This window comes from Pholcus phalangioides, unplaced genomic scaffold, assembly GCF_987345545.1.
Source record: "Pholcus phalangioides strain wild (caught in Gottingen) unplaced genomic scaffold, Ppha-v1.0 ptg000005l_1, whole genome shotgun sequence".
Classification (NCBI taxonomy): Eukaryota; Metazoa; Arthropoda; class Arachnida; order Araneae; family Pholcidae; genus Pholcus; species Pholcus phalangioides.
Window position 1 is genome coordinate 778,653 of NW_028301598.1, and position 144,179 is coordinate 922,831.

General features: G+C 37.1%; 2 protein-coding genes and 1 non-coding gene across 4 annotated transcripts in view; all 3 read right to left on the reverse strand.

Annotated features, from left to right (window-relative positions):
- Nucleotides 1-41,771: 41,771 nt before the first annotated feature.
- On the reverse strand, nucleotides 41,772-111,488 carry RapGAP1 (Rap GTPase activating protein 1). 2 transcript variants are annotated; one of them, XM_089232065.1, is made up of 19 exons: nucleotides 111,386-111,488; nucleotides 104,682-104,797; nucleotides 100,889-100,959; nucleotides 95,429-95,518; nucleotides 76,345-76,395; nucleotides 72,593-72,781; nucleotides 71,076-71,176; nucleotides 66,789-66,867; nucleotides 60,616-60,669; nucleotides 58,952-59,035; nucleotides 56,984-57,084; nucleotides 56,743-56,872; nucleotides 53,275-53,423; nucleotides 52,372-52,537; nucleotides 50,784-51,050; nucleotides 49,234-49,292; nucleotides 46,714-46,985; nucleotides 45,144-45,226; nucleotides 41,772-42,470 (listed from the first exon to the last, which is right to left on the reverse strand). In XM_089232065.1, exons 3-19 carry the CDS (start codon nucleotides 100,946-100,948, stop codon nucleotides 42,330-42,332), a joined length of 2,076 nt encoding a protein of 691 aa, XP_089088191.1. In that variant the 5' UTR covers nucleotides 100,949-100,959; nucleotides 104,682-104,797; nucleotides 111,386-111,488; the 3' UTR covers nucleotides 41,772-42,329. The 2 variants fall into 2 exon arrangements, with proteins under 2 accessions (XP_089088191.1, XP_089088192.1); XM_089232066.1 differs by lacking the exons at nucleotides 95,429-95,518; nucleotides 100,889-100,959; nucleotides 104,682-104,797; nucleotides 111,386-111,488 and adding an exon at nucleotides 79,933-80,212.
- On the reverse strand, nucleotides 55,586-55,657 carry TRNAA-GGC (transfer RNA alanine (anticodon GGC)). Its single transcript has one exon. It is a non-coding gene; the product is annotated as a tRNA-Ala (tRNA).
- Nucleotides 111,489-142,865: 31,377 nt separating the features above from the next.
- LOC149085703 (uncharacterized) overlaps nucleotides 142,866-144,179 on the reverse strand; it is a 5,680-nt gene continuing 4,366 nt past the window's right edge. Inside the window, exon 2 of the mRNA XM_089232372.1 lies at nucleotides 142,866-144,179. This exon is cut by the window's right edge and continues 55 nt beyond it. Coding sequence (XP_089088498.1) covers nucleotides 143,012-144,179 — 1,168 coding nt within the window. The 3' untranslated portion in view covers nucleotides 142,866-143,011.

Genomic DNA, 144,179 nt, shown 5'->3' on the forward strand with positions numbered 1-144,179 from the left:
AAAAGTTAGGAACACCAAGCTACTCACCACTAATATCGTTTGAAGTTATTATTAGAAGTGAATAACATTTGAAGTTACCACCAAAAAGATGTGTTGGTAACTTCAAATGTTACTCTTCAGCTTGAAAGCATGGATCGAGTAGAAATCAAAGATTTCTATGGTTTATAAATTCAGATCTAATGAAAAGTTACATAACACTTACCTCCAGGCAATTGTGGTCCTGCAACGATATAACCCCCCCCCCCCCCAAAGTGATTATCAACGTGAAATTGATGCAACGCAAGAAAAATGAAAACTAGGTTTTTGTTGTATATATCCGCAGTCATTTTAAATTACTTTTCGCAATAATATATTTGTATTCCTCTACCAAAAAAGGGACTAAACACTTACACCCAGTGGCCAAGTAATTAGGAACACCCCGCTACTAACCACTAATATCGTTTGGGACTTCCTCAGGCTTTGATAACAGTGCATATTCTTCTAAGCATGGACTCATGCAAGTTACTGAAACCGTTGAGGAGGAATATTAGCATATGCTAACGAAATGACAGCTCTTAATTCCCTCAAATTAGAAGGTGGTGTTTCGAAGCTTTTAACCGACCTTTCAAGAAATACTGAATTGTATTCAGATCTAGTGGCTGAGGAGGCCATTGAAGCAATCGAAACTTTGAGGAACATGATTTGAACTAATCTGAGATAATTCTAGCCCCGTGGGACGGTGAATTGTCCTGCTGAAAATAGCCATCATAATCAGGAAACATTATGGCAATAAACGGGTGCACGTGGTCAGCAACGATGTGGATAAGAGGCTAAGAGTATACCAGAAGAAAGCTTCCCCCAGACCGTGGTTCCGCCGAAATCCGCTTGAACCGTTGTCATGCCTGATCCGTGGCTTCGCACTGCTTGCACCTCAGCAGATCCTGCCAATCCCAACGTCATAGACAAGATATCTTGATTGGTCAGACTAAACAACCGTCTTCCATTCATCAAGTGTCCAATATCGACGTTCTCTAGCCCACAAAAGCCGTTTTCTTCGGTTTCGCATAGAAATCAAACGGACTCTTGTTGATCGCTGGCTATCAAAACCAATTCGTTTTAACACCCGTCTTGTAAAACGCATGGATATGCCTTGAGTTACATTACGCTGCAGCTCTTATGTTGCTGCACACAATGCGTGTCAGTCGCCGGGTACTTATTTTGTTCGCAAAGTGATTTACACCCACTATTCCGCTTTCGCTCGAATTTTTTTTTGACTTAGTTGATAGTTCTTAGATAGAACACAACAAAATCACTGTTGAGCAGTGTTATCGTCAATATTTTCTTCATAATACAACGATTCATTTTCAAAATCTCTGAATTTTGAAAACAAAACCAACCAATAATGCGCTTTCAGATAACATAATTGGAAATTCCGAGAAATCGATTTTGGATGGAAAAACAATGTAGATTCCTAAAACCGTATTAATGGATACTTCACGCAAAAAAAAATCTTCTCATTAATATCCATTTAAAGAAAAATTGAAGCAGTGAAAAAAATTACTCGTAATTCAGTATATTAATCTTCGGATTGAGCATACATTGCGTAGGTTCATAAAATCTAATAAAAAGTGGTAAAATTAACACAACGTACTTCCACCACCTCCAGGCAATTGTCGTTGTCCTGCAAGTAGGTGTTGCGGTCCTACACATAAAGCACACAAAAATAATAATAATAAACACACAAAAACTATAATACGGAAAAATGAAAATTCAATGTGCGGCGGCTCACCAAACACCGTGGCCAACAGTCGCCAAGTGCGGAGACGGTGTGAGTCCATGTTACCGAAAATTCATAAAACGCAGAAAAAAATTAAAATTATGCTATTTGTATTTGCGGTCATTTTAAATTATTTTTCGCAACATCACCCCTTGTATTCTTCTGTCAAAAAACAAAAATCAATCTGTCAAAAAGAGAAAATTCACTTCATTTATTCATGTATTTCACTTCAACGTATTTTCATAATGTATCAATTTTAGTCAAAACTTCTTTTATTAATATTTCCATTATTTTGTTAATGATTAACATTATTTATTATATAACATTCAAAGTTTTTTAATTTCCCCACTGTTGATTTTTATCCCGATTTTGAATGTTTCTTCCGATAGTGATTATTCAGAAGTCACATTTTTATTTATTTTTGAACGTATTCATAATTCACCGTTTTATTGGTTATCCTTGTATTGTTTCCAATCACAGTTAGAAAAACTGTCGGCAGATGGCGCCATCATGCGCAACAAACATTACACAGAAATAAACTTCACGTCAGGTTCATAAAACGTACAAGCACATTCCAGCATATACCAATTCGTTAGTGTTTCCGCAGAGGAACATGGACGAGGTGCATGTGTGGTTCAGTAGTGGTTATCTTTGTATATTGACCCTTTCAGCGGTTTTTAAAATTTTCCATGATTCTCATTATAACCGCCACATTTGAAATTGTGGAACCTTCGCAAATTGTCGCCTATTTTCAAAAAGTATTATTCTTTTTCTCCTAATGATGAGCTGATAACTGCTCCCCCCCCCCCAACAAGAAAATTTACTCCACCAATTGCTTTTATTTCCCTTACTATGATATAAAATCTCCTGACATGACGTGTGTGGCTTTCTATAGGAAGAAAAATACTGTATTTTTTGGTAAAACATTCCTTTGTATTATTATTAATACTGAGTGTATATTTCTTTACTATGGCTGAAAGAAAAGAAAAAACATACACGACCTTTTTCCCCTCAAATTTTTCTCTTATCTAACCTTAAATAAGAGTTGTCTGCGTACGGGCAATTGATTGGCTGGTGGAGGGATTGAAAAATGTGTTTTCCTGATTAAAAAGCATTAAACGCGTTTTTAGAAGATGAAATATTTCGGGGTAACGCAAATGAAGCAGATCTTGTTCGACGAGATATTTCGGGATTGCTGCTGGAAAAGGGTAAGTTAATATATAAGATCATATTCAAAATTTTTTTCAAACAAAATTTCTTTGGTGCGAAAAGGTTAATGGATTTATTGAATGGCGTAGACCTCCGTTGTAAAACAAAGTGATCCTTATTTCATAGACAAAATTCCGGGACTCTTCACTCTGTTTTGTCACCATGAGCGGGGCCTTGGGCACAGTAGAAAATATGAGCTTTACCTATCCACTCTTATTAACATCCGTGAACTACCGATTCTTCTATTATTGCTTATCTTCGTCGATTTGAATTTTTTTCTAATTGTCTTCATAATTACTCTCAACGGAAATCTTTAGGTACAAAAATAACTTATACTGAAACTTACTATAGTTGCATCACAATTTCGAACTATTTTCCTATATACAAATACAAGGCCACAACAAGCAAAATGCCCAACGAGATGGCTGAGAAAAAGATGCCCATAACAAATATGGATTACATATATTTCAAAAATACAGCAACCCAATTAAAAATTCAATAAAAAAAATATACAATATATATGTATATACACATGGCAAAATATTATACAATACCCATAATGTATTTATGGTTGTCTTATTCTAAGTATGGATAGCTTCTCGATTTTCCCAACATGTTTATCGTATTTATTTTTAAACGTGTCATTAAACGTGACACCACTCGTAAGAGAACCGTGGGTTGTTCGAATCAAAATGAGCGACCATGCACTTATCAACGCTAAACTTTATGCTCCATTCATTTTCCCATGTTCCAATACTGTTCAACTGGGTCTGAAGGAACTCCCTATCGCGTTGATTCCAAACCACCCCCGTCATCCTTCACGTCAGCTTCACGTCATCCGTGAATTTTCTAACAATCCCATCGATACCCTGATCGGGTCTATTGATAAAAAGTGAAAAAGTATGGGGACGAGGACAATTCCTTGAGGAACTCCACTTGTGACGCTTGTTCAATCAGAGAATTCTCCGTTCACCATAAACCGTTGTGATCTATCTCTTAACCACTATTCTATCCAATTCAGAAAGTTGCTCTCAATCCCAATCTCGTGTAAACGCTTCAAGGGTTTATCATGTTGGACCCGATCGAATGCCTTCTGGAAATCAAGGTAAACAACATCTACATTCTTGCTCTTACCCAAAGCCTTAGTCACGTGATCATAGAAGGAAAGGAGGTTAGTGACACATGACTTCCCACTCCTGAACCCATGCTGATTATCCGATAATACATTATTCTCGTCTATCCACTTCACAAACTGCCTTTTGATGATAATTTCCAAAATTTTTGAGATGGAAACTCGTCAAACTCACTGGACGATAATTGGACACACAGCTTCTCTATTACCCTTCTTAATTATCGAACAGCATTAGCAAATTTCCAATCCCTTGGGACGATACCCTCAGCAACACCACTCCTGTATATCTGTGCGACTGGCCCCAACAATTCGTTAGCACATCCCTGAGGACCCTGGAATAGATATCATCTGGTCTTGGTGCTTTTTTAGAAATAATTTCAAAAATTTTCGAGAGGGAGCTCGTCAAACTCACTGGACGATAAAATTGGCCACAGCCTCTCCACTACCCTTTTTAAATATCGGAACAACATTTTTTTTTTATCACACAACCCAGTAGGCAGATGCACTTACACTGGCAAGATTCAAACAGAAAACATAAAAAAACATAATTCAAATGGAAAAAAACTTATAAGAAGAGAAGTTAAAATCGCCCAACCATATGGGTTGAAATTGAGAACAAAAGACGTCATAAACTTATTGTTGGGGTTTGTTATAATCCACCGAATAGGGATCAAAACTACATCGCCAAATTGCATGATGAAATTTCCTACATGTGTAAGCGACAGAGGGTTCTCATACTAGGGGATTTCAATTACCCGGGTATTGATTGGGAGAACCTTTCATCTGGAAATCAGTATGAAAGAGACTTTCTTAAGTTGGTGCTCGAAAATTTTTTGTATCAGCATGTATCAGAAGCCACAAGGGGTACTGCTATTTTGGATTTAGTTCTTACTAGTTCTGAGGATCTTGTTGAACATGTTTCGGTGGGGGAAGAGTTTTCTTCCAGTGATCATCGTATCGTCAGATTTCACTGTAACTTTTCCTCGGGTAAGGTTAATAACAAAATACTGGTTCCTTGTTTTCGGAGAACTAACTTTGATGTTTTGAAAAGAAGGTTAGCGGAAGTTTTCAAAGACCGGTTGGAATCAGTAGGGGTGGTAAGTCAATGGGAAGAATTTAGTACGAAGCTGTCCTCTGTCTTGCACGACGTCATACCCTTTATTCGAAAAAATCGTGTTTGTAGATCGCACCCTCTATGGTTCACGGATAGCGTGCGGAACCTTTATCTTGAAAAGAAAAGAGCATTCAGAGAGTATAAAAGTGGACGAGGTGACCTATCATTGTATACTGATAAAAGAATACTGTTGAAGAAAGCGATAAGGGATAGTAAAAAGGAAGTTGAATCTCTAGAGGTTGGCAGATAACATTGGCTCTGACCCAAAATAATTTTTTCGATACGTCAATAATGGATGTAACGGGACGGTTGGCCCCCTCTCGATAGGAGGCTCTAGGTTAGAGAGCAATGTAGGCATATGTGATGCTTTCAATTACTTTTTCGCGTCGGTTTTTAATGGAGATAATGATATTCGATATACGGGTGTTGCATGGGGTAATAAAACCCTCAACGATATTCAAGTAGAAGACGTGGAGGTCCTAAATCTTCTAAAAAATATATGTGCGGGCAAAGCACCAGGACCAGATGATATCTATCCCAGGGTCCTGAGGGAACGTGCTAATGAATTGTTGGGGCCAGTCGCACAGATATACAGGAGTAATGTTGCTGAGGGTATCGTCCGAAGGGATTGGAAACTTGCTAATGTTGTTCCGATATTTAAGAAGGGTAGTAGAGAAGAGGTGTCAAATTATCTTCCAGTGACTTTGACGAGCTCCCTCTCGAAAATTCTGGAAATTATCATCAAGAGGCAGTTTGTGAAGTGGATAGACAAGAATAAGGTATTGTCGGATAATCAGCATGGGTTCAGGAAGGGGAAGTCATGTGTAACTAACCTCCTTTGCTTCTATGATCACGTGACTAAGGCTATGGGTAAGAGCAAGAATGTCTACGTTGTTTACCTTGATTTCCAGAAGGCATTCGATCGGGTCCAACATAGCAAACTCTTGAAGCGTTTACACGAGACTGGAATTGGGGGCAACTTGCTGAATTGGATAGAATCGGGGTTAAGAGATAGGTCGCAACGAGTTATGGTGAACGGGTAATTCTCTGTTTGGACAGACGTCACAAGTGGAGTTCCTCAGGGAAGTGTCCTTGGCCCCATACTTTTTTCACTTTTTATCGATAAACTCGATCAGGGTATCGATGGGATTACTAGCAAATTCGCAGATGATGTGAAGCTAATGGGGGTAATCGGGAATGAAATCGATAGGGAGTTGCTCCAGACCAACTTAAACAGGATTGCAGGATGGGCAAATGAATGGAGCATGACGTTTAGCGTAGATAAGTGCATGGTCACTCATTTTGGTTCGAACAACCCACGGTTCTCTTACGAGTTGAATGGTGTCACTATCCCGGATGCAACTGGAGTCACCGATTTGGGAATTCTCATTGACGAGCGACTTAAGTTTTCTGAACATTGTTCAGCGGTTGTCAAAAAAGCGAATAGAATGCTTGGTCTCATTTTCAAGAAGGTTTTTTCGCGTTCTCCTAAAGTCATTCTTCCGCTTTTTCGAGGCTTACTTCGTCCTGGACTGGAGTATGCTGTAAGGTTTTGGAGACCATACCTACAGAGGGACATAGACTTGATTGAAGGGGTGCAGAGATGAGCTACGCGTGTCCTTATTGGCACACAGGGCTTGAGTTATGAAGAGAGACTTCATTTTTTGAATATGTTTACATTGGATGAAAGCAGGTGTCGAGGAGATATGATCGAAGTGTTCAAAATTTTCAATGGGATAGATAGGATGGACCATGAACTTTTAGTACATCGCCAATCAACTGCTTTTACAAGGGGACACCAGTATCGATTGGTGAGGGACAATGCAAGGTTATGGTGTCGCAGGGAATTTTTCTCTAATAGGGTTGTTAATAAATGGAATAGCTTACCCCCGGAGGTAGTAAATTGTAACACAATTGACACGTTTAAAAAGAAATACGATAAACATGTTGGGGTAAATCGAGAAGCTATCCATTCTTAGAATAAGACAACCATAAGTATTCTTTCGTAAGTAACGAATATTTATATTATTTATATAGCGTTGTATAATATTTTATCATGTGTATATATTGTTTATAATTTGTGTTAATTGCACAAATTGCACAAATTGGGTTGCTGTATTTTTGAAATATATGACATCCATATTTTTATGGGCATCTTTTTATCGTTGGGCATTTTGCCTGTTGTGGCGTTGTATTTGTATTTCTACTTGATGACGCAAATCCAGCATAGGGGGCAGATTGTTCCATAGTCTAGCCGAACGGCATCTGAAGCCATAGAAGTAGCAGTCGCCTCTGGTCACTGGAATTTTCAGTTGAAGACTGTGTCTACGGAGGTTAGGTCATCTGTCCAAGACTTCGAAAAAAGGATTATCGGAAGGTAAATATACCATATTGTGTACCAGTTTATAGCACATAATTAGGTCAGATCGAGCCCTCCTCCACTCCAAGGAATGAAGGTCAAGTATCTCGAGTCTATCTTGGTATGGACTTCCACCAATACCTGGAAGTCGTTCAGTAAAAGCCCTTTGGGGACTCTCGATGAATAATATGTCTTTAATATTGTATGGACACCACACCTGCGATTAGTATTCAAGAATCGGTCGGGCATATGTGCAAAAAGCGACAGTCAGGGTATGCATATCGCACTTGCTGTACGCCGTACGTATCATATATGCGACTCCATTGGTCCTGCATACCATATTACGATAATGATCAGTGAAGTCAAGAGATCCGGATTAATCAAATGCCTAGATCAGAGCATATGGTTCTGATAACAGACGGGGTCGGTGGATCTGCCTAGATGCATAGAGCCACTCTTGACGATAGAAATAGGAAGGTTGTTCTGGCTGCTCCAACGGAAGAGACGAAAGCAGGCAGTTTCGAGGCCCATTGTGTTGTCCGTCGTTGAGAATAGCTTTATATCATCTGCAAATTGTAGAATGGGTACGGGAGAGACGACTTGAGCTATGTCATTAGTGAACAAGGTGAATAGAATAGGACCCAACACAGATCCTGGGATGACGCCGCATGGTACGGGGCGAGTCGCTGACACAGCCCAAGCAACTTGAACACAATGGACTCTGTCTGACAGTAGGACATGGATCGTCCTAACTATTTTGCCAGGAACACCCATATCGGTTAACTTTCTTAAAAGGATTGATATGTCGACTTCATCAAATGCCTTATTAAAATCTAAGGCTTAAGTTTCTCTGGAAAGATTCCTTGATTACTTGGAACTTTACCTTGCCGGTGGCCATTGTGTTTTCTTAATTTTTAGTACACAATATGTACAATATGTATAGTATGGTTACCATAAAATAAGTACATGGAGGCGGCAAAAAAAAACTCCATTTAACGTTTCTTATTTTTTTCACAATTGATACATTCAATGAATATATTATAATTAGAACCACCTTGAATAAACGTATTTCAAAAGAGATTAAATACCTGATCCATTTCCATGCATCGGTTGTCCTGGCTTTCCTCCAGCTTATGGTTGATAAAAGTATGATTATGTATAAGTGTTTATTGAATTTAAAAACACTGTATTTATGATATATTCACACTTTATTCTCTATTTCAAATAGTATGCATACGCAAAACACTAAAACTTCTTCACAAGAGTTTATAATGGTTGGTTGATGTTCGCGTGATTCGATCATCGTAGAAAAGAATTTTTTTCTCTATTACCGATTATTTTCAAATTTTTGTTTTCTAAAATCGATCTTTGCAATCTTTTTGTTTTTTTGTAATTGATCACCTTCATGATTTTAGTTTTTTCTTATGATCGATCATCTTTGCGATTGGGATTTTTTATCATAGATTCTTCGTTATTAGAATTTTTTCGATCATCTATTACCTTCACAATTAGTTTTCCTCCTATAATCGATAATCTTCGTTATAAGAATTTTTACCGATCATCTATTATCTTCGCAATTAGATTTTCTTCTAAATAATCGATAATCTTCGTAATTAGATTTTTTCGATCATCGATTATTTTCCCAACTACATTCTCTTTAATCTTCGTCATTAGAGTTTTTTGGATCATCGATTATCATCGCAATCACAATTTCTTCTATACTCGATAAGCCTCATGATTAGATTTTTTCGATCAATCATTATCTTCGAAATTAGATTTTCTGCAATAATCGATAATCTTCGTAATTTCAGTTTTTTCTATAATTGATCATCTTTGCAATTGCATTTTTTTTTTAAATCATCAACATCGTGATTAGAATTTCTTTTAAATTATCGAAAATCAATGCAATTCGATCTTCTCTATAATTGGTTATCTCCATGATTAAAATTATTTTCGATAATCTTCGTGGTTTTATTTCTGTATTGAAAATTTTTTTCCGCAATTTAATTTCTTCCTATAAGAATTTCTTTCTATCATCGATTATCTTTGCGATTTTATTTTTTCCCTGAAAATTCATACCAATTTCTGTTTATAATAGATCAACTTTGGGATTAGAATTTGTCAATTACAGGTTGTCTTCCCAAGCCGATTTTCTTCTATAATCGAAGGTAATCAATAATTGAAAATAATTTTATTTTGCTTCAATCGAACATCGCTATCATAAATGTTTTAAAACTCTAACGATTATCTTCACAATTTAATTTTTTTTCGAAAATTTATCATCTTTGCAATTAATACGTTTTTCTTTACAAAATCGATCGTCGTGATCAGAAATTTTTTAATAATCACTCAATTTAACCAGAATGTTTTTTCTTCAATAGATGGTGTGATAAGAATAGAATTTTTTTTTTCAATTACTGATCTCATCGTCGCAATTTTCTTTTCTTTTATAATCGATCATCCTCGTTTTTGAATATTTTTAAGTATCATTTATCTCCGTAATTAGGTATTTTTCCTATAATCGATAATCTTTTTAATTATTATTTTTTCTATAATCGATAACTTCAGATCAGAATTATTTTCAGTTAGGGGTCATTCAAGTATTACGTCAGCATCGATGGGGGGGGGGGAAGGAGTTTCCGATTTGCTGACTTTTGATGACAAGGGGGGAGAGGGGTTTGGATGATGCTTACGTCATCAACCACCCTTTATGAAGATATGAAATATTCTTATTGGCATCTTATTCAGAAGCATTTCGGAATGGCATCTTCAAAAACGGAAAAAAACTTTTCGATAGTTACTGGGCACCTGAACTAACATTCTACCTATTGATAAATCCCCTACAGAGTCACTTTAATGGTCTCTAAATGTTTCACGGATCCTTCAAGTGATCTGGAAATGTTTACGGGATGCTTAAGTGCTCTGGAACTGTGCCACGGATCACTTAAGTAATCTGGGAATGTTCCGCGGGTAACTTGAGTGATATAGAAGAGCACTGGGGACCGCTTAAGTGCCCTAAAACTTTGCCACGTGTCACGCAAGGAATCTCTCAATGTGCCACGGATCGTTTAAGTGTTCTGTAACTGTGTCGCGGGTTACTTGGGTGATCTTTGAATATGAAAGTGATCTTTGAGGCCTACTTCAGTGATTTGAAAATGTGCCACGGGTCATTTAAGCGATTTGTAAATGTGCCGCTTAGTTCATTTTTGCAAAATTAGGTTTGAGGGGGGCAAGCCACATCAGATAACCTTCAGGACCAAATTTGATCTGCGGGTCAAAGGTTTACCATATATGGCTTAAAGGGTAGGTCACAATGAATTTTTTAAAGAGAAATTTTAAGTTCTTACCCTTTAAATAGCATTGAAATTAACAGAAATCGTTTATAACAACATATAAAGGTATTCTTCCGAAATTTTAATTTTTTTTAAAATAATTTTTGCATTAAAAAAATATTTTTTTTCTTCGTCTGGGGGGGGAGGCGCACGAGCCCCCTATGCCCCCTTCCGCGTACGTTTCTGATCTCACCATTATGCGTTAGGAGGTAGGGGGCAGTGATGACAAAATTTTGCTGGGGCGGGGGGGTCAGAAATGGCTAAAAATTTGCTTACGTAATACTTGAACGGCCCCTTATCGCAATGGATTTTCGTATATAATCGATTGCCTTCGTGACTAAAAATCTTAATTACATTTTCTAATCGATCATAAATGTTTTTGTATTGACGATTACCCCTTTTATATAATGTTTAAAATGTTTTTCTATGAGCAATAGTTTTTGCAATAGGAAGTGTTTTTTTAAGAATCGATCGATTGCAATTAAAATTCATTGGAATAATCAATCATCTTATATATATTGGATTATCTTAGAGATTAGCCTTATATTCGTAATTCAAGCATAATTAATTACTAGAATTTTCTATATTGACACTACAATGTCAATTGCATGCTCCTTTTTATAAGTGTATGAAAGTTAATCATACCATCTCCAGGTCCCTTGCTTTGGCCTGGCGTTCCTTTACCTAAATTAACAGATCAAGATTGTGTTATCACCAATTCCCATTAACATTGAAATAAATGGTATTTGTGTTATTCAAAAAAAAAACCAAAAATCAATTGATAGAGACGATATTTCGTTCACGGTAATGTGCTTTGATACACAGGGTGCATCAAAAAGATTCGTTAAAACTAAAAATTAATTCAAGAAAACAACACATGATGATAAAATTCGAGTTTGCATGAATTTTTCTGGGCAAAAATAGTTTCGAAGTCAACCATAGATTAATAAAAGTAATAATGGCTGTGACCAGATTAATTTGAAGCAATATATTTAAGCAAATCAGGCTGGCGGCATCCATCCAAGTTATTGACGGCCGAATTTGCATAAATCCACTTTGAATATTGTATGTCAGTGACTTTTAGAGCTAAATTGTTCCTTTAAAAGGAATCAGATCTCTTTCTCTCTGGTCCCATTTATGTAAAAACCGCAAAACGATCTAACTCAAGACATTGTCTTTGGTGCAGCTCGGGAACAAGTTCTGCGGTACGTCAGATCTTCCTACAGTCACCATACATTTCTGAATATTACTGGCAGTAAAGTTTACGAAAAAATAAGGTCAAGGTATAAGAATATATGGGTACCTCCCCTACAATGCCATAAGGCACCCTCTCTCTGTAATTCCACAACTATTTCGTTATTACAGAATCGTGAGAATATCCTCTAAATAGTAATCCTTGCCTCTTAATGTGATGAAGTCAAGACGATTTTCTGGTAACAACGGATTGATAACCGTATCCGAAAAAAATCCCAGTAGTAGCTGCAAAGGCCAGGGTCGTACGCATGATGATCGAACTTTGGAAGGGGCACAAAAGGCTTGAGGAGAAAAGAGCATAAAAATTTTCTTGAGAAATTTTGAGTTACCCCTCCTTCAAAGAGTATTTAAATTAACAGAAATTGGTTAATATAGCATATAAAAGAATATTCTTTCGATGTATTAATTTTTTTCCTACATTTTTGCTGAACCTGAAGCGGGGGGGGGGGGTAACGGCCCTCCCTACGCCCGTACCCCCTTGAGTATGTTTCTGACGATGACTATAGTAGTAGGTAGGGCCTCCAAAAAATGGCTCGGGGATCCATGATGTTCTTAAGTCAGCCACCTCGTTGGGCAATTTGCCTGTTGTGGCGTTGTATTTGTATTTGATCTGTTACATAGTTTTGCAGATTGATAACGATAATTGGTAAGAAAAAAATTAGTCTTGTTCAACCTTAGCATCCAAATATGCAAAAGAAAATTGGTAACTTTCGGCAAATAAAAATTGATAACATAAATCGAAATCCTGACAGCAAAAATCTATTTTTTTTCTTTTGTTATGATATTGGTCCGTTCTGTAATTTGTAAAAGTGACATCAATACCCGAATTCTAACATCATCCGTGTTTAATAAAAGGCGTCGTCTGTATTATGGCCGTATTCATCGACAGAGTTTAAATTACAATCGCAGGTTAAAAGATTAAAGTATTTGTTAAAATGGTGAATCCGTGTCAATCTCCAATCCTTTCACCTGCGATTGTAGTTTAAACTGTCGGTGAAATACGGCCGTTAATAAAAACTTTTGTATCGATCAGAATGTTGGTTGGTGCAGCAGAATGTTCTGAATGGATCAACCAATATATTGCCAAAATTCTCTCTCTCCCCCGTACATCAGACATTAAATTATAAATATCATCACAATAAATGAACGGAACTCACCGCCTCCTCCTGGCTTCATTTGTAGATGTGGATCTAGAGAACAAACAAAAATCCTATAAGTATCAAATTATTAGGACCGCCAAAGATAAAACATCCTTTCCTCACCGTACTTTCACAAAATAAGCGAAACATCTATATTTCTTCTGAAAGTAATACAGATGCAAACACAGAAGCCGCGGCAGACAAATTGTCCAACGAGGCGGCTGAAAAAAGATGCCCGTAAAAAATATGGATGTCAAATATACCTAAAATGCAGCAACCCAATATAAAAGCATATAATACGCTACCCATAAAAAATACTATGCTTGTCTTATCTAAGTATGGATACTTCCTTGATTTATATCCCATTATGTTTATCGTATTTATTTTTGAACGTGTTACAATTCACGACCTCCGGAGGTAAGCTATTTGATTTAATAATTAAGCCTATTAGTGAGAAAAACTCCCTGCGCGATACCGCAACCTCGAATTGTCTCCCTTACTGAATGATACTACTTCACCAAACACCAACTCTGGCTATATTGCAATTTACTGCCATTAATGAGTTCGGTTGGAAACGAAGGCGCCATCTATCGGTGGTTGTTTCAACTGTTTAGGAAAATATCCATATTCTCTCCCGGGTTTGAACCTGGGACGGACCTTGACGGCAATCTTCGCGGTGGCAGACGAACATCTTGCCGCCACCACCACATCACTCGGGCGCTGCTAAATGACACTGGTGTGCCCTTGTCGAAGCAGTTGGTTGACCGATGTATTAATAACTCGTGGTCCATCCTATTCATCCCGTTGAAAATTTGAAACACTTCGATCATATCCTCCTGACACCTGCGCTCTTCCAATGTAAACATTTCCCAAAAAAAAAAAAAAAACAAGCTTCATAGTTTAAGCCCCTTGTGTCATCAAGAGCACGAGTGGCTCTTCTCTGCAACCCTTCGACCAGGTAGGTCTATGTCCCTCTGTAGCTTTGTAACTTGTAACTTATCTCGCAACCACATGATTCTATCCAATTCAACAAGTCCCCCCCCCCCCCACAATCCCAATCTCAACTGAAAATGCTTCAAGAGTTTGCCATGTTGGGCCCGATCGAATACCTTCTGGAAATCCAAGATGAACAACGTCGACGTTTTCGGCTTTTTCCAAAGCCCTAGTCAGGTGATCATAGATGCAAAGGAGATTGCTTACACGTGACTTCACCTTCCTAAACCCATTCTGGTTTTCCAACAATACGTTATTCTCGTCTCGATATAAGCATATAATCAGCAAACAATGTGATGCATTTGTTCAACACAGAGGGAGCCGTATATCCAAGTTAGAGAGGTGTCCAAGATGCAGAGTATTGTGTATATGCTTTGGTATAGGGTTATGGCCGGTTCCATCCAAAACCGTCCAATATAGGGAGATGTCCAAAATGCCTGGTTGTACTGTATAAGCGTTTAAATCTCGAACTTTCTGGAAAGGCAGACAGTTTGGTCAGGTTGCTGATTATAAAGGCATATTCTTATCAATATGTTTAATGTAGTCTTTACTGGAAATATTTATTCGAAATCTTCTGTGATGATTCAACAATGTAATTCGTCGTTCATTGTTTCAATACGTAAGTATCGGAAGAAATATTAAAGTTTGATTACCGCCATTCTCTCTCCTTTGTCTTGACATCATGTTGACATCAACAGCTTTACATCGAATTCCGGATATTTCATCATCGTTCAACACTGACCACACACCGCTTGTGATGTCACATTGGAAGATGACTTTTCTCGGATCTCTCGAGGAGTCATCGCATTGAATCGAACAGACGCTAAAATAAGAATTCAATAATCAATATGTTATGGTTTAATATTACGGTATAGGTTCCAAAAAGAACCGAGTCATTTCTTGAACATAACATCAATAAGAATACATTGTGGGACTTTTCCCGTTTATGCGCGACTCAACTTTGGCACACGTGCACTTGAAAGAACCATATTTACTCTACATCAGTGTTTCCCAAAGTGGGCAATATCTCCCCCTGGTGGGCGATGGAATGATCCAGGGGGGCGATAGATGCTACGGATTTAACATGGGATCCTATGGGTACACTTGAGTTAGGGGGCGATGAAAGGTAAAAAATTCCTTAAGAAGGGGGTGATGGAATGAAAAGTTTGGGAAACCATGCCCTACATGGTATATAAAAAGGTCCAAAAAAAAAATCACTTACACATTAACTCCATCCAGCAACCAACATCTCTTGTCCATTCCAATCAGGTCGGAAACCAAGCACTTCTTGATGAGATCATGTTCGATTTCGTCTGAAACGCACAAAACCAATTCCAAGCATTAAACGAAATTGAGTGAAGTAAGCGTTTCTTTACCATGTCTTTAAGTAGTACAGTTAGAATCTAAAAAAGTAAGTGGAAGAGTAATTCAGTTTGGGACGACATCGACTAAATGTGCCAATGGATTACGAGTGTCAAACGTGATGTTACGAGTGTGAACCATTACGCAATGTGTGTTCCCCTGTCGAAGCTCCGATTTTCTTTTTCCCCTAAAAATAGAGCACTGATTTTCAGTTTGCCCAAAGAGCAAAACTCCGATTTTCTGTTCCTCAAGAAAAACAAAGACCCAATTTTCAGTCTTAGGCCGGTATTACACTATAAAAGTTTTATAAAAGTCCTCTCTCTTTTATAAAACTAGAAAATTTCAACCAATAAGATTATCGGTTGCATTTTCTCGTATGTAATCTATGAGCTTTATTGGTTGGACTTTTCAAGTTTTATAAAAGGGATTTTATCAAACTTTTATAGTGTAATACCGGCCTTACAAAAGGAAAATCTTAGGTTTTTCAGTCACACGGAACGAAAAGTTCCGATTTACAGTCATACAGAAGGAAAAGCCCTGATTATCACTGATAATGCGGAAAAAAGTTGCGATTAAATTTACAGGAAAGGAAGCTCCGCTATTAATCCTACAAAAAAGCTCCATTATTAATCTCACAAAAAAGCGAAGAAGGTCTATCATTAATCCCACAAAAAACTATAAGCTGCGTCAGTAATCCCACAGAAAAAATCCATTAATTCCAAAAAAAGTGCAAGTTCCGTTATTATTCCCACAAAGAAAACAAGCTACGTTAAGACCAACCCAAAAGCAATAACTCCGTTAAAAGCAGTTATACCCGCCCACGGTGTAGAAAAGCTCCGATTTATTACCTCCACTAAACCAAAGGAGGAACCGTTTCCCTTCTTGGTTATAAGAACCGTTTTTGAGCAAGGTTCTCTTCTCTAGTTTTATATACTGAAAGTTCCGAACAACTGATTGAGCTTTTAGTTGATGGAACCATTTTAAAAAATGAATAACCTTAAAATTTAAAAAAAAAACAAAAAAACTGTCATTTGGAGCAGTAAAACTGTCAAGTAAAGTATTCACGACACACGTTCAAAGTGAGTGCCAATCAATCACAGTCTATTCAAAAACAAATACTCACTGTCAGTACCAGGAATTTTGTTCCGACAAAACCTGCCGAAGTACCCAGAAGGGCAACTCGAACAGGACTTCAGTTTGCCATCACATGTCTGGCAGTCTTTGAATAAAGGGCATACTTCTTCAATGGCCGTCGAGCTGTCGCATGGTACGCAGACGGGTGCATCTGGATCAGCACTGACGCACCTGGAAAAATTACAGAAAATGTTAGCATTTTTCATTTTAGATTTGAAAAATCTGATCTAGTTCATATAAACCGGCCAAACAACGACATTCTTCACGTCGCAAAGTATTTCGCGAAGGACCCATTGTAACTAAAATGAATATCAAGTCGTACAACCTCAACAAACAGTGGTTTCTTGATATAACAATGGCTTTCGGGATTTCTGATTTTATAGCCTGGCCAATGCTTTCTAATGATCGATTTATCATGAATACAACCAATTCGCTTTTCATTTCATAACCTGTTAACATTTTTTTAAAAAGTGTTAATGTTTTGATATAAAAAGTGTGGCCATATCCGACCCGTATTTCCCGGAACATTCCCGTATTTTCACGTTATATTTTGGCCATCCCAACTTTTTCATGAAAATGATTCGTTTTTCCCGCATTTTCAAAGAAGCCTTTTAGTTTTTATTCAAATCAGGAGTAGATATTATTTTCTCATTTTATAGATATTTATCATAACACACACACAATGATGATAAATATTAATATTCTATCTCACACGTTTGTCATGTTAAATGTTTTTCCCTATAAAATTCATTTCTAAGGGCCGTATTCACCGACATGGTTTAAACCTGTAGTTACAATTTTTGGATAAGAGATCAACATAGATTGGTTAAAACCCTGAATTTAACCAATCCGTGTCGATCTCTCATCAAAAAATTGTGACTATAGCTTAAACCATGTTGGTGAATACCACCCAAAATCAACTTTCTTTCGTCAAACTCTTGAGTTATTTTTCATCAATTTGTTCTGGAATCATTTCTTTCATTAATTCTAGAATTAATCATTTTTCAATGTTTCAAACCATTTTCTAAAAATGATCCATTATTTCTGAAAACGGCGGGGGCCACGATATAAAGCTTCGAGGGCCTCAGATGTGGCCCGGGGGACATTCGTGAAGACCCCTTATGTATATCATATGGTAATATTTATGATGTTTACTAACGATGCAACGCTTGGATATTATGCATAACCACAGATAAAAGCGATAATGCTTTTAATAGTTATTAAATTTAACATCAACGCTTGGGTACTACGCATAATCACCGGTAAAAGTGATAAATTTAGGGAAATTTATCAAACTTACCAAAATGCTCGGCGATTATGAATAATAACCGGATTTATCACATTTACTTCTTAACATAGATATCACTATTCATTGACAAGTATGGGTTGGGTTCGGTTTCACAGTCACTTATTTCCGAGATTTTGAAGCTTTTGTTGTAGCACACAATCCGCATCGATGACACGAATTCTGTTGCAAATTACACATATACGTACGAAAATGTTTATGCAATTTTTAAAAGATTTTCAAATAATCTCTAGTGACTTTTTTGGTTCAGCTCGTACATTTAATACTAAATACATAGGATCAAAGAATCCGAGGGTTACTTACCTGGGTATATTTACGACGAAATTGGTATTGTCCTTTCCGCATTTACAGATTGTTTGGAGATCTGAACATGTTTTTGGTGCGACATCTTCCCGTTTAATTCGGAAACTTTCGGCAATAAGAGGAAGGCATATCGATAATATCACGATCTGTAACCGAAGGTCTAGGGGAAAATAAAATCACATTCGATGCGTATTAAAATCATTTACAAACAAAAATAAATTTCGACAAACTAAACCCGCGTGTTTTTCCCGTACTTTTTACACAAAGTACTGTTTTCCTCTCCCCCGTTTTAAAAAAAAAAGAAGAAAACAAATAGTTTTCATTTTTTGTTTCTGAAAATCAATCAAATAGCCATGGATAAAAGTTATAAATTTTGTTATATCATCAAAATTTTGACTATAAAAATTTATATTCAACTAACATTTGTCGCGTTCAACCTTTTATTCGTGAAAACGTAATATTCTAATACATTTCAATGCGTGTAGTTACCCATAGGATAAGAAATTTCGCAGATATTTTATGCATAATTGGTAACTTTTCTCACCCTTGGCAACATTTTTGTGATATCTCGTATTGTTCTCGATGAAATGTAGTCAGACAACAAAGGTTTCCCGGCTAGGATCTATGGGAGAGGGAGGTGATCAAGGTGATTCCCCCCCCCCTTCCACGTAAAATGCGATAATTGGTGAAATTCTCTTAACTTCTAGACGATAATATTGCAATAACAAATTGAAGAAAACTTGGTTAAAAAACTGATAAAATCTTGACGTTTTTGAAATAGCCGGGATGGAGGAAAAAATCAGAAAAACGGGAATGTCACGAAAAATACGGGACAAAATGAGGGAATTATGGTCACCCAATGTGGAGACCTATTTTTTTATTTTTTTTTAGTAAATGGAAGGATCATTCCTCCCAACAGCGAGCTCTAGTTCCGCCCCTGCTCCCGGCAGTCCACTGCCAAAGTGGTGCTAGTACATCTGTGACTTAAATGTCACTTAATCACTCACATGCTTACACACTGATTTGTTTTGACAACTCACGTGCTTGCACACACACACACTGACATGACTTTTTTCTCTCTAACGGTAGTTAAAATATCTACGACCAAACATGCCCACGACGATTAAAATTTTCCGGTCATCGAAAATTCTAGAAACAATCTTGACCACAACAATATAATTTATCGATCTCCCTTAAATCTAGAATCAAACATGGCCACAACAATGGGAAATTTCGATCACCCGAAGATCTAAAGCCAAAAATGGCAAAAACAATTGAAATTCACGAACTTTAATGTGCACTGCAAGAATCTAAACCAATCAGCTCCCCAACAATTAGAATTCTCGATCATGCACAAATCTGAACACAAACTTGGCGACAACAATGAGAATTCTCAATCAACCAAGATATCTACAACCTATCGCCACAAGAGTTACAATTCTCGATTATTCAAAGATCAGGAATCAAACATGGCAACAACAATTGCAGTAATCAATCATCCAAAAATCTTAACAATAATGGCCACAACAATTGGAATTCTCGATCATCCGAAGATCCAAAATCAAACATGGCCACAATTAGAATTCTCAATTATCAAAATGTTTGGGACCACAAACATGGCCACAACAAATAAAATTCTCGATCATTCACAAATATAGACAAAAACATAGCGATAACTATTCCAATTCTCAATCAACCAAAAATCTTCAACAAAATATGGCCACAACAGTAAGAATTATCCAAAAATTTAGAGCCAAACAACAACCACTGGTGTTCTCGATCCTCCTAACAGAGTCACAACAATTAAAATTCTCAATCATCCGAAAACAAACATGGGCGCAACAATTGGATTTCCCCAACATCCAAAAATCTAGACCAAAACATAACCGGAAGAATAGAATTAAAAAAAATCTAATACCGAATCACCGTGGTTTACTATAAAAATCTGAACTATACATGGCCACAACAATTGAAATGCTCGATATTTCAAAAATCTAGAGACAAATAGCCCCACAACAATGGTAATTTCTCGTTCATCCAAAAATATTGAAACAAGAATTGCCTCAACAATTAAATGTCTCGAACGTCTATGGCTAACTGAAAAAATTAAAACCAAGCATGGCCACAACTATTTGGTTCCAGATTTTTGGATGATCGAGTGCTCCAACATGGCCACAACAAGTGGTGTTTCTCAATCATCCCAAAAATCTAAAATCAAACATGTGTCATCGATAGAAGCCTCCGCAAAATTCTAAGATTGCATCCGGATCGGCTAGGTACCGTTTTGTCCTTTCCCGATTCATCCTTAGGTCAAAAGTCCCGATCTCTTGTTTCCCCTCCCGTCCAACATGTCGATAGGGGTCCCCCCCCCCCCTATCGACCATACTGTCAATCAAGATAAAACACCCCGTGCTTTCACAAGTACTCATAGATAGAGCTCCTGGAAGTACCTCGTTTGTGGAAAAACTCCGTTTCTCAACCTTTTACAGTATATTTAAATTCAGGAGTAAAATACATAGTAAATGTATATTATACAGGAATATCCCGTCTTAGTTTTGATAAAGTCTACGTAATTCATACTTTCGAAATTAAATACCTTATTTCCGAGTTATGCAAGATTCATCTATGTATCTCGCTTATGAAGCCACTGTGTACTGTATGTAATATTGTAATACAATCGTTCTGGTACTATTTTTTTTTACATCGGGTACTCGATAGCCCGTTCACATGTGCGAGATTGGGGGTCGCTTTGGTGATAATTACCGGCATGGCAACTTTTTTTCCCTCGTAGGGTAAAAAAGGTGGGAGAAAAGCTCATCAAAAGAAGCCCATCTTTCTTGGGGTGAAATGGTGGTCGACACCGACCTTCTCTCCCATAATCCTTTGCGCCGCGAGGGAACTTCCCGGGATGTTTTATTGCACATGTGAACGCGGCTGACATGTTATACCACCCCCCCCCCCCCATTGAAGGTGTAATCCTGATAACAAAGAGGGGATATAAGATCGGATAAAATCACGTTACCACCTTGGATGAAACGGCACTATTTTGACCTAAGGATGAAACGAGAAAGGACGAATCGGGACATCACCATCCGGATCGAACTCAACAGTAAACATGGCAGCACCGCACAACAGTTGTTATCGCGTGCAAAATCAATGACAAAAATGCACAGTCGAAAATAGAAATGTGACGTTTTTGTTCGAAAGGCCGCACCACGATGAACATTCAACATGCGAACCTCTTCACAATCAAGGACGCAATGTTGCATCCAAACGCCCATGGAATAAATTCAAAAACAAGCTATCCCTCGTTTTTTGTTTCTTCTCTCTTCAGCATCGCGAGGTTTTGTTGTAACCCTACGAAGTTGTTCTTTTTACCTTCCTCTCATTTCTCTCTCTCTCTCTCTCTCTCTCTAAACAATTATTAGTTGTTTTTTTCACACATATGATGTATCCTTTTACTATATACATGTAAGAGCAAAGGAGAACAGGTAGGGTGAGAGTGAAAAGAGAAAATTCTACCTACTCATCTACATTCTATCTCTTACCTGTACTTATCTATTATGCTATTTTCTGTTTTCATTTGTTTTGTTTTTTTTTCGTCTTTTTTTCCCCTTCACCTTTTCGTACGTGCGGTGAAGTTGGGACAGGGCTGTAACTAAAAGGAGGCAACTGCCCAGCGCGGCAAAGTTTAGGGGCGGCAGTTTTAGGTGGGAACAAAGAACGCCATATTAAAATATTATCGAGCTTTAAAGTTGTGGAGCCGGCAAAAATCCTAGTTACGGTCGTGATTTATTTATCGCCCATTCGTTACAAAGCTCATCCGAGTTTCTTGCCAATATCTTGTAAGCGAAGGGGTTAAAAAACAGAACCAAATGGGAGCGAGTGGATTTTTATTCCGCTCTTTATAACCGGCGAGTGATCGGGAACATTGCACGGATTGTCGCGTCGATTTCTCGTGTCTAGACTATCAGTTAATAAACTTCTAGAATATTCTATCAGTGTCTATTAGTATTCTATCTCTGTCTAGACTGACAGTCTAGACACGAGATAGAATACTGATAGACACTGATAGAATATTCTAGAAGTCGAGCATTCTAATAGTCTAAATGAAATTCATGGCGCTTCTAGTGCCGGTTACTGTAACCCAGACGAAATTCTTGGCGCTTCTCGCCTCGGTTAATCGAATCCAGAGAAATTCTTGGCGCTTCTCACCCCGGTTAGCCGAACCCAGACAAAATTCCTGACGCTTCTCGTCCCAGTTATTCGACCCAAGACATTTCTATTAACCTGGATACTGGAATTCTGCTAGGAGACGGTACCCTGTCTTTACCTACAGACATTTAGGAGGCAACGTATAATGCACGGAGAAAATACTGCCCTCGTAGTATTCACTTATAACCCGCAGGTAGTTGAGAGAATAACCGCTTTATATGAAAATGGGAATTAATTTTAAAAAAACAAAAAAACTTTCGTTAAAGACCGTTCGTCACTTAGCGCTGACTCAAGACTTCAAGTATGAACTAAATTGTTCATGGTTTTGAATACACATTAAACATACAGGTTGTCCCAACGGGTACTCATCGCCAGATTTCTGCAGATTTTGATAGCGTCCATCGAGACGAACATCTTTTAGAGACCTCTTTCCGTGTTACCTATCGAAAACACTGGTTCAAGAAATCTGAAATCTGACGTTAAGTTTCCATTGGGACACCCTGTACGTAGCACATACATATAGCTCAAAGAGGCTCGTAAAAGACATAATAAGACTACACCTCGAAATAAAATGGGCCCTGAAGTTGAAATCGACGTTAAAACCAATCAATATACAAAGAAAATCGTTAAATAATCAATACAAATCAAACCGCTGTCCCATGGTCCGCACAGCAGCAAACAGAAACCTCAATGTTAACAATCAAAAATCAATAATCAGCCTTCACATTTCCAATAAATCAATACAACATAAGATATCCCAAAACCAAAATATTTCAACCCTAAAAAACAGTTTTCTGTGAAGATTATTTAAATCCGTAAGAATCAAAGTTTTCACAATTTCTCAGTTATTACAATTCAACAATTGGAATTCTTAATCATTACATGGCAAACTTGAAACATCCAGAAATTCAGAAATCGCATCCGGATAGAATTCGACAATAACCTCACAACACTGTAACTACCACATACAAATCAATAACAAAAATTAATAGCGCAAAATTAGAATTCGACTTACGTTTGTGTTCCAAAGGCCGCGGCATGATGAGCACTCAACATGCGCTCCGCTTGAAAACCAAACAACCTAATGGAAGCTTGTGGATTTCTTGCCCCCTTTTTATAATCGGCGAGAGTTCGAGAACGTTCTACGGGGTTGGCGCGACGATTTTTCGTGTCTAGACTGATAGAATGTTCTAGAACGGGAACTCTTCTCTCTCGTCTTTTTTCAGCCGCCACCCATCGGTCTATTTTTAATAAAAAAATTATTATAAAGCATTTCTTTGATTGTCAAAATATTCATATTTTGAAATTATTGAAGGCAGTTCATGGCATTTTAACGGGTGGACCAGAGGGGCTGAACCCAAGGACCCGAATAAAACAAGGAGAAACCTAATTATTTAAAGCTTTCACGAATTCTGAAATTATTTCTGTCATAAATTTTCTGGAATTTTTTTTTTCTCTCGCTAATTTTTTATTACTTTTTATTCATTTTAAAATTACCTTTCGTTAGGTTCCGCAATAATTGTTCATTTAATTCTGGAAATTATTCTTCTTCCATTTCCTATTCTTATCAGGTCTGGATTTTCATTCTTCACTCCAAATGTTTGTTTAATGAGTTCACGATTTTACTAAGGTAATTTTCAGCATCCTTGTATATTTTGTAATAATATCGTGCCATGTTGGATACCGAACTCTCCCCAAAAATACGATACATCTGGGGTCTTCTACGCAAGGCCCGAGGACTATATTTGGTCCTCCCGAAGCTTTTTGTTGTGTCCTGGCGAAAATTTTCATTTAAAAAGAAAAATTGGCGAAAACATTTGAAAAAATATTAATTCTAGAATAAATTAAATAATTCTGGAATAAATGGCAAAAATAATGCTAGAGTAAATGAAAGACATATTTTCGAAGTTAATGAAAGAACTAATTCGGAATTAACAAAAAAAAATTCTAGAATAAATGAAAGGAATTATTCCAGAACGAATGAAAGAAATCACCCATAATAAATTAAAGAAATTGTACCAGAATAAATGGAAGAAATTATTCGGGAATAAATGAAAGAAATTATTTCAGAATAAATGAAAGAAATTATTCGAGAATAAATGAAAGGAATTATTCCAGAAGGAATGAAAGAAATCATACCAGAATAAATGAAATTATTCCAGAATAAATTAAAGAAATTATTCCAGAATAAATTAAAGAAATTATTCCAAAATAAATTAAAGAAATTATTCCAGAATAAATTAAAGAAATTATTCCAGAATAAATTAAAGAAATTATTCCAGAATAAATTAAAGAAATTATTCCAGAATGAATGAAAGAAATTATTCCAGAATAAATTAAAGAAATTATTCCAGAATAAATGAAAGAAATTATTCCAGAATAAATGAAATTATTCCAGAACAAATGAAGAAATTATTCCAGAACAAATGAAGAAATTATTCCAGAACAAATGAAGAAATTATTCCAGAACAAATGAAGAAATTATTCCAGAATAAATGAAATTATTCCAGAATAAATTAAAGAAATTGTTCCAGAATAAATGAAATTATTCGAGAATAAATTAAAGAAATTGTTCCAGAATAAATGAACGAAATTATTCGAGAATAAATGAAAGAAATTATTTGACAATAAATGAAAGAAATTATTTGAGAATAAATGAAAGAAATTATTCAAGAATAAGTGAAAAAAATTATTCCAGAATAAATGAAATTATTCCAGAACAAATGAAGAAATTATTCCAGAACAAATGAAAGAAATTATTCCAGAACAAATGAAAGAAATTATTCCAGAACAAATGAAAGAAATTATTCCAGAACAAATGAAAGAAATTATTTCAGAATAAATTAAATTATTTCAGAATAAATGAAAGAACTTATTTCAGAATAAATGAAAGAAATTATTTCAGAATAAATGAAAGAAACTATTTCAGAATAAATGAAAGAAACTATTTCAGAATAAATGAAAGAAACTATTTCAGAATAAATGAAAGAAATTATTCCAGAATAAATGAAAGAAATTATTCCAGAATAAATGAAATTATTCCAGAACAAATGAAGAAATTATTCCAGAACAAATGAAGAAATTATTCCAGAATGAATGGAAGAAATTATTCCAGAATGAATGAAAGAAATTATTCCAGAATGAATGAAAGAAATTATTCCAGAATAAATTAAAGAAATTATTCCAGAATAAATTAAAGAAATTATTCCAGAATAAATTAAAGAAATTGTTCCAGAATAAATGAAATTATTCGAGAATAAATTAAAGAAATTGTTCCAGAATAAATGAACGAAATTATTCGAGAATAAATGAACGAAATTATTTGAGAATAAATGAAAGAAATTATTCAAGAATAAGTGAAAAAAATTATTCCAGAATAAATGAAATTATTCCAGAACAAATGAAGAAATTGTTCCAGAATAAATGAAAGAAATTGTTCCAGAATAAATGAAAGAAGTTGTTCCAGAATAAATGAAATTATTCGAGAATAAATTAAAGAAATTGTTCCAGAATAAATGAACGAAATTATTCGAGAATAAATGAAAGAAATTATTTGAGAATAAATGAAAGAAATTATTCAAGAATAAGTGAAAAAAATTATTCCAGAATAAATGAAATTATTCCAGAACAAATGAAGAAATTATTCCAGAACAAATGAAAGAAATTATTCCTAAACAAATGAAAGAAATTATTTCAGAATAAATTAAATTATTTCAGAATAAATTAAATTATTTCAGAATAAATTAAATTATTTCAGAATAAATTAAATTATTTCAGAATAAATTAAATTATTTCAGAATAAATTAAATTATTTCAGAATAAATTAAATTATTTCAGAATAAATTAAATTATTTCAGAATAAATGAAAGAACTTATTTGAGAATAAATGAAAGAAATTATTTCAGAATAAATGAAAGAAACTATTTCAGAATAAATATAGAACTATTTTATTTGTTCTAAGCTTTTAAGTTTTTATCGATAAGAAGAAATAATTCCAGAATTGGTAAAATTTCAGAAGAATTAAAAGAAATAATTTTTGAATTTTTGAAACAAATAATTTCAGAAGTGGTGAAAAAATATGTTATAAGTAATGAGAGAAATAATTTCGTAATTTTTGATAGAAATTATTTCCTAATTTCTGATAGAAATTATTTCATAACCAATAAAAGAGTAATTGCATAATAATTGAAAAATGATTTCAAGTTCTATTGAGAAGTAAAATAATTTCAAAACTAGCGAAATTAATATTTTCAGAATATTTTAAAGTGATTCCAGATTGAAATTAATCTCAGAATTAATTAATTTAATCAGTAATTAATATAAACCTTTTTCAAAATTGGTGTGAAAAGTATTTTCACAACCAATCAAAATTGATAAATAAAAATAATTTCAGAAGAGGAAGTAATTTGGGAAGTAATTCTTGGAAGTAATTTGAGAAGAAATGAAAGTTTCCAATTAATTTATGCTCTTGTTCAACTCTGGGCCCCATTGAGTCCCTTCTATTAACATGCAACTAAATTACATGAGTAAGGGCATGTAGTTTAAGTTACATGGGGGACCGCTAGCTTTGTGAGAAGTTTCAATTTGGCCAGCCGTGTCTGTGAGGTTGAGAACCCCTTCTCTTCGTGGCGTCCATGGTTTAAGAGGGCCTTAAAATATCTTGGTCTGAGCCTATGCCGCCGAAATCTTTATAACGCCTATGAAACCGGTGGTGCAACAAATGGATTCATAACCGGGTTGTGAGTAGAATCGTTAGACCCATCTCGGAAGCTTTTTCAAATCAAATTTGGGTCGCAACCCATAGGTAAAGAACCCTTGTTCCAGAACAGGAATCTTCAACCCGTTGCTCGCGAGCGCCACTGTGCTTCCCTGAAGCACCCAGAGTGCTCGATGCTTGTGCTAGATTTCGTGCTCCCGAGCACCTGATCAATGTTGCAATTGGACATGTACAAATTGCGTGCGAGGATTGAAATCATCCTGATTTCATGCAGGCGTACGTCGAAATTGCCGAAAATTATGCTTTTCTTTTCATGGTGGATGCAGGCAGTGCTCGCGACTAGAAATAGGTTGAAGACCCTTGTTCTAGAATCTAGTAGCTGAACATTCGAGAAGGTCTAGACCAGAGGTTATCAACCCATTTTTTCTTAACAACCCTCCATCCAAGCCAAGGCTGTTTTTAGAGCATCATGGGCCCCCGAGCCAAATAGTTTTTCTGAGATCCCACCTGGCAAATTCTCGAAAAATTTTAACTGGTTCTCATTTTTGTGAGGCCCGCATTCTCTTGAAGCCACCGGGCCGTCAAGAAGAGACCTTCTTGAAAATGAGACCGAGCATTCTATTCGCTTTTTTGACCACCGCTGAACAATGTTCAGAAAACCTAAGTCGCTCGTCAATGAGAATTCCCAAATCGGTGACTCCAGTTGCATCCGGGATAGTGACACCATTCAACTCGTAAGAGAACCGTGGGTTGTTCGAATCAAAATGAGTGACCATGCACTTATCTACGCTAAACGTCATGCTCCATTCATTTGCCCATCCTGCAATCCTGTTTAAGTTGGTGTGGAGCAACTCCCTATCGCTTTCATTCCCGATTACCCCCATTAGCTTCACATCATCTGCGAATTTGCTAGTAATCCCATCGATACCCTGATCGAGTTTATCGATAAAAAGTGAAAAAAGTATGGGGCCAAGGACATTTCCTTGAGGAACTCCACTTGTGACGTCTGTCCAACCAGAGGATTCCCCGTTCACTGGTTGGACAGACTATATGCTAATGTTTTCCATTAAAAAATGTTCTTTTCTCACAACTAAGTTTTTGTTACAGAAGGAACATTTTTTCGATCGCCAACACCAGTCATTCAAATGTCTTGAAACTTTGTGTGTCTCTCGACACTATAGTGTTACATACTTTAACGCGAGGATTTTTTGTTAAAATTGTTTAATAAATTTTTATGGCACAAAATACGGATAAATTTTTGTGATTTTTTGATAAAGTTGCATGTTGTTGAAGTTGAAATTCGAGAAAAAAAAATAGCCAACAATTAAAATCCAAAATTATCTTGTTAAATTGTATAAACATATCCATAGTATTTGGAAAAAAACAATTGAGTGACTAAAGTGAATAGAAAAATTTTAAATATTCCTTAAATGAAGGGGCCTTTTCCCCATAGGAAAGCAGGGAAGCCAAGATTGTGCATACCAACCCTTCCCCCCCCCCTTCACCAGTAAACTCCTCCTCCAAAACGTGACATGTAGTTCTCATTTTTCCAAAAATGGAACTCCTATTCACGTGGAGGAAGCCTAAAAGACCATCAAAACTTGATCTTGTCAGTAATTGTCGTTATAGGCTACTAAACCTGTACTCGGTATAGTTGGCCTTAATGATAATAATTATTAGTACGGCTTGGGATTTTTATGGCATGTCATATTTGTTTATGACAAGTCATATTTTTGGCATTTTCGAGCTATTGCTCATATTTTAAGCATTTTCAAGCTATTGCTCATATTTTAAGCATTTTCGAGCTATTGCTCATATTTTAAGCATTTTCGAGCAATCAACTCCAAAGAATTGATCCAGAAACTCCAAAGAATTGATCCAGAAACTCCAAAGAATTGATCCAGAAACTCCAAAGAATTGATCCAGAAACTCCAAAGAATTGATCCAGAAACTCCAAAGAATTGATCCAGAAACTCCAAAGAATTGATCCAGAAACTCCAAAGAATTGATCCAGAAACTCCAAAGAATTGATCCAGAAACTCCAAAGAATTGATCCAGAAACTCCAAAGAATTGATCCAGAAACTCCAAAGAATTGATCCAAAATTTCCTACCCGATGCTCAAAAATACTGTGCCCACAGATCTTAAACGCTCTCGACCATTTTGAATCTGCCCCCCCCCCCCAAGGCTAAGAGCTCTTCAAGGACTTAGAGACCTTCAAGTAAAATATGTATTTAGATCAGAAGGTCACCGACAGGACCCACCCTTGGTGGAGACACTCTGAAGGACCCGGGGGCACGGTATTAACTTCGGAATGAATTTCTTCAAGAGAAATTTAGGCTTCTTTATCTTCAAAACGTATCATTTGAAATTGGAGGAAATCGATTGGATCGATTTTTGCATTTTATTTTTTTATGTTTTTTTAGACACTTTCGGGGGCACGTGCCCTTTTAGGCTCCTCTCGTAAACACCACTGAATTAGATGTAAAAGTATATATCCGGGTTACGAAGAGGTATTAATCTTTACCAAGGCCCCCAAGCTCAGTGGGACAGTCTTACCTATCACGTAAGGTAATTGGATGCAAAGATATGCACAACTAGGCCCCGGGGTCCGTGCCTCCAAATTCAATGATTTTGAAAATATTAATTTTCTCTTAACTGTTTAATAATAGAGTTCATATTCTTGTATATTAGTGTTTTTTTTTCGGGAATTGATCCAAGGATCCCGGATTTTCAGAGAGTCTCGCCTCCAACCTTTAATGCTTCGTGTAGCCCCCCTCCCACTTCCAGTATGGCCCCCAGGCCTGGATCTTATGCGGGGGCCCCCGATCAGACTTTCACGGGCCCCCTTTATGATGAATTTACAGCGTGAAAAACAAAAAATGGTCAAAATCGTCCCGGGCCCCAAGACTGGAGCCTTGTCGGCTTTCCCCCCCCCCCCCCGGCTCGTTTTTCTGCTATATTGTAATAAAATTACGGGTTTTCCATCTTTTTATTACATTTACTCGTTTTTCCGCCATTGCTGATTATTTTTCATGATCCTCTTTTTTGGCAAGTCAGGGTGACAATGTGGCATTGCCCTAATGAATCACAGATGGTTCTAACGGGCTCCCTATGATATTCATAGTCCCTCACGATGGAGCTGTATTGATACGTTGATACATATATGGATTTTCTACAACGTACTTCAAATTCCTCTTTTGTTCTGAAACATATCCGACAGATCCCCCAAAAACGTTTTTGCGGCACCCCGGGGGGGGGGGGAATGAGCCAAATTCTGGAGAAACCCCTTGTATGTTCTACAGCTATTTCAATATAGGCTACATAAATTACCGAAGAATATCGAAATATGTAGTTTTTATTGTCTGTGGAGGTGAAACTTGACCCATCACATTCATGGTCTTCAATTGCTATTTGAGTGGTACCAATGAATGTCCCTGCAGTATACCATAATCTTACCCCCCCCCCTACATCCTGCAGCAGGACCCCTATGCTGGATTTTTGGCAAGCCCCAGGCCAGATTATTCACGGGCCCCCCGAATAGTGAATTCTTAGTGGGAAAAACAAAAACACAAAAAAGTTGAGAATTATCCCTGCCCCCCCCCCGTGCTGGGGTTCTTCCAGCCCCATCCTCGGAGGGGCACGGCCATAGTCCGTGGCATAAGCGTACACAGTCCCTTGTCCCGAACGGAGGCGAATCACCGAAAGTATGCATAGTGAAGGGGTAGGGGGATCAAATGTTCACCTCCACTCTTCCACTTATGCATTAATGCAATATTTTCAACTGAACGGGGGAAGGAAGATCGCCCCCGTATCCATCCACGGTTCAGGGAATATATGCTCAACCCATAGCCCGTGGGCCAAATGTGGCCATTGGAGGTATCTCATATGGCCCACGACAAATAACCAAATAACTCAAATTTCCAACGAAAACAGATTATCATATCATTTAAGTGGCTCGAGGCACATTTCCAGATAACTCAAGTGGCCCACGACACATTTTTAAACCGATTAAGGGGCCAGCATAATCCAAAAAGTTGAGCAATGATAACCCTTGGTCTAGAGTGTTCCGAACTTATTGGGTCCGCCGCCCCTTTGCACAGAGAAAATTTTCAATCGGCCCATCTTTCTAAGCAAATACCATGGGATTCCATATTGTATCTGTAGCGATTACGGGCTTTCCCCCCCCCCCCTTCCCTCTGGTTCACTCTTTCGCCCACTTTGGGAAGCACTGCAGTAGTCATCAAACCATATATTCGTAGAAACCTCTCTGGGAAGAGGAGGATGCTGACCTTGTGAATACATGCAGCCAGGTTCAAATTTCTGGCGGTGCTCCCATGCTAAGATTTTCAACAGCACCCCCCTCCCATATTAATATTTCTAGTAAATTTATTGCGAAAAAAAATAATTAAAGCGCTCAAAGGGGTGTCATGACAGTTCAGCGAGACCATAGGCGGGAATAGCCTTGGAAGTCTGGAGGGGCGCAGTCATTATTGCTGGGGGGGGGGGCACGATGATGATGATGATGTCAATTCATATATACATATATGCATTAGATCAGTTGACTCCACCTTTGAAAGCTGAGGTTAGGGGGGCAATGCCCCCACGTCCCTTCCCCCGTATCTTTTATCCCCGACAATTTATCGCAGTGGCAATTCAACGCAAGATGATTGCTGAGATAACGGTCACATTCACACTCACAGGACACTCTGTAAATTACACTAGTACATGTTACTTTGAATTTCGTATTTAAATGCATATTGTCTAAGGGTCCTATAGGTACCCTAAAATAGGATCCTCCCCCCACAACGAACTCATTTTATAATTTAATTCTCTTCGTTATGTCTGACCTCGCACATGTTTTTTTGCAATTAAATATCAATACACATACATGACTACAGGTTATTTAGATCCTATGATAGGGACCCCAATTAATTTGTTTTTCTTCTTGTCACGCAGAATTTTTTCCGGGACGACCACGCAATGAGCTTACATCGCGCTAGTGACAGAGCCTGATCGTAGTCGGTCCGTTCAGTTCTGTCTTTACGGATGATGATTTTTGTGTGTGCGCGAGCATGCGTGCGTGTATGTCTTCCAAAAAGTTGATCCTGCGTACGACAAGCGCCTGGAGAGGGTCCCAAATTAATTTTAATCAAGAATTCCATTTAAATGTATATTGTAACTGGCTGGTTAGGCCTATAGACCTGGGATTCTCATGAGTTAGTTTGTTCATGGGGGGGGGGGGGGAGAAAGGGCTCCCCGATGATGCTATTTCGATAGCCCTGATTCGGCAACCGTTGGGAATGTAGGGGTTCCCCGATATCTTTTCAAAGACCACAAAGGGTTCGTGGATCTCTTAACTTAATGAATTGAGAGAAAGGGAGTATACAGGGTGGGCAGTAATGTCCGTATAAACTTTAAAAATGAATAAAAACAGGGAAAATAACCGAAATAACATACGGTTTGCAGGGTTAGCGTCGCTAGGTAATGGGAACGTTTTTGACAGGAAAAAAATGACTCAAAAAACAGCCAATAGGTGGCGCTGGTACGAGCGACTTCGGTGGAAATATGCAAATGAGACGGTTATAAGAACTTGCGCTCCTAATCCGCAACGAGTCCACCGTTATAAACCGTGTATGCGGACCTACTGCACTTTGCCGTTGCTGGATTTGTCACTCGCGTGCAATGTGTTACACCCTGGGCCCCCCCCCCCCCCATGATGCTATTTCAATAGCTCTGGTTCGACAACCGTTTCTAACAAATCCAAAAATAGATATTCATGGTGACTTGATCAGTCAGTGTCTATATATAAGGGGTTCTTTACCCAGTGCCATCTTAACGCATGGGCCTACCCGGTTAAGGCCCGGGGGCCTCACAAGAATGAGATCTGGTTGAAATTTTCTATAATTTACCTGGTAGGGCCTCAGAAAAACCACTTGGCCCAGGGGGACTATGGTGCTCTTAAGACGGCCCTGTCTTTACCCTGTGTTCCACGGACGCTTTGTGTCCCTTTATAACATACAAGACCACGGGCGCTTTTACTGGGTTTTCTTTTAAATCGAAGCTCACGGAACCTATGAAATCTCTCGAAGAGTACCAAAGGGTCCTTGAACCCCTGGGTCCAGAACTCTTAGTCTATACCATAGTCTCCCAAACTTTTTTTTCCATATCGCCCCCTTCATCAGAAATTTTTTCCTGTTATCGCCCCCCAACTGAAGTAAACCCATAGGATCCTATGTTAAATCAGTAGGTTCTATTGCCCCCTTGAACTATTCCATCACCCACCAGGGGGCGATATTGCCCACTTTGGGAAACACTGTTCTATGCTGATACCGATTTGTTGAACAAAGTCACGGGCTTCAATGTTCGGTAAAACCTCTCTTTTGCGGACATTGGCGAGACAAAAAAAAATGTACCGTAAATCGCAATTCATATTTTATGAACAGAACCGTGAAATTATTATTTGACCATAAAAGAGGAGTTTTAGTGTATTTTAATATCCATTAATGGACAATCTCCGTTAGCAGACAGGATTTTCGGTGCCAAAACTGTCCGTTATCGAGAGGTTCCACTGTTTACCGAATATTATTATTTTTTAAAGGAGGTCTGTGCGTGGTCTTTTTATTGCACAGATGGCCATGGACCTATCTTGTTGACACAAATGGGCCGTGGAACCAGAGGCGACAGGAAAAGAAAATATTGGGGGCGGGGTGAAAGAGTTGCCTGTTGTCCTGTACATACGGGACGCAAGTCCTTATGCAGGAGTGGGGTGGGGGGGAAGTGATGCATTGCATTGCATATTTATTAATAGTTAGGCTGGAGGCTCAGACCCCTCGTAAACTTTTTATTTGGAGGCTTAAACTTTCTCAGTCCCCCCCCCCCGTTCCGGCGCCTATGCGTGGGACAGCAAACTCCTGCTTTAAAGAAAATCTTGAATATCATCACACCATTATTGTATTTCAATTAGCACCTACCTATCCGAGGACACCACTATACTGCAAAAAAATTGCTGTAAAAAGAATCTTTTTCGATTAAACGCGTCCTTGTTGGCAAATGGGGCTTGAGATATGAAGAGTGACTTCATTTTTTGAAGATATTTACATTGGAAGAACGCAGGTGTCGTGGGGGAATATGATTTCGAAGTGTTCAAAATTTTCAAGAATGGACCACGAGTTATTTATACACCGCCAATCGACTGGTTTTACAAGGGGACAATAGTATCGATTGGTAAGGGACAATATTCCAGGTTATGGTGTTGCAGGGAATTATTCTCTAATAGGGTTGTCAATAAATGGAATAGCTTACCCCCGGAAGTAGTAAATTCTAACACAATTGGCACGTTTAAAAAGAAATACGATAAACATGTTTGGGGATAAATCGAGAAGCTTTCCATACTTAGAATAAGACAACCATAAGTATTCTTTATGGGCAGCGTATCATGTTTTATCATGTATATATAGTTTTTAGTTTTTGTAATTGCACTTTTAATTGGGGGTCACTATATTTTACAAGTATCTGACATCTCTCCATATTTGTTATGGGCATCTTTTTCTCAACCAGCTTGTTGAGCATTTTGCCTGTTGTGGCCTTGTACTTGTATTTGAAATGAATGTAATAAATGCGAAAACGGAATGCATGAAACATCAATCTTTATTGCTTGTACCAAAGGGAAGTACAAATGCAAAACAACCACGTGTACAAAATACAACCTTCTCCGCCTTTTAGTCTCTCAATTAAAGCATAGTCGGCTCGCACACAAACACTAATAAAATACTGTACATTTCGATAAGCTCTACAATAACAATATTTACAATCCAATTTTTTGAATTTGGCGTGGACTCACTGGAAGACAGAATACGTCTGTGTAACTCAATCTTTGCTACTGTGTGTATTTCAGTGAAGGATGGAGAGGAAATAACACTAACCAGCGATAACAATATTGTTCTGTGACATCAAAGAAGCGAGAAAATAATGTCCAGTGTTAAAATCTTCAGAAAAGCACTGACACGGAAACAGGGAGAATGCGATAAAATACAATTTTAAACATGTGGGGGAAGGGGCGTTGATGCTAGATATATTCAAAGTAAAGAACTTTTGGCAATTTGTTTTCAAAATGAACATGTCCATGATTTTATGCATTTGCGGGGCCACCTTCAGAGCATCAATGGGCCCCTACTGAGTTGAAAAAGAATGTCTATCAATTCACATGCTCTCAGAAATCATGGCAAGACCGAATTTCCTTATCTGGGGTCCCTAGATCAGACCAATACGTAAAGACGACCACGCACATGCGCAGGGCCACCTTTATCAGAGGCAAGGTCTGGTGCGAAAATAATTTGAGCCCTGATTTTAATGTATTTTGTAAGGGAGGGAAATCTGGCATCTCCAAAGATTCATGTATTATCACAGAATATACAGGAATGCTGAAAAATATCTACTCCCCAGTAAAAAATCACAAAATTAAAGAAAAATCTCGGAATTAGTAAGAGGGAAAATCCCAGAAATGATGAAAATTAATAAGGGAAATAATTCCAAAATTGATGAAAACTCCAGAATCAAATCAGTTGAAGCTCAGACACCTTGTTTACTAGGAAAATAATGTATTTGATAACATATATGTATATTTTTTCCCTTCTATTAACACAAGTGCGGGGTCTGGTGTGACGCACCTGTCGCACACCTTTAAGGGCAGCTCTATGCACGTGTAGTGGTTTCTGACAAACTTTGCAAATAAACATACAGCATTCAAAATCATGATGATAATTCAAGTCGTGTGATGGAAATGCTAAAAAAGTTTGAGCTGCGCACCACCTATGTGATATGTCCCGTTATTGTAAAATATAGCAGTTAAAAGCAGACTTAATGATACCTCTTCCCCCCCCCCCCCAAATATTTTGTACACTATTTCAATTTTTTTTATTAGTTGACTCGTCCATGCCAGATTTCACAAGTCCTTCTGTAGTGAATTCATACTGTGGAAAAAAAGAAAAATGATAACAATTATCCAGAGTCCCAGATCTGGAGCTTCGACAGCCCTCACTCATAGTACGTCATAGCAGGTACTATAAATTTTACAGAGATTTGACTAACAATCTATCTCTCGTCGAATTTCTTGAAGTGAGGAAGAAAAATAACAAACATTATTTCCCATGAAGGAAGTAAACCAATAACCTAGAAAACTGAGAAATTTTCTGGATATTATGCCGAAACTAGTATTTGGAAAGATAAATGATTTTTGTCCCCTTGCATATCGGGCAAGTGCGCTAACAATACACCAGAGACACTCACTTTTATTTTCAAATATTGGTTTTGGCATAACATCCAGAAAATTCAATTTCTCAGTATATTTCTGGCCGAAAAAATTTCATCTGTTAATACAAAAACGCCAACTGGGGCGAAAATTGCTGTAGTTAAGGGGGGCTGCTATGTCTCTACTCATCGCTTCACGTTACTAATGCGTGTTTTAAGGAATTGAAATGTGTGTCTCTGGTGTATTGGTTAGCACACTTGCCCAGTATGCAAGAGGACAAATCACTTTTCTTTTCAAATATTAGTTTCAGCATAACATCCAAAACATTCAATTTCTCACTATATTTCGGGCCGAAAAAATACCATCTCTTAATACAGCCTAGAAAACCTTTAGCCTATGCACTGCCTACATCCAGGGGTCTTGGCCTGGAGGTCACATTTGGCCCTCTGAGCTTTGTCATTTTTCATTTTCAGAAAATGGAGCATTTCAGACCAATCAAAAACCGACCATTTTCAGAAAATGGTTGAAAACATTGAAAAATAATTTACTATAGAAAAAAATAATTTTGGAATTGATGAAAGAAACAATTCCAGAACAAATTGATGAAAGAAACAATTCCGGAACAAATTGATGAAAGAAACAATTCCGGAACAAATTGATGAAAATTCACGAAATATGGAAAGGAAAAAAAATAGAATTTTTGAAGCAAATAATTTCACAAACAACAAAAAAAATAATTAAAAAATCAATCAGAGATACAATTTCGTAATTTCTCATAGAAATCATTCCACAGTCAATAAAAGAGCAGCAACAAAATTATTGAAAGAAATGATTTCAAGATATATTGAGAAAGAAAATAATTTCAGAACTACTGAAATAAATAATTAAGGAATCATTTATAGTGATTTTAGATTAAAATGTATCTATTACATTATTAATCAGTAATTGGTCAAAAACTTTTTAAGAATTAGCGAAAAAAATTATTTCAGAACTAATTGAAATTGATAATTTGATGTAGGAAATGATTTCAGAATAAATAAAAGTCTTCAATTATTTTTGTCCTTGTTTAAGTCAAAGTCCCATTGACCCCTTCTATTAGGAAGTCACTAAATTACATGAGTTGGTGGTCTGGCCGCAGGCTTCATGGGAAGTTTCAATTTGGCCTGCCGTGTCTGAAAGATTGAAGACCCTGGCCTATATGATTCAAAATGGCACGTGTTTATTTGAAAAATTACAAAGCTCGATTTTTTTTTTCTCAAAAATTTATAGCCAAAAAGGTCATACTTTAAAAATATCCCTTGCTGCAGCAATATTTCAAGGAGATACCAAGAATGTGTCATCATATTTCACAAAGAAACCTATTCAGATTACTCGAAATATACAGAACATTTTTCAACACCAAAGAAGCAAATTTCAAAATAGAAAATATACAACGTAAATTAACCTTCAATATACAGTTCAAAAAAGTTCAAATTTCAATGCAAACGTGGCCTTCCAATACTCTACATAACATAAAAAATGCAACAGAAACAGTGTGAAGTTAATGTTTATGACAATTTTTTTTATTACATAAAACTATCACATTTCAATAGGAACACCCTTTTCAGCTCAGGCTACATCTAAATAGGTGAAAAAGTGATTGTATTGAAATGTGGTAGTTTTATGTTTCGCAAATTGTCATAAATATTGATTATGCACTGTTTGTATTGCATTTTATGCATTATGTTTTTTGTTTTACAGTGCTACCAGAGAGTGAAATTTGAATTTTTTTTTAAATTCATTGTGATAAGTATCTAACTGCAAACAACACCTTTTTATGTCAATTATTTGATTCATTATTAATTTTAAAAATGCATCCAGAACTTTACATCCACCCTGTATAACTCAATAAACTTTCCAAATGTTTTTGAGTTTTGGTTTTTCTCTTCACAGAATTATTTGATGACTAATATTAAAAATTTTTTAATTTCTCTGACTTCAAACAAATATTTTATCCTTTCTTTAACTATTCAGGTTGCTGAGAACTGCTGAACCAGAAGAATGAAAAAACATGGCATTACATTGTTTGGAAATTATGCCAAATTAAACAAATAGCATTTTTTTAATGACCCATAGTATATTTTTCTTAATTAACAAGGTTCAGAAATGCTCTCATGCACGATATTTCTAAAACTATTTAACATCAACGCTGGTGCAGCATAATGCAAATAATAGAATGTTTGAGGATGTTCTCCCGTATTTAAATCTTCAAGTCAGTGATTTGTATATGTAGGGAAGATGATGAGGAAAAAATAACAATTATATGAAAATGGCTTAGATGACCATAATTTGGGTGCAACTAGAAGGCGGGGACGGGTTCTGGTGCCCCACGTACTATATGAAGTGCGACGAATTTACTCTCTTTCCATTCAAAAGTAGGGGGTGGCAAAAATGGATGCTGGTCCCAAATGAGAGTAAATTTTCATTTCTAGTTGCGGCCTTGGCCATCATCAAATCTAATAACTTGATTATTTCCTCCAATCGAAAGCTAAGATTTCTCATTTGAGAAAGAATGAGAACAGTGAAATGAGAAATTTATGAATTGTGCATATTTTCAGCAAAATCTGCTTAATAATTTCCCCTAATCTTTTTCCTGACCAAAACTCCTGAAGAAAGAAATATAATTCAGAATCTTAACCTTCCAAATGTTTCCCAGTTTGTTTTTTTTCCCCCTTTACAGAATTTTTACATATTATATATAATTCAACTTTCTGATACAACAGACATAAAATCGAAAACAAAACTAACCATCAGATCGCAAACTTCATTTAGTCACAATAAACTGTGCATCTCTGTGACTTCACATGAATTTTTCTTCAAAAAAAAAAATCAATATTTTTATCGCATCACTCAACACAGACACATAAGAAATATGAGTACTCGACACAACAACTTTGGTATACTATATCTATGTACAAAAAGCAAGAAAAAGCATAAAATACATAAAAAATAAAACATAGAAAATGAATCAAACCTTTGTTGAACATTTCCTCATTATGTCCCTTAAAAGTTCCAATTATGATAGAGATATCACCGATTTTTGTGGAGAAATACAATAGATCAAATTAATATTGATTTTCATGACTAAGAATTTCTGCATTATGTATTACATTTTGTAACAATATGCATCGGGGGGTGGGGGGGGGGGGGAAGGAAATTTGAAAACTAAATGTACTTCAAAAAATACTACAGTAAAACCTCACTTTTGCAGACACCAGCGGGTGAAAAAAAATTGATCGTAAAAGAGGGGTGGCATAAATCAGGGGTTTGAAATGTATACTTATATTATACAAGGAAAAATTATTATTTGGTAAAGGAGGGGTGTCCATTAAGAGGGGTCTTACTGTATCTGTAAAACCAAACATTGATACCTTGACATTGAGTTGTTAAATGAGAGAAAGAAACTATTATATAGTCCCCTTCTTGTATGTAGAATATGTGTTAGTGCAAATCACAATAAATCAAGAAAGTGTTTTAATAAGTTCCAAATTTTGCTTGATTTCAATGAAGTTTTTTTCATAAGATCCGTACTTGAAAGTACGGAAAATTTAGGACTTGACAATAAATAGTCTCATGAGCACTGTATATATCCTTTTACAAATGTTTTAAATGAAAAAAAAAATGTATTTGCTGACACATGATGCATGCACTCCCTTATTGCAAGGTTTGACAAATCACACAACTAAATAATGGGAATTTGATGACTAAAAATTTTCTATGTGTGATTACTGATATGAAACCTGAGAGCTAAGGCTGAACAAAGGATCGATCTTTGGAGGAAGCAGAGCCGTCACTGGGATGTTACCGTCTAGGGCAAATATGATTTTGCCACCTCAACACATTAAAATTTCGTAATTTTATAACGGTTTTTTTGGTTCCCCACCTAAAATTTTTCACCTCCTAAATTTTGCTGCCCGGTGCCTTCCTTGCCTCCCCCCCCCCTCCCCCCAACTTCTAGATATGGTCCTGATATAAGCATCACAAAGTAAATATACCTGCTCTCTGCTGGGAGAACTTTTCAAATGGGGACCAGCCAGCATTTGCACCTCGAAGTTGGAAAACTGCAGGAAACCTACATTGGCTGACCACCACTGCAGGGCTGGAACTAGGGTTTTTGTTATTCCTCGGGGGGGGGGGGGGTTGCCGCCCCCCAACTTTAAAATGAAACAGTTTTGCAACAAAGTGGTTTTTTTTCATATTATTTTTTGGAGTAAAAGTCATCTTTGAATTTTGAAACCATGAAATTTGAGTAACATAAACACTTTATTTAATTTTTGAATTGTATTAGTTTTTACTGCTCATGTTACACTTATAAAATATTATATTGTATATCAAGTGAAGTTGAATTGAAACAAATAATTTAAGAACACTTTTTATCCCTTCAAAAAATTTCCACTCACCTCCCTAAAATGTTCCGCACGGGGCAGGTGCTCCCTCTCCCCCCAGTTAAGGCCCTGGGAGTGAGCACACTTGGGGAGGGGGGGGGGGGAGAAGAGCCACAACAAATTTCTTTCAGAGAATTTTCAGTAACTTTCAAAAAGCTTTTTAACAGAAATTGATTAAGATCGATCTTTCAATATTTTAATTATTTTTCAAAGATATTTAAAAATATTTTTAATTTTAGATCATCTTGAATCCTTTGGCCCTCCCTATGTAGGTGTCTGCCTGAAGGAAACACAAAATTTTTGGAATTTATGTCAGCATGTCTGCTAACATGGAAAGGGTTCACCAAGTGGCATAAAAATCAAAAATAAAACTATTTTGGAGCATATATTTCAATGGCAGGGTTCCCAGTAAAAATTACTTGATCATTTCCCTGACAAAAACTCAAAAATTTCTTTTGACTTTCTCTGATCAGAGCTCTTGTATGAAGAAAGAAATAAAGGCTAACTCAAAATCTTAACCTTCCAGATGCCTTTCGAGTTTTTTTTCCCCCCTTTCAAATAATTGCTTTCGACATATTTCCCTGGCTTTTGTCAAATATTTCACATTTTCTCCTTATTTCCTTACTTTCTAGGTTGCTGGGCACCCTACTTGATCAGTGCCTAAATTCTCTATTTGTCAAATCTTGCTTTATAGTAATAATTTTCCACACTCAATCAAACATTTAATCAAAGATTGCACGACTCAACCATTTTTCAGACTCATTTTAGGGGTGAATACAGTTTTTTTTTGTTTTTTTTTTTTTGTTTCATTGCACTAAAATCAATAACATGTTATATAATTCTATAATGTATACATATTACATTTAGTTTTATGTCCTAAAGTGAATTTTGAAACAATGATATATTTTTTAAAATTGCTTTGTGGGCTTGATAAAAATCCTAAATTGGCTAGACTGGTCAGTGGGTCAGAGTTTCTGCATCCGTAATCTAAATCATTAAATAATTTATGTATATCAAAATTACCCTTACAATTCCGGTCAAATGAATTCCCATTGCTTCATTGCACATTATTCAAAAATCTACGTTTTTGCAATTGGGGGGGGGACATAAGAAGAATGGAAATGGACTTCAGTAACACATAACAACATTGCAATCGATCAATTTACATAGATTCTTTTGATGGAGAGAAAATTTGAGCAACAAGCAACACATATACAACAGGGATGGGGGGGGGGGGGGAAGGAAATAATAGCATCATTAATTGACACAAAATTAATATACAGCAATGCAACTTTTTCACAAATGTATAATATTTTATCATGTAGTCCATTTTATATAGTTGTGTATCTATCAGTGGCACTCAATTCGGCGAGCTGTACATGCAGGTAGGTCATTTCACGTTTGGCCAATGACAGTTCAGTGGTTAGTTTCATCTCTTTCTCCTTCAGTTTCTTGATTTCTCGTTGGAAGGCCTAAATTCAAGATGGTAAAATATACATAAATTTGTGATAATTTTTTTTAAACTAAAACTTGCGCAATGCCAATAATTTCTGCAATACCATGCTCAAAAAGTATTTTATCAAGGCACTAACTGATGCATCAAACTTTAAAATTTTAATACTGTGATGTGAGGTTACTTTGCACCACTGCTGAAAAAAGGATGTAAGGTTACCCAGCTGAGTATTTCTGTATATTCTGAGTATTTCCAAGCAATTTTGATTCTGCCTAACAGGTATGTTATCAGTCAACTCATATATTTGAGCTACTGATACATCCGCAATTTTGTTGGATATTGTTTGCTAAACATATTCATGCTTCTCTGTTTCAGCTGGAACTTTTGTCAAGAAAAAGTGATATTTAAAGTTACAAAATGACGAATGCAACAGTAACTCAAATATATGAGTTGACTGATAACGTCTCCTGTCGAGGAGAATTGAAACTTTTTGGAAATATTCATAACAACAGCTGCACTAGGTAACATTTAATCCTTTTTTCAGCATTGATGCAAAATAGCCTCAAATTAATATACTTTAAATTTAATTGAGAATACAAACATAACAAGGGTACAGTCAAACATTGATTACCTTAGTCATCACCGATTATACCCATAACAGAATAGCAATGTGAAAACAGTGACAATGTGTGAAAAATTTCTATGTTAAATTAATATGCACTGATGCTTATGCAGACGTGCCAACTTTTGAAATCCAGAAATCCGGAGATTCTCCCGAGGAGGGTACCCTCCCCGGTACTCATAGACTTGATGAAAAAAATAAAAATTCAAAATAAATATATTTTTTTGAAAAAAAAATTTAATCATTCAAGAAAAAGTTCAGTGCCCCCCCCCCCTCCCAAGGCAGCTTGTGCTTTGTCCCTGAGCAGAATATAATTGCATATCAGTTGTTCCATGCAGAATAGAGAAATCACATCTACATACTGTTCATAAAACATAAGTGTTTCTTTTCGTGGATGCTATCAGTGTGATTGATAAATCTTGGATATATGAACTCTTAAAAGCTTTACATAGCTTAAATTTTATATTTTCTTTCTGAAGACATATTTAATCAAAGGAAACAATTTAAAAAACTTCAAAATACAAAGCTGCTGTCGAAAAAACTTGTTTACCGCATGGCTGTTAATAGAATACAATAACGATTATACAGGAATTTCGGCAACCAAGGGCTTCCCCCTGATAAATGATTGCCGATAAAAGATACGTAAACAAAGTCACGTCTTTGCCAGTTGCTTAAATGCGGTCACCAAGACTTTTTTTTACAGCTGTTCGATGGAAATTACCACGGCTGTCCTCTGACTGTTTTCCCTAACGACCATGGCAGTCATTGACGCCACGACAACCTGAAAGCTCGCGTAATTTTCTGCCAAAATCCGGAGAGCAGGAGGAAGAATGAAAAATTCTGAATCTCACACCTAAATCCGGAGAGTTGGCAGGTCTGCTTATGTTTCTTGCTGTTACAGAATTTGAAAAACCCTCTGCATAGAAGTCCAAGGAACAACTTTTGGAAGTCACTAATAAAGTTTAGGCCTACACTATATTTTCAATGTAGGAACTTCATTTTACAATTATAATTTGTCCCATAAATGTGCTCGTAATCCAACACACTCATTTATATCAGAGCAAAATTTCCCACAAGAAATAATTGAAACTCAAATATTACAAAGATGAAATTCAGATTCATTCATCTTATGTTATTGTATTTGACTTTATATTTTGCATTCAAAGTTCATGAATTTTTTGGAATTATACTGGGGATTCAATTCTAAATCTCCTCTTGCATTAGAACACAAGAGCGCAAGAAAATTTTTCAATGGGCTTGTACTAAGAATGCCAGTTCTGTAGTCAGTGACGTCTGAACAAATGTACCCTTAAGTCAAAGCGGATATACTCAAATTTGATCTTTTATCAGAATGATGAAAGCAGTCCTGAAGAATGCTTGGGCCTAGCCACTGAATTCATTAAGACAGTTGTGGTCATGTGATGCTCGACAGACAAAACTAATATGTGTGCACAAAGCCCCTTATAGGTTAATTTTCATCTAGTAGTCTGACGCACCTACTACACCTATTGAATATGAATACATAAATACTAGTATTGCGAGAAATCTCTATCTAATCAACCTTTATCTTGTGCTTATAGCTGTTTATAGCCTGAGTGGTTAAATATATAAAGGAAGGCATATCAAATTTGTCTCCATATCAAATAAGTAAAATAGATTTATTATCTTTTGAACAACTATTTTTTTTATATTACTAATTAATCCATTTCACCTTTTATATACGTACAACATCGTGAAAAGTAGAATAAGAAGAAAATTATAATAAATTAAAATAAAAGTATAAATGTAACGATAATAAGAAATAGTTATCATGTAAATTATTTGGTAGGTTATTTTAGTTCTAATTCAAGACAAAAAAAACAATGTTTTTGAAAAAATTAGTTCAAAACAAATTAACTGTCCCGGTACTTTAAAGTACCATCAGGATATAAAGGGTTAAAATAATAAATTGATTAAAAAAAATTTGATGAATTTATATTTGCCATGATATATTAAAACATCTAGGATACTTTGATACTTGGAATGATTTTTGCAAAATTATATCTTTGCTTAACATGATTCAATGCTTACGAAATTTTGCTTCAATAAATCCCGCTTTTCATCCTTGAGCTTACAAAGATCTTGCTTGAATGCTTCGAGCTGCCTCAGCAAGGCTAAGGAAACAAAGAATAAAATTCTTACTGAATAAACTTAGAAGTCACCCAGATGCATGTTTCTCAGGCTGAAGAAGCTCGCAACATGAGCAAAAGAAATACTGAGTAGTTCAAATAGCATTATCTTCAATAATTTTTCAGTAAACTCCAATATAATAATACTCAAGCGACTGGACAGATATACACTTATAAAAGATTTATCATTATAGATGAAATATATTAACACTATGAACAGTGCATCACAGGAGCAGAGAATCCTCATATTGTTATACAGGATTTTCATTGTATATTAATAAAAAAAATCTGTAATGTTGTGAAGATGCAAAAAAAAAAAACACACACTGAAACAATTACCAATAAAACAATGAAATAAATTATCGAGTATGACGTATCCATAGCTGCCAACTTTTGAAAATGAAAATTAGGGAGATTTTCACGTGGACTCATATTTTACACTAAAACCACTCCCTAATAAATACAAAAGGGATTTTTCCAAATAAAATAGGCATTTTCTACACATAAAGTAGGGAATAATATCCCTACTCAAAAATTGAAGTCAAATAAAATAGGGATTTTACTCACATGGAAGTTAAACCCTTGGGAATAAAATCCCTACACAAAAAACAAGTGAAATTGGAAGCCAAAGCTTTAATGGTGATCTAAAAAAAATATTGTGTTCAATCAGAAACGATGTGAACAAACATTCTGTGCGAATGACCCCAAAATGATCGGAAGATGAAGGGGAAAAAGCATCAATTTTTGAAGAACACTGACTTTTTGTGAAACCTGCTTGATGTTTTTTGATTTCACATGGGTGATGATGTCATTCTTTCCACCATGACCGATGTTTATGTTCGTAACACAACTTGTACAAAAAGAAAAAGTCTGCCCTTTTCTGGAATGTTTGATGAAAGGAAATTTATCGGGGAATAAGTATCTTTAAGATTGATTAAATATTTTTTTTGCTTATCAGTATGCTGTTTTGTTATCGCACATACATAACTTCAACAAAAGAGAAAGTTTTTACCACATGCGCGTCACTATAATCTTCAATTATTATCCAAGACTATGAAGACTATGAACTATATATCGGCTGCTAAGCTATTTCCCTGCACGATAAGACAAACAATTTTTCTTGTTACTATCAGAGGGTTTGTAAAACTTCCTTAAAAATGAATTTTCCTCTATTCCCTCATTTACGATGTGTGACGTCATTTCAAAAGTGGAAAAAAAACAGAGGCAAAAGACTTTCTGCCCCACAAGAAATTCCTTAGGGATTGTTTTCAGAAGTGGGGATTCTTTTTAAATGAAGTAGAGAATTTTTAGGGACAGTTATGGATTTTTTGTGATTTTTGTAAAAATTCAGTTTGTTATTGCATGTGACTGCACGTGACTTCATGACACATGATTTAAGAACTTTTCGGGAGGTTGAGAGATGAAGCTAAAATTCGAAAGACTTGGCAGCTATGCATATCTGAAGAACCTACCATCATAGTCCAAGCATCGTGAGCAATTACAAGAATTTTCTCCTGGAGAGGACATGGTATCCAACCCAGAATCTGTAGGATGGCATTGAGCATGGTCCATCTCAAAACTGTTAACACTGGATGAGTCTGATTCTGATGGATGAATCTTCATAAGCGGTAGTGGTGGTGTATCTGGGCTAGACACTGGGGTGCTCTGGTTACTGTTGGCTCGGTTCCACAGAGTAGGAACACCGCTTGTGCTGATAGAGTCGAAACTCCTGTTACGGCAATCCCTAAAAACATAGCAATATATTCTTAAATCAGCACCTCTCTATCAGGATATATTCATGCAATGAACAATCAGTACTGCATACTTCCGAGGGATGAAAAATCTTCCCTGACCAAAACTCTGGAAGAATGAAATATAATTCAAAAATCTCAATCTGTCAAATATTTTTCGAGTTTGTTTTTTCTCTTCAAAGAATTTTTTCAGACTTTTATCAAATGTTTACATATTACCCCGACTTTTTACAAATATTTTAAATTTTTCCAGATCATTTTCCATCCTACTGACTTTCTAGGCTGCTGGGAACCCTATATAATCTGCACCAAGAAATTTGAATGCCTTTTTAGCGTATAATCTGTGGATTATATATAATGAAGTATAGTAAATAAAGGGTGTGCATAATTAAAAGACCCTATTTTAAAGTAGCCTACAGGCAAAACCAGTCATCAGAAAAGTGTACAATTTTGTGGGACTTCATGAAGTGATGGGAATTTGTTTCAACGGGAAAAAACTTAGTTGCACATGTCGCCACCAGAGGGCATTTCACTTTGAATACCTGTAGTAAACATGTAAATTTATGTGATGTCATGCAGAAGCTGTTATAAAACCTAGAAACATTCCTAGAGATCTTGTTTCCTCAATGTGTTTGCTGCTCATAATAACGATAAGTTTACGAGATCCCGCTTTCTTGGTTAAATTGGTTTACCAAAACAGCAATTCCGCAGTAACTGCTCAACGGAAATATCGAACTTTGATGAGGATTTGAATGTATGATTGAATGAATGTTAAAAACTTTCAGAGTATGATAACAAAATTTAAAACGATAGGATCATTGGCTGTTCGTCCTGGAAGAGGAAGAAAGCCTGTTTCTATAGACACAGTACAGTAGGTTTCGCTTCAGGTGTAAGAGGACAGAGCTTCAAATTCTCATGACAGCGCTAGTGTCAGGTGTGTAGTACAGATGATGGGTAAGCACGTTCAACTGTCCATAAGATCATGTGGAATATCCTCTGATATTATCTGTACAAACTTTCACTTGTGCAGCTGTTACTTCCACATGATTATGATGTTTGATTCCGGTTCTCACTGCAGTTTCAAGCTCGCATTGAGGTCGATTTGGAATGGCCTAGGAATATCCTCTGGACAGACGAAGCGCATTTTCACTTGGATAGTGCAGTCAATACTCAGAACTGCCGAATTTGGAAACCAAAAAATCTGCACGCTATCTTAGAGGTTCTGTTGCATTAACCAAAAGTGATGGTATGGTGTGGATTTACTGCATCATTTACTCTCGGCCCCTACTTCTATGAGGAGTTACGTTCTATAGGTCCAGTGACATGTTTTATCACCAGGAAGCAATATGCATTGCTGTCACAAAACGAAATTGTTCCAGTTCTCTAAGCATGTCATCTTCATGTAAGACGGAGCTCCTCCACACATTGCAGTGTGTGTTAAAAATGTATGCAGTGTGTGTTAAAAATGTATGCAGTGTGTATGTTCTTAAAACACATTTTACAGAAGAACGTGTCATCAGCCAGCATTTTTCTGATCTATGGCCTCCCCGATCCATGGACCTGAATTCATGTGATTTTTGGCTTTGGGGGCATTTAAAACGTCTAGTATGTTGTGACAATCCAAGAACTTTACTTGACCTTAAAGGCAGCATTTCACGCCAAGTGATAAACATTTCCCCCCCACACACACTTCGGTTCACACTTGTGGAACATGTATTCTTGATATTTCACATGGTGTCTAAAAGTGATGGCCATCATGTGCAACATGTTTTGTTGCAGTAACACTTGTAAAAGTGTTTAACAATATTTAAAATTGTAACAATATAAAAAATAAACATTTGCCTAAATGTGTCATTTCCCGATAAAATGTCTTCTGGTGGTGACATGTGCAACTAATAATCCCCCCCCCCCCCAGAAATAAATTCCCATCACTTCATGAAGTCCTCCACAAGATTTAATAATGTTCTGATGACTGGTTTCATCTGTAGGCTACTTTAAAATAGGGTCTTTTAATTATGGACGCACTGTATAATGAAATGGGAGCTTTTTAGGAATTCTATTTACCCCCCCCCCCCCCCAACAGAGTCTAACTGCATTATTAAATTGGAAGAAAACCAATAAACTGCTCCAAACTGTATTTTCTTCTTTACATTCCTATTTATAATAATATATAAATGGTATGTATATGTGCATCAATAATTGTGTATTGACTGATTTGAAAATTGCAGGCATGTATATTACCTTCGCATTGAATTTGGAGAGGAAATATGCATCAGCCTTTCTCTCTGAGCTCTAGATGACTAGAATCCAAAAACATAAAGCAATTAATAAAATTCAAGATTCCAATGATAGTTAAAAAACATGAAAGATTTATTCAGACTGCACAAAAAAAATAAAAATGATGCACAAATTGTCAGATGGATTTTACAACTCATTTTTAGATATTTTAAGGAATAAAGTGTCTGTACTTTAAGCAAAGTGCATATTTTGCCTAATCAACAACTACTACTATATACTGCCTAAAAAGCTATTGAAATTCACAAAAATAACTCTTTTTGGTGAGTTCAAGTTGTCTACCAGCAGCATATTGAAGTGTTTCTTTTTTTTTCCTTTTACTTATTTCAAAATCACCAATTTATTCACATTAACAAGTTGTAGTAATCACACTATGAAATTATTTCAAACATCCACCTAATGATATAGAACTCTGGTTAGTATAACTACTGCTGTCAGAGGGTGAAATAGATAAGAGGCATCATATGATTTAAATTTCTATAAACCAAATTTTCTACATTATAGAAATTTCAGCAAAGCCTACATTCACTTGAAATGACATTTACATATGCAAACAAGCCTCTATGTTATAATCAATCATTTCTATTCTAATTGAACATTTTGGGCGCTCTCAATATTTTTTCCTGTAAGGAAATAACTTTTATGAGATCAGTTAATGTCCTCTGACATTTAAGATATGGCCAAATGAGATGAGAACTGTGAACAGTAATCATTATCTATTTCTTTCCTGATGGCAAGATCACTTTTGCAAGAACTGATAAAAAATGCATTCCCATATAAAGCAATAGCAATTAAAACTATGATATATTTCAGATTGCATTTTGCTGTGGTTGAAAAAAATTCGTTTCTGCAGGCAAAATGAAAGCAGTAGAACTTCCACAACTCAAAGTGTTTCAGACAATAATATTGATATTGCTTTGAGTTATTGTAACTTCAACTGTATTCTGTAATTACTTATTTTAATTGTGAAACATAATTCTGAACTTAAATCAAAATTCAAAGCTTTAAGATTTTTTGGCGGATGTGATGTAAAGTTTTTGTCTTTTGAGGTCTTGTTCGACGGGTGGCAAAAATTTTCAAGAACTAAAATTATGTAATGGTAGGCAAAAGGCTACTACTTACGCCTTCTTCCTGCATGAGTCACACTGCTTCATCGTGATTGGTCCATTGAGTGAGATTTTCCTCATTGGCCAAAGTTGTTCCTAAGGGCTCTTGGGTTTCAATCTCATCATTTTTAGGATGGAAAACCAAGCACTGTTGATTTTCATTCTCTCCTCCTTTCAGGTAGAAAGCGTAAGGAGTAGCCTTTCGCTTACCATTACGTAATTCTAATTTTTGAAAATGTTCTCCACCCTTGTGAACCAAATGTCAAACAAAAAAACTTTACATTGCATTGGACAATAAACCCGAAAACTTTGAATTTTAATTTACATGATGGCCACATACACCTTGTTGGTTTCATAATTCTGAACTTTTATCTATTTGAGATTACTTACATTTGGTGTTGTTTCCCCAGTCATGGTGACACTGCTGTTGCTCATACTGGATGAGGAACGTTTGGTTGATGTTGATATTGCCAAGTTGGATTCCATAGATTGACTACGTGCTTTACTCGATAGAGCCTTTCGAACAGAATCTAAGAAACGACTACTGTTACCGTTGACTTCAGTTTTATTGCAATCAAAACTAATACCTGCAAACTCTTGAGTTTTGATTCTGAGCTCATCAAACAAGGACTGAAGAAGAGACATCCTGGTTCGTTTCTAAAAAAAAATGAACCATAAAATAAAAGTATTTGAATCAATGCAGCAAATGAATGAGACGTATAAAAAATTTATATAAAAACATTGTGGAGAATTATACTGGGCAGTACTTTTAATCTTATTTATATTTAATCCACTGAAAGATTTTTCAATGGATCTACAGCAGGTACACACATTAGAAAAGCATCATAATCTACATGAAACAGTTAACTATTGTAGATTCTCACAATGGCTGAGTTAAAAAAAGAAGACGCAATCTTAGCGTAAAAGGAGAATATTCATGTTTCATAATGTATGATGTTACCAAAAATGAACTAGCTAAATGTAGTGGTAGGACGTAATACCCAGCAACCAGTTTTGTGTGAAAAAAAATAGAACTGTCCAATTTTTTTAAATGCAAAACGAGACACAAGGTCATCTTATATACATTTGGATTATTTTGCAATATAGTTATTAATCAAGAGTTATTATTATCACAAAAGCTAAGGGTCCCAATGTGATCGCATTCAGTAGTATGCACTGTAATAATAATGAGATGCACGCACATAAGAACTTTTGAAGAACATGGTGAAACTCTGTGCATTAATATCTGCGACAATACTAAAATTATAACCGTTTTCAGACCTTCGGATTGAAATTTAAGTCCAAGACTCTTAGTTGCTCCAAAACTAAATATCGTGCAATGACTTTTTTTTTTTTTATGATCAGAATCATTAATGTAACTACATTAACATATTAAATGAAAAATACTTTCCACATAACAATTTTTATATCATCACAAAAAAAAAAAAAATGAGTAACTTTGCCTGGTTTTAATTTACACAAAAATTACCACGTTTTTAAGACAAATAAATCACACTGGTCGAATGGTCGACGCGTTTCGGCTCTTCAATGGAGAGCCGTCATCAGGACCTCGTGGTCAGAACTCACACGAATGAAGAGTGATGTTTACGTCTGGTCGTCCGAAGAGTTCGCCTTTGTATTTGCTGCGTCCGAGTGGTCTTTGGATGCGAATTGGGGAGCCATCTGTTGTAAAGTACTTTACTTTACATCATGGATTACAGATGGCTCCCCAATTCGCATCCAAAGACCACTCGGACGCAGCAAATACAAAGGCGAACTCTTCGGACGACCAGACGTAAACATCACTCTTCATTCGTGTGAGTTCTGACCACGAGGTCCTGATGACGGCTCTCCATTGAAGAGCCGAAACGCGTCGACCATTCGACCAGTGTGATTTATTTGTCTTAAAAACGTGGTAATTTTTGTGTAAATTTTTATATCATTTCATTGTTTCTAAAAATAGGTAAAAAAACCTTACTTCTAATTTTGAAAACTTTTCTGCTTTGTAACAAGCAATTTCTGCATTTATCAGCTTCGTTATCAAAAACTCTCTGAATTCCGAACCTCGAGAGAACACTGCTGGGTTGGGGAGATTCGGTCCAAAAGATGGAACACCTTCCCTTGCTGTGACTGAAACTTTATACCTACAACAAACAGAACAAAAAATTCAATGTAATCAATAACTATTAAATATTGATTCAAAAATTAAGAAATGTTTTGCATTAAACAAAAATGTGACAAAGCAAGCATATTTACAAAGGAAAGAGGACTATCAAATCATTATTTTTTAATAGGGAGGAGAATGATTGCGTCCTGTAAAAATGTGATGTATGTTCTATGAATTGAAATTCAAAGAGTGGCACACATGCAACAAAATTGTCTTAATTGATGTGCGAAGCAGAAATGGGTTAGCCACCCCTGGTCTGGGTAGTGTGATACCGCAAGAACATTTTCCAGGCAATTAATGTTTGAATATTGGGGATGGGGGAGAGCTGCTTTCTTAAGAAAAGAAACTGCATGCACTCAATATTTCATTTTTTTATAGTTTCCCTCTCCCCCTCTCCTTTTTCGTGCTGACAACCATAATCATAAAACAAACAATATTAATTTATAATGTGGAAGTCCTGTAAATGTAGTAAGTTAGCAGCTCTATTCATTTATGTATGTGACCTAACCACACTTTAACCACCTCCTCATAAAATGATTTGTAGATGAGTAAATGAGAGATGTAGATGAGTTCCCCCCCCCCCTCTCCCTGCTGAGCCAAAATACAGGACTTTCAATATAAATTAATAATTATTAAAAAGAATAATTTCATACACTTATAAATCATTCAATTACTAATTTCACAACTGATAATGAATCAACCCAATGTTTTTACCTGGTATTTGATGACAAAGGATCAATGACCTGAACAACTATATAAGAATGAAGAAAATGTGATGCTATCATGGAGGGTAGAAAAGGTGTGTTGGTATCCTGGAATATTATGGCTACAATGTCATTCCCAATGTGCCTCTTCCTCTGAAGCTGGTTATACAAAAAAAAATGTGTTGGTTATTAGAATATAATGTGGTTGCTGGCAAACAAAAAAGTTATAACAATTACATGAACACTAATTTCATTATTTTTGGTCTATTACATATCTTCCATACATCACTAAAACTCCAACAGTTTATGCTAAAAATAGACAGTGTGATTCCCTAACTCTCTTTGCCGCATTTTACTCGAAAATCGTTGATTCTAAAAGCCTATCTTCAATTAGGAAAAGTATCCAACTAACGTGTGGAACTCAGATACCTCATTCATGTTATAAGGTGTTGTATAGTTATTAATATGAAGAAATTAACTTTTTATACAGACACCCTGTCCTTAAAACTCAATTAAGGCTGTTGCCCTATTTGTCCTGAGGCTAACAAAAGCATTATTCCATGGCGCTAATTCACTGAGATATTTGAATTCGTAAATTTGAGAAAAGTTTGGGGAAGAGCAGAATAAACAGGGGAAAGAAGGGTTGTCTGTTATTTTATTCTGTTCTTTCCCTACTTTTGCTCCAATTTCTGAATTCAAATGTCTCAGTGAATATTGTACTTAGAACCATGGAATTTTTTGTTGGATTCAGGACAAATAACGTAACAACTTTCTAATTGGGTTGTTAAGGACAGGGTGTCCAAATAAAAAGTTAATTTCTTCATTTAATAACTATACAACCCCTTGCAACATGAATGAGATATCTGAGTTCCAACGTTATTTGGGTACTTTTTCCTAATTGGAAGTATGCTTCTAGGATCATGATTCACAAGTAAAATGTGATGAAAAGAATTATGAAATCGTTCCGTATATGCATATCATACACAGCTGAAGTCTATCTAACAAACTGCCATCAAAAGAACTTCCTTTTATACACTAAAAGTAACCTATGTCACCAAAACTGGATTTGGGTAATTGAAAAGTGCAATATTTGTGATTAGGCTTTTTTTTCTTTGTGATAAGAAAAGTTTGTGTTTTTCTTTTTTACTTGGAAGGCCAAATTGAGTTTTTTTTTTTTTTTTTTTTTTTTATTGATATAATGCACAAAATTGAACAGAGAAAAAAAAATGTTCAGTTTGATGCACTTTTTCAAAACATATTCCACTGTTATACAAATACAAAAAAACAACGCCGCAACAGGTGAAATGCCCAACACGGTGGCTTAAGGGCTTAAAGTTTAGGATGCAAGTAGGACAAGGGTTTCTATGATTTTTTTTTTTTTCAATGCAAACTTGGTGTGACATGTTATTCAAAAACCAATGTAATCAATGTGTTTTTCAACAAGTGGAATGGAGAGAATTATTAAAATGCTCTGATGCAAAATTGTTTGATCCTTGGTGAACAATCAATGAATTGGAAACATGGATCAGAGTTTCATTGAGCTCATATCAACAAAACTCGACACTTTTCAACAAGTGCTTTCTTGTTCACCCCGCAGTGTGTGAAATAAGGAAAGCAAAGTCATGTCTCCTATAGTGGCATATAACAGATAAATAACTTGCCGAGATTGCAAAAGGACCATAGTTCAATTCCCGGTGAAGACCAATAGACTTTCTCTTCTGAGTTCACCTCAGAGCATTATTCAGAGAAAAAGTCTCTCCATAAGTTTTTCTACTCCTTCCTCTAAAAAAAAATGGAGCTTGATGCAAACACATTTTTCAAGACTGTAATAATAATAATAAAAACTGATGAAGTTCAATTACAGAGGCTTTCCTCTCCTTCAAACCAAGTGCAATTCTGGTTTAATGCCATGGGCAATTTTCTACCAAATGAGTTGTTACAAGATATACAGAAGACTGGATGTTGTGAAGATATTTATTATTTTAGATGTTAATTTTTTAAGGAAGGAAAAAACTCATCTCTGCCTCTACCGGGAGTCGAACCCGGGTCCCTTGATTGCCGGACGAGTGCTCTGACCACTAAGCTACAGAGGAGATAGAGATTTTCCTTCGCTAGAGCGTATATATGCCGAACGGAACCGTGCAATGGACGGTGAAACCGATCAGCTAATAGCTCATGGACGACGAGCCACCAGATGGCTATATATATGACATGAATGTCGCTCTCCACTTGTTAATACAAGATATACAGAAGACTGGATGTTGTGAAGATATTTATTATTTTAGATGTTAATTTTTTAAGGAAGGAAAAAAACTCATCTCTGCCTCTACCGGGAGTCGAACCCGGGTCCCTCGATTGCCAGACGAGTGCTCTGACCACTAAGCTACAGAGGAGATAGAGATTTTCCTTCGCTAGAGCGTATATATGCCGAACGGAACCGTGCAATGGACGGTGAAACCGATCAGCTAATAGCTCATGGACGACGAGGGACCCGGGTTCGACTCCCGGTAGAGGCAGAGATGAGTTTTTTCCTTCCTTAAAAAATTAACATCTAAAATAATAAATATCTTCAAAACATCCAGTCTTCTGTATATCTTGTATTAACAAGTGGAGAGCGACATTCATGTCACAAATGAGTTGTGCCAGAAGTGTGTGCTTGTGCACTTCACTGTTTGAGCGTGTACCCAGTGTTGTGCCTAAATTTTTAGTGCTGTCAACTATTTTTGAACTGTGAGTTGAGAGTGATAACAGAGGCTCACAAAAAGAAAAAAATCCCACTGACTTTATAGACATTTCTGAAAAGGTTCTGCTTGGCCAACGGATGTAAACTACAGTCAAGTACACACCAAGTGACAGCAGATAAAAGTAACAAACCCTCTGCCCTCCAGACAAAATTTTTTGTAACATTTGGATCTCCTTCCACCCTTGTATCTTTTTTAAAACGTTTATATTTAAAAGCAGTGTCAAAAAAAACTTATGTAAGACATAAAATACTGTTTGACCTTGGTATAATGATCACTTTCAACATCATTCAGCTTATAATGTTAGTTTTTAAAGGTCTCTGCAAGCATAGCTAGCAAAGTGAACCTACCCACCTCACTTATAAAGTAATTTTTATTCTGTCCCCAGGTGTCCCATTATACTGAGGTGTGACTAATAGTAATAAAATCACTGGGTGTGATTAAGTATTTAACATTACATATTAAGCATTTTCCTGTACCAAAAGTATTTTGGTGTAGGGAAATGCTACCCTTTTCGTGCATAGTAATACAAAAGAACCAATTCACAATCATGTAAAACAAATATGACTAGAATCAACAGAAGGGTGAGAAAAATTTAGAACCATCATTGAGTTGAAGGGCTTGATATTTTTGATGCAAATTCATTGGACCAAACAGAATATTGCTCTGTACAAACTGAAGCAATTAACATCAAACTGAAAAAAATCAATGTCTTCTATATGGCGACAGCATCATACCTGTTGGGGGTCATTCTCTGTGAATGGCAACAAGGTTGAAACGTGAAACATGATTTCACAGTCTTTGAATTTCGTATGGACAGACTCCTCTCCTGTTTGGCCATAATGAGCATCTAATCCACCACGAAAACTAAAACAGAATTTTTTAAAAATTATAACTATCATTCCAAGGAACATATTTAAGTACAACATTTTTCAAAGTTCAAGGAAATTTAAACCCAAAAATGAAATTTTTGTTTACCCCTTGAAATCCTTTAATTTTATTTTGTCGCCCAACATATCTAAAAACTCATCCATGGCAGGACTATGTTCTTCATTGCCAAACAGCTCTTCTTCAGTTGTCTGCAGATGAGAAATCTCAAATTGTTATTTTAAATAATCAAGTAAATAAAAGATCATAAACATATTCAATTTGGAACCAAAATTAAGAACTAAGTAAATTTAAAAGGAAAATATGCTTATCATCCCACAGCTGCCAACCCTGGAGAATAAAAATAAGATAGATTTTCATATGAATTCCATAGAAAAACATTATAAAGACAAATAAAAAGAAGGTAGAGATTTTTTCATAAGAAATAAAAAGTAATCATAAGTGTACGCAGAATTTTCTCGAGGGGGGATTTCAGATTTTTTTCCCCTTCTGGGGGGTTTATGTTTTTTTCTGCAAAATAACACTATAATCTTGGCTCAAGAGGGGGGGTTAGAGCCCCAAACCCACCCCCCGCCTTTGCATACATCAATGAAAGTAATATTGTAGGAATGTTTTTTCTTACTATCTCAAGTAGAATAAAAATCCAAAATTCGGATGGTTATCAAAAATATTGAAAAATCAGATGCAAAAAATTAGTGCCAACTGGAGAAGTAAAACTAAACCAACCAAAACCACTAGTTAATTGGCAAAAAAAAAAATTCAGCATAGCCATAGGTTCCGAAAATAGAACATGCCTATTCAAAACAGGGCATATAATCAATCACCAGTCACACAAATCATCCTGCTGATTCCATTGTTGAGAGGCCAAATTGCCGCTGGCTCTTTTTGACTAATATCATCTTTTTCTTCCCAAAAGTAAAAAAAATTGTGGATTGGCACAATGCAAAATTAATGTAGCACAATGGTGAAAATTAATGTAACACCATGTGACATTGGGAATTTCTTAAGGCGTGAAGACCATTTGTGAGATTCTTCAAATTTTAATTAGTTTTGGGAAAAAAAACAGTTGAAGGACTTTCAGTGGGTAAAATCTTTGGAAAAAAATTTCCCCCCTAAGAAGTAGAGATATTTTGCAAATTCCAAAAAATTTGGTAGTAATAAGAAAGTTAAAATGATATAGTAGAAATTCGCGAGGCTCCCAGAAAATTTGAGAGACTGGCAGCTATGCTCTCCTACTCAAAGACATATGATAAAGTAATATATTTTTGAACTTATGGAGTAAGGCCATAAGCATTTTTAAATTTCTAAAATAGACTTCAATAAATTTTATGCCAAAAACTTAATAACAGTTGAATCCCTATTTAATGAATCGAAAGAGAAACCAACAATTATATTTGTTAAATCAGGGTCAAATTGATGAGGAGTACAAACCACACTCGAAACTCCAAATTTTTAAAGCTACTTTAAGGATGCTGTTACAACTCATTTCTGACAAAAGTTTAAAAGAATATATAAACTTAAGAATAAAGCCAGGATACATGAAAAAATTTCTTGATAAAAACTGCTCTATAAAAGATTGTTTGGTGCATCCAACATGTTTGTAAAATTGTGATTTTTCCTGTTAACCGAAAAACACTTTCTCTTCAACCACTAGTCATTCTTCGCTTGTCAAGACAGAGCACAAACTCTTAACTAACTTTATTTTTTTAATGAAATCCAATCATGTATGCGGACAGCATAATGTTTTTATGGTATTGGTATACACCAATTGGTCATTGAAACCTTTCCACACGCTATCTAAATGGCTTTACTGCCTGTTTTACTCAAAAAGGAACAGATTCCTACTTTCCCTTTTTTTTCCTCAGATAATTCTTGGAAGTCAAATCTTTAGATTGTGGTTTTAGGTGATGAGAAATATGAAGAAAAATATTAAGAATAGTTCCAAAAAACATTATAGCAAGAGTTTTTATTTGTTAAATATAAATTTGACGTTTATTTTTGCCACAATTTCTAATACAATACAAAAACACAATGAAAATTAGAGAAACAATGTCTTACCTGACCAAACTTCTGATAAATAATACCAAATTTAAAAGTGTTGACTAGAACATGTTCATCATATGCAAGTAGCATTTCTGAAGCCTACACATCAGAATGAGAAAGAAAACAAATAACAAAAATCTTATTCGAACTGAGTGCACAAATACAATATAGCTAATTCAAGAAAAAATTTAACCTTGAAATCAAGTACACCTCACTAACGGTAGAAAATTGGCCAATGGCAATGGATTAGAGTTCAGCTCTGTACAGAAGAAGATACCTAACCAATGTATATAAAATTGACAGCGCTTCCTAAAATCATGGATCCCGTTATAAACTGAGGAACACGTTGCCTGGTCTGACGAGTCTCGGTTCCAATTGCTTCGAGCTGATGGACGTGTATGGGTATGGAGACAACCTCATGAATCCATGGACCCTACATGTCAACAGGGGACTGTTCAAGCTGGTGGAGGCTCTGTGATGGTATGGGGCGTGTGCAGTTGACGTGATATGGGACCCCTGATACATCTAGATACGACTCTGACAGGTGACAGGTACATAAGCATCCTGTCTGATCACCTGCACCCATTCATGTCCATCGTGCATTCCGACGGACTTGGACAATTTCAGCAGGACAATGCGACACCCCATACGTCCAGAATTGCTACAAAGTGGCTCCAGGAACACTCTTCTGACTTTAGACACTTCCGCTGGCCACCTAAACCCCCAAACATGAACATCATTGAACATATCTGGGATGACTTGCAACATGCTGTTCAGAAGAGATCTCCACCCCCTCTTACTCCTATGGATTTATAGACAGCCCTGCAGGATTCATGGTGTCAATTACCTCCAGCACTACTTCAGACATTAGTCGAGTCCATGCCACGTCGTGTTGCGGCACTTCTGCACGCTTGCGGGGGGCCCTACACGATATTAGGCAGGTGTACCAGTTTTTTTGGCTCTTCAGTGTAATTCAGGTATTGTTATCACTTTGGCTAAGTATGGAATAGACCAATATCATAGCAAGGGAAAAATTTTGTTAATAATTATCAGGATTTTGGTGTATGTTGTCAATTTTTTTTTTTTCGTCAAAAGTTTTCATTTTTTTGCATGTTTTGAAACAAAACCAGAAAAATCAGACTCATTTTTTTCTGTATAAGTTATAGTTATCAATCTACAAGATCATGCAGGAGGTCAGAGGTCTCCCTTATTGACAGAAATTTTGGTATTCAGTTCACAATGCCCTATCAGCTAACAATTTTTTAATTACAAAGGGCATTTTAGCTTAAATGGGAAATAAATTATATTCATTGAAAAAAAAAAAGCACAATTCAACACATTTTGAAACCAGTTATATGGGGAAAGAAAAACATAGTTGTCCCATTTCCATACATCCTGTCTGACCAAACAGGACATGTGGTCATAGTACCTTATACAACCAGTATTTTTTTTTTTTTTTTCAGATATATTCATCAATTAGATATTGTTGTTTTTTTCCAAAAACCCTGAAGATAGAGCATGCATAATCACTGGATTTATCACTATTACTTTAACATATACCTTGAAAACAATTTTTGTCACACGTTCAAATATATTTCCCCAATGTCATGAATATGATACTGATACTATGATATGATTTCACTTTGTAAAATAACAAAAGAATAATTAGAAAGAATAACCTTTGGGCATATGACTGGACTAAATTTCTCTGTTGTTACATCTTCAACCATAATCTGTCAAGGCAAAATGGCATAGCTTTAACAACAAATATTCCACCAATATAAATAGTTTATAACATTATATAAAATAATCTCTGATGAAAATCACAAAGATCATTATTCAAAGCATTGTAAAATCAGTTTTCTTTACAACTGAACTTTCTTACAATTGAAGTTTTCCTATCTTTTTAAACCACTCTGTTTTCATAGACCAGGAATTTCCAACATAGTTTCTCCTGGAACCCTTAATAGAGTTATAAGACTGTTCCACGGAACCCTTAATATTAATAAGATTGTTCTAGGGAACTCAAATTTTTCAATATTTATCCAAAAAAGTGTGTTCCCATGATTACTGCCATCTCAACAGCATCATAGGCCCAGGGCAAAATAAAAAAGGACTTAGGTGTACCATCTGTTAATATACCGTATTTTCCTCTGTGTAATTCACGGATTATGTGTTAAAAAAGTGGTTAAATATTGAAAAATGTGGATTAGCTACCACTGCGGACAATATGCAGAAAATGATCTTATCAGCATGATGAGTCTGCATGTGAAGATTTTTGATTGAACTGTAAATATAATGCTATTGTTTCGTAAACAAATTTCATTTATTAGCATACCAATGACATAGCTGCCAACTTTTGAAAATGAAAATTAGGGAGATTTTAGCACGCACCTGTATTTTATACTAAAACCATTCCCTAATAAATACAAAAGGGATTTTTCCAAATAAGGATTTTCCACACATGGAAGTTAAACCCTAGGGAATAAAATCCCTCTGAAAAAAACAAGTGAAATTGGAGGCTAAAACTTAATGGTGATGTAAAAAAAAATATTGTGTTCAATCAGAAACGATGTGAACAAACATTCTGTGCGAATGACCCCAAAATAATCGGAAGATGAAGGGAAAAAGTGTCAATTTTTAAAGAACACTGACTTTTTGTGACACTTGCTTGATGTTTTTTTGATTTCACATGGGTGATGATGTCAGTCTTTCCAAAATGACACATGTTTATGTCTGTAACTCAATGTGTACAAAAAGAAAAAGTTGGCCCTTTTCTGGAAAGTTTGATGAAAGGAAATTCATCGGGGAATAAGCACCTTTAAAATTGATTAAATATTTTTTTGCTTATCAGAGTATTCATGTTTTGTTATTGCACGTACATAACTTCAACAAAAGAGGAAGTTTTCACCACATGCACGTCACTATAATCTTCAATTATTATCCAGGACTATTGGCTTCTAAGCTATTTCCCTGCACGATAAGAAAAACAACTTTTCTTGTTACCATCAGAAGGTTTTTAAAACTTCCTTAAAAAAAGGAACTTCCCACTATTTCCCCATTTGCGACATATGACGTCATTTTGAAAAGGAAAAAACAGAGGCAAAAGACTTTTTGCCCCACAAGAACTTCTTTAGGGATTGTTTTCAGAAGCAGGGATTCTTTATAAATGAAGTAGGGAATTTTCAGGGACAATTTGGGAATTTTTGTGATTTTGTAAAAATTTGAGAGATTTAAGAACTTTTCGGGAGGTCAAGAGATGAAGCTAGAATTCGGGAGACTCTGCAGCTACGCAATGAACTACTATTGAAACACAAGGTAAGTTCTTATTATTATTTTTTTAATTTTGCAGATAATACGCCACCACGGATTATACATTGCTTTCTTTTCTTTCTAAAAATTTTGCATGTGGATTATGCATCACCATGGATGGAAAACACGCAGGAAAATACGGTACATATCCATTGTCATAAATCATTGCGCCAGATCTTATCAAGGAAGCCCATATTTCACTAAGATACCTGCATGACCTCAACAACCCCCAGACCCACCCCCTGAATAAAAAATTATGATTCTCATTATTGCCCCCCCCCCCCCATACTATAAATTCATAACAGATTTGGCCCGTGAAGAGTCTGACCTGGGGGACCATGAAAGATCTCAGGCTAGAGACCCTACAGCGGGAAATGGGGCCATGGGTCTCTCTGTCATGCCCAGTTGAACTCATGGTTGATACTCATGAGGTTGGAGCCCTGTCAGGCTATTAGGAAGCATAGGGCTGGCAGAGCTCTATCATGAGAGTTCAGGGCAACTTGCATTACTTTTTTTTACACTACAAATTTACTATAGAGGATTCACCAAGGATTTCAGTCTAGGGAAGGGGCTGGCTCCAGAATGGGGGAGGGTCATGATGAGCACCTTGATGCTTAAGGGGAGAGCAAAAAATTTATTCCTACATGAAATGTGCCCTCTAATTTTTTTCTCCCTGGTTGGAGGCACACTGTCTTTTATTTCACAAGCACAGACCCATATTTCCCTGTATGCAGAATTTCTATATCTGAGTGGAATGACAAAATAAAATGCTACCTAACTGTACAATATGCGGAATTCCTTCTATGCAGCAAGAAACTCTCTGTATACAGAAGCACATTCTCAGACTCTAAACGTTTATATTTTGTAAATTTATTGACCATGAAAAATTTTGCTTTTCTTTATTACTTTAAAAAACTGATGAATGGATAAAAATGAAATTTTCTCAGCAAAAATATGCCTTCAGCAGGATATATTGAAACCTATATCAGCAGGAAAATATTGAAAATAACTATATGGTACAGTATTATACTAAATAAGCAAAAATACCAGGGTTTTCTCCTTATACTGGCGAAATTAAGAAGTTAAAAAACCATTGTAAAGGCATAAATAAGTCAGGAATGCATTGTTTGGGAACCATGGTAACGAAAGTAAACATTCCAAAAGAGATTGTTAAAGCCTAATAAACCATTGTTCTCTTACAGTTTATTGCTGATTTCAGGCACTTTCCCAGCTCTGACAAACTATTAAAGTAGCCTATTGTTCAAGTCTGGCCCTGTTTGGTATATATGCCAAATTTGGCAACAATCTGTCAAAAATTGTAGATTTTTATAGACAATATATATAAAATGAACTTTCTGTATGTAGATGTAAGAAACATCATTCAACTGAAATCTCTGCTGCCACCAATCAAATAAAAATACAACTGTTTCTAACAACGGTCAATTTTTTTCATTGATATGCCACATAAAAAAATTCATTATGATATGGCAGAACAAAAAGGTTTCTTTGGCAAAAATATTTATTGAATTATTACATTGGCTTCAAAATTTTAACAGTTGCTGTTTGCGTGTTGTGAAATAAGCATTAATAAAAATTGGTTCTTTGTAATATGTTCCTTACATATGTTTGCAACAGATGGTACCATCACACCAACAATCAACGACAATGTTTTCCAACCACAACAGAACCGTTTTCAATATGTATACATTTTTATAATGGACCTCTTCAACAGGGGGTATTTATTGATTTTCTGGCATTGAGTGTTGTTTCACAAATTTTGTTTCTGAATTGAAGAAGAAAGATAATGCCTGATTCTTTAACAAACTACCCCAGGGCCATCTTAACGCATAGGCCGGCCAAGCATCGTGCAGAGGGCTTTCTCGGCTGCAAAGGAGGGTACTTCACGATAATGGAATTTGGTGCTAGGAAAAATAGTAGGTGCCACTTGGACAAATGCCTTGTTTTTCCACGTGGAAATTCGAGCAATTGACAAGAGACACATAATTTTTGGGCCCTTCCGATGAGGGCTTTGTCATGGACCACTTTAACAGGGAGGTGGATTTATAGTTTTGTCGCCTGGGGGCTATACAAATTTTGCTACCTTTTTAGTTTAGTTTTCTTGTGGACTCATTCCTCCAAACTAGCCGCCCTGGACTATTTTTTTTGTTTTTCGTTCGTTTTTTTTTTTTTTTTTTGGTGACTCACATGCTTGCACACTCACTAGGTTTGTCATCCAAGTGGTCTGGATATTATTTAAATGACACTATCTCATTAAAATTCAAAACAAAGAACAGCTTAGTGAGGATCACTCACACACACACACAGTAACAAGAAAATCTTCTTCTTTGAAAGCTCTCCGGGATTTTTAAATGTTCCACGGCGTTTGATCATGTGAAACTCCAAAAAAGCTGTCATGGGACCTCAGTTGGAAACCATTGCCATACACAATTAAAAAGTGTAGCAATTACATTTTTCATGAAAATGGTGGAATGAAATTTCACCTTTCGTCAAATTTCTTTAAAAATTATCATTTAACATAGGTCTCACAAAACAGAGATTACTGCATGGACTTATGAATCAACCTAACATTGTGACACTAATTTGTTAGCCACATATTCTTTGGGCTTACTTTCGATTACTTAGTTTTCCTAGTCCCCCAAAACAGAATAGGCTGAAAACCATATGAAGTACTTCTCCAGCAGAACAATCTGGAGAAGAATTTTAAGAAAAGATGTCTTATGCATAGAAAACACAATAAACAAATTTTTACTGCAAACATTTTCAGTCAGTTGAGGACTTGTTACAGAACAATGTGAAGTGTTCTAATTTGGGGGCAGGGGGACTCTCACACAAAAATGAACTGTTCTATGTTCATCTAGACTTTCTGATTCGACAATTTTCCCAACTATAATGAAGAATAAATAATCAACTTTTTATCGCTAGACAATGACTTGCATGAACATATTGGAACAATACATATCAAGATTCAATTTTTATGTTATTTAAATCATTCAGGTTACCTAAGGGGGAGAGGTTCTCATAAGGACATATTTTGAGACAGATCCACAGAATTAATCAGATTTGAGTTATGTGTAAGCAAAATTTATCATATCTGCTACGCTGATGATATGGTGGTTATGTATGCAAGAATTATGTGGTTATGTATGCAGTGTGTGTGTACTGTACTTTATATAATGAATAAAATAGGCACTGAATCGAAATTTTCTTTTCTTCTCAAGGGGGGGGGGGGTTGCGTTTCTGCCGGCAAAATAACACTATAATCTCGGCTTGGGGGGGGGGGGGGGCTCTAACCAATGTATGCAAATGCAAGTAATGATCCACTAGAGGTATTGAACTAAAAATAAATGATGATCTAAAAATTTGGAATTGGTTTGCGATAAACAATCTGGAAATTAGTATTGAAAGGAACGAATATATGAAATTTTCCCTATGAGATGTGACCCTATTAATTGAATCGATATACCATACTAACCAATGTAATCTCACCTCGCATTCATGTAGCTGTCTCAAAAATGTCAAAAGTATTAAATATCATGGTGTTTAGATCGATAATAATTTTAAATGGAAATCATACGTAAACTTTCTGCATAATAAACTGTGGTACATGATTTTCAAGTTTTTTCATCTCAAAGATTATGTTAACAAAGTATTCATCAGACATTTGTATTTTTCATGGTTTCAATCACATATATATTATGATCTTTGTATATATGGTGGAGATTACAATAGTAATATTTGTCCTATAATTAACCTACAAAAAAAAGTAATTCGACTAATATGTAATGGCTATAACCCGTCTAAAATTCTTTTTTGTAATGCTGGTGTTTTAACAGTTCACCAGCTATACTTAAAGTAGCAATTACTCTGTACAAAAAACAATACCATTTGCCCATGCGCACTACAGTAAATCTACATAGACCAAATTGTATTTATTCTGTACCACATGCACACAAAGGTATTTTGCAAAAACACTTTATTTTCACAGCGCCAAGGTTTTTCAATTCAATACCATATGATATGAGAATATTTACTAAACTACCAAAAGAAAGCTTAAAGAATATCTTCACACAATAAATGATATTGAAATTTATTTTCACATAGTTCTGTAACTGCAAAACGTATTAATCTACCTTTTAATGTCTAATTGAAGTAGCACTCCAAAAGCTAGCCACAATATGTACATGTATATAAATTTCCCCCCACCTTTTTTTTACTTTAACATAATAGACATATTGTGCATATATTTTACTATTTTATTTCATGATACTTTGTACTACTAATTAAGGCAATTTTGTATTATGATTATTTATGTCATTTGAATTCATATTTTTTTCCCATAAAAAGTTTGTATCAGTTGTATTGGCAGTATTGGCAACCATTTGCCTCTTGGGTAATGTTATTTTTAGTATGCAATTGTTATGTAATGAAATGAACTGAAGTTGAAAAAATTTAAAATAGATATAGAAAATAAACACCAAATAATGAGCATTTGTACAATTAAAAATTAGATTTGCCTCACCTTTGCTATCTGTACAGGATTAAGTGGGTTTCTGATATGACAAACATAGAACACGTCATTTAATAATCCTTCTTTGGTCCTGAAAAAAAATTGAAATAGATCAGTGTAAGGTTCAGGAGAAAAGAGGTTGGAAAAAGGCTGAGGAGAAACAGGAGTCGCAAGAGAGAGTAATAAGAACGATTTGAGACATTCGAAAAAGAGGGGGAGTGTGAAAGTTTGTACCGAAGAGACAGGACAGTTCCGTTGGAGGTGTTGGATAATAAATTAAATAAAGTGTTGTTTTCTTCTTTTGGGAGTCTAGAATCCAGTTATTTTGTCCTGGAATCGTAGTGGAGGTACAGCCGAGGACCTACGACCGATAAGAAGTCAGGGGAAAGCTTACTACCGCACCAAACACCAACTCTGGCCATATCGCTATGTTGCAATTTACTGCCATTAGTGAGATGGGTTGGAAGTGAAGTCGCTGTCTATCTGTGGTCACCTCGAGTTCATTAGGGAAAATATCTTATCTATATCCTCCCTTGGGTTCGAACCCGGGATCCTGACAACAACCTTCACAATGGTAGACGAGCATCTTACCACCATGCCACTCGGGCACGGGGGAAAGCTTACTGGTGCAGTCGACAGGATAGGGTCGTGGCTTCAACGACTCAAGATTGTGAGCTGAATTCGAAGAAGTGTATCCTAGCGACGGTGGAACCACCCCGGTTCGTATAGAAGAATAGCAGCAGCGTCGAGCTCCCACGCTGTTTTTTTTTTCATGAAGTCAACCCGACAACCGGTGCTGAGAGGGGCAATCCTGCCTAGAGAAGAGAAGCAAGTGTTGTGCGGCAGTATTGAGACGATAAATAAAGATGGCGTATTTGGCAAAAGGGAACAAGGAGGATCTGGAGACCATGGCTGCCAACTTGGGGGTAGAAGTTCGACCGGAGTTCAACTTAATGTAACTAGTCAGTACCATACAGGAAAGTGAACTGTACAACAAAGCGACATGTAGAGAGATGCTGAAAACGATCATAGGCAATAGGAAAGAAAGAGAAGAGATGGAGGAGAAGCACAGAGATAGAGAGAAAGAGATGGAGGAGCAGCGTATAGATAGAGAGAAAGAGATGGAGGAGCGGCGTAGAGATAGAGAGAAAGAGATGGAAGAGCAGCGTAGAGATAGAGAGATGGAGATGGAGGGGCGGCGTAGAGAGAAGGAGATGGAACATGAACTCGAAAGACTGAGGATCAAGACAGGAGACAGAAGAGAGGAGAATAATCAAGCTGGGTGTGGCAGAACCCCCAGTCGGGATTTCCAGAATATGATGCAAAAGTTCAGGATGAAAGAAGACATAAGTCTGTACCTGGTGCTGTTCGAGCGGCAAGCTCGTTGCGTGGCCCTGGCACGGGAAGATTGGTTAGCTGAGCTCTTGGGACTTCTTCCCTACGAGATGAACCAGTTAATTGCCCACGAACCGGAAGAGCAAGTACAGGACTATAATCAAGTTAAAGAATTATTATTGCGGAGATTGAAACTCACCCAGAGACTCTGTGTAATTCACGGGGGACTCTGGGGGCACCCTTCCCTAGTGACAGAACGAGAACCCCAAGACCTGTTCATCAAAATCCGAGATCGAAAGCCAGCGGAAACGAGAGGCTTCAGGGTGAGTCCTTCCCACCTAAAGCGACGATGGGTTCGAATACCAGAGACAGAGCCGCAGTCACTTGTTATGCATGTGGAGCAGAAGGCCATATAGCAAGGTTTTGTCCTGCAAGAGTCCATTGAGTTGGAATTGAGTCCTGGAATCGTAGTGGAGGTACAGCCGAGGACCTACGACCGATAAGAAGTCCGGGGAAAGCTTACTATCAGTGATAACTGATTTATGACATAAATACAGTATAATTGAAAATAAAAAATAAAACATGAAAAACTTTTTGACATCCTTATTTGTTTAACATCTGGCCTATGTATGTATAAAAACGATCATATTTGTCATATGGAAGCTTATTTTCAAAAAGTAACACCTCCAAAATTACTAAATTTACAGAAGTAAAAACCTTTTTTCTCAGGAAAGGCATAAGAATATTTAAATAAAAATATCTCTATTCTACTTAATGATCAACGTTCAAGGGAGTTATCTACATTTAAATTTTGGAAATGTTCTGTTTCAAAAGAAAATTAATTGAAATGTTATATTTTGATTGGTTAAGTCTGAAAAATTGGAAATTTCTACATCACCTGTTGATGCTAGAAGGTTTTAACTAGCTCAGGAAGGTACCCTTACTGCCTTCTCATCATTAACATAAGAAACATGATGATTCTACAGTGGAACCTGACAGACACTCTCATTAGCAGACGCTTCTACTGATGGACACAATTTCAAATTACATCAACGGACTCAATGTATATTACTATCCATTGACAAACACTCCCCATTAGAGTACAAAATTTTCTGTCCTGCAGATGTCCATTGTCAAGAGATGAAAAATACTGAAGCGTATGAAAAAAGTGGATATGTTCCTTTTTGGTAAAAACAACTAACTTTACATTGTAATTTCTACCAAAAATATTCATGTTTAAATAAATGCTGTTGCATAATCCGTCAGAGCTCACATCCCAAAGATTCAGAAGCTGTTAAAAAGTGTATTTCGAAAAAAGAGGAATTGTTCCCTTTTGAAAATAAGCTCCTCATATATACAGCATTTAGATCAGATACTTCAATCAAAAACTTTGAATTAAAAGTAGGCAAAAATCAGACATCACTTCATAAGGAAAGCCGCCATCCCAGAATAGCTATACAGCAGTGGTTGATACAAAAGTTTTGGTAAGATAGAAAGGGAGTGATCACCATTCTGCAATCAAAAAAATCTAGAGTAGGCTCTTGCTAATCCAGCACATGTCGGACCAGAGTGTGCCGGATTATTGAAATCGCCAGGCAGGATTGAAAAAGTCCATTTAAGTAATACAGACAGACATACAGTGACATGTTTTCCTCTCCTATGCTTGAGGAATACATGCCTAAAAAATACCAGATAACTGGATGGGTCGGATTAATGGCCAGATTATCAAGAGTCTATGGCAGTGTTTCCCAAAGGGGACAATATTGCCTCTGGTGGGCATGAATGAATGAACGCCAGAACTTTGCCACTGGACTTATCCTGTTGCCGAGATCTCTTCCAGCCCAGCTTCGTGGCAGAGTCTGGTGGGCAATGGAATGGTCGAGGGGAACCTACAGATTTAACACAGGATCCTATGGATTCACTTGAGTTGGACAGCAATGAGATAAAAAAAACTTCAAAGAAGGGAGAGATGGAACAAAAAGGTTCAGGAAACTATGGTCTACTGTATTTGGAGGAATAGTTCAACAAAGCATATGAGTGAGCTAATTTCTCTGATCTACCGACACTTAATGGATCTTATTAGTTTTATTGTGATAAATTCAGAGAAATTCACTGTATTATGTCTGTCTTTAAACCTGTTTTTGTCTGATTCAGGACAGCACCATGCAGTTACCATAAACCTGACCCATCAGAGGTAAAAGACGACTTCCAATGGCTTGTAGCTTGATATGCAGTCACTACATAATGATTTAAAACTACAAAAATCCCGGCAGTGTGAACAAAGGACACTCTCGAGGTCAGGTTCTCCACTGGCTCTCTATTTTTTAGATATGCAGTGTGATTATCGAATTGAAGTTACTGCTACTGTCACAACTAACAAGCATATCACTGCAATAGTCTCATGCAAAAACGATTTCTATGTAGTCAGGAGAGGGAGGAAATATGAAAGGCTCATTTTCAGTCTTGAATGGTTGTAAAATATAGTCTTTGGGAAATTTTGGGAAGCATCCGTTTTTGAGATCAGGTATTTTGTGAAAGATTTGAAAAACTGATCCAAATTTCGACTGGGCAGACCCCTGGCAGCATATAATAATTCAGCTGCGAACCACAACAAATCAAGTCAAAAACATTATTCGTGATGGTGAACACACAAATAGGCATAAATAAGCAGGTAACAATGTAAACCATAATGTACAATATTTATTGAAACCATTCCTACTTAATGTCTTGACCCAAAAAAAAACCATCAGTAACCACAATTTTACTCATTATTTGAGGAAGAATATTGGGAAAACTTGTAGTTCACAACAAAATTGTGATACACTTGAAAAAGAATTTTTTTTTTTAATTTGCAGTTTACGAAAAAATGCAATAAGCAAAAAAACATGAAATTCAGAGAATTTGATTCAGAACTAGAATTTCCACACAGAAAAGAAAAATCCAAAAAGTATGAATATTAATTACCTTATCAGTACTTTAATTTGTTCTTGACTAGAAACATCAGTTCTCAGGGACATCACCAATGGCCCCCAGGCATCATCAACGGCTAAAAAATTGAAGTGTTCCTAAAAAAAAACCATGCATGTTTAAAGAAAATAAAATTCCTATTTATTGAAATAATTAGTTTTCAATTAATTAAAAAATAATAACAATTATAAACTTGGCAATCAGATACTGTCTGTTCTGGCAATGAACTTCTAGAACAAATAAAACTGATTGACACATACTTATGTCATTATGAAGTATTAGAAAATATGTCACATAATAAAATACAATGAAAATTCTAAAATATTTAAATCCTTCTTCCCATATCTCTAGCAACTAAAATATTTTCGTACTTGAAATCTCTGTTCAAAGATACATAGCTTATATATGATCTGAGCTAAGAGCCAAGATCATATATGCAATTAGAAATGGGCAAATAGTTTGTGAGCTATGCTCTGATTTTGTTAGATTTATGTAAAATTTTATAAAGTCAAAAAAATACTTTAATAGTTTCTGTAGAAAAATTACATGAAAATGTTTTGCTGCTTTCCTGGTTCTTTGTTGTTTTCTTATTTCCCTGGACAGATTATATGCAGTGTTATCTCAAATAATAATTTTGAAGAGCGATTTCACTCCATTTCAAAATTTTAAGAAGTAGTTTTGTAAAAAAGAGGGGATTTTTTAAAAAATAAAAAACAGTAATAACTCTATTTAAAAAATATTAGTATTTTCATTCTTCAAAAAAATTTGGAGGAATAAATTTAAATTTTGGTGTAGGAATCATCCATCTAGATGTGCAATGGCATGCACTGATGGGCATGCACTCTTGGGAAAGCACGAAGATCACATTTTTCATACGAAAAGGGTTGTCAGAGATTGAAAAATGGCAAGGTGACTTCTTCATGGAAAACACACACACTATTTGAGAGATACATGTGGATAAAACTCTGAACTACACCTTTTGTTTGAAAAAAGTTGTGGGGGGGGGGGGCAGGGTTGTGAAATGAATCATTTGAGTTTTTATTACGCCTTATAGCAATGTTTGCTTCAAAATGTGAGTGTTTTGTATTGCGAGCATGTCTATGGATCAAATTATGATCGCAAACAAAAGCCCCACTGTATTAATTTTCTTAATTAAAATTTGTCATTGAATTGATACTTAATTTAATTTCGTGAAAAATCTCTATTTCTTGAATTTGTTTTTCTCTCTCTCTTCTGCCAATTTAAAGATAGAAAAGCTTTACTGTATCTGAATAATGTCGTCATGCATTTAAAAATGCTATTCAGTCTTCAAACAACAATCATAAATTTTGAGTGATGTTTTTTATTCTTCTTCTTCTAGCAGTAATCAGTGCCTCATCTTTTAAAATGTAACTGTTCACACCAAGGTAAAATGTAGAAATGACTTTGATTGCACAGTGAATGTTGTAATCTTCACTTTCAGGGAGAAAAAAAAAAATGTAAAAATTTATATTCCATTTTTAAGATGTGCATACTTTTCCATAGAAGAACTTTCTGTACAGCTGGGCACTTTCATCTCTTTCTATTCTTGATACCCATGCATGATGAGGAATAATGGGATCACCGTTAAGATCAACCGGGCAACTGTGGTGAAGACCATCTAACCAATATCCTCCACTGGGTGGCAAAACAATCAATGGATATGGTCCAGACTTTTGCAAGATCTGCAATAAATAAAAAAGAAAAAAGTTAATCATAACAGAACTTCATAACAAATTAACACAACTTTTTTTTTTCTTATAACAAGCATTAGAAGCATGATGAGCTGAACAAAGACATATTGCAGCTTTCCTTAACTACGGCAGTAACCGCCTCGGGTGGCAACAGATATGGGAGCTTACAATGTCATGAGAGCTTTTCTAGAAATATGTTTGATTTCTCTCAATTAATAGAAACAAGCACTGCGTTTTTTCAACCATATGATCACCTTCAGCTAATGGGCATCTCCAAACATTAAATATCTTTAGGTATGCTAAGACCAATTGGACAGTTGCGCATTAAAGTTCAATCTTTCTTTGCATTAAAATTAATTTTAAAATGAAAATATATAAATGTATCCCATTACAGAAGCTCAATAAACGATGTGGATAAATGGAAAAGGTTTTGAGCAGCAAGTCATTTTTTTAATTAAAATCGTATGTAATTAGTTTATTGATTCTGAGTCTGATTAATTGTTGAAAATATTTAAATAATTAGATAAGAGATCATAAAGTGTGGTTCACAATTTTTAATAGTTTAGAAGTTTTTCAATGTGTGTAAGATTTATTTTAGTTCACTCATAGGTAGAACCACTCCCAACCCCGGACTGATACATTAACAGAAAAATAACTTTATTAAAAAAATAATAGTATTTTCACTCCTCAAAGAAATTGGAGGAATAAATTTGAATTGTGGTGTGTGAATCACACATCTAGATGAGCATTGACAAGTGTACTGATAATATGGATTTCTTGAGAATATACAAAGATTGTGTTATTCATAAAACACACACTATTTGAGAGATACATATGGATAAAACTTAAAACTACATCTTATGTTTGAAAAAATTTCGGCAGGGCATTGTTGTGGAATGAATCATTTAAGTTTTTATTATTTCTTATAGTAATGTTTGCTTCAAAATGTGAGTTTTGTATTGAGAGATACCACAATACAATACTTATACAGCACTTCTATTACATCATGTGAGCCAGAGTTGTCATAAAGGTTATTGTCACTGTATTTCATTTAAATAATGTTTGCATCCCATTGTCATGGCAAACATCTCTCTGAATGCCTGCACTCCTTGTAAATAAATGGCAGAAAGAGTAATGAACAGACAATAGAAAGAAAAATAGAGTAAACACTACATTTTTGAAAAACTGATCAAAATTTCATATTTGGGTTTGGTCTACACATTGAACCCATTCCTGCATAAAGAGCACTCAGGCAGCAAATGACCCTTGGAACTTTTGGAAACATGTTGGTGCACTGAAGATCACAAGTGTTTGTGGCATCAGTGCATCTCCTCTTTTGAGTTGTCCAAGTTATGTGGGAAAAGAAAAACATTTGATAGAAATTAAATCCCAACCATGGACGAAATATTTACTTAATGAATTGTGTGCAATAAAATTTCAGTAAAATCATTTTGACATACAACAACAGCTAGGATGATTTGAACAAGTTGAAGTTCAGTAAAAGCGAGTCTTGCGTCTACTAGAACTGTTTTCTTATAACAGGAACCTAAATCAGGAGTGCACAACCCACAGGGAACAGTCTACATGCCAGACATGCAAAATAGGTACTGCACATGGGTCACAAACTAGCATAGTTATCATGTTGTGGGCATTAATACTTTTTAGTTTTTTTTTAGAGTATTTTTCATGGATGACAGGCAACCCCTTAGTGGCTGCATTTTGCCTTTAGGCCTGAGGTTGTACACCCCTGGCCTTAATATTAACCTCTTAATGGCCAATCTTCCCAATTGGGAACATCGATTTTATTAATTGCAAAATGAGATTCCGAACTTAATTTACAAAACAAAAATTTCATTCATTTCAGCACTTATGCCATAAATTTAATTTTTAAAATCGCCTATTTTTAAGAAAGAATAAAATTTGATTTTTTGTCTTGATTTTTAATGTTGTTTCAATGGACATGGGCAAGTCCGGAAAATATACAAGAAAAAAACATTTTCATGAATTTTGTGACTGATATCTTTAAATTAAATAATCAGGGCAGGAAATAACAGAAAAAAAAAATTAGAAAATCAAATCTTAATTTGTCTAGTAAAAGGTTAAGCATACTATGTATATAATGCATAATTAAACGTACTATTACTTTTATAGTATGAGAAGCTGATCATTTTGTTTATTGGAAAGAGTAAAAATAATAATAATAAGTAATGTAGAAATTTATGTTTTCCATTTCATTTGAACTTTTAATCATTTTCATTCTGCATGCTGCTTGTGTTTGCATTATAAAATACAATGAATAACTAAAAATAAATAAATATAATAATTAGAGCTTGGAAGTTTAGGCACTAAAAATGCCCAAAAGAGGCACTATAGAAAGACATTTATAATTAATGGAAAAAAAGGAATAGTAACTAAAAGCTATGATATTAAGTATCTGAAAAGTGACTAAAATTTCACTGCGCTCACTGAATCTACTGTATCAGTAATAGATTATAAAAACTGCATTATTACCCATATAATATTATAATGGTAAAAATAATATGATTTGTAGTACTTCAAAATTAGATTGGAGTTCAATTTAACGAATACGTAATATGAAATTAGCTGACAAGGGGGGCAAAATAGTACTTTGCTGGCTGAAATTAAAGAATGTATATACAAACTAAAATGAATGAATATGCAAACTAAAACGGTTTCATATGGAATTATTAAAAAAAAAACATTTTCATAATAACGATACAAAATTTTCGCGTATCGAGCTCTGTATTCAATGGGTTTGCATCAATTAGAAAAAAATACCTTTCAAACTCTGGAGATGATTTTGACATATCTGAAATAACTTTGCAGTACAACACTGTAAAATGTAACTTTATAATAAAAAAAAAAAAATTAAAATAGCATAGGCTCCAAGGCTGTCAGCTCCCACCCCGCCCTGTTAGAGACATGACCTCAAGTGATGAACTATTGGGAGTCATCGGTCAGCTATTCATCTACAATGCTATGCAAGACATGTTACAGCATACATCACCAAGACATATTATGTGGAGCATGTGTAGACACAAACTTCTAATTTATTCTCAGCTTTTCTCATACGTGGGTTGCTTTTGTTTACAACTCTTGCAATCTATACTGATTCGACAATCTAAAAATTACACATAGCAGAGATTAAAAATTCTTTGTCCTAACACCTAACACAAATTTTCTTATCTTGCAGGCACTTATGCCTATTTGGGATTGAATGGGGCCAGTAGGGCGAGAACTTTCTGATAAGAATCAATATTAAGGGTTGAAGATTTTTTAAAAAGAGCAATTCTTTTGAAGTTGTACATAAAAATAACATACATAAAATGTTTTAGTTCTTAAAATATCTAATTCACGAATAAACATGAAACAATGTAGAAATAGGCATTAATGGCAGGTAAAATTAAAAAAAAACATTTTTACAAAAATAGTTTGCAAATAGGCAAAAAGGGGCATTTATGGCATTTTGCCTGAACCAGACTCAAATAATAATAAACATATAAAAATCCAATTTGCATGATGCTAACACTCACTTCAGCCAAAAACTCATTCTCCTTTTTCATCTTTGACTGCGTGCCAAGTGTCTGTAAACAAAAAATTAATTGAATTTTTTTTTTTCAAAATGGCATTTAATCTAAACATTAATTCATAATAGATAAATACAGTCAATGTTCATTTTTAACAACAGATGTGAAAAAATATTTGGTAAAATTCAGAAGTTTGTAAATGTAAATCGGGAAAAGACATTTAAAAATAATAGCAGTTGATGCTCCTTATTAGAATCACAGATATTGTTATTATTCTGTTATTGTTATCACTTTTCCTAAGAACAGGACAGACCAACATCATAAAATGGGAAAAATTTGTTTACAGTTATCAGGATTTTGGATAATATCATCATTTTTTTTCTGTCGAAAGGTTTTGCTCATTTTGAAGATAAGGTTTAACCAGACTTAATTTTTTCCTGTAAGTTATCGTTATCACTCTACAAGACAATGTAGCCCCGAAGTAGAATATGCACAAATCTGTAACATATGTTGCAGAACAATTACTACTACTGCAAAACAATCTGGAAGAATTTTAAGAAAATGCGTAGAAAACGCTATTATGATGATTTTTACCACAGAACATTTCCAGTCAACCAATGACTTGTTGCAGAACATTGCAAAACATTTCACTTTGGGGCTATGTAGGTGGCTGGAAGGTGTTTACTCCTTCCCCCCATGTTGACAAACATTTCCGTACATAATGTTGTGATCAGTCCACATTATTTGCTGTGATTCATATGCATGTGGAGCTGCTTTTGCAATGGCCTTTCTTTAGTGAAGCCAATTATGTGATGAAAAAAAGGCACTTTCCTTCAGTTTTTGATCAGTTTTTTTCAGTTAACCAGATTCTAATTTTTTTTTTCCTGAGAGACTCTCAAGGGATCTATGAAACGTATTGTGGAGGTTAAAAAAAATATTGTAATTTGTGATAAACATTACACAGTTCCATTCTACTGCCTCACAATGGCTGATCAACAATAATGCAGAATTTTAGGTTAAGGAAAAAAAAGGTCCTGTTTCAGAATATAATAAAAAAATGAAAATAATTGAACATTTTGCAACAAATTATGTGGGAATGAAAAACCAGAGTTATCCCATTTTACTATACAACCTAATGGGATATATGGTCACCATACTACTACAACTACTAATTCACACATGCACCTTGTCCACATTCCTTTGCATAACTTCTAACGAACTGGTACATGTTGGAAAGTGTGTGTACGTGTTGTGAACCTGATGTGAAGCTTGTTTCTGTGAAATGTTCGTTGTGCGTAGTGTCACCATCTACCATCAGCTTTATAATTAGGAGTGAAGTGTAATGATTGAATAAATCATTGTAGACCTGCTGCTCTCTGTGGCGAGACTTTTCAACTGGGAGATCGGCTCCCATTCGTGCCTTGAAGTTGGGAACTGCCGGATACCAACTTCAGCCGACCACCGTGACGGTGGGGTTCGAACCTGGGTCCTCAAAATGCAAGTCCCTCGCTATGACCAAATATGGTCACCCTACTTGTAAACAGGACTTTTTTGGACATAGTTATCATTTGGTTATTGTAATCAGAAACCTAGAGTCCCAAAGTGATCACATCAAGTGTTGTGAACTGTATATTGTTTGGGAGCAGAAGATTAGTTCATAAAAACATGCGGTTTGTAAATTTGAGATTCGTAAAATCAAGCATCGACTGTATAATGAGAAATTAATGGCATTCATATACAACATCCCCTGTATTTTCACCCATGATTGATTGATATTTTCCAGATAATTATTATTATTATATAATTTTTTTTGTCATCATTATTATGTGCCAGGTGAAATATAATACATTTTAAGCATGATTTATATAAAAATATATGAACTTGGCTGATCTTGAGAAATTTGTTATATTTTGATGTAAACAGTAATTTTGTCGAAATGCACATATATTATGTGTTCCATCAATTGAGATGTTTTGAAATTGTTGCAATATTTCCCTGTTCTGATTTTGTAAATCGACATGATCTTTCAAATGAAAACTAAGTCGCTGAGCATAGAAAGAGGCCATCCAAAAACTTTATAACTTTGTATCTGATTAATCTTTTTTCAAGTTTTTTGATATCCAACACTATCATTGACTAATTTATGCTGGTACTGGACCAGAGATATATTCACAGGAGGTAAAGCAGACTATGGTACAGTGTGGTAGATTAGGATGGGAAGGCTCAGTAAGAAAATATGTGGTTCAGAAAAGTAGAATAGAATGGGAGAAGAGGGCAGCTAAACTATGAATCTCCCGCTGTTGAACAAAATGAATAGAATTATAAATTGATAGTTATTTTCATATACAGTAACCGAATCCTTATAAGTATTATTTCATGACAAATATGCGTATTCAAAACTTCCCCCTTTCTCTTATTATACAGTCAAATCTCATTAATGTGAAACTGTAATAGAAAACATGTGTGATTGGTCTCATCAAATTAAAAGTTTTCAAAATTTTATTGCATAACACGAAATTTGTGAGTTTTTTTTTTTTCACGTTAAAAAAGTCCTGCTGTACTTTTTTTCACCTGAACAAAAAATATTTTGCATTACTCAGTATGCGAGAAGTACAGGGGTGATTCTAAAAGAATCATCCAGTTTTATCAAGAAATATACTTTTTAATTAATGATGCACAGTTATAAGTAATACATGAATAAAAAAAGGTAAATATTCTGATTCTTTTTTACAAAGGTTGAACGTGACTTTCTTTAGTCACACATATAATGTTAAGATACATGTCAAGAAACGTCAAGAAAAATATCACAAAAAACACATTGTAATGGAAGTCAGATGCAAAAATTGTCTGCCTTCATAGCCTCTTGCATGGAAGAGGAAAGTCAGAATTTCAGTTATTTTACAAAATTTCAGTCGTTTGAGATCATCACTAAGTTTTGGAATTTTTGTAAGTTAAGCAATTTTTATAGCTTATAACACATTTTTTTTCTTCTCCACACACTAAATTGTAGGCTCAGCAACACTCTGAATGGTGATTACTGACTGCCATTATGCAAACGAAAAGACATGGAAAGCCTTCTGATAGTAGATGCCATTTCACTCCTTCACCAACTCCGTAAACAACTATTAAAGTCAGTAATTGTTCTTAATCTAAAACTCAGGCATTTCTCCCTTTACATTCATGCATTATTTATAATTCTGTGTTTTTAATTTTAAATAATACTTTATTTTTAAATCCCATGATTCTTACTGAATTTGAATACAGTATTTGATGCAAATAATAAAATTTCCAATGAGACTATATATAACTGCACTTTGAATTAATTTTAAACAGGAAGCAAGTCAAATCAATTATTATTGAATAATATCAATTGAGAATCTCTAATGCAGAATCATCAGGTCATGCAAGGTGCATTACAAATGGAATATTAATACTAAAACAAATTGCAATGCGTATAAATTTATGTAGCATGGCCTGAAGTGTATTGACTTATCATCACCATCATTATTCCCATGCGAAACTGATAGAGAAATTCAATAACCAAAGCATATAATAGCATTACCATACTCTAATTAAGGTTATCAAAACAATTACCATCAGAGTAACAGGAAACAGGAAAAGAATATATATACAAACTATTGTCTTAATCAAATGACAATGGTTCAAGAACAATTTCTCGAAGAAGGCTACCAAACAGAATAATCCATATGAGATAATCCAATAGATAATCACTGATTAATTAACGTTATCTTCTGGATATGTAACAGGATCTATGTATATCAGCCACGACAGCCATAACTGTAGGGCAAGGGAATATAGCAGAGAACCCAAAGAGGAAAAAAATACATTATGCACCAAAAGCAATCACAACACACAAGTGATAAGGAGGGGGGAGGGAGAAATACACACATACACACACAGAAGAAAAAGAAAACTTTTAATGAGGCAACAAGGAAAACCAGTCAAGCAAGTAGTTAAGCTCTCCAAGGCCACATAGGTATAATGGGAAGAGAGGGAGAGACCAGGCCAGATACTTGCTGAGGCAAGTAAAAGCCACATGGCAGTGAATACAGGTAAAAAGGAAGTTGGAAAGAGAGGAGGGAATGTTCAAATCCTATTGACTTATGGTTCACCTGTTTCAGAGTTGGAGAACCATGAAAATAAAGAAAAGAAGTAATGTCCCACTTTTCTTTTCCATTTCTAAAATGATGAAGTGTACTTCTTGACTATGGGGGAGTGGAAAAGGTTTCTGTAATAATGCTTCCCCTCACCTTCTTTTTTTTCCCCTTCTGTCTGACATATTTGAAGGGCTGGGATGCCCTACTTTGAATGTTAGAGAGCCAATTTCGGCATGTCTTGCAGCTGGGAGGCAATCAGGAAGTGATGGATGAAATGACTAAGATGTTATAAACAAATACAGATGTGACATTTATTCAAAGGGACTTGGATTTGAATCTTATTATACTGATTATAATAATCTTCTTTATGGCTCTAATAATACTATTGACATGACTAGTGCTACATGAAAGCACTAAAGAAATTTCAAAAAAAGAAAGTACAGTTATTTATGGAAGAAATGTTGCATTACCATGCGTGCATCATTTATGAAAAATTGTTTGCTAAAATCTGAAACTAGTCAGAGAGACACAATACTTCTGACTTTTTTATTTTAACTTAAATGTACCCACAATGAAATTCGGAATACAAAAAAAAAAATTTTAATTTATTTTATTAATTAAGAAATTATTTTATTGATTATTAATTATGAAATTAAGTTTATCGCTGAAAAGTTCAGTGTATGGACAGTAGAGAGGACATTTACAACCAGCACCAACATAAAAATTTCATTGCAAAAAATTTCAAAAAAAAAAATTAAATTAATTAATCAATTTTAATTAAAAAATTAACTTCAGAAGCACAGTAGGCCCCTGAAGTTAGAAGTTTTAATCACCTAAATGCTGCTGCACATCTTCCAAAAATAAAGTCCCAATGTACAGTGAAACTCGTACAACAATACTTGATATATAATGATAAATCCCTCTACAACAATATTTTTTCAAATCTTGTTTGGAAATACCTATAGTCTAATGTTAAAAAGCAAAGAAAAAAATAAAAGCATACAGAATGCTCAGTTTTATTCTTAACAGGGAGAGAAGGGGTGTCTTCACATTCTCTTAAAGTGATTCTTACACTCCAGGGCTTAGTTCGTCCTGGACTGGAGTATGCCGCAAAGGTTTTGGAGACCATGCCTACAGACAAGGGCAGAGATAAAGGCAATGCCCCCCCCCCCCCCAGCATCCAAGGTGTAGTCATCTAATCTAATGCATACATGTATATATGAATTGACATCATCATCGTGCCCCTCCCAGCAATAATGACTGTGGCTTTCAAGTCTATCTCCACCTATGCCTACAGAAGGACATAGACTTGGTTGAGAGAGTGCAGAGAACAGCTGTGCATGCTTTCATTGGCACAAAAGGCTTGATCTAGGAAGGAAGACTCGATTTCTTGAATATGTTTACATTGAAGAAATGCAGATGTCAGAGGGACATGATCGAAGCATTAAAATTTTTAATGGGATGGATAGGATGGACCATGAATTATTAATATGCCATGAATTGACTGCTTTGACGGGGGGGGGGGGGGGGGGTCATAAGTATTAATTGGTAAGGGACAACAGTATGATTGAAGTATTCAAAATTTCCAACAGGATGTATAGCAAGGGGATCATTAGTTATTAATACAACATCAATCAACTGCCTTGACATGGAGACAACAGTATCGTTTAGTAGGGGACAATTCCAGGTTGTGGTGGAGCAGGAAATTTTGCTCTAATATGGTTGTAAATGAATAGAACAGTTTACCCCAGGAGAGGGTCATGAATTCTAACACAATTGACATGTTTAAAAAGAAATATGATAAACATATTGGGGTAAGTCGAAAAGTTACCCTTCTTAGATAAGACAACCATAAATAAGTTTTATGGGCATTGTATAATATTTTATCAAGTATATATAGTTTTTAGTTTTAATGATTGCATTTGTAATTAAGTTGGTGCATTGTTTAAATATGTGACATCCATATTTGTTATGGGAATCTTTTTTTTCAGACACATCATTGGGCATTTTGCCTGTTGTAGCTTTGTATTTGTTAAATTGATGCCTCTCGACATAACGATAATCCCTTTACAACAATTTTTTTTGTCTTAGTCAACAGAGTATCTTTATAGCGAGGTTTCACTGTTTATATATTTTTTCATTTTAATTGCCTCCAAAACTCAATCTCTATTTTTATTAGGATTTTGAATTTCATCAGCAGATTCTATAACAAATTTGAAAGTCATGTTATTGTTCTTGGGTTATTTTTATGGAGATGAACAAATTATAAAAAACAGAACAAATTTTAATATTATAGGGGGGAGAATTCTATATAACTTACAAATTGTCTGAATGCGTCCTTTTCTCCAATTATGTGTTCTAGTATATTTTACCTCTATTTCTTTCTTCGAGAAATCACATTTCTTGGTGCCAATTTTTCCAACAAAAGGAAAACTTTTTCTACTTTATAAAAGTGTGTTTTGTCAGGGCTGGCAATAAGTATGTCATTGATAATGCAATGAATTTTGTCATCATGTGTAATTCCAATAATAAAGTATCTGCCAATTGTTGAAATGTTGCTGAAGCAGTCTTCAATTCCTATTGGTACTATATTATAAGAAAAACAACCTTTGTAATTAACAAAGTATAATTTAGAGCAGTCCTTTTCTGCCATTGCCAACTGATAATAGGCACTACGCAGATCCAAACTACTAAAATATTTTGACTCATCCAATTGAGCTAGAATATCTTGGATGAAAGGCAGTGCATACAAATTGGATTGAATGGTGTCTTCAGCTCTAGTAAATGAAATTTCTTTCATAATGTATCTTGTGTGCATTAAAACTGGATCAATCGTGCTAATGCAAGCACCTGAGTCTATAACAGCACAAAACTGTAGATTAGCTACCTTAATTTTTACTACAAGTAGGGGAAATTTATTGGCTTCTCTTTGGTGAAAAATATACATACAGTACAACCTCATTAAGTTGGACCAATTGTAATTAGAGCCGATTCAGAATATCGAAAATCCAAGTTAGCTGGAGTGGAAAGTTTAATATGGAAAACCAGAATAAAATACATAAAGCATACTTTAGATGAACCCAATTGGTACCACCTGGGGTGGCAAAGGTTCACAGTGTCTTTGTACAGTTTTATTTGTAGATCAAGATTATACATATGAAGGGTTGGGTAAAAATAGTTTCAGTCCAAAAAATCTAAATTACAGTTTTTGGCGTTTTTTTATAGCTCAGTACCATCTCTTTCAACCACGTAAAACATCTGAGGTAAAAATGTTTTCAGTCCGCTGAAATAAAGGGAGAAAGATATGGCATAAGGGGGAAACATTGATTTAAATCACAGTGCGCAGATGAAAAACGATCAGAGATATGCACAAGCATATGTGCCAAAAGCGACATTTGAGTGTGCGTAGGCCTATTCATTTGGCTTTACAGATGTGTAGTTTGTGCTTTGTGCTTATGAATGAGGTTAGTCCATGTATCAAAGCATCACAGAGTATAGATTTATGCTGTATCTTACACAAACGTCCTATATTGAGATTCCAGAAGAATGGATGGAAGTTATAAGACGCTGAAATGTAAAACCATCTCCTTTTCATAGTGACTGACTGTAGACAAGAAATTTTTTAAAACCTAGGTACCAGAAAAAATTCTCACTGCCCACAAGGCCAATCAGATGCCTTCATTCAGACAGTTTTACACCACGTTTAGTGTAGCACCATTCCAGTTTCTTTGGTAGCCACACCAGCCATAAAGTTACTGTTAAAAACAAGCAAAAAAAGAAGAAAGGACCATCAACAAGATAAGGGCATGCCTATCAAAGAATTTAAAGTTTTGTACAAGGCCCCAATCCCAATCTCTCATGCAAAGTACAATGACCTGCAACCTTTAAGAGCTTTTACAACAACTATTGACATGGAATGGATGTGAGAGCAATGAGAGCAGCATGGTGATGTATATTTGGAATATATACACGACAGTGATGACTAAGCATAATAAACTTTTTTTTTCACTGAATATTTGTCTCTGCACACTAACCACCAATAATTTTTTATCTATTTTTAACTTAATTTATCATATCATGATCAAATATCATAATTATTCAAATTTTATGAAAAGTGTGCATGTGTGCGTGTTTCAGAATCTTGTTCAAACTACATGTTCGTGGGGGGGGGGGGGGTGAAGCCAAGAAAAAAATAATAGTTTGGTTTGAGTTTCACATAACATATACCATGGCATAGAATTAAAATAGTTTCTAACATTGTAATTATATAAACCAGATTTTTAAAGAAAAACTTTGTTTTTCATCTCCTGAAAAATTTTGTTTCATGGACTGAAGCCATTTTTCCCTCAACCCTTCATATGATAGCAATGTCTAAGTGGTGGGTGGCTTTATGTGAAATTACTCTTTCAAATTTTAGGGGGTTTTTTATAGTTATTTTTTAGATTTTCATAAAAAAATACTCTTCTTTTAACAAAACTACCCCTTAAAGATTTTAAGAGGAGAGAAGTTACTCTTAAAAATTATTTTTTTTCGATAACACTGCTTTAGATAATCAACACCTTCTAGTGTATAGCCATATATGAGAAGCACGCATTTATCTCTCTTTAAAATTTAAGAAATTAGGGAACTTCATATTTCCCCCTGTTGTATGTTAGGCATTCCTTGCCACTGTGCTAGCATAATAATAAAAAAGTTATTATGGGAATTTGAAGATCGCCTCTCGGAAAAAAAAATTGAAATACTATTTTCTTTCTCATTTCATGTCCAGGTTATCCAGAGATCTGACGAGGTTCTACTTCATATTCTTTTTCTCATTTACATGATTTCTCTCACCTGTCGACTGCCAATTCTCTGTCTGCTGGGGGTGAGACCCCTTTTGCTGGCATCACCTCGTGTTTGTTTTTGGTCTTACCTTTCATTTCTTGCTTGCCTGAATCCATTTGTTTGCTGATCTTTTCTATGGGAACCATGCCGAAAATGGCTCTTCCCCCCCCCCCAACCTTAACAAACTGAAGAATTCTTGTGAGTGAACCTCTATTTTCCTTCATTGGAAATTTTTAGCAATTTTAATGATGGTTGACACTTTTAATCACCTTTAACAATATTTTTAGCTGCAATCAGCAACTTTACTTGTGTTTGACAATTCTTTTGGTGATAATTATCGATGGCTCGTACGGATCACAATTTCTCATATTTTTATGAAGGTAATATGGTCAGCCTTTTACTGCTAATACCTTTTAACCGGAATAAATACATTTTGCAGGCTGTATGAAACCCCTTGACAAACTGCATTGGCCAGAGATTGTGCACCCCCTGCGTTAGGGGTAAGATGTTCGTCTACTACCGTGAAGGTTGATATTCAGGTCCCAAGTCTAAAACGGGCAGGGGGATATAGATAACAAGATATTTTCCCTAATGAGCTTGAGGCGACCACCGAGAGATGACGCCTTCATTTGCAATCCAACTTGTTAATGGCAGTAAAATGCAATATAACTATACGGCCAGAGTTGGTGTTTCGTGAAGAACATAAACATCAACACTCATTCACACAACATCAACATTTTTCAACATTCACCAATTTGTTAGCAATTTTCTATAGGAATGCTTATGCAGGGTTCCCAGAAAAATCTCCTTGATCATTCCCCTGATCAAAACTGCTCAAGAAAGAATAATAAATCAAAATCTTGATCTTCTGAAAAAAATTTTGAGTTCCATTTTTTACCCTTCGCAGAATTCTTTCTCGACTTTTCAAGTATTCACACATTTCCCCGATTATTGTTAAAAATATTTAATATTTTCCCCTCACCTAATTTCACATTTCCTTGACTTTCTCTAATTTTCCCATGTTACTAGAAACCCTGTTATGAAGCACACATACAGTAGTAGTATTGCTGTACATTAAGAATTTAAATATGTAAGTAAAACTTTGATTAACCATCACCATCCAGACCAGGGCTGTGACGAATAATTGGATAGATGGGTTACAGAAATCTCTTAATAAATATGAACCGAAACATGATTTAACTATTGGCTTGGGATGAAAATGAAAATAAAGTCCTTTAAAAGTGTGAATGTTACATTCAAATTGTATTTAATTTTACACACACAAAACGATCAATATAAACTTCAATATAAGGTCAGACCTGGCAGTGGGGACATTAAAAATAGTGTTCTTTATGTTGCATCTCTTCCAAACTTCTTTGTCAGTCTTGGCATCATTAGATGAAAGCAAGCTTTTGAAAAACGTTGTATCTGTAACGTCGCTTCATATTGTCAGTTATGTCCTGGTCCATAGGATCAATAAGTGGAGTTTTATTCGCTGGGAGAAAGAGGAATGTGTTATTTTGCCATCATAACTAATGAGTTCACATGAGGTGTGTGTCATAGCATTGTTCATTAACAGCAGTGCTTCCTGCAGCAAATGATTTTCAGCCGTATGAGCTCTAACTTAAAGAACGAAAATGTTGTGGAACCATTCTGAAAAAATAATTTGGTACATCCAAGCACTTTGTTGGGCATAATAGGCACACAAACAATGTGTTCATATTCAAATTTTTGAAAGCATGTGGTTTTTGGATTTACCAATTACAAGCAGGGTGTAATGTACGATTGCCAATGGCATTTGCACATAGCAGTGATCTGATCTTTTTGGACCTTAAAATCTGGGGCAGTTTTTCCTGTATTGTTTTTTCAGACAATGACGGATAACAGAAAATGGTGGCTAATCAAAGTTTTCCTGTACTTCACTTCCAAAGCAAGATAGTTCCTCTTAATTAAGTGAATGGCATCATGATAAATACAGCTGTAACTATATTTTATGAAGATCATTGAATAACATGAAATGAATTGGCAGAGATGTTATAAGTTTCTCATTGCAGTACAGTTATCATTTTGCAAGTGCATCCACAAGTTACTCTGTAGTCAAACAATGACGGCAGCAGTTTTTATAATACTAAACACCCAAACAGCCTTGAAAATGAAAAATATCCTTTCTTAAGATCTCTGAAATCACTGAAATGCTGTTGATTGTGGTAAAATATCTAGTCAAATTCACTCATAATGACCTGGAAGATTGCATGTAATTTTGTTGTTACAAATAAGGTGTCATTACGAGCAATGTTGAAGTTTTCAAGAACTTTTCAACATGAAATATGCAAGGTAGTAAGGAAAGTCACTAGGCCTCATTTTACTGGCAAACTGCTGATCCTAGAGGCATATTTCCAATGAGGAAAAATATCCAAATAGCATGTAAAACACAGATTTTTCATTCATTTTGCAAGGGATATAGTCAGAGATACAGATACAAAAACTAACTTTTTATACGGATAACCCTGTCCTCAAAAACCCATCTAAAAAGTTTTTGCTATGCCCCTCCTCTTCCCAACAAAAAGTTGCATGTTTCCAAGTGTTACATTTGCTGAGATATTCGAATTCGAAAATATAAGAAAAATTGAGTTGAGAGTGAATTGAGTTGACAATTGAAAGAGTGTCCTAATGAGCTTGTCTGTTAGTTTATGCTGTTTTTTCAAACTTTTCTTGAATTTTTGAATTCAAACTTAGTCTTTCCTGAGGCCAATAAAAAGTGAAATATTAGCAGAGATATTTGAATTCGAAAATTGGAAAAGAACAGCAAAAAAAAAACTAACTAACAACCAATACTTCTTTTCCTCATTTTCAGTAATTTTGAATTCAAATATCTCAGCGAATATTGTACTTTGAAACATGTTTGTGGTTTTTTTTGCCTCAGAAGAGATAGGGCAACAACTTTCTAACTGGGTTTTTGAGGACAGGTTGACCATACAAGGAGTTAGTTTTTGTATTTTTTAACTATACAATGCCTTGCAACATGAATTTTTTTTTTATACCGAGCACAACTCAGGTCTATCGCCATAGGCAATTTACTACCTAGCGAGTTGTGCCGGAATTGTAAGTGTGTGTACCTAACAGTCTGAGTGAGTATCTAGTATTGCGTATGATTTTTCAGTGCTGCCATCTATATCTCAGAAGTGAAGTGAGTGATGTGTAGTGACTGTATATTTGTACTGATTGTAGGCCTGTTGCTCTCTGTGGCGAGACTTTTTAAAGGGGAGATCGACTCGCATTTGCGCCTCGAAGTTGGGAACCACAGAAAACCAACTTCAGCCGACCACCACTGTGGCAACGGTGGGGTTCAAACCCAGGTCCCCGCGATGCGAGTTCGTCACTATGACCACTCGACCACCACAGCGGCTTGCAACATGAATTACGTATCTGAGTTCTACACGTTATTTGGATCCTTTTTCTTATTGAAAGTATGTCTATAGGATCTGTAGTGCGTTCTTATCTGTATAGATGGCGCACCCTCCTCACGCTCCTGGTGATTGTAAAAAAAAGAAAAAATGTCAGTTGGAATTGTACCACCTATTTGTATACACGTGTCATCCTTCTCGTTATGTTTCTTTCGTATATTAAATCGTTAAGTTTTCATTACGTTTTATGTCGTCACTACAAGCATCGGATCACTGGTGACCTATAGGACGCATCTGATTTTGGACATTGAAGTTAATTTCTCCATCGTTCAAATTTCGTTTTCGCACCTTGTGCTTTCCGTTCGTACGCTCTTCAAAGATGAAACTTTTCTAATCTCCTAGTCTTTTGGATATACTATATATATTTTTTTTCAAACCAAGTCTACTCGTTTCTACCCAATATAGAGACGTTCCTGGAAATTCAAGGTGAGGAATAAACTTTCTACTCTCGATTTGTCGGTCTCCATACTTGCATTTGTCATGGCTCAACCTATTGCATCAGCTGAAGTTTCACGTGTTGCCTTTCGAGCCCCTCCGTTCTGGGAAGCAAATCCAGAGATTTGGTTTCTTCAAATTGAGTCACAATTAAAAACGGCAGGCATAACCGCCGATGAAACTAAATTTCACGCCGTTGTAGGAGCTCTTGATTGCAAAGTTTTGAACTATGTTTCTAATATCGTTCGCAATCCTCCCCAACAGCACATGTACGAGACTCTCAAAACTTGCGTGCTGGAGCAGTTTCAACAATCAGAATCTTCCAAATTGCGAATGTTACTCCAGGAGCTTCAACTAGGCGACAAACGCCTGTCCCAGCTTTTGCACGAAATGCAAACGTTAGCTGAGGGTAAAATGGAAAGTGACATTTTGAGAAATCTCTGGATGCAGAGATTACCTTTGCACTCCCAACAAATATTACAAGCTTCTAGTGAACCGTTAATTGGGTTAGCGAAAATAGCCGACAAAATATGTGAGGTTTCTAATGTGTCATCTAATACTTCAGCTGTGTCTCACACTTCAGAGTTTGATGATTTGAAAAACGAAATTGCTTCGCTACGGCAATCATTTGAAAGGCTTTCGCGATCTCCTAGACCATCTCGCGGTTATCGCAAACGATCTCAATCTCGTAGCCGAAATAAATTTGGCGATGCTTTGAAAAACGGAAGGCTTTGCTGGTACCATGAGCAGTTTGGAGAAAAAGCTCATAAATGTATTCCTCCATGTCAGTTTCAGGAAAACTAGTGGGCTCGTCTGTTTCGGCGACAGCTGACGAAAGCCTTCTCCATAGTCGCCTATTTGTCATCGACGTTAATACGGGTTTCCGATTTCTAATTGACACTGGCGCATCAATCAGTTGTTTTCCGAAACGCTTGACTAACTTGACAAAACCTCACAAACTCTCACTGTATGTGTAACGTTCTTGATCGTTACCTCCCGGTTCTTTAATATTTTTTCCCCCAGTAAACATTGAGTGGATGACAACAATGGAATAGACAAAGTTTAGATAGAACTATAACATTTATTCAATTATATTGTTAAACCATTAATCAGCGTAATCACTATTATCACAAGCCCTTTTATATGTTAAACTATTAATTAACGTTTTATCACAATTATCACAGTTAGTCTTTTCTCTCACTGTCACAATGAAACAAAAATATGAATCGATCTCACCGCCGTTGTCCAGGTTTTCACGTCTTATCACATCGTCCGGTAGATACTCCCAGGTGTCTGCCACTCAGCCAAAGACTCGTCGTCACCAGCTTCAGACGACTTTGGTGTAAACACACGTTGAGATGAAAGCTCAGCCACTGCACATGGAACTGGAGATGAAAGTCCACGGGTGGCCGGTCTGGCCACTAACCGATCACTGGATCACGACGACATTGAAACCTTACGTGCGATGAGACGAGATAAGTGCCAAGGCACACTTCTACTATTGTAACTTCATCGTTACTTATGAGACGATCTGGCTCACACCATGACAGGGCGTGACGCCTTACTGATTAAGTCGGTCGTTAGTCGTAGGTGAGGAAGTAGGTAGGTAGAGAGAGTCAGCACATCTCTAGCTGGCTTTTATATAGTAGCATTCCCACAATGCCTTACTGAAGAACCAATCACAACATAGAAGGTGCGGTATTAGCTTGTATCTGATTTACATAACTTCATGAGAAAAGGAAATACTGTAAGCATTATAATATTAAATCTGGCATCCAAACATAACAAATTGGAGATCTGGCCAGGATCCACAACTTTTAGGCCTATTGCACATTGTAAAAACTCATGACATTATAAACCGTGAGATGGTCCTAGGAACCACCGACAGCATGGAGGTAAAATATATTACATTTTTATATAACACTTTGCTGAACATTTATATTATATTGCACTAATATATTACACAATTAAAATAGAGTTTGACGATGACGACTCGACGTGGCCTCCACCGACGAACCACGGGAACCCCCAGAGGGAAAGAGAAGGTAACCAGACGAGCTATTGGGATCTCTGACATAGATGTAAAGCGGAATTTATATGGGACGTTGGTAGCCCGACCTCTGGCCCCGTTCTCGCCCGACGGCTAGGAGACCCCACCTCCGGACCGTCAGACTAAGCGAACTAACTGACCCGAACCGGATTGTCAGCGGAAGCCTCGGGTGGTTTCCGGTAACCAACGAACCCTGGGGCCTAAACAAGATTAATTGAACAACAGGATTGTAAGAGATCCCAGGTCGTCATGTTACATATGCTGCAAATGGATCCGAAATCCAAACGTTTGGCAACAAAAATCTAGTTCTGAATCTTGGACTAAGGAGGGACTTTCCTTTCATTTTCACTGTGGCAGATGTTTCACATCCCATTATTGGAGCCGACTTTTTGGAAAGATTTGGTTTGCTTATAGATGTTAAAAATTCTCCTTTGATCGATAACGAAACATCGCTATCAGTGAATGGTTTAGAATCCCAAAACGGCTCTTTTGGTTTAACGCCGATCTCTGGTGATTCTCCATACCACCGCATATTAGCCAAATTTCCTCAGCTTACCAGCTCAGTTCTAAATGCAGTTCCAAAGAAACACTCTGTCATGCACTTCATCGAAACTACGGGACCACCGGTTTTCGCAAAAGCTAGAAGATTGTCTTCTGAAAAACTTGCAGCTGTTAAAAAACAATTCAATGAACTGTTGCAACAAGGTATAATTCGGCCCTCAAAAAGCCCTTGGTCGAGTCCCATCCATCTTGTACCCAAAAAAAGCAACGAATGGAGAATTTGTGGGGACTTCCGCGGACTCAATGCAATAACCATCCCAGATAGATACCCGCTTCCAAATATACAGGATTTTTCCATCAACTTGAGTGGTAAAAAGATTTTTTTCAAAAATCGATTTAATAAAAGCATATCACCAAATACCAATCAATCCTAAAGACATTCCCAAAACCGCCATAATTACGCCCATTGGGCTATACGAATATGTTTATATGTGCTTCGGCCTGAAAAATGCAGCTCAAACGTTTCAGCGTTTTATTGACGAAGCATTTCGTGACTTAGATTGTTGTTACGCATATCTCGATGATTTGTTAATCGCTTCCATTGACGAAAAATCTCATGAAGCTGACTTAAAACGTGTTTTTCAAAGACTAAATGACTATGGTATCGTGATCAATCCATCTAAATGTGTATTCGGTCAACGTCAAATTAATTTTCTGGGTTTTCTTGTTTCTCCCGATGGGATTGCACCTTTACCAGATCGAGTACAAACATTGCTCGATTATCCATTGCCATCAACAGTGACTGAATTAAAGCGTTTTTTGGCTATTGTAAATTTCTATCACAGATTCCTTAAAGATGCCGCCAGGGTGCAAGCTCCTTTGCATGAATTAGCAAAAAGCAAGATAAAAAAAGATAAAACTGAAATAGTTTGGTCTGAGGAGGCCAAATCCGCTTTTTTGTCATGCAAGCAATCAATTGCCAACGGCGCACTTCTGGCCCATCCTGTTCCGAATGCAAAATTGTTTTTGACTGCCGATGCTTCCGACACTTCATTGGGTGTAGTCCTTCAACAGCAAATAGGAAACAAAACCCAACCATTGTCATTTTTTTCACGCAAGCTCAGTTCGACTGAAAAAAAGTACAGTACATATGACAGAGAGCTCTTAGCAATATATTCAGCTGTTAAGCATTTCAAGAACATTTTGGAGGGACGCAACTTCATAATTTTCAGTGATCATCGACCTCTCACGTATGCGTTCAAACAACGTAACGATAAATGTTCTCCCCGGCAACTTAGACATCTTGAATATATTAGTCAGTTTTCGACAGATTTACGATATTTGCCTGGGGATAGTAACGTCATAGCTGATGCTTTCTCAAGAATTTGTGAAATCCACACTCCTTGTACAATCGATTATGCAGAATTGGCACGGGCGCAGGCAGATGATGATGAATTGCATACCTTGCTTCAAAGTGAAACTGGGCTTCAGCTAAAACGCTTCGATATCTCCGGTGTTAATATCTACTGCGATGTGTCTACTGACGATATACGCCCGTATGTACCCGTTTCAATGCGACGTCTAGCGTTCGACTCTGTGCATAATCTGTCCCATCCTGGGATAAAAGCCACTCTAGGTATGGTACGCAAACGATTTATTTGGAAATCGATTGCGAGAGACTGCAAAGATTGGTGTCGTACTTGCATCGCTTGCCAGAAGTCGAAGGTTATCAAACATACCAAGTCTCCTTTAGGCTCTTTCCAGGTTCCTGATTCTCGTTTTGCACACGTTCATCTGGACATTGTCGGACCCTTGCCTCCCTCTAAAGGATACACGTATCTCTTGACATGCGTTGATCGGTACACACGGTGGCCCGAAGCGGTACCAATGTCTAACCAAACCGCTGAAACTACAGCTGAGACATTCTTTTCTACCTGGGTGTGTCGGTTTGGCGTTCCTGAAAAGTTGACCACAGATCAAGGTCGTCAGTTTGAGAGTGATCTATTTCGCTCTCTTGCACGGCTGTGCGGCATCGAAAAATCCCGCACCACTGCCTACAATCCAAAGTGTAACGGCCAGGTTGAGAGATTCCACCGCGATCTCAAAGCCTCTCTGATGTGTGTCCTCAAAGGTAACGAGCACTGGACAGAGGTTCTACCTACAGTCCTGTTGGGGTTACGTTCCAGCATCAAAGAAGACCTCCAAGTATCAACCGCTGAGTTGGTATACGGCACAGCCCTACGCCTTCCTGGTGAACTCTTCCGGCACTCGGATGAGCGAGACGTCCTACCTCGATATGACTTCTTGCAGAGACTGAGAGACCATTTCTCCTGTGTGAGACCAGTACCAACCTCTCATCACAATTCGTCTAAGCCCTTCGTCTCGACAGACTTGCTAACTTCTCCATCAGTATTCGTCCGACAAGACTGTGTACGCAAACCTCTACAACAACCATACACCGGACCATTTGAAGTTATTTCAAGAACTGATAAGTATTTTATGTTGAACATTAATGGCAATCATAAAAATGTATCCATAGATCACCTTAAGCCATGTTTTATGTTAAATAATAATTTATGTGACACGTTCAAAAATCAGTATATTTCCAGGTCTGGCCGAAGAGTGCGATTTCGTATTGACCCTTCGAAATTAGCTATATGATTCGTAATTATGTATGGTATATATATATATATATTGCAATTTTTTTTTATTATTTGTATGATTATTATTCAAATTTTCTTCTCTTAAATGTTTCGTCTTCGACTGGAGGGGGAGTGCTGTAGTGCGTTCTTATCTGTATAGATGGCGCACCCTCCTCACGCTCCTGGTGATTGTAAAAAAAAGAAAAAATGTCAGTTGGAATTGTACCACCGATTTGTATACACGTGTCATCCTTCTCGTTATGTTTCTTTCGTATATTAAATCGTTAAGTTTTCATTACGTTTTATGTCGTCACTACAAGCATCGGATCAATGGTTTGTCAGTAAAATGTGGCCTGGAAACTTTTCTCATTATCCTGTATAATCAGATGTTCTCTATGTCCTCTATATATCAAGCAGTTCACAATGAAAATAGATGACATTGTCTTTGGAATAGCTAAAAAACTATACCAAAGTCGATGATAGACTTAATTTCATTATGTCAGTACCTACCACACAATTCAAGACACAAAAAACATATTCACATCAAAGCTTGCAGCCACGTCCATGACACATACTACCCCAATTTTTCCATCATACATTTGCCTTCACTACAGGAAAACAGCTCCACACAAACATGATCACAGCACAAATACTATGGATTGATTACGACATTAAGTACAGAAATGTTCGTCAACAAGGGAGGGGTGGAAGGAACACCTTCTAGCCTCCTACATAGTCTTGCAGCCTGATAACGATAACAGGAAAAAATATTAAGTTTGGTTTAAGTTTATCTTCAGAATGTGCAAAAAACACTTTTGACGGAAAAAAATTTTGGTAACATTATCTGGATAACAAACAAATTTTTTCAGAATGTTATGGTATTGGTTCATTCCATTCCTTCCAAAAGTGATCACAATACTTAAATGATAACATTATTTGTGATTCTAATTAACGGTGTTGACTGTATTGTGGAGTATGTTTTTACAACAAATAAAAAAGCATGAAATTAAGCAATTAAACTGAAAAAATATTGAAACATAAAGAAAAAATTCTTACTGGAGATGGAAGAGGCAGTGCGCATCTTTGGTCATCCAATCGACTGGTCTGCAGTTTCTCAAGCAGTTCAAAAAGATCATTTCCATTGCTCTAATGGTGATGATGATGATGATAGGGAGAAAAAATCAGAATCTTAATTTTTGTATGAAGGTAATAAAATGTAAAATGATAATGAAATAGCTATAAAGAAATTTGTTTAAATAATATACGAAGAAATACAGTGAATATTTAAAACATTTGAGGCGATCACCCTCCTACTAAAAAATGTATTGACAGTGTAGGAAAGAGAACGAAAGTGAACCATTGCCCCTCCCTGTTCACTATAAAAAATAATTTTTAAGATAGGATAAGACTATGTAAATGCAGGGTGATAAAAGTGGAGGGATGTGTTGGGGTATTACTGTTTCTTAGAATGAAGAAAGAATACAGCAAGATATTTGAAATTCTCATCTATTTTACAAGAGTTAGCTGCAAGAAAATTATATTCTAATAATCAAATTCTACTGTTCATCGAAATCCATGATAGGGATTCAGGCACCTTACAACATACATTTTTTTCACGATTTGGACTTCCTTTCATTTCATCAATAATTTGTTCCGCTTTCCATTTTGCGGAAGTATTAAAACTTTTAAACAATGTATGTGCAAGCAAACATCAAAACCAGTTGCTATTTATCCTGCAAATGAACTGTTGGAGCCAGTTGCAGACATTTACAGTAATGTTGCTGAGGGTAGGCTATCGTGCCAGGGTATCAGAAGCTTGCTAATGTGGTTCCTATATTTAAAATGGATAGTAGAGAAACAGTGTTGAATTATCGCCTAATGAGTTTGATGAGCTCCCTCTCAAAAATTTTGGAAATTATTATCAAAAGGCAATTGGTGAAGTGGGTAGGCAAGAATAATGTATTGTTGGAAAACCAGCATGGGTTCAGGAAGGGGAAGTCATGTGTAACCAACTTCCTTTGCTTCAATGATCACATGATTAAGGCTTTGGGAAAAAGTAAAAACGTTGACATAGTTTATCTTGATTTCTAGAGGGCATTCAATCGGGTCTAACATGGAAACCTCTTGAAGTCTTTACATGAGATTAGGATAAGTGGCAACTTATTGAATTGGATAAAATAGTGCCTGAGAGGTAGGTCACAATGGGTTTGGTGAACTGTGAATTTTCTGGTGAGACAGGTGTCAAAAGCGGAGTCCCTCAAGAAAGTGTCCTTGGCCCCATACTTTTTCACTTTTTATTGATAAACTCAATAAGGGTATCAATGGGAATGTGATTAAAAATTTGCAGATGATGTGAAGCTAATGAGGTAGTCGGAAATCACAGTGATAGGGAGTTGCTCTAAACCAGTGATTCCCAATGTGGGCATTCCCGCCCCCAAGGGGGCGATGGAATGTTCCAGGGGGGTGGTAGTAGCTACGAGTACAGCATAGGATCCTATGGGTTCAATTGCGTTGGGGCGATGGGAAAAAAAAGGTTTGAAAACTATGCTCTAGGCCAACTGAAATCGAAATAGCATGGGCAAATGAATGAAGCATCAGACCTGCCAACCTCAGAAGGAAAAAAATCGTACTCTATCCCTAAAAAAGTGTAACACGGCCCGTTTTCCAATTTACCGGAGGGGGGGGGAGAGAAGGGGATGCCCCATACTAAAATTTATTAGGAAGAAATCATAATTATAATCAGAAAAAGTAATTGCTGCATGAGAAAATATATGGTTTACTTAAGAAAAAAATACATTCTTAGGAAGACAACAGATCAGTAAAAAACTGTTCTCTTATCCATCTTTTGATATTTTTGCGCTACTGTTTCATCTAAAATGAAATGTGATTTCACTCACTTGGACACACAGTCCCCTGATCATGTGAAAACATCCAAAACATTAAAAATTCAATAGATGAATGCTAAAGTGTTGAAAACCATTTAATATTCATAACTCAAAATTTAACATTCTAGTCACCTGAATGATTGATATTAATAGAACTTCATATAATAGAATAATATCACACTGGAATGAAGTGCATTATTTTTTGTCGAACATTTCCGAAAATTCTGAAAACTCCCGGCCCTGAATAATTGAACAATAAAAAGTAATTCTATATTTCAGACATGGTGAAATTTCGACGATACTCAAATATTGAGAAAATAATTGTCTATTATTGTAAATCTGTCAAAAATATGTGAATCATGAACTCAATTTTTTGCACAAGTTCATTTAGAAAATTCGGACTGAATTAAAAAAATAAAATGGGTTAAATAAAATGAAACCATAAAGGGTTAGGATGGCATGCAAATTTCGGAAAAATATTAATCCACAAATGGATGCTAAAGGATTGGTGCATCACTCAGTATCTGTCTAATACAGAGGCGGGGCTTGAGAAATCTTTTTGGAGCATAAGCCGCATCAGTAAAACTGCTGCAAAAACTTCCAGCAGTGTTCCACTGTTTCTCACCGTGCTGGAGTTTTGGCTAGGTTCCGCAGATTACAGATTCGGTAAAATATTGTATTATTAGAAGCAAAAGCGTATAAATGTATTAACTTTCTAAAATCGTACTAAATACGATAAAATTGTAACAGTCTGCAGGGATGGAGCATGATGGTTTGCGTTGGCAAGTGCATGGTCGCTCATTTTGGTTTGAACAACCCACGTTTCACTTAGTTGAATTGTATCACTATCCTGGATGCAATTAGGGTCACCAATTCGGGAATTCCAATTGATGAGAGGCTTAGGTTTTCTGAACATTGTTTAGCGGTGGTCAGAAAAGCAAATAGAATGCTCTGTTTTATCCTTAAAATTTAAAAGGGCTCTTTGCGTTTTCCTACAGTCATTCCGCTTTTCTGAGGCTTAATTCCCCCTGTACTGGAGTATGCTGTAAGGTTTTGGAGACCATACCTACAGAGGGACATAGACTTAGCTGAGGGAGTGCAGAGAAGAGCTACGCTTGCTCTTGTTGGCACACAAGGCTTGAGCTATGAAGAAAGACTAGATTTCTTAAATATGTGAACACTGGAAAAACACAGGTGTCAGGGGATATGATTTAAATACTCACAATTTTCAATAGGATGGATAGCAAAAAAAACCATGAGTAATTAATACACCGCCAATCAACTGCTTTAACAAGGGGACACCAGTATCATTTAGTAGGGGACAATTCCAGGTTATGGTGTCACAGAAGGTTTTTCTCTAATAGGGTTGTCAATAAATGTAATAGCTTACCTCCAGTGGTCGTGAATTCTAATGTTCCAATCTCTGACAACTGATACGCGCTCAAAAAGAAGTATGTTAGACACAGTGGGATAAATCAAGAAACTATCCATAATTAGTTAAGACAAACCTAATCTTTTTTTTTATGGCAGTATATTATATATATATATATATATAATGTATATATATACAAGGAACTTCGATTAACGAGCAATTTGCACAAGGGGCCGTTCAAGTATTACATAAGTAAATTTTTAGCTATTTTTGACGCCCTTCCCCCCCCCCCCTTGTCAGCAAAAGTCAGCAAAACGCTGATCCCCTCCCCCTTCTTGTCAGCAAAATTTTGTCATCAGCTCTGCCCCTCTGAATCCTAACTCATATTCTCATAAAGGGTGGTTGATGACGTAAGCATTATCCAAACCCCCCCCCCTTCCCCCCTTGTCATCAAAAGTCAGCAAATCAGAAACCTCCTTTCCCCCCCCCCCCAATCGGTGGCTTGAACAGCCACCAATGAGCAAAAATTTTGAACAAATTTTGACTCAGTTAACAAGCGATGGTTTCCATTATGAGCAAAAGAAAATTTGCATTTTTTCTATTTCTTTTTATGTTATCACAACTGAGCTGATGGTTTTTTGCATTCGCCCACACACGTGTTATGGAATTTGGGGGAATGTTCTTCCCTGTGGTCTCCAGTAAGCGTGCCTCAGTCTGAAAATTAAAACACGTGCGAATGTGAATATTTATGATACAAAACTAAATGTAACATAGCAGTGATGTGTATGTGCACCTAAAGTTTTTTTTAAATTCTGCTTTGAAGAAAAATTGTGGGTTGATTGTATTATCCAATGTGATTTTAAAGGGGCTAGCTGATGAACAAGAGCCACTACTTGTGGAAGATATTTTTTGCTTGGGAAAGACCATGGACTGGAGTTGCATGAGGATGGCATTCAAGAGCTAGTGGCGGAAAACATCTAGAAGTTGGCAGTAGATGAAGTGATAAATCTATTTTTTGATGCACCAGCAAGAGCTCATGGATGGTACCTCATCTGAGAAAGAGAGAAGTAAGGAGGAGTCCCTCACATAAAATGAGATTATAGAGATGTGTAGAGGGTGGGAATCGGTGCAAAACTCTGTAGAAAAGAACCACCCACATAAAGCTGTGTGTGTAGCAATGTGCAATCTCTCCAACGAGAGAACACCGCAATTTACCATTTCCCAGAAATACTAAAATAGAGGCAAAAGCAAGTGTCATTGGAAAAGGTTCTTTTTGAAAGTCACGAAAAAAGAATAAGTTTGCAAACAACAGTAAATCTGTAAATCGTCCTAAACGATACTTCTCTCCTCTCTCTCTCTCGTCATTTAGAGTAAGTTAATTTGTAAACATTATCCTATTGCACGTTTATTTATGTTGTTTGTATTACATATATTTTATTGCATTATGTATAATTATTAATGTGTTTAATTATTGATAGAATGCCGTTTTTGTTAGTCATTTCTATGTGAATGACAAATTGTGGAACAAATTATCCGAGTTTCTATTATTTCCTATGGGGAAGTTTGATTCGCATAACGAGCACGTTGGCAGAACGAATTAAGCTTGTTCACAGAAGTTCCACTGTATGTACACATATATATATATTTATTTATTTATCTATATATACAAAATTGGTTTTCTGTGTGTGTGTATGTTCTCTATACAAATCTACAATTTTAGATGGATAATTTGAAGTTCAAGGGGGAATCGAAATACCTAGCGCCCCTTAAAAAAGGGGGGAGGGAATATATTCATTTCTATGTGTTTCTTTAAATCTAGATTTGTTTCTTGCGCAATTTGCCATATTGGTTAACTTAGACATGGTCTGTATGTCCCTCAAAGAGGGAGATATCGCTTGATTCAAAAAGCCTCATTAAACCCGGGCAGTGCCGGGTATTATAGCTAGTTTATTTATATTTTTTTGGTGATACATGCTTTCATATTGGATATTTTGGACTTCCATATGTTTTATAGGCATAAGTCATATGTTTTATGTATGCCTAACCTTTAATTCTTCATTGTAAGGATAAATAATACTGTTTCAAAATTCATCTCTCATACCCAAAGAATTACAACTTAAATGAAGAAAATTGTTAGTGCTAAAATTATATTGAAAGTGCTCTGTGGCTTTGTATCTCACACCTGATATATTCATCTCATACCCATAAACTTTGGCATGTAAACAGATATTTGACTTATAGCAGAATTGAATGTATCACCTTTTTCTCTTCATTCTCACATGACGTATCAGTGGAATCATCAACTTCAGACTGATCCATGCTTTCTCATACTATAATATATAAATACAAATTATGAAACAGTAAGCAAAGCCAAAGGTAACAAATACATTAACATCAAATTGATGATATGGTCATTATATCTCCTAATAAAAGATTTCTACAACATTTCTGGCACATCAAACAATATCAACTATATAGATGGCTTTTGTCTCAGCCGGGCAAGCATGATGGTAGCCTGGTATGCAAGAGGGCCTGGGTTCGAGTCCTGGCAGAGACGTGATGACTTTTCTTTCCGAGCTCACCTCAGCATAATATCCGGAAAATAACTGTTTCCTTGATATCTCTGGCTGAGAAAAAAGCCATCTATATCTCTCTAAACCGTCCCACCCGGGGGCCATTTCCTGAAGTTAAGAGAGGCTACTAATGCCTCTACTTCAGCGCCTCACGACACAGTGCGTGAAATTAGGAAGGCAGATTCATGTGTCTCCAGTGGTGTAGATGGTAGCATGCTTGCCCGGTATGCAAGAGGGCCTGGGTTCGAGTCCCGGCGGAGACGTGATGACTTTTCTTTCCGAGCTCACCTCAGCATAATATCCGGAAAATAACTGTTTCCTTGACCATTCAGTTGACTTGCACGTCAGCGGTGCCACCTTGATATGGTTAGCCCTGTTTGCAACAATGGCATTAGCTAACCATCTATGTTTCATACATGACACATAGATGGTGTTTCTGACACTTCTACAGAAAGCCAGGTGGTTAACTAATGCCATGGCCGGAAGCGGGGCCAACCATAGCAAGGTGGCACTGCTCTCGTGCAAGTCAACTGGATGGCGTTTGTGTTTCTTCAAACCCCCTTTTTACTTACTATTTCACTTTCTTACATGGTGGCTTACTCTGACGTGGTTAATTTTTATCTTATTATAAATTCCATTCCGCAGTTTTAACCTCTGAATTAGAGAATATGCAGGCACGTGAACTTTTGTTTTGCGCTGAATGAATAAATGAACGCCAGAACTTGACGCCACTGGACTTATCCTGTTGTCGACATTTCTTCCAGCCCAGCTTCGTGGCAGAGTCTGGAACTGTTTTTTTCCAGACTCTGCCACGAAGCTGGGCTGAAAGAGATCTTGGACAGATTTTTTTTTCTTTTTTTGTGCTGAAAATTATTTATTTGACATGGCTGTCTTAAATAAACTATATCTTCGATTTCAAATTGAACATTTTGGCAGAAGTTAACACTCTGTAAATTGTTTTTTTAGAGAGAGAGAGAGAGCGAAAGGCACAAAAATACTGAAAATAATTTATCATCATTAATTAAAATGGAAAAATCTTCTCCTGAGAAAAGCTCAAGTCGCAAGAAACAAAAGATTATTTTTGATTATTTCGTTGCATGTAGTAAAAAAATAAATGCATATTTTGGCCATACACAGTACTTGCATAAGTCCAATGAACATATTGCATTATGTATTTCAATTTTGTTTTTTGCCAGTCAGATACATTCTCACTGTAACATTATGTGAAATGCATTCATTATAGCAAAATAGAAGATTTTTTCCTCCATCAAAACAATACACAAATTTCCAATACAAAAAAAAGCTAAACTTCATGATTTTTTTTTAATGTTACAATATAACGACCTCTCAATATAACATGTTTCCCCTTGAAATGAAGGTGGGGTCATTATAACAAGTGCCAACTGTATAAAGAAAACCACACGAGTATTTATAAATTTAAGTTGCATTGAAGTGGACAGCTTCTCAAGAGCATATGCTAATTATTAGAGTTCTATGTGAGCACCATTAGTGGCTCTGCAGATGTCCAAACGGTATTCAATCGCTTGCAAAGTGTCTAATAGCACATTTGAGGTATAAATTCAACTGCTGCAGACACCATTTTAAGTTATGAGAGAGGCTTCACATTTCATTTGGTTCATACACAACGTTTAACATGTATTACAAATTTAAATTCAGCTAGCTTGAGCCAGGGCTTGGAAAATTCAAAATTTTAGGTGACAGCTAAATTTCTTCGGAGCTAAGAATGATTTTAATCTCAAGATAAATGGTCCTTAATCATTTTTTTTTCTACTTTTCTAAGACTTTATATTATCTTTCTATGTAAAAAGATGTACTGACATGAAGTTTCAAAATTTTGTGTCATTCAGAGTCTTATTTAGCAGTCACATACAGAAAATTTTAGATGCCAATACCTTTTATAGTCGCCATGGTGACCTGGACCTGGGATTTGTGAAGCATTGGTGTGAGCACATACTAAACATTATGTTGTGGCATCCACATGCAACTACCTATCACTAATAAATCGCACCTACAACTCATAAACATTCCCCTGAGAAACTTCTAACAAATTGGTTCACATCAAAGTGTGCAGGGGTATGTGTTGAGTAACATGGCCACATTTGTTTCTGAGGAATTTGTGTCATGTGATTCATAAATGCTGTCTTCTGAAGCAACAACTCTGCAATTTATTTTGCTTGTATCATGTACTGTGTGCGAAGTTTAAATATTGCAGGCCTGTCCCTCTGTGGAGAGAATTTTTTTTTCTCAATGGAGAAGATCAATTTTCTTTCTTTCAAACCAAGCACAACTGTGGTCTGTCAGGGACTAGACAAATCAAGTGTATGCCTCCTTGAAATGAATAAGTCCATCATCTTCCACTATATTGCTATATGGAAGGAGGCAATAAAAAATTTTAATGAAATATAGAACCCAAAAAAGATTTTAAGACCCAATTTCTAAACGATTATAAAGAGAAGAGATTGGGGATCAATTTTGGCAGAGAAACTAGTAGCCTATTCAACAATGGATGTACCGACTAGTGACATCCAGACAATGTACTGAAGGATTCTACAGCACCACTGGATATTTACAGGGGGGGGGGGGGAGATAAAATTAAATTAGAAGGGTTGGGAATCCTATCTAATGTGTCATGGACAATATAGATTTCATGAGTGACTCAAGATCAAGCAACGGTGTTGCAAGATGTGGATTTAAAATTTGCTTATCATTTTCGATGCTGCAGTGAAAGTAGAGTTTCTGAAAATTCCTCAATTAGTCAAAGCTATTTTGTTAGTGTTTCTTGAATTTGTGTATGAATAATGGTATAAATGTGACAATATTACTTCCAGAGACCTCATCAGAAATATTTCTAAAAAATTGACAGCACAAAATGCATAAAAAAAAATGCTGTAGATAAGAGTGTAAATAAAATGTATAGTAAACATTTTATTTCTTTTATCATCATTTATATTCGTCGAATTGTAATTTATATAATTTTTTCTGATATTTTGTGTCAAAATTAATTTAACATAATGAACCTTTTATGCATATTAGTTGATTGAATCCAAGGCTCACTGTATAAGTCTTAGTTATTTTTCCTTAAAAAGAATTAGCGGGAAGCAGGGCCGTATTAAGAGTATCATGGGCCCTCTGGCAAAGTGGTTTTTCTGAGGTCCTACCTGGTAAATCCTAGAAAATTTCAACCAGATATCATTTTTGTGAGGTCCCTCTTCTCTTGAGGCCCCCGGGTCGTGCCCAGGTGGGCCCATGAGTTAAGACGGCACTGGCGGGAAGAAGTAATGCAAAACAAGAAAATATGTGCCACACATAAAAGTTTGTTTCATTTCAGTGGATGTGATCTTTTCTGCATGCGATACAATGGTGTGGACTACATACGGGAAACTATGATAGTTAAGTTAAAATATATAATTATTCACATAAAATTATCTATCCATACAAAAAACAAGTACTTTTCTAACCTGTTGAGGAGCAAGCTGTGGTGAAGTGCAAATCCTTGAAACCTCACAGAATCAACACCCAACTCTGAACCTCACACCGACAATAAAATCATATTGCACGGTAGGAGAAAAGAAACCTGAAAGAAAAGGGTTTGCCACAATAAATATTGCATTCATTCACAGGAAAGGCACATAAAAACACCACCATTAAAGGTTACAATCACAGAAAACATTTGAAATCATACAAAAAATTTAATAATTATTTCATAACAAAATTACAGGGTGTATCTAATCCAGAACTCAACAAATCGACAACTAATTCAGGAGCTAGCCAAATTTCTCTTAGGGCCGTATTCACAGATGTGGTTTAAACCCGTAGTTACAATTTTTGGATAAGAGATCAACATAGATTGGTTAAAACACTGAATTTAACCAATCCATGTTGATCTCTTATCAAACAATTGTGACTATAGCTTGTCGGTGAATATCGCCCTTAACCAGTCACACGAACAATTAAGTTCTCCCTTTTCTCGTTTTTTAAATGCTTGAAGCTAATAAAAAAATTTATTTTCCCGATTAAAATTTTTCATGTTCACGAATGCATTGAAACTAACTTTGTGTTCTTAACAGTGTTTTTGAATCATGAACAAAAAAATTATAATAATTGAAATAATTATTAATTAGTTTTCAAAAATTGAAATAACTAGACCGAAAATTGTATTGTTGTCACGACGGCATATATGCCATCGTAACCAGATGTCTGGTTGAGAGCCAGGCATGTTTATATTTTTTTATACACATATTACGATCATTCTCACCGAATTGGACAAAAAATTAAATTGAATTCTTTACCTGCTAATAAATGAATTGAAGTCAGCAGCGAAGTTTGTTTAAAACTCATGGTGAAAAAAATTAATTTAAATTTAAGCATATTAAGAGATAGGCAAATCTGACGAGGGATTTTACCTGCTTCAGTACTTAACTTGATATTAATGCTCGACAATCGCAACATGCTCCATTTATTATGGTAGCCGATTTTCAACTTGGATAAGCACTGATATTCTTTTTTTTTTTTGTGAATTGCATTTTCATTTCTTTTTTTTAATTGTGTATCTCATTGCTTTTTTCATCCATCTTATGGAAACAATAGATTTCTAAGTTGTGTCTGTTTCGCTAGAGCATGTGAGTTGCATTCTCAAAGCAAAGTCTTTAGATGACACATTACTGAAACTTGATGAAGCAACCAATAAATATGAATTTTTTTTTATTCCCCCATCTTATGATCAAACATTCCTTTTGATTTGGTCAAACATGCTTATGAACCTGGAGAAAGGCATTTTACATGTTCCGCATTACTGATCAGAAACTAAGCATGCTGAAAGCATGTGCTTTACAGAAATAATAGATGTCTCTAAACTGAAACACATGGTAAAGTGAAAATGATTTTCAATCATATATTCTCACAGAAACGAATAGCCAGTAGAAGGGCATTAAACAAATCCACATCACCTGTTTTTTTTTGTTCAGAATTATTTTACAGGTCTTGATTATGACATATAACCTAAGCCAACTTGCATTTCATCATATAAAGAAGAAATGTTACCAGGCGATTTTTAACAAGACATTTTTTTTCAAAAGCTCTATTGCTGCCATCTGCCACTTATGTGGCTTATGTTAAAGATTTTACCATTGTACCCCTGCTGCTCTCTATGGTGAGACTTTTTAATGGAGAGATCGGCTCACATTCCCACCTCAAAGTTAAGAACCACAAAAAACCAACTTCAGCTGACCACTACTATGGTAAAAGTTGGGTTTGAACCCAGGTCTTATGCAGGGTTGAGTTTTTAACGTCTAAAACTGGTTTTTGACATGACAAGCGTCAAAAACAGTTTTAAACTGTCAAAAACAGTTTTAAACTGTCAAAAACTGGTTTAAACTATCGAAAACCGTCAAAAACCTAAATGAATGCTTCTTGATAATGTTTTGAACACAATAGGTATATAGCATAATGAAAAACTAACTTTTTTGTATATTACAATGTTTCATTTTTAAACACTAATTTATTAAAATAATTAAAACAAAATATTAATTATAATTTGCAATTCTGAGTTTTTCAACATAACAGTCTAGAACATATAAAATATAATTTTATGGTTCATTTATCTGAGCTTATCTGAACTTGTGTTCAATTTGCTAAGTGGAATAGTGCTGCTTATTCAAAATATGTATGATAGGTGCATCACAGGTTAGGTTTTAGACTTCAGAAACTTAAAATCAGTATTAAAACAGTATAAAACTTGTCAGTTGTCAAATAGTTTTTTTTTAACCTCATAGATATGCTAAATAAAAAAACACTTACTTTTATGTAGATTAAAGTGTTTCATATTTGGAATTATAATTACTGAGAATCTATTTTGATATTTTAAATTTTCTGATCTGCCCGAAATTTATTCCATGTAAAAATTCTCACACAGAATCTGTTAATATACTTATTTATTCTTTAATACATTAATTAAACTCATTTATTTTCATCTAAAAATTTCTTAGACCTCAGGGTGTTCACAGAGTTTCACATTCACAGAGTTTTAAAGAGTATTTTCAACAAAAGCGCAGCCGACAGAAATTGATACCTAAAGCATTTGTTTTGTACATTTAAAATTAAATACAGCTTCAATTGGAAAACTATTGTATTATAAATGCTAATAAATATACCATATCATAGTACAGAAGTAAGAAATAATTAAGTTTGACTAAGGATAAGTTACAGGAGTTTCTTAAGCTTCATGTGCAAGCTAGCATTGCCAAATTAAAGGACATTTTAGTTCTACAATTTAGTATTTTGATCGCTAGATATATTTCAAGATGGAAAATGCACAATAAGAGTATAACTAACACTAAGAGTATAATGCACAATAAGAGTATCTCAGTGATTATCTAGATAATTTAATATTAACAGAAATCAACATTACATATATGATGTAATAAACTTTTTTTAAACACTTATCTGTTGTAAAAAGAGTGCAGTACATGGTTTATATAAATTAACACATATATAAGCAGTTGAAGAACTTTTGGAAGGTCAAGAATCATCTTAAATTAGAGAATGTCAAATCATTCCATAGTTTTCCCTTCCACGTTTATGCTATGCTTTATTCAAATTGTATATTTTACATTGAACATTGAAGGACCGGACACACCCCGCTTCTCATCTCAATGTATATTTTACAAGAAAAATAAAAATATATATACATTGTGCAAAATAATTTTGTAGAGAGTAGACGATTGTTTTAGAATCATATTAAATATTTATTCTTTCTATAATATAGTCACTTTAAACATTACATGCAATTAAAGTGTGCATTTCCAATGGGAATTTTTATACTGAAAAGCAATATTTGAGGTTTTTGACGTGACAGTTTAAACCGCGGTTTAAACCATCAAAAACCTGCCAACCCTGGTCTCATGATACAAATCTGTCACTATGACCTCTCGACCACCACAGATGTGAGGAAAATATGATGCCAATCTCACACCGTGTTCCCAGGTGGTCACCCTCTTGAGCACTAACCTCAATCCCATATCCGGTTTAGGAAGTCATATTTTTAATCTCCATCACTTATTTAGTCTAGCATTTTCAATTTTTCATCTTGATCAATTAATTTAAGTCTAAGAATGTTGTTTTGTTTTTGTTCACTTTTTATCATAATTTCTTTATTTTAATTAATATTCCTTTTCTGCAACGTGTCAGCAATTTTTCTTCTTCTTCAAGAAAGACATGCAATAGCATGACTACATGTCACTCTCTGTGACTTCTCGTCATGCTTTCGGGCATTTTTCTAAATCACCCACCACATCAACAAAAAGGATTATACTGTAGCTGTTCTAATAACTTATTGGGAGAAAATAAATCTGGTTCAACCTTACCACTTCAAATTGCTCAGAAAAAAATTTGTAATATAAACCAAAGTTCTGATAACTATAAACAAGTTTTTATCCGGTGTTATGATATAGGTCCATTTCATGCTTTCCAAAAGTGATAACATTATCTATGGTGACTACTGTACCACATTTTCTTTTCCCAACTGATGAAGATGGGAAAAGGAATTGGAATTTTTCCCAACTGATGAAGATGGTTTAGAAGCTTAGATTGAATGGTCTTTATGTTAGAATTCTTTCATTCTTTTCCCCAAAATTCAATAAATTACGAAATAACTCTTTAGATAAGTAATTTTCAAAATATTTCAATTTTTCTTTCCTTCTAAATAAGAAATCATTAACTGCTCTTTATATTGGTGTTTGGGTAATTATTATGCGAAATCATAATTTGCATAATTATAGCCTAAAAACACATAAAGATAATAATAATAATATACTATTTCCCTATATAACTTCCGAAAATTATTATTATACAATACTATTTCCAAATTGAATTGTATTCAACAAATGATAACTAAAATATGGATGTTTTTGGCAGGGTTGTTCGGTTTAAACCACGTTGGTTTAAACCATGGTTTAAACCTTGGTTTTAACCAACTGGTTTTTTTAAAAAAACCACTTTGGTTTTTTTCAAAAAATCAGATAAAAGTGGCCTAAATATCATTTTTTTCCCTGAAAAATATCATATTTGTTCATTATTAGCCAAAATGTTTCATTTTTACCTTATTTTATATCCTTGGGGTACATTCTGACGGTATATCTTTAAATGACATAAGATTTTATAAGTGGTTTTTTTCAAAAAGTCTCATAAAAGTGGCCAGAATATATATATATTTTTCATATGAAGTATCTTAGTCATTTAAAGTTATATATAAAAGCCAAAATTTCTCATTCTTACAACATTTTCTAACCTTTGGCTACATTCTGATGCTCTATCTTTAGCAAATTCATGAATAAGGATTGCATCACACATCTAAATGTAGTGGTGTATTATCTCACAGGGTTTCTTTTTCCGTTCACAAAGAAGCAGCTACAGTAGTGACACCATCATGCTAGGGGCAAGTGGTCCTATAATCCAATAAAGACACCAGCTGTCCTTGAAGGACAAAGACTAGTGTACTAGTTGTTACATTACCTCACATACATTTTCATTCCCATAAGAAGTAGCACATCTCCTACTGTATATCTCCCAGTCTTAATATATTCAATAGTTGTTTTTTTTATAATTTCACACACACACTGTTAAGCCCAGTTAATCAAGGTTCTACTGTATAGTAGTAACAGATTTATAAAAAATAATCAGCTATATACAGGGTGATTATAATTTAAGTTTTGATTCCAAAACTATACAATAAGTACTGATCGAAATGACCTGAAAATTTGCATGGATACTCCTGAAGCAATGGACGTTTCTTTCGCAAAAGAAAAAAGTGCAAAATGTGCAAGTAGACGATGCTGTACTTGGCCAGGAGTATAATCTATTTTGTGCAACCACATCATTTCGGCACTTCCACAGCATCAGTGTGTGGATAGAACTTCTATCAAGATGCACATTGCAATACCAGCAAAGCAGCTGCTGAAGACCCATTTTGACAGGATGCACCTTAACCCTTGCAACTTCTGGCTGTGGGGGTACCTCAAAATGTTATAAACAGTGGTCAGATTGTAAACTTTGGTGAATTGTAATCTCCAGCACATTCCCTATATGTTAGAAGTTGCTCATTCCTCAGGAATATGAACGGGGGAAAGGGGACGCGTTTGGTTTAATAAAGCTGAATTGCAAGCACATCCACATTATGACCATGGCATACTCCGATTCTGCTGTTGAACAAGAATATTTGTGCTTTCAGCCTCATAGCCAGAACACGCGGTTGACAACATATTTAAAATTTTTTGAGTAAGTTGTAGTTATTTGTTCAATTACTTAATTTTTTTTGTGATGTTTCCGTGAATTATGGACTCATGCAATGCTATAATTAAGTTATAATTTTCCCATGACTGGCTATCGTTTCCATTCTGCAAGCAAATTTCCCACGTGTTGGATGATGTCATTAATTTTACATTTTAAAGTATTTTTTCCCCTTTATCAAATAAAATTGAATTTTTTCAGGAATATTCATGTCAATTTTCAAGTCATTCTGACAATCACTCTTTTTTTACAGTATTTTGAAATCAGAACCTTAGTTATAATCACCCTGTATATCGTAAATCATCGTTAATTAATCTGCATTATTTATGCTTCATTAAATGCATTATATTCACCTAATTTATATTACTTTTTGCAAAATAGCTTCGTAATTAAGTATACTGAAAGTAACTGGAGAAAAACCTTTATACATTATATGATTAATAATAACATTAAAAGAATTTTCAAACACACAGTAATCCATTGAGTTAAGCAAAAAATAATTAAATGGCAAAATGGTTTTTGTTAAAATGTAATAAATATTTATTGATTAATTAGCATGGGAATAGTGTTAATTGCATTAATAAACATTTTATTTTAGTTAATTATTACAAGTTTGAATGATTTTTCAGAAATTTCATTGTTTTTAATGTTAATACTATTTAAAACAAAAAAACCGGTTTAAACCAAAAAAACCTGGTTTAAACCAAAAAAACCCGGTTTTTTGGTTTTTTTCAAAAAAACCGGTTTTTTTACCAACCCTGGTTTTTGGTTATGTACACAAAGTGGAAAACTGGTCTAACATAATACAATCCCACGTTCAGATTCTGCAACAAATGTAAGTGAACGAAGATTCCACTCTTAAAATATCAAAAACAGCTACCTCCGTTTCGGGAGCAGACGATCGGGCACATCGAAATAAGCACTAAAATTCGAAAGTCATGATGGTAATTCGCATGATGATGATTTTAATAAACAAACAAACTGTAAAACGTCGTTGATTTACAACGAAGAATTGTAGCTTTTTGTGGTTTGATTCCATTTACATATATCTTATTGTTTTCTTCCTGTATCAGTATACATGGCCATATTTTATGGTCTCAATTGCGGGACATGATCATCATCAAACTACAGTCGAGCCTCGGTTTGCGAACTATCCTTGGTTTACGAACACACTAAGATGTCTATATCTGCGGTGACCATACGTTCCGTATTTCCCGGGACAGTTCTGGTATTTTCTGTTTTTTTGGCCGTCCTCACTTTTTCGCAAATGTGTCCCGGTTTTTTCCGTATTTTACACGAAGCCCTCTTGAATTTTTATTCTTTATTGGAGTCAAAGATTGAAATCATTTTTCAACTCATAAATTATATATTATGATAATTACAACTATAAATAAGGATATTAATCTCCCACATTTGTCTTGGTGAACGTTTTTTTTTTCGTGGAATTCATTTTAATCTACTGCAATTCGCAGTAATGCTTCATTTCCCGCCATTGTGACTTTTCCGTAATTTCAACAATATTTGGCAACTGTGTTTGGTTTTGTCGTCATTTTTGGCGATAATTGGCGATGTCTTGTATTTTCCCGTATTTGGAATCTCAATTTCCCGTATTTCTCTCGAGGAAATATGGTCAGCCTATCTACATATCGACGTGTTTCAGAAGTCTGAGATTACAATTTTTTTTCTCAGTAGAATTTATTTAAATAATTATATTTCATCAGAGTGAAGTTCCTGATACCAAGTACGGCTCCTGTCATTCAGCCCATGGTCATTTCAACTTAAAGCTCTGTAAGTTTTAAAGATGTTTTGTAATAAAATCTGACGTAGTAGCTTCTAACTAACAGTCAGTGACTTATGCCGCTGATGTGCTCGAGTGGTCATAATGAGAGTTCGAGCCCTACCGACTGTATTTGGTTTTCTGTGGTACCCAACTTCGCGGTGCGAATGCGAGCTTATCCGACACCTCTTATAACTATCTAGCTATAGACGGCGTTGGCTTATCTCGCCGTTCATAATTCTCACTACAGAGAGCAACAGGCCTACGAACGGTATAGATATTCAATCATTATGCTTCACTCCCGTCACTTGTGAAATATAGATGGCAGCACTGAAAAATCAGACGCAGCACTGGATACGCACTCAGAATTCGAGGCACACCACAGTTACACCTCCGGCACGACCTCCTACATAACCATACCGACCTCCAGACCAACCATGGCCCCCGCTCTGTCCCCCTAGATGAAGTAACCGTACCGACCGGTTATGTAGGAGGTCGTGGTTCGGTACTCGTAAAGGTCTTCCTCTATGTGGGACTCCCTGCTACCTCAGTGAGTCCCACCATGGCCGTCTCTATTCTGCCGTAGAATTGAGACGGCCCTAGTCCCACACCGACGGGTTAGCGCACCAATTTCTCGGTGAGTATAAAAAAGGGGAAATGTTGACGAATGCTGTCGTTCGGAATCGGAAATACATTGAAGGTCCCAATCTATGCGACAAAAATGACCAAACTAAATCAAAGCCCATTTCTAATGGTTTGCCAGGTTAATCAATTAACCATTATAAAAATATCGTTATTTATCAACTTTTCTCCATTTTTTGAATTAAAATATCTCAGGGAATGTTGTACCACGAAACGTGAAACTTTTTGTGTTGGCCTCAGGACTGACCGGGCAACAACTTTCTAATTGGAAGTTGGGTGACAAGGTACCGTATGAAAATTTAGATTTTTTATTTCATGGCACACTGTATTTTCACTCTTGAAACTGGTACACACTCTTGAAACTGGTACAGGGTAATTTCTTAACAAGTTTTGAGCATTTTTTAAATTCGAACCATATACCTCTACGACGAATGAGTGATGAGATAAAGGCCACATTAGGACTTACAAGACACCGTGTATAGCTGAACACAGTGAGGGCCTATTCCACTTTTTTCAAAAGTGTCCGTTAACGTTAACGGGAGGTGTCCACTAAAGGGTCCGTTATGGGGGTTCCACTGTAGCTTTTATACTGATTCTCTTCGTAAACTAGAATTGAGTCGATACTCTTAACCTGATTCAACCTGACCCAGAAGATGGGCTATAATTTGTAGTCTACTACTACTAAACCAGACATCACATCGTCCATATTCCTCTGCGGAACTGCTAACGAATTGGTACTTGTTGGAATGTGTGTGTACGTATAGTGAACCTTCCGTGAAGTTTGTTTCTGTGTAATGCTTGTTATGTGCAGTGCTGCCATCTGCAATTAATTTTTTAAACTGTGCGTTTTTTCTCAATTCATAGTGAGTGAAGTGTAATGGATGAATAAATGTGCCGTTGTAGGCCTGGTGCTCTCTGCGGCGAGACTTTTGAACGGGGAGATAGGCTCGCATTCGCGCTTCGAAGTTGGGAATCACAGAAAACCAACTTCAGCCGACCACCGCTGCTGCGACGATGTGTTTTGAACCCGGATCGTCGAGACTTATTTGTTGTCTGTAAGAGTTTCGCTTCACACATCACTGCATGAGGATGCGATTAGGAAACATCTCAAATAAAATAACTCTATGATTTAACAATGAAATTTAGAGTTTCCTCATCCTTATCTATTCTCAAATATTTTTGGACAAACTACCGCAAGTTTCTTTAAAAATGCTATTTCGTGTCATCCAATGGCACTCGTGTTCAGCTCGATTTAACTCTCGTGTTAACTCGATAGAACAGTGGTTCCCCAAACTGTGGGTCGCGTAAATGAGTTGGGGGCGGGGGGCTCAAAAAGTTTTCAAAAATTTGAACGTCTTAAAATGAATTTATATTTTATTCTTTCGCAGCCTTAATTAATACATGCCAAACCTAAAACACACCTTAACTGTAGGCTGAGCTACTTGTTATCCCATGTACACTCGAATTATCCAAAAATGAAGCACACAACTGGTAAACTACAGGGTGTCTGAAAAAGAAAACTACACCATTAACCCATATAGTGGTAATCCCGAGATATTTCATCAAACTTGATCTGTTTTGTTCTGGTCACCCCAAAATATCTCGATTTCTCAACACGCTTTTATTTTCAATGTGACAGTTACAATGCGGATCAGGAATACTTTAGAAACCTCTTAAAGGGTTATATTGGGCTGAGAAAAAGCCGTCTATCTCCATGTTGAGTTGATTCTGCACATGTGAACAGTATCGTTGCAGAGGCCAGTTTATCTATCTATCAAATTTAACTGAAGTTGAAAAAATGAAAGGGCGGGGGGTCGCCAATAAAATTTTTGTCAAAAGAGGGTCATGCTTCAAATACTGTAGTATGGGAACCACTGTGGTAAAGAATCGGCTTAGATTGGTACGACGTTCATTTTCATTCCCACCTTCTGTCTGGTTTCTGTCATCACAATGTTCCGTTTTTACCATGGAAATGAGGTTAGTTTGGTTGCAATTAGGAAGACCTGAAGTAAAATTCAAATTTTCTTTTTATTTTGAGAGTAATTTCATACATGAATAGAAATTTGAAGCCACCATATAGTATTACCGACCGAACGAATAAAAATGTATCAATAGAGATTTTCAGAACTAGACAAAGTTGTTTGCTGGGCACTTACCGAATCGGTTTTTGCCTTCGTCATGTTGGTACATGTAAATGTACGGAACTCCACCCAACAAGGCTGAAAGAAAGGCAGAAAAGATCATTGAAAAAAAACCATAGAACAGCAATATTTTTTTGAAATTTTCATTGAAGTTTTCATCCAATTTCTTTAATTTTTATGAATTTTTAAACCATTTACGAATTTATGGGATACGCTGTACAATGAAGCCCGTTGAGGAAAAGGTGTCCGTAAGCTGGAAGTGCCCGCTAAAGGGATGCGGGAATTTCTCACCTGACATTTCGCTTGTTCTGGCCGTATGAGTGACTATATAAGTGGGTTAATAACCATATGATTGACCGTATAAGTGGATGAGTGAATGACCATATGAGTGATCAAGCGAGTGGCCAAGTGAGTGTGGGAGTGACCGTATGAGTAGCCATATGAGTACGTGTGTGACCGTATGAGTGATCAAGCTAGTGACCGGATGAATGATCAAGTTAGCGACCATATGAGTAATCAAATTAGTGACAATATGAGTGATCACACTCACTTAGTCTCTCATACGGTCAGATATACTGCCACTCACTCCAGTGGTCACCCACCCACTCACTTGTTCACTCATACGGTCACCCATTCTTGAGGTTACCCACGCAACCACTTGTTTTCTCATACGGTCACCCACTCCTGTAATCACTCACTCATTCGCTTGGTCACTCGCCCACTCACTTAATCAGTCTTAGGTCATTCATTCATTCATACCGTCACTTACTTGGCCTCACTGACTTCGTCACTCACACAGTCGGGGCAGGTGAAATGGCTGGGACGAATTGTGAGGGGAGGGGGTGAAACGTCTAAGGCAAAATTTCCGTAAACACCGCTAAAGGAGAGTGTCTGTCATGGAAGGTTCCGCTATACAAAAAAAGTCACTTTCAACAGAACAGACATAAATTATACGGGAAACATAACTCTCAATTGCCATTTACGTATTTCAATTACGATAATTACCCCATTAATTGATGTGAGATCGAGGTTCAATCAGTGTCCCGTATTTTTGCGTTGAATAGTTGTTCGCCTGAGATTTAATTGAGTCCAAGGTCTTCTCAGGGGCCCTACTAGAGCAGGTTCGAATGGTGTGGACTCACTGCACCGGAAACTGTGAGGAGTGGAATTAAAATGCATTCGTCGTGCATTTAATTTTGAATAGGCCTTACTTGAAAAAAATCCTGGCGAAATTTTATTAGAATTTCGTAGACATCTTATATATAAATGTGAAAGTATGTATGTATGTATGTATGTATGTATGTATGTATGCTCTTTATACAAATCTACAGTTTTAGACCGATCGTCGCCAGATTTTGCATATATACCAAACAGGACCGGGATTGAGCCGTAGGCTACTTTAAAAGTTCGTCAGAGCTGGGCAAATGCCCGAAATGGGCGAAAAACTGTCGGGCAACAATGGTTTTGGGGGCCTCAACAATCACTTTCGGAACGTTTACTTTGGTTACCGTGGTTTCCAACAATGCGTTTCGGACGTGAATATATGCCTTTACAATGGTTTGTCACACCTTTAATTCTGTTATTATAACAGTTTATTCATTTATAACGGTTTGTCGCATTTCCAATCCTACCAGTAACTGAAGAAATCCCGGGAAGAGCGCCGGGTATTTCTGCTAGCCTATATTCAGGATATCCTGTATATAGGCTAGCCTTTATCTCATCAACCGTCCATCGTAAAGGTATAGTTTCAATTTAAAAAACTCTTAAAAGACGTTTGAATAATATTCGCTGCACAAGCTGGACATATGACGTCGCTAACAACAGAGGACAACAACTACGACGACAAAATTGGGAATAAAAATGTTTAACGCCAGCTGATGAACTCAATGCTTGCCTCAAATCATCAACACTCTGGCACAAAGTTAAAAAATTATCATTATCCACTAACATGAGAGTTCAACTGAAAAATGACTCAGCACTGCTGTCATTTTCACGTCAGTTGATCAAACTTGGCAATGGAAGAATTCCCGTAGAGACCCAAGCACTGGATTCATTACGTTCCCAAATGGATTTTGCCAGTTGTTTGTGATCAGTTCAAGAACTTGCAGACAGTCTTCCCAAACATTGAACAAAATCACCGAAACCATGAGTGGCTTTGTGAGAGAGCGATGCTGGCATCGAAAAATGACAGTGTTAACAAGATCAACGATAAAATCCTAAAAATTATTCCGGGAGACTCCACATCTTACAAATCGGTTGACACTGTCACATACTCAGCGCAGACAGTTCTGTATCCTGCAGAATTTCTGAACTCTTCGGATATTCCGGGTGCACCACCACACAATTTTACCCTCAAAGTCGGAGCACCTATAATGCTTTTAAGAAATTTGGATACACCGAGATTCTGCAATAGCAGCAGACTCTGCGTGAAGAAATTGCACAATTACATCATTGAAGCAACGATTCTAACTATATGTGCCAAAGGAGAAGACTTCTTCATGCCACGTATCCCAATTATCACCGAATAAATGCCATTCGCTTTCAAGCGATTACAGTTCCCGATTCGTTTAGCTTTTGCCATGACGATCAACAAAGCGCAAGGTCAGCCGTTATTAGTGGCAGGTATCAACCTACTTGAGCCCTGATTTTCACACGGACAGCTTTACGTCGCGTGTTGGTAATCCCAAAAATTTGGCATCTACACACCAGATGGAAAGACAAAAAATATTGTGTATGCACAAGCGATTGCCTCAAGTTTTTAATTAAAATATTTAAAAATAAAAGTAATTTTTTCTTACTTGATGCAGAAATTTTATTGATTAAGAAATAATTAATAAGCCATACATATATAAATTTTTTTACGGGGCGGGCAACGTCGCCGGGTATCAGCTAGTCTTATATATAAATGTGAAAGTATGTATGTATGTATGTATGTATGTATGTATGTATGTATGTATGTATGCTCTTTATACAAATCTACAGTTTTAGACCGATCGTCGCCAGATTTTGCATATATACCAAACAGGACCGGGATTGAGCCGTAGGCTACTTTAAAAGTTCGTCAGAGCTGGGCAAATGCCCGAAATGGGCGAAAAACTGTCGGGCAACAATGGTTTTGGGGGCCTCAACAATCACTTTCGGAACGTTTACTTTGGTTACCGTGGTTCCCAACAATGCGTTTCAGACGTGTATATGTCTTTACAATGGTTTGTCACATCTTTAACGCCGCCATCATTACAGTTTATTCCTTTATAATGGTTTGGCTCTTTTCCAATACTCCCAGTAATTAAAAAAAAACCCTGGAAGCGCCAGATATTTTTGCTTGCATGTATACAGGGTGTCCTGTAAGTGCTAATGTGGCCTTTATCTCATCAACCACCCATCGTTGAGGTATAGTTTCAATTTAAAAAGTGCTTAAAAGGAGTTTGAATAATATTCGCTGTAGAAGCTGGACATATGGCGTCACTAACAACAGAGAACAACAACTACGGCGATAAAACTGGGAATAAAAATGTTCAACGCCAGCTGATGAACTCAATGCTTGCCTCAAATCATCAGCACTCTACTTCACCAAACACCAACTCTGGCCATATCGCTACATTGCAATTTACTGCCATTAGTGAGATGGGTTGGAAGTGAAGGTGGTGTGCTGTCTATCGGTGGTCGCCTCGAGTTTGTTAGGACATCAACACTCTGGCATGAAGCTAAAAAATTATCATTATCCACCAACATGCGAGCTCAACTGCAAAATGACTCAGCACTGCTATCATTTTCACATCAGTTGATCAAACTTGGCAATGGAAGAATTCCCGTAGACCCAAGCACTAGACTGATAACGTTCCCAACTGGATTTTGCCAGTTATTATATATATAAACTCAGTTCAAGAACTTGCAGACCACGTTTTCCCAAACATTCAACAAAATCACCGAAACCATGAGTGGCTTTGTGAGAGTGCGATTCTGGCACCGAAAAATGGCAGTGTGAACAAGATCAACGGAAAAATCCTAAAAATTATTTCGGGAGACTCCACATCTTACAAATCGGTTGACACTGTCACAGACACAGCGCAGACAGTTCTGTATCCTGCAGAATGTCTGAACTCTTTGGATATTCCGGGTGTGCCACCACACAACTTGACCCTCAAAGTCGGAGCACCTATAATGATTTTGAGAAATTTGGAAACACCAATGCTCTGCAATAGCAACAGACTCTGCGTGAAGAAATTGCACAATTACATCATCGAAGCAACGATTCTAACTGGATGTGCCAAAAGAAGACGTCTTCATTCCACGTACCCCAATTATCACTGGAGAAATGTCATTCACTTTCAAGCGATTACAGTTCCCGATTCGTTTAGCTTTTGCCATGACAATCAACAAAGCGCAAGGCCAGTCGTTAGGCCAGTGGCAGGTATCAACTTACTTGAGCCCTGTTTTTCACACGGACACCTTTTCGTCGCCTGTTCGCGTGTTGGTAATAGCAAAAATTTGTACATCTACACACCAGATGGAAAAAGAAAAAGTATTGTGTATCCACAAGCGATTGCCTGAAGATGGCAAGTCTGTTACTTTTATATATAAAAGTAACAGACACATAGAAAGGGAAAATTTTAGTGATTCTTTTCCCTACATTGATTTCCTTATACTGTAGAAAATGCATGTCCAACCCATGATCCGTGATCAAATGTGGACCGTGTGGCCCACGACCTCTAACCTAAGTAGCACATTTCCAAATCAATTAGTGACTCGCGGTGAGCTACCACGTCATTTCAGTGGCCCGTGAATACTTCCAGATCACTCAAGTGATCCGCGGCACATTTACAGATCGCTTAAGTGACCAGGTACACATTTACAGATCACCTAAGTGATCTGCCGCACAGTTCCAGGGCGCTCAAGTGGTCTGCAGCACATTCCCAGATCATTTAAGTGATCCTAGGCATTTGTACAGAAATCCCCCTTCCCGCGGCACACTTCTAGAGCACATAGGTGTCCCGTGTGGCACATTTTTAGATCATTTAAGCGACACTCGGCACATTCATAGATCACTAAAGTGACCAAAAGCACATTTATAAATCACGAAGTGACCGACGACACGTTTATGGAATCCCCCAAGTGACCCACGACATAGTTCTAGATCACTCAAGTGGCCCGCAGCATATTTACAGATCGCTTTAGTGACCCGCCGCACAGTTCCAGAGCACTCAAGTTCCGCAGCGCATTCCCAAATCATTTAAGTGACCCGAGGCATTTTTACAGACCTTCGCGGCACACTTCTAGAGCACATAGGTGACCCGTGTGGCACATTTTTAGATCATTCATAGATCACTAAAGCGACCAAAAGCACATTTATGAATTACTGAAGTGACCCACGCACGTGTATGGGTCCCCCCAAGTGACCCACGACATAGTTTTGGGTCACTCAAGTGGCAAGTGCCACATTTTCTGATCACTCAAGCGGCCAGTGCCACATTTTCCGATCACTCAAGTGTCCAACGACACATTCACAGATCGCTAAAGTGACCCGCGACATATATGCAGATCACCGAGACACATTCCCAGATCACTTGAATAACCTGTAGCACAGTTATCACAGATCACTCGAGTGACCAGCGGTGCTATCCCAGATAACTCTAGTGGTCCGTCACACGTTCTCAAATTATTGAAGTGGCCCGCACGCTCCTAAAGGTTGAACACCCTTGCTATGGAACCTTGCTTACCCGGGATGAGGAAGGGGGCATGTGGGAGACAAAACGTTTTAAAAATAATATTCGTGTTGCGCAACACAAACAATGAGATTTAAACAAAGGGAATATTACAAACCAAGGCCGTAGCGGGGGGGGGGGGGTGACTTGGGGTTCTGGTACCCCTCCCCCCTCCCCCACACGAACGAAATTTCTGGCTACGGGCCTGTTACGCGCGAATTACACCGTTACGTAGTGAGAGACTACACTACAAATTGGGTCAGATTAATCTATGGGGAAAATGATGTGCTTTTGCCATAGGCTCCCATAATTTTATCCCCAAACGTAAACAGTGTATATCCGCCAATTAACCAACCCTAGTCGGGGGGGGGGGGTGAGGGGCGTCCCTAATGGCTGCTTTCACCAGGGAATCCTTCAAGCCGAACGTCCCAACAGCGAAGATTGGGCTTAACAGACGTAGTCATTAATGACAATATCATTGTTTTTTTTCCCCCTCTTTTTGTCAACATGGGGCCCACTCACGGGAGAAAGCCGACAGGGCCCTAACTTTGGGGGGAGCGGAATAATGCATGCTTGCGTTTGTGATATTTTTTTTCAAACTATAAATTTACTAGAAAAAAAGCCCGTGAAAAATCTTGGTTTAAGGGCTCATGAAATATAGGCCTGCCTACCTCTCTAGAGGAACCATGGGATGCATGCGCGGATCCGAGGATGGCGATCACCCTTCCCAAGAGCAAAAATACGAGAGACAAATGTATCTGCCCCGTAAAATACGGATGATTCAACGGACCTAATGGTGCCTGCTCCCACTACATTCGCAGCTGATGGTGTCTGCCTCTGCTTTATTCACAGCCGATTATGTCAGCCTCCGCTCAATTCGAAGCCGAATATGTCTGTCTATGCTCCATTCGGAGCTGAAGATATCTGCTTCGGCTTTATTCTCAGCTGAAGATGTCTACCAGAGATGTCCGCCTTCCCCTTCATTCTAGGCTGATGATGTCTGTATCTACTCCATTCACTGCCGAAGATGCCCGTCTTTGTCTCATTTTTAGCTGGAGATATCGCCTCGGCTTTATCTGCCACTGATGGTGACTACTTCAGCTCCATTCGTGGCCGAAAATGCCCGCTTAGGCTTTATTCGCAGCTGACGATATCTGCCTCGACTCATGCGCGGATCCAAAGAAGGGTATTGCGATGAAGGCAATCGCCTCTCCCAGAACCAATAAAATTTTTCTATCCCGTAAAATACAGGACGATTCAACGAACCTAAACAATAAATAGCCCCCACCCCCAATACATCGCCATAGATCCGCGTCTGAGGAGGGGGATGAGCCCTTTCATTTCAAAAACATAATCTCACTTTCTGTCGAGTCTCACTTTTGCTGTGTAATTACAATACTGTAATTTATAAATTTGGCTCTTCTTCCTCTTCCGTGAGATTTATCTGAGTTTTATGCCCCGGAGATATGACAGAGGTTCTTCTTCTGATATATACAGTGTCAGCCCGTCGTTCGTGCTGACTTTTACTTAATTAACTAGTATTTAATCAATTATTGATTCGATCAACACGTTTAAATATATTGCGTTGTGTTATAGACGTATAAAAACAAATTAACATACAGTAACCCAGTTATTAAACGCACGGAGGCAAGTTAGAAGTTTAAAAATTTATTTAATAGAGAAGTTTAACGCAGCAGACATCAATATAGACTATAATGTATCTCCTTAACAATTACTGTTTTATGCGATCAGCACCAATGCAATTAACCTATACTGTATCTGAGACATTACACACTATATACGAATTCAACAATTACCTAACTGGACATTACGGGTTAAGGAAACGATAGAGTGGTGTACTCACCCCAGTCCTCGTGTCTGATCGCCTTGCCATCTTAGCTGCTGCTCTTTTTCCGCACGGCAATTTCTCTAGGGCGGCACTATATCCTTTTTTTTATATTCCGCGACTCTCCACTATATCTAGAGTCTGACTCCCTCTTACTATCTCTGACTTTCCATCTCCGTCCTACCCTCTATCTCCCTCTTATTATCTCTTTTCATCATCAGCCTCCTGATTTTACATCCTCTTCGGCTCCTCCTTAGAACCCCGGATTCGCTCCGTCTTGCAATTTTTCTTTCCGTGCTACATTTCAATTTGCGGCCTCAAGCAAGGGCAATTTGATTGGACTTTCGCGTGACCATTCCGGAGAAGGTCGGTGCTATTCATCCCTAATAAAATTCACTCGTTCCTAAATAATCAGACTGCCTACGTGCACCGGTCACCTTCATATCAATACCTAAGGCGACCCCCCATGTTACAAGCAGAGCACAAGAGCTCTAATTGGCGATGCCGCTTTGTATTTATATTTCCTCTCTTACATCCATTTCTGAAAGCGAGCAATATCCTTCCTATTCATTAATTTCACCATTTCATTATTCTCGCTCTCCCTAACTTCTCCACACCTACGCCTCAGGAATCGAATCTCATTCAGTAACAGTTCCTATTCACGTATTTTAGAAAAACACCTTTCTCCTGTCACCAAGCCTTGAGCATGCCAGGTGACGGTTATACACCCGTGTGAAAGTCGTACCGACAGTTTGCTTACGGGTAACCTATACACGACGATTCAATCTCTTTCTAATATCCTCACTCTTCAATACCCTCTCTCTTTTCAAGTTGCGTTCAAATTGCATCTTCTTTTCAGTGAAGGTCCCGAATCCATTGACATCCACTATTCAGGTATTTTCCATCTTACATTGACATCCCTATTCATGTATTTTCCATCTTACATTCTTATTTCGTAGCTTCATACCTTGCCAGATGAATTGAGCTTCATCGGCAGTTGGCCTAAAGCACGTTCTTCCTTTCTTACATAATCTTTTATCACTCGTGGCCGCCCTGCACGTGATCTTTACAACTACCAAAAGTCAAGCCTCAATTAGTACCCCACCTGTTCCACAGTCACCTAGTCACTTTCCAATTAACCTTTAAATAAATAATCATCTTTAAACAACTAACTATTTCAATAAATTAACAATTTTAACTAATTACCTTTATATTCAAATAATTATGAGCGGAACGGACCCGCTCATAACAGTGCTCCCCAATTTCTTAAGCTTCAAGTAACAACCCCTCCCCTCCCCTCCTCCATGAGAATGCATAGCGGTATTGCACATCCTTTTTAAAATGCGTAAAAAAATATGCATTCCGTCCACTTAAAAATGCAAATACAAACGCCCAAACGAGGTAACTGAGAAAAGGTGCACATAAAAAAATATGGATTCCAAATATAACTGAAATACCACAAAAAGAGCAATTACCGCGGGGAATAAAACTAAAAACTATTATAAAATATATTACACTGTGTGTTACAGTCGAATCCCGTTTTAACGAATTCCGTTATAACGAAAATCTCGTTTTAACGAATACTTTTCTAATCCCCCAAATAAGTTTACATAGGAACAATGCTATGTAACCTGGAATTCCTTTATAACGTTCTACAATTCCTCTTGGCGTTCGTTATAACGGGATTCGACTGTATATGGTTGTCTTATGGTTATCTATGGTTGTCTTATCTAAGTATGGATAGCTTCCTGATTCATAAATATCGTATTTCTTTTCAAACATGCCAATCGGGGTGAGATTCACAACAAACGGGAGTGAACCGTTCCATTTATTCACAACCCTATTAGAGAAAAATTCCTTGCGACACCCCAACCTAGAATTATCCCTTACCAATCGATATTAACTAACTAACCGTGTAATGGCTCGGTTCATATCCTATGGGACTTTTAACAGAAAAGCCATCACCGGGAAACGTATTTTCAATATGGCTAAAATGCAAAATGAAATAATACATATGCTCATCCCATACGCATTCCATAATTTGCAAACATTTCAGAAATAGTCATACATACAAGCACGGTAAAATGACAAGCAAAATAAAATAGTTACATATGTGTATCTGGGGTGACCATATGTCCCGTATTTCCCGGGACAGTCCCGGTATTTTCTGTTTTTTTCGCTGTCCCGACTTTTTAGCAAAAGTGTCCCGGTTTTTCCCGTATTTTGCACGAAGCCTACTTGAATTTTTATTCTTTATTGAAGTCGAAGATTGAAATTATTTTCACTTTATAAATTATATTATGATAACTGCAACTATAGATAAGAACATTAATCTCCCACATTTGTCTTAGTGAAAATTTTTTTTCGTGGAATTCATCTTAACCCACTGCAATTAGCAGTAATGCTGCATTTCCCGCCATTGTGATTTCTCCGTTATTTCAACAATGTTTGGCGACTTTGTTCGGTTTTGGTGTCATTTTTGGCAATAATTGGCGATGTCCCGTATTTTCCCGTATTTGGAATCCCAATGACCCGTATTTCTCTCGAGGAAATATGGTCTGCCTATGTGTATCCCATACACATTCCACAATTTACGAACATTTCAGAGATAGAAATACAAACAAAAATTTGTGCATCTACCAATGGATACTGGTGTCCCCTTGTCAAGACACTCGATTGACGGTGTATAAATAACTGATGGTCCAACCTATTTATTCCGTTGAAAATTTTTAAACACTTTGATCATATCCTCCCATGCCATACGCGTAATCCGTGAAATTCACAGAACAAATGTGTACTTCTTGAAATGCATAGAGAACGCACGTACTCCTTTAAATGCATAGAATGCGTGCCAACTCCTTGAAGTGAAAAGAAAGACAGCGGCTCTTTGAATGTACAGCACGCCTTAGTTCTATTTTTGAAATGTAATGTAGGCGTACGTGTATCTAGGTTGGAGTCTTGTCAGCTTCTCTGCCGAAAAAGTCATGTATACAGGGCTACTACTACTACTACTAAACCACACATGCACCTCGCTCATATTCCTCTGCGGAACCTCTAAACCTCTAACGAATTGGTACATGCGGGAATGTGCGTGTACGTGTAATGAAACCTGACGTGAAGTTTGTTTCTGTGTAATGATTGTTATGTGTAGTGCTACCATCTGCCACCAGTTTTTCTAACTGTGAGTGAAGTGTAATGATTGAATAATTTATCGTTGTAGGCCTGTTGCTCTCCGTGGCGAGACTTTTTAATGGGGAGATCGGCTCGCATTTGCGCCTCGAAGTTGGGGACCTACCTACTGTATACAGAGCTGTAATAAGTATTCACAGTTAGGTTCCACAACAATTGAAGTGTCCAGGGGAAGAACATTACAAAAAAAAAAAAAATTCGGAAATAAGATAGCACTGCCATCTCGTAGCTTTCAAGGAATACTATCCCCACGTTCATTCTTTTTTGGGGTAGAACGACTTTAAAGCCGGGTTTTCCTAGGAGCAGGTTTCCTGTGCCGCGCGCAACGTGATTCTCCCAGCGCGACACGCCGTCCACTCACCAATAAGAAAAGCAACATGACTGTTTTCCTACAGAGCTGCAACGCCGCTCACAACAGCGCTTTACGTCGGGCGTGATTGGCCGACTGCTTCTGGAGGAGTCAAATGCGTCGTGCGCCGCGCGTTTTTTTTTTATGTTCTCTTCACTTCTTGTGTGTTTTCTTTCCCTTCCCTTCAAACCGGACCCATACAGACGACAGAGTAGCTGATGCGAAGGCCATATACTATAATATTGCCGTCCTGATCTGATGCGCCCCGCTAGGAGAACACAAACGCGTAGCGTGATTATGAGTTACTTACCCCGACCCGGCGAATATTATGTAAGCGTGATTATGTAACACGTTGTTGCCGACGCGAAATTATACTGTTCGGTTCACGCGGCGCAAAACACCTATTCCTAGGAAAACCCGGCTTTAAGTCGCAAAAAATAACGACATAGTTTCGGTGTGCTGGGGAAAACAATTATACTCCAAACATTCAAACTCGTTTTTCTTAAAATCTAATTTTTGCTGTAAAGTCGTTTACAGCAAATTCAATTAATTTCGACACAGCCACATCGTAGATCGATAGTAAATTGGCTCTGCGGTGGTAGACCAAGGATACGTATTGTTAGCAAAGTAAAGCGCTGTGATAATGTTTGCTGAAACACCACTGTCTTTACCTGGTAATGAACCCCACAACCCCCCCCCCTCCCTCCAAAAAAGCAAATAATCAATAAAACATACGTAATTAAACAATTTAATAAGCTCACAAAAATTATAAAAAAGAGGAAATTTGCAAATTCACAGAGTGTGGTGAATCTTTTCTCGGGTATCCTCAGTTAAAAACGTGTTAATACGCGGACGTGAAATCCGTACAAAAACATGGCAAAAATCCGTAAGTCCACAGGATGACAAAGCGCAAGTCTATAGAAGAAATGATGTTCCTCCTCGAATGAATCATATCGCGATGTCACCTGGTCTCGTCAACAATGTCCTCCACCAATGCCTTTCTACAATGGTAACGTTCAAACTACCATCAGTATCATTGTGTTACGAAAATTATGTAAATAGTCATCATTAATTATGTTTATTTAGTTATAGGTATCATCTTTCACCTGTAAATAATGGGTAACGCGTTTTTCTGTAAACCCCTCGAAATACCGCCAAGTTGGAACGTTTTGGTGGCAGCTCCTATGCGATGCCGAAGAAGAAGCGTGAAGATGATCCGAGAAGATAGTAGAAAATTCTGGAACATCTGTTCCGTCTTTATAAGTGGCGCCGCTTTGCAAGAACTACGAAGAAGAAGTTGTGAAATTGTATCGGGAAGAAAGGCGCTGTTTCTCGATCCCTTTTCGTCACGATCTCTGCTTGAGAATAGCTGTTTCTGTGAATAAATATATGACGTCCTGCAAATTGTTCCGTCCTCTGCCCATTTCAATGGTTTTTGTGAGAAAATTATATCCGGAACAATTGTATGAGGGAGGCACTCGAAAGCTCGATCTATTTTTAGGGCTCTCCCGAAAAAAGACACACTCTTTCAAATGCATAGGCGGCATGAGCTCCTTGAAATGTATACAAGGCTTGTGTGTTCTTAGGAATGTATAAAAAACGTGCATACTCCCCTTGGAAGACTTGATAATCCTGCCGTGTGATAATCCGGTATATCCAGTAATTTGGCGTTTTTAGGCGGGTTTTCTTCGAGTATAGAATATACAGGTGCATAGAACGTACGGTTTTTACTGGTGAACCGTTGATCCTAGAGGCATACTTTCAACTAGAAAAAGTATCAAAATGGCGTGTATTATAATGGCGGGGTTATACAGTTATTAAAATACAATAATGTATATGTTTTTATACAGTCCCCGTGTGCCTAAAAACCCAATTAGAAAGTTATTGCCCCGTATCTTTTGATGCCAACAAAAAAATTCCACGTTTGTAAATGAAATATTCACTGAGATGTCAGAATTCGAAAAACAGAGGAAAAAACAGCATTTTGTTAATGCAGGTAAACCGTTTTACCCATATTTAATGCTGTTTTTTCCTTAAAACATACAGGAGGCCAACGCCGTCTTAAGAGCATCCTGCCCCTCCCCCCTCCCTGTAGTGTTTAAGAATAGGCAAATGGGTGAAACTTGCACCTGCCGGAGTCCCCCTAGTTGCGAACCTGGGTGAAATGATGGTATGCCTCTGTGGTTAGCAAAGTAAAAGGGGCGGTGACAATGTGTGTCGAAAGGCCCTGTCTTTACCTGGTAATAAATCCCCCCCCCCCAAAAATAATTACAATTATTAATGGAAAATATATAATTGAATAATTTAAAATCTTTCAAAACTCAAAAATATAACAAGAAAGAAAAATTCGCAAACTTAACAGAGTGTAGTGAATTTTTTCTCAGGTATCTTTAGTTTAAAAACGTCTCACAATACGCAAGACGATACACGAGGAAGTGATGGGCCTCCTCGAATGATCCACACCGTGATATCACTGGACCTCATCAACAATGTCCACCAACACCACCAATGCCTTTCTGCAGTGATGGCAACGTTCAAAACACCAGCAGCACCATCATCGCACACACACACGCACACACCGTTTTTTTAAAAAAAAGTTCGAGTTACTTTTCTCTGGGCTGACCCAAAACATACTACATACGTACTCTTTTAAATGCATGGAAGGCATGAGTACTACTTGAAACGTATAGAAGACTTGTGTACTCTTAGAGACGTATAGAAGACTTGTGTACTCTTAGAGACGTATAGAAGACTTGTGTACTCTTAGAGACGTATAGAAGACTTGTGTACTCTTAGAGACGTATAGAAGACTTGTGTACTCTTAGAGACGTATAGAAGACGTGAGTACTCCTTGAAATGCATAGAAGACGTGCATTCGTCTAGGTTAGCGGTTCTCAACCGGTGCTCCGCCCCAAGGGCTCCGGGTGCAACTCCCAGGGGCTACGCGGCGACTCGAGGAAAATAAAATGAATCAGTAAATTTGATAGAAACGTAAATAAGAGAGGCCTACAAGGTTCTGCCATAAAAATTATGTACAAAAAGGGGCTTCTCGAGTCAAACAGGGCTCCGCCATAGAAATTATATACTGAAAAGGGCTCCGCGAGTCAAAAAAAGGTTGAGAACCGCTGGTCTAGGTCAAATCAGCCTCTCTATTGAGAAAGTCTTGCTATTTTTTATTATCATGCACAGGTGTAATAAGGATGCACAGTTACGTTCCACAATGAGTGATTTCGACAAAAGCACTCCATGCGCGGTAAAATGATAGTAAATTATTAAGCAATAAGACCAGTCTTAAGCAACAGACCGAGGCTGTGTATCGTGAGCAAAGTAAAGGGCTGAGGTAGATGGTTTTTTCTCAGCCTAATATATCAAAGAAATAGATATTTTCTGGATTTTATGCCGAAGTGAATCCGGAAAGAAAAGTCATCGATCCTCCACCGGGACTCGAACCCAGGCATCGAACTAATGACTCTACTCCAGCGCCTTACGTCACGGTGCGTGAAATAAGTAGGGCAGGGTCGTGTTTCCAAGTGGTGTGTAGATGATAGCGTACTTGACCGGGATGCAAGAGGACTTGGATTCCAGTCCCGGCGGAAGCTAGATGACTTTTCTTTCCGAGTTCACCCCGGGATAAAATCCAGAAAATATCTGTTTCCTTGAAGGTAAAGGCCTGTTATATTGTTTGCCAAAACCGGTCCTATTTGTTTTTTCTGGTAACAGCGCCGTTTTAACGCATGGACGCATGGGCTTATTCGGGCACGGCCTGTGTGCCTCAGGTGCATAAGGGGGCCTCGTGATAATGAAATTTGGTACTATGATTATCGAGAGAAAGCATAGAAATTTATTAGCAGGCACTTTCAGCTAATTTTGTGGCCTCAGAATGCCTGTTTGACCTTGGGCCCATGTCGATGTTCAGACGGCCCTGTCTAGTAATAATTTCCGCCCCCCCCCCACAAAAAAAATAATAATTAATAAATGAAATGATAAAATGAATAGTTAAACAATTTAATAACTTACAGAACTCACGCGAAGAGGAAATTTTGCAGAACTTGCAGAGTGTGTGGCGCGAATCTTTTTTCTCAGGTATCATTAATTAAGAACAAGTCAGTATTTGCTACATGGGCGCGAAATCCGCACCGAAACAAGTTAAAACTCCGTAGATGCACATTATGGCGAACCACAGGTCGAAAGAAGAAGTGATGGACATCCTCGAATGAATCACACCGCGATATCACTGCTGGATCTCAGCAACAATTTCCACCGCCAGCATGGACGGAGATACGGAAGGGCCCCCCCCCCCCTAGCGTCAAAGATGGAGTCGACTGATCTAATGTATACATGTATATATGAATTGACATCATCATCATCATCTCAGGACCGTCATTTCAACTTTTTCCAGGGGGGGGGGGGCAAAGCACATGTACTCAATGTATGTATATATATATATAATATTTTTAGTGTATTTTCAAAAGTCGGGTGGGAAGGCAACGGCCCCCCTTTGCCCCCTACCCAAAATGACGGGCCTGATCATTATGCCTCTCCCCCAGCAATAATGACAACAATGCCCTCCAGACTTCCAAGTCTATCTCCGCCTATGACCGCCAGCACCACTGAATGACCTTTTTTATCATTGATAACAACGTTCAAACCACCACCACCACCCATAATCGTATGAAGGAGACACTTTTTTTCCCAAAGCTCGAGTTTTTCTTTTTTCAGATTTGGCGCGAAACAGGGCGTTCCCTCTTTTCAAATGCATAGAAAGTGTAAGTAATCCTTGTGAAATGCACAGAAGGCGTGCATCTCCCTAAATTCATAGGATGCGATCGTACACCTTGAAATGCATCCAGCGCCACAACTAGTCAACCAGGACTAGCACGCATTTTGGCGTCCCCGTGTTACGTAAAAGAAGCAGTGGGTGAAATTGGCGCCCCCACTAGTCCAGCTCACAGGGAATCAGACTCGACTGCATCCCATCCCCCTTCCTAGTTGCGGCACTGAATGCATTTCAGGCAGTGTTCCTTCAGATTTTTCGAAGAGAAATGCGTACTCCTTACAATACATAGAAGATGTACGAACTCCTTGATATGCATAGAAGGTGTGCGTGCCTCTAGGTTAGATCAGCCTCTCTGTTATGTCATAATGCACATATTATACAAGACTGTAATACGGAAGCATTGTTATTTAATAATAAATTTCGCCACAGCCACTCCAATGGCGGTAAATTGGTATCCAATTAACTTTGCGGTGATAGAACAAGGCTGCATTGGCGTACGCAAAGGGGGGAGGGGCCGAGCCAAGATTATTGTGTTATTTTGCAGGAAAAAACTTAACCCCCCCCCCCCTCAGAAGGGAAAAAAATCTGAAACTCCCCCCCCCCTTCGAGGAAATTCTGCGTACGCCTATGTAAGGCTGTGTATTGTTAGCATGGCCCCCACAAGGGCGGGGCTGGCAATGTCCACCTGGGGCACAGGACAATTCTCATCATTTCCTGCTTTTCCACGCTATTAATTAACTGGAGAAAAGCTCATGTGAAAAGTCCGACCAGGGGGCCTCGCAAAAGATCTCAGTCTAGGGACCCTGTCCCAGGATGTGGGGCCACGATTGTTAGCAAAGTGAAGGGCCGAGATAATGTTTGTCGACAGACCCGGCCCCGTCTTTACCCGGTAATAAATCCCCTCCCCCCAAACAATAATAATTAATAAAATGATACGATACATAAATAAACAATTTCAAAGCTTACAAAACTCCCTCAAATTATTAACGACGAGGAAATCGGCAAAAGAAAAAACTTACAGAGCGGGCTGAATCTGTATATTCTCACAGGTATCCTTAACTAAGAACAAGTCAACACTTGATACATGGACACGAAACCCGCACCGAAACAAGGTAAAATCCACAGGATGGCAAAGCACAAGTCGTAAGGAGAAGCGATAGACCTCCTCGAATGAATCATGCCGCGATATCACTGGACCTCATCAACAATGTCCACCAACACCACCGATGCCTTTCTTTTTGCAATGATAACAACGTTCAAAGCACCATCATCGTACGAGGGAGGCACTTTTTTTGAAAGCTTCGGGTCTTCTTCTTTTTTGTGTGTGTGTTTAGGGCTGGCCCGAAACAGGACGTACCGAGACGACAGGAAGGACTCCAAATGAAGCCTAGTAAGACTGATTTCCGCTAACTTTTTTGCTTTACCTCTCACTCCTCTCTCTATTATATTATATATATATTTTTTCCTATCTTTTTCTTCTATCTCTGTCTCTTGTGTTCTAACTATCCCTTCCTTTTTGGAGAATACGTATAGTATATAATAGAGGAGGGGCAATAACTCTTCCGAAATATCCTCAATAATCGACTAAAATTGTTGGAGTGGTCACGGTCATGCATCGGTGCGATATCTACCGGGAATAATAATACAATAATAATACTAAAAAAATATATATGGAAAAAAAACAAAAACTAGAATATGTTGTTGTTTTTTAAAGAAAATTATAGTGACTGATGTCTTTTGGAGGAACGTGTTTGTGTGGAATGGTTGGTGGATGACATGTTCGTTGAGGAATGAAGATCATTCCTGTTGCGCGTATAGTGTGTAGTTGTCTATTTTACATGATGGCATTGTTTTACCTGAAACGGCAATAAATGGTTTCGTGGCAGCCGGTGCTTGGGAAAGGGATGGCACCGGTGACGAGCTTAGGTGCTTTGCGACCCGGTGCGAAACAATTTTGCGACCCTATACAATATTCTTATACAATGAAACCTCGTTAATGGGGGGGGGGGGGTCACTCATGGGTATGCAAAAAGCGACCGCCGTAAGTGGAGTGACCCGATTAACGGAGTAAGCAATGACACCCCCCTCCTCCTACCCATTAATGCACGTAAAATAAACCGATCGTTATTTTACGACATTTACGCTGTTTAGCGTTATTTCAAACCAGTTAAACCTTGGGAATTTATAGATTCAAGTTAATTACATTAATTAACATTATTTATCTCAATTTTTCTTTCCATCTCTTCGTAAAAGCCCAAAATGGGACCATTTCTACTGCAGTAGATTATTATATATTCAATGATGTAAATGTGATAACCACAAGTGTCCATCTTTCCGCTATTCTAGCTAGGGTGCTAGGCGGGACGACACGAATGGTTTCATAATAACCATTACATGTAGTTTATATTTTATATCTGTTAATTTTTTTCTTTAATAAATGTAAACAGCCATAGCGAGTCAACCAAAACACCAAGACCGAAGCTGATCCTTAGCTAAGGCTCTCTCCAGACAATCCCCCATTTAAACCAAGCCCACATTGCTCATCAAAATAGGGTTAGGGCGAGACGACTCGACCTGGCAGTTATATATATGTGTATATGTGTGTATTTCTCTTTCCTCTATTCAAGTTGTTCATGCATTTCATGTCCACAACACACGTGCGTACTCATATTGTCGGATTCATGTTGCTCACCGAATAAGGTGCTAAGCGAGCCACGGGTGATCCCTAATTGTATATATTCCCCCACACAATACTTCTATTTCGTATATTTTCATTAAATCCACCGGAGCGAGTGAAATCAACGCAATAAAACTGATGCTGGCTTCTATTCGCAAGTTATCAAACCCATTTGCTCACCAATAAGGTGTTAAGCAAGATGACTCGCTCCGATGGATACATATTATTTCACAATAAGATTCTCATTTCTCTTTCTTTTTGTATCCTGTGTATATAATATGGCAAGTGTAAGATAACAGATGAGATGGCATGCGGGGGGGGGGGGTCAATTGCTTTTAAAACATACCTCCATCCTAATATGTGTACATTCATCTTAACTAAACCCCGAAACTTCTCCAACTCCTAATCCCATCTGGTCTGTAATCACCACAAAATTTGTTAATCGCGACAATTGTCCGGGGAAAATACGTTGTAAAAAAGTTTGTATTTTTTTTTTTTTTTTGTTTTGACACAAAATAAAGTGTTTCAGACTCTGCCACGAAGCTGGGCTGGAAGAGATCTCGGCAACGGGATAAGTCCAGTGGCAAAGTTCTGGCGTTCATTCATTCATGCAGTAGATTATTATTATTATTATTATTGTAGTGTTTATGCTAAAAGATACTCCTGCAATGTAATAATAAAATAATTGTTCAAGACCATCAGAATTTATGGAAAGAAATGAAAATTAAATTTATCAGGCCAATTGAACTGTAATAATTTACATTACAATAAAAACAACAGTCAACGTTTGTCGAATGAATGAGACTGGTAAGATACGTCTAGTAGTAGAAGTGTATGAAAATAAAAATTGGAAGTCTCTGTCAAACGGGACTCTCTCATACGCATATTAAGACGGCCCGGAGCCTTGAGTGCATAGGTAGCCCTAGTGATGATGAGATTTAGTACCATGATTTTAGAGAGTAACTGTGTAAACAGATAGGCAGGTACTTCCTGCTGGAGGGGGGTGCATATCTTTTAGTCGGAGGGCCCTACGATACTATTAAGGTGGTCAAGCTATAGCCGGGCTATTTAGCGGGAAACACTTTTGAGGGCGGGGGGGGGGGGGTGCCAACCTGGGTACTAATTGGCCCATGCTCTGTCGAATGGCAAAAAAACTCCGGTGGAAGGGGGGTGTGCACGACCGGCCTTGGACAAGTACGAAATTCTCCACCTCACTAGGCTATAAAATATTATAAGCTAATCTGTCTTTTCGAATATTATCCTGTGGTGGTCAAGAAAAAAGCAAACAGAATACTCGGTTAGGTTCTTAAAAATGTCTTTTCGCGTTCTTCCGCTTTTCCGAGGCTTAGTTCGTCCTGGCCTTTTGGAGACCCTATCTTCAGAAGCTTGGATGAAGGGCTGCAAAGAAAAGCCATGGTTGGTATGCATGGCATGAGGCATGAAGAAAGACTCGATTCGTTGAATACGTTTTCTTTGGAACAGCGTGGAGGCGTCGTGGAGATATGATTGAAATGTTTTCCAGGAGATCCATATGATATGGATCACGAAATATTGTTACGCCGTCTTTCAAATGCTTCTACTCGGGAACACTAGTTACGATTCGTTAGGGATAATTCTAGGTTATTGTGTCTCCGGAAGTTTTTTCTCTCTAGGGGCCGTTCAAGTATTACGTCATCATCGATGGGGGGGGGAGAGGGTTTCCGATTTGCTGACTTTTGATGACAAGGGAGAGGGGGGGCGTTTGAATAATGCTTACGTCATCAACCAGCCCTTATGGAAATATGAGTTAGGATTCAGAGGGGCAGAGCTGATGACGAAATTTTGCTGACAAGGGGGGGGGGGGAAGGGGTTAAAAATGTCTAAAAATTTGCTTATGTAATACTTGAACGGCCCCCTAGCAGGGTTGTAGTTGCATGGAATAGCTTATCTTCTGATGTCGTGAATTCCCCCACTATGGACACCTTCAAGAGGAAATATGATAAGATGGGTGGGAGTAATCGAGAAGCTATCCATACTAAAACAATGACAACCATTATTTCTATAGGCAAATATTTTAGTTGTCTAGTTACTTTTTCTGGCTTATTATTTTTGGGAAGCTGTATTTAGACTACGACGGCCATAATTTATGGGCTAGTTTTTTCTAGCCATCTCGTTGGGCAATTCGCCTGTTGTGGGATTTTGTATTTGCATTTGCATAACCTCTTCACTCCAGAGGTGCACGTCATTTATGACGCTTTTAAGTGGTTTTTAATGACTTAATTATTCTTTTTTCAAGTCAAGATCCGAGGTACAAACCCAAATGGTCCGAGTTAAGGTATCGGCCAAAACTTATTAAAATATATATATTTACTTTTAAAGAGCATAGAATAAATTAACACAAATCAATAAAAAAAATTGAATTTTTTTCCCTTTTTTAATATTAGAATTTTTTTTTTGTAAATAGTCAGAGTTTTGGCTCAGGTGTGAATGAGATAGAAGGAAAAAAGTATGTGTAAAAATACATCCGTTGACTACGTTTTCGATTTCAACGGAGCCCGAGCTCAAAACTCCATCAATTTATAGATTGCGAGGGTGTTGTATCTAAACATCCAGCCTACAGAATTTCCGATTGCCTCCAGGGGCGGAACCGGAAATAGTTGTTTCAATTCTAAGTAATTTGCTACATTTATTCCAAATAACTTCATTAATTTATTCCAAATAATTTAATTTATTTATTCTAATCAATTTCATTAATTTATTCCAAATAATTTAATTTATTTATTCTAAGTAATTTGCTACATTTATTCAACATAATTTGCTACATTTATTCAACATAATTTGCTACATTTATTCAACATAATTTGATTCATTTATTCAACATAATTTGATTCATTTATTCAACATAATTTGATTCATTTATTCTAAATAATTTGACTCATTTATTCTAAATAATTTTCTACGTTTATTATAATCCATTTGAAATGATTCATTTATTCTGTATTCTGAAGTAATTCGATTCCTTATCATGAGATAATTATCTTCATTTAACAACTAATTTGCTTTATTTACCAAAAAATATTTTGCTTCATATTTTCTGAATCACTTTCTTCATTTATTCTCTGAGATAATTTTCTTCATTTATTTTGAAATAATGTGAATTATCGAACTTTTGAATTAATTTCAGAAATTATTCGGAAATAAATTTGCTTATTCATCTATTCTCGAATTCGTTAAGACGGTTGTGGATAAAACTTCGTTTCCTTCAAAGGGCCCTAAAAACCGAGGAAATTCGAAGTTTCGCACTCGGTCTCCCTTTACCGGCTCGTTTAATATCACAGTGGCGCCACAAATATGACGCCACTTTAATATGGCTAAGGATGGCTTGCCGTGACTGACCAAGTGCATATCTAGTTACAGCGCTGAACAGTACGTTCCTTCAATCCATGTCTTCGACTTCCGACCGGGTTTCCATGTGCCTCATGAGCTTCTTTTCACACATTTCAAGGTTTTGAAATCAAAAATTTGCATTGTCATTTTATGTATATTTTATTTTTGTTCGTAACTGCCATGACCTAATTTCCGCATGGACAAGTGCGGAAGTCGCCCAGGGTCCCATAATTTTTAAGGAGGGGCTCAATTAGAAAAAAAAAACATGTACTCACTGGCAAACTAAAAGTATTTGACAAAAGTCGCAAAGTCCCGTGATTTCTGCTTTGACAACGGCACCCTCGTGTCCAAGTCCGGCCTTGGAGAGACACTTGTGGTGCCACTACATACAGTATGTTAAATATTTGAGGGGTAGGCACCACTTCATCGTACACCAACTGCGATCATATTACACCATACAGCAATTAATTACCGATGGTGTTGAGTCCAAGCGTGGATCCAGAACGATGTGTCGGGAGGGGCGAATTGTTTCAAAGTTCTTTGAATCACCCCGTATTTTACGGGACAGACTGAATTTCCTATATTATTCGACTCTTAGAATGAGACGATCGTTCTTACCCTCACCCTCTCCCCACATGATTCGCCCCTGAGCGAAGGCAGACATCTTTGACTGTAAATGAAGCGAAGTCAAGTACCTTCAGCTGCGAATTGAGCGGAGGCAAACATCTTCAGAGATTAAAATGGAATGAAGGCGGGAATTATCAGCTGCGAATTTAGTGGAGTCAGACATCTTCAGCTGACAATGAAGCCTAAGCAGATATCTTCAGTTTCGAATGGACAGACATCTTCACATAGGTAGAGATAAGGGGAGGCATGCCACCGCCCCCAGGCTCAATGATGAGCCGATTGATCTAATGTATATGCATACATATGAATTGGCATCATCATCATTACGCCCGCCAGCTTTCATTATCATGCCTCCCCCCACCCCTAGCCTTCCATGCCTGTCTCCGCCTATGCATCTTCAGGCTGCAAATGAAGCTGGCACCAAATATCTTCAGCTGCGAATGAATCCGAGGCAGATATCTTCAGCTTCGAATGGAATGGAGGCAGACGTCCTCAGCTGCAAATGAAACCGACAGCACATATTTTCACGACAAATTTATTCCATATTATTCGGCTCCTGGGAGGGTGATCGCCCTCCCCCTTCTGGATCCGCGCTCGGTTGAGTCGGAAATGAAGATGTCATCTATTGGCGGTCGCCTCAAGTTCATCGGGAAAGAACTTGCTATATATGTTGCCCCCCCCCCCCCCAGGATCGAATCCTCGGACGACTTCATGGGGGTAGGTGAGCATCTCATCACAGCGCCAGTCAGGCACGAACAAGGGTAAATAAAGGTTCCTTAATTCTAGTAGAAAACGTTTTTACCTGTAAGCCGCAACGTTCGATGTAATAGGATCCGCCTCCCAAATCTGTAAACACATGAAATCATTGCCAAGTGATGATGATGCCATCGACATTCCAGAACATTCACCAGCCGCGTTTACACACACGCATGCTCAGTAGTCGTTGGTGCTGTCTTTATAGTTTTGGTGGTGTCTACGAAAGAAGACGTTGGCCATGGGGGCCACAAATTTTATCACCACACGTAAGTTCAATCATCATTTTATACACGGAATTCTTTTATATTCAAATGCTAGGTCTACGACAGGCAAAATGCCCACAATTTTTAGTTTTTTCCTCTCGTATCTTTGGAGAAATTGGAGAAATTTATCATAAGGTTATGAATAAACTCGCGGCTCTTTTCAAAATTTCGAAATGAACGTGTTTATTTACATATATTTTGTGTTCATGTGCTAAAATTTTCCTGGCTATAGTTTAGGCGTTGATTCAAGGTGGGGAGGGGCACTCATTGCGTGTTAATGACATCCCGTAATTTACAGACCCGTTTGTTTCATATTATGGATCATCGCCTCCCCTCTGGATCCGGGACGCCCTTGCGAGACGCGGGGCCGGGTGCGTCTCCAAAAATTTCGGGGCAACAAAATATGTTTAAGACCCCCGTTTGCCCCGATTTCATATATTTTGCGGGGGATGGGAGCCAGCATCGGAAAAAAATTCATATATTGCTACAAAATAATACAGAGGGAAATGCGATGAGAAATATCCATAAAAAAATTGTAAACATGCGATTAAATGTGAATTAACACACAAACTGATGAAAATACGGCACTGGAGGTAATTCTAAACTAATGAGACAAAACAATTCCCGAAACTAATGAGAGTTTTAGAATTAATGAAAATTCGGAATTGATGAAATAAATAATTCCAGAATTCACGAAAGAAATAATTCAGCAATTAATGGAGGAAATAATTACAGAATTGTTGAAAGCCTTCAATAATTCACCGTGACTGCGGCGCTTCACAAAGCGTGGGGGGGGGGGGGTCCGTTGCGATTGCACCTGTCGCACACCCCTAAGGGCGACCATGCTATAGATCAGCGTTTCTTAACCTTTTTTTGTCCGTGGCCCCCTTTGAAGCATTTTTTTTTCTCGTGGCTACCCTGTCTTACCCAGAGTCTTCGACCCTCATCTAGAAGCAAGATTCTTTATACGTATTGAATTGATTTTTTCTCAGTGAATTTAAACTGAACGAAAATTTTGCAAAGAAGATTGGCCCCCACAGACCACTGGCCTAGAATTTATTGAGCTCCATAATAGTCCGAGTTCTATTCAGGACCGTCTCAACATCATGGGCCCCTTAGGCAAAGTGGTACTATGGTAGTCCCATACATAGCTGGAAATAAACAGCCTACATATTTCCTACTTGCTTTCAAAATGTATTACACTACACAAAATATCATGAGGGGTGGGGTCACTTATGAACATGAGACCCCGGGCATGACCTCTCACAAGAGTGGAACTGACAGAACTGCAGCCCGGGACATGATATGGTTTTCATCATTTTTGTTTCTTCACGCTATAATTTAATATGGGGGAGGGGTTCAGTGAAAAATCTAGCTGGGGGCCTGCGAAAAACCCCATCCTCTAGGAGAACCTGCTGTAAAATGTAGGTGATGAGGCCCGGGTGGGTCCATGCCCTAATACGGCCCTAGTTTTATGGGTGGTTTTGTTGGATTCCGTAAGTGCATAGTCACTAATATAAAAGCTTCATTTCTTCACACCTTAATTTTTCTTCTCAGCCCTCTGCAGCCCTCCAAACCACCTGTCATGGCCCCTTTCTACATTTCCTTCCATGGCCCCCCTTAAAGTATCCCAGTACCACTAGGGAGCCATATGGCCCCCGGTTGAGAACCACTGCTCTAGATCCATGCCAGATAATATGGCATCCGTTCTTTTGTTTCAAATGCATACAGGACAGGCTTTCTCTCATCAATTGCCAATTTCAACCATTCCCCGATGTTGGTGTCAGAAAAAGCAGATGAACTATTTTTCATCCAATTTCGAGAATGTTTACAGTTGAACTTCGGGTTAACGAGCGGTTCGGTTAACGAGCAATTCGCATAACGAGCAAAAATTTTGCGCTTTGTTTATTTATTTTCACGTTATCACAACGGAGCTGATGGTTTATTTGCTTTCGCCCACACACGTGTTATGGAATTTCGGATAATGTTCTACCCTAAAGTCTCCGGTAAGCGTTCCTCAATTGGAAAATTAACACACGTGTGAGTGTGAATATTTACGATATGAAATTAGATGTAGCATTGTAGCCATGCGTACAGGCGCATGAAGTTTTCTTCAAGTTCTGCTTCGAGAAAACTGTAGGCTGATTTTGCATTCCTGAACGTGACTTTGAGGGGGGGGGGACTAACCCATGAGTAGGAGCCACTACTTGTCGAAGAGATTGTGTGCTTGTGGAAGAGACCATGGACTAGAGGAGCATGTGGATGGTATTCAAGAACTAGTGGTGAGAAATGTGTAAGCGTTGACGGTAGATGAAGTGATGATCTCTTTTGCACTCACCAGCAAGAGTTTATGGACGGTATTTTCCCAGGAAGAGAAAACTAAGTAGAAGTTCCTCACCTAAAATGAGATTAGATAGGTGTAGAATGTGAGAATCTGTGTAAAACTCTGTAGAAAAGAACCACCCAAATAAAGCTGTAGCAGTGTGTGAGCAATGAATCTGTCCAACGAACACTGCAGATTTCTATTTCCCAGAAATCCTAAAAAGGAGGCAAAAGCAAGTGTCATTGGATAAAGCTCTTTTTGAAAGTCATACAAAAAGAATAAGTTTGCAAACAACAGTGAGTCTGTGAGTGCCCCAGAACCCCTTCTATACTGTGGCGGTACGCTAATTCTGTCATTGCTAGCCGACGTCATCGCTTCGGGGATGTTCTGCTTGTAGTGACGTACAAGGAGTCGCTGCCAACCTTCGTCACAACCGACCCACGGTTGTGGCATGGATTGTCATTTGCATATTCTCGGAGATGTGTGCTGTGTATAAAAGGACTGAGCTATGTTAGGTCGTCGCTGCTTTACTCCGTTCACTCGCTGGTTGTAACCGTTAATTCTCAAAAATGTAAATTTATATTCTGTCTGCTCACGGCTCTTAGTGCTGTGTAGCATATCTTAACTTCTAACGAAATTATGTTTAATTGTTGCAATAAACCTGTTATTTGTTACCGCTGTGTCATCCGTCTTTCCGTGAGTGCCTTAATCCGTTGAGAGATGAGCACGCTTAATCCTGTCTGACGTTGTCTATGAGGATCCTATTTTTGGAAGCACCTCTACTTGAGATATCTGGGGGGCCCAGCGATAACCGAGAAAATATCATTACTCGAACTTCTGTATTCTTACGTTCCTGAATTTCCCCCCCCCCATTTGTCCTTCCGTGAATTTATACCTCCCCACCCTTTGCTCTTCCCCGAATTTTCATGGTCTCCCATTGACCTTTCCTGAATTTTTGTCTTCCTATGACTTTTCAGAATTTTAGTATCCCACCCCCCTCCCCTGTTCTTTTTCTTAATTGCTGCTCCTCATTTCCCCCCCCCCTCCGTTACCCTTCCCTGAGTTTCTGTTTCCCTCTCCTTCATTCCTTTCTTTGCTCTAACTCCTGAGTTTTTGTTCCCCCTCCTTCCTTTGCCCTTCCCTGTGTTTCTGACCACTCCTTTCTTTGCCCTTCCCTGTGTGAGTTTCTGTTCCCTCTTTTTCCTTAGCCCTATCCTGTGTTATTGATTCCTTCATTTGCTTTTTTGTGTTACCGTGACTCCTTCTTTTGGCTTTTCCTGAGTTAATTCCTCCTTAATTCCTTTGCCCTTTCCTGATTTTCTACTCTTTTTCCCTTGCCTTCTCCTATGTTTCTGTCCCTCATTCCTTTGCTCTTTTCTAAGTTTCTTCCTCTTCTTCCTTTGTCTGTTTCCGTGTTTTTGCCCTCTTTCCTTTGCCCTTTCTTGAGTTTCTTCCCTTACTTCCTTTGTCCTTTCCTGAGTATCTGTCGATTTCCTTCTTTGCCCTTTTCTGACTTTCTGTCCCTCCTTCCTTTGCCCTTTTCCCAGTTTTTGCCCTTACTTCCTTCACCCTTACCTAAGTTTCTGCCCTTCTCGTTCTTTCCCAAACTCCCCCCTCTTACCTTTCCTAAATTTGTGTCATTCCCCCTCCGATATTCTTTCCCGATCTTCTGTATTCGTACTTTCCTGAATTTCACTCCTCCTTCCTTTGTCCATTCCCGAATTTTTATGGCTTTCTATTGCCCTTTCCTGAATTTCTGTCTCCCCCTCCTCTTCCTACGTCATTTTCTGAATTTCAGTATTCCACCCTGCTCCTTTTCTTAATTGCTGCTTCCCATGCTCCCTCCCCCACCCTTTCCGTTGCCCTGTATATACCTCTGATAAAACAATCTTTCAACAGAAAAAGATAATGTGATAATTTAACATAGGATTCACTCATTTTATTGACATATTTCAACGGTGAAAAATAAGTGCTTTATATAATAAACCTATCAATAAGTTTTTTTATGCGGAAATGGCTGAGGCATATCCATTCGTACGGTCATGAGTGTTCGTTCCCTGACATGAAGCTGTCATTTTGAGTGACGCTGCTCGGGGCTGTTCTCCGCAGAGTTCTTCGGTGCTCCTTGTTCATCGGGATTCTGATTCTCCTCTCGAGAAAAAGATTGATTATGGCCTTCTGACGTTCCCCTTATGGCATTCGTTTGGTCAGCCGGCTTCGTCCTTGGCGGTTCCTGCATCATTGGAGCTCCAGCCGAGACAACTTTGGGTTCTTCTGATTTGTTTGGAGACTCGTAATCCAGAGTAATCACCGGGATCTCATCCTCAATAACGTCCTCACGGCATTCTTCACCGGTGACTATATCTCGTTCATCCCTGTTGGGAACTGTGCTGGAATCCACGGGTTTCTCCGTTGAAATAGGTTGCGTAGTATTTGCTGAAGTTTCCTGTTGCGTTTGAATAGGACTTTCTCCTGTGGTCAGTGTGGACACCGTAGAGACTGGTGGCATCCCAAAGGTGTTGGGAACGGATCTGGAACGTTCCTCGAGATTGCCTTCTTTCAATCGAATGACCTGCTCGGTGTGCCGCCGTTTCAGTTCCGCTGCCAAACGGTTTTTCTCCCGAATGACGTCGTTTATCCTCGACACCTCCTCCATGAGTGTCGACACTTTCCTTTGGAAATCTGATATTCGGATGGAGATGTCACTACCGCTCTCGGAAACGTTCTCGCGGCATTTGACGCCTAGTTCTCCGAGGTAGACTTGCATGTATTTCAAACGCCTTGCGAGGTCCTCGCCTCTGCGTGACAAATCCGAACCCATCCCATACAGTTCATTTACATTCTGCTCTGCCGCAATGAATGGCGTGGGGACATCGTCGGATTCATCATCACTTTTTTCACTGACGTTGGTTTGGACTGTTTCCGGGGACGATCCGGATCTTGGCGATGTTGACTTGGCACCATTTTCGTTAACGTCAGTCGCTTCAGGCTCCAAAGAAGTCGAAGGCGTTTCTTGTGATTTCGAACTGTCTTCTTCGATGAGTATGGGATTGGAAGTTTGCTCGCGCCTAACGCTATTTTGTTTCATGCCACTCGCTTCAGGTTCCGGGACGGGCACGTGATTCTCTTCATTCTTATGTTTCGTGGTAGACGTTTCAGGTTCTGGAGCGATACCAGGACTTTGCATTTCTGCTCGTCCTTTCCCCGTGCCAATTGGAGAAGATTCGGGGCTCGGATCC

Excerpts from the sequence above, each read along its gene's own strand:
- RapGAP1 (XM_089232065.1), bottom strand. The coding sequence starts at position 100,948 with ATGGATCAGTCTGAAGTTGATGATTCCACTGATACGTCATGTGAGAAT. Across the intron at positions 60,670-66,788 it reads ATCCTGTACAGATAGCAAAG|ATTATGGTTGAAGATGTAAC; the intron begins GTGAGGCAAATC and ends TTGCCTTGACAG. Across the intron at positions 46,986-49,233 it reads TCTCCAAATTCAATGCGAAG|GGATTGCCGTAACAGGAGTT; the intron begins GTAATATACATG and ends CTATGTTTTTAG.